Here is a 144,179-nt window from a genome sequence, read left to right as displayed (position 1 = left end):
ATATGCTTAGTAGATTTTTAACAAGTAGTAATAATTATGTTTATATCTGCATCGATATGTCACTATTTTGTTTGTTACCTGTTTAACATTCATGCCCCTGTTTATTCTTTATGTTATAGAGGTAGTGACATGTCATGCCTTATGATATACTGGACTGGTTAGATACCATACCTGACCTGTGTACCTAGATCATATTATTTGATCCACGTATTTTGGTACATGTTTTATGAAGGTAGATATGGTCAGGATCTTCATGCCTAGTGTTATGCACCATCTCGCATGATTACATGCTGAGCGATTGGCAGCTCCATTATTGTTGAGCACATCGCCAGTTATATGGATCTGCACACACAACCACTCATGGTTAGTGGTATATCAGGCAAGGTGTGTGGCATTTATGCTCTGTTAGGCTCTGCTGGTCCACTCATGGGTCGCGGTGATGCAGTGTGGTAGCCGGCAGACAGATTTGCTCTGTTTGGCTCCGTTGGTCCGCTCATGGGTAGTGTGACGCAGCGTGTTAGCTGGCAGGGATCCCTCCTCTAGACTGGCTCAGGGAGATGAGAGCATTGAGCTCCTCCACTTATGATTTAGGGTAGGAGGATAGATGTACTCCGACAGTATCTTGTCCACTTGATCACTCATTAGGAGCAGTGATGGCAGAGTGCACAGTTGTCATAACCCTACTCACTCGGTCTCACCATCGTATGTGAGATAGCTGACTGACGTCAGGAGTTACCAGGACATGTCATTTGCATCATATGCATTATTACATTTATTGCTTGTGTTTATTGTACTTATTTGCTGCATATTGGATGGATGCATATGATTGACATGCATACAGGGACATGTTAATTTTGGTTTGGCGACCTATCCTGATAGGAGGTCCTGGTGAGTACAACTTCTCCCTTTGTCTTTTAGTTTTACTTACATTGTATATTATCTCAGGAAACTGTACGTATATTTATTACTATTAGTTATAGTTTGCTATACATATCAACTTGGTATCCGTTGAGGAGTTGACTCACCTCGTTGATATTACCATTTCAAGTTGATGTTGTCGGGAGGTTCCAGTCGCTAGTCCCCCATCACTTCATGTCGTGATGATTTTTGGTTTACGGACTTGGGTTCCTTATTTGTGTTGATATACTATGTTGATTTATATATTTGTGATGTTGGATTGCACTCGAGGATTTTATCGACTCTGGTCTACTGCATTTGTTTTTTTCCACTGCGTTGTTTTCTCTGTTGTGTTTTGAGTTTTCCGTTGTGTAGTGGAGTAGGTGGTTTTCAAATATAAACTGCGTGGTTGTGTCAGCCAGAGGCTAAAATATATAAACTACGTGGTTGTTTAGTTGTATTTTATTATTATTGTTCTGGCCGTGTTGGTCGAGGTATATGTGGCCTAGAGGCTTTTGTAGTAAAGTCTCATATTGTCACCCATACAGGGGAGATGCTGCCGAAATTTCTTCTGGCAGGGACTACTTGGGGCGTGACAGATGAGGAGCTCGCTGTAAAGGGTTATAACGATGCAAGCTTCCAAACTGACAAGAATGATTCCAGACATCAGTTAGGGTATGTATTTTACTTAAATGGTAGTGTTGTGAGCTAGAATAGTTCAAAGAAAGACATAGTTGTTGATTCTACAATAGAGGCTAAGTACATTGTTGCTTTTGATATAGAAAAAGAGGTTATTTGGAGCATAAAGTTATTTATAGAGCTTGGTGTAGTTACTAGCATAGAGAACCCAATACACCTTTATTGTGATAACAATGGGGCTATTGCACAGGCTAAGGAGCCTCACTCTCATCACCAATCCAAACACATACTGCAGTGGTTCCATCTCATTTGAGAGATCATCGATAGAGGAGATATGAGGATATACAGAGTACCAACCGATGCTAACATTATAGATCCTTTGACCAAGGCTTTGGCACAAAGAAAGCATAAAGGTCACACTAAGTCATTGGTTATTAGATATTTCATTGATTGGATCTAGTGATAGTAGGAGATCGTTAGTGTAAGCCTTATGAACTAATCAAAAGTTGATTGACTTAGGATATATTGTATCATGTTTCATTAATAAAAGGTAAATGTTGTGGTTATTATATTAACTTCAAATTTGTGTCAGATAAATAAGTATAATAATATCCTAGGATAGTAGGTTCTAGTCTACAATATATGAATTGGTTGAATTGATAGTGGAAGGTTATATATATATCACTACTCTAAACTATTCCTAGTCATGTCTAATATACAAGGACAATATTAATGCGTTAAAACTAGCATGTAGGTCAATTGATGACTTAATCTCAAAAGTCATGGATATAAGATATCCAGTTGACACATGGGTATATATTAGAGAATATGTACTGAATTGACCTGTCATGAGAATATTTTATCGATCGTTATATGAGTGTCATAAACATTCTCATAGTGACTATTGGTATGAATAGTTCTTAGACTTGAAGTCACTATGGTTCCCTACATAAAGATTTGTGTACTTTGGTATCGACAAACATCACCTGTAATAAGGTGGATTATAAAATCAATCACTGGATATGCAATAAGTTATAAGGAGGGATGTGAGTGATGTAGATAGGATCTATCCCTTCCATACGATGGAAGTGATATATGTGGACCCCTTGATTAAGTTGGACACAAAAATGCATGACCATACTTAAATTGGTCAATATGAGATATTGAGCTTATTTAATTAAGTGCATCTACTTAGGGATCAAGAAGCATAAATATTGATAAGAGGATGACACGGTTTATACCTCATTGATCAATCTAGATATCAAAGATAGAAGGACCAAGTTATACAAAATAATAGACACAGAAAGATTAGGTCGGATCTCGATAGTCTCGTCACTTGGATAGCAATGATGCATTGCTAGATGTTGCTCATTGCTTATGTATCTAAAAGGGTTTTAGATATACTGTTAATGTTATGAGAACCTATTAGGTCATACACAAAGAACATGTTGATTTAGAGATAAGTTTAATTTAGTTTGACTAAATTATTATGGGCCTTAAGATTTTTTGGTTAAGTTTAATTCAAATTAGAGTCATTGATTTAGACTCAAATGAATCCAATCATTGGATTAAGTCTAATCCGAGTTAGACTCAATTAAATCCACTCATTAAAGAAGAATAATGATGATTAATTTAGATTAATCATGTATTGAAGGAGAAAGACCAAAGGGCAAAAACCTTGGGTATTCATTAGATGAATATAAAAGGATTTTCACAATGCATTTTTTAGGTGAACCTTTTAGTCTTCTTCTTCTTCTTCTTCTTCTTCTTCTTCTTCTTCGTTTGACTGAACCCCTCTTTGTTGCTAGCACTCAAAAGTTGGTTCTTCTCTGATACCAAGTTCGTGCGATGAATGAGGAGCTTGTTCATGTAGATACCGAAGAGGCCTGACTACTTGATCACGCTGAGATCTGCATCCGAATTAAAGTTACTATCGGGAGTTCTGTTCATGCATCAAAGGTAACCTATAAAAGAGAACTTGGAGTAGGAAAATGTAGTATATGGTATTTGATTGGATCTCTAGAGGGATCCTTTTTTTTGTTATGTGCATTATTATTTTTCGCATAAGATCTCTGCAGTAGGGAACCTAAATGAACACCGATGTTACCCCATGACAGGTTGACTGGAGTGGTATCTGCATTGACATTCGACGCTACTAAGTAAAAAGGGAAACATAGAGGTCTGGTTTAGTGGTTACCCTTTGTCACCAAGGGACCCCCAGTCATACGATCAAAATTACTCTATCACCTTCTAGCATAGAATTGTGAAAAACTCATTAAGCACTAATTAGAGTCTCCCTTGTATGAATTTAGCCTCCATTTTGAGGGAATCTTCGAGATGTTCAGGTTGATGGTTACCCTCTATCACTAAGAAATCCCCAGTCATACAATCTTGAGTATTCCCGCTCTGCAGCGACTATATCCATCCAATTAAACAATAAACGCTAGTAATAAGGATTCACACATGCATTCAATCGAACAAGAACCAAGAACAAGCATGCCATAGAAATAAAAGACAGGAAAAACCATAAAGTTTTACATCAATTCATATCACAACTACTCCCTAGTTCTAGAACAAGGAAGATCTATTCCATTAAAAAGGAATAACAAACCAAGAATACAAAATAAAATATTCTTGCAACTCTAAACAAAAGATAAAGGAGAAGAAATGCTTATCACAGAGTTTGTCGGTATCTTTGGGATTCTTCCTTGCTCCAGAGGTGGACGGATGGTATGGATCAGCGAAGATGGAGGCTCTAGGACTTCCCATAGAGGGAAAAACTCTTTTCTAAGGAAGGGGGTGGAGCCCCAAACCCTAGATAGGTCAAAAGGGGAGAAAATGTCCTTTTATAGGCAAGGGGTCATGTTCCCTCACTTTGTCCACCACACGGGCATGCATAGAGGTACGACCAGGGTATGTGTGCCTAGGGGTGGGACACAAACATGTCTCTTGACACGACAGTGTCTCATGATCATGCCTCACACAAATGTAATTTTTTATGTCAAAACAATGTTTTCTCTAGTTGATGTCCGAAGCAAAGTTGTAAATCTTGAAGCTATCTACATTTTGGTATCTAGAACGTCCCGTAACTCTAACCGAGCAAAAGGCTATGATCATTTTATTTTTAGTACAGAGTGCTAAAATTCCATACGATCGTGTCTAAAAAAGACATTGTCCTGCCTATAAGCATGGCCAGGCTGTGTAAAGCACTATATTTAGCCATGTTTTCACACGACCGCCTCATAAGCACGACCCCGATGTTGTGGAAGCTCTAGACTCTATTTTAGCTTTGTTTTCCATCAAAGTTCTTCTGTAGGAGCATACACGTGTCAAGGAACATGGCTAGAGCGTATTCCTTGATTAAATCTCCAATTATAAATGCCTTTTGAAAGCCTTTTCCTTCATGTATATTTTGCGTGAGCATGCTCCTTCCTTCAACTTCATGTTCTAAGATTTTTTATTCTATTTTTACTCCAAAATGTTCCTGTCAATGAAAACACAAAGAGGAGCAGATCTCCGAACAAAACAAGTAGTATACTAATAAAATGATGAAAAGGAGTGTGATAACATAAATCAAATATAAAAAATGCAAGTGAATGTGCGTTAATAATGGTCTAAATGTATATATAATCCATGCACATTAATGTACCAACCAACTGTTGGAACCCCAAGGTTGTTTTGGTGTGATCAACAAGTTAAGTTAGGTCCTGCGTTGTTTCTAACCTTATGTCTAAGTGTGCAGGAGCTTAAGAGCACAGGTACTCTAGCGGAAGACGCAACTAGCGAGAAGGACGGCACGCGGTGCGTCCGAGGGACGAGGTGCTGCGGAAGAGTACACCGGCGGACGAGAAGGAAGTGCGCGCGGTGGTTCCGAGGTACGAAAGCCGGAGAGGAAGATTGCTCGGGGAGCAAGAGACGCAGCTAGCGCGAAGGTCAGCACGGGGTGCGACCGAGGGACGAAGTCTGCGGATGAGTACGCTGGTGGACGAGAAGGGACACGCGGCAATTCCGAGGGACGAGAAGCCAGAGGGAAGCACGCTCGAGAAGACCGGAAGATGTGTTCGGGTGAGCCCTATTCCGGATGTCAGAGATCACCCAAGTAAGCGGAGCCGGAGCAGAAAGACCCGGACCAGAGGCGAGCTGAACCGGAGAAGAGAGCACGAACCAAAAGTCAACTAGGTTGACTTTTGGCTCCGGGGCGCCCGAAACTGTTCGGGGCGCCCGGAGCTGTCCGGGGCGCTCGAAACGATCCATTGCGAAGGGGATAAATTTTATCCCCCCCAGGGTGCCCGGAACCCTTCCAAGCGCCCCGACCAAGGCTATAAATATAGCCTTGGTCCAGAAGCTTTTCAACAATCACGATCATTCTATTTCCAAACACTTGTATGCTTTAGTTGTAGTTATGCTTCTGTTTTCTGTGCCTAAACACTGTAAGAAGCTTCTCCGCCTGAAGGAGTTTTTGAGCTTAATCTTCCTTGGATTAACAACCACATCGGTTGAAACCAAGTAAACATCTGGTGCCTCGTCTTTTCTTTTATGCTTCTATTTATCTGCTTAATTCATTTTACAAGTGTTAGCTTAATCATTCGAGGAAGGGTTGTCTGTTTTTAATTGACAGGTTATTTACCAACCCTTCTAGCCGGCCCAACGGTCCTACAAGTGGTATCAAAGCCAAGGCGCTTCAGGAGGACTAACCGCCAAATGAAGCAACGAATTGATGGCCGGAGCTAGCGACTACCCACCTGCATTAGAGGGGGAGTTTTCCTTATGGAAAGAAAAAATGGAGGTATACCTTAACTCAGACCTTGGTATATCTTTAATTTTAAAATCTGGTTATGAAGCGCCGAAGAACTCGAACGGAGAGAAACTCGATTTACGCCTTTGGACCTACAAGCAACGTGACGAATCTATGGCGAACGCTCGGGCAGAATTTCATCTCCTAAGCGTGCTATCAAGTGAAGATCTCGGTAAAGTTGGCGAATACAAAAACGAAAAAGAACTTTGGGAAAAGTTCTTGAAGATCTACGAAGAACCAACCAAAGTCGAGGATGACTCCAACACCGATCCGCCATCTGAAGAGTCCGAAATTGAGGTAAGTGCCGCAACAGCCACAGCAGCCGAGGTCCATCCCGAGGATAAAGAAAACCCTTCTTCAATGAGCACCGATGAAGAGAGAGAGTTGTCAGAAGAAAGCAACTCGATAGGGGGAGAATCAACGGCCAAAAAGGTAAGTCAGGTATGGTCTCCATCTTCTAATCATTTGGTTAAACCAGTCGAAAAGCTGCCTAAAGATTTTTTCGAATTAGAAATTGATTCATCAAAAGAGATTTTCGGTTCAGAAAAACTTTTGTATAACAAATCTTACAAACTAGATTCTTGTGAATTAAGTACTTTATTAAAAGATTTATTTCCAAATATGTTATCGAAAGAATTTTTCGGATTAAGAGATCAACTGTTAAAAGATTTTTGTAAGTTAGAATTTTTGTCGTCAAATTCTTGCAAATCACAAAATAGTCTTTCGAACGAATTTTGCACCTTTCCGAAAGAACTTCTTATATTGTCAAAAAATTTTATCAAGTTAAAATTTATGCTATTCAAATATTTTTGTGAAGTAAAAATTCAAAAAATAGAAATTAACATGATACAAATTTTTACATGTTTAATACTTGAGGTTTTAAATCTGAAAAAGATTGATTTAAGAAATTATGATAAGTTAAAATAAAAATTTAAAACTTTCTGATAAATAGAATTAAGAACTAAATAAATAAATAAATGCATACAAATTTTTTTAATGTTTAAATTTTCTTGCATAAAAGTCTTTTTGGGCTTAGAAAGTTTTTTTAACTTAGAAACTTTTCAAAAAGTTATTGTTGACTTAGAAATATTTTAACAAATAACTTTTCAAAATTTTCTAAGTCTTTAAACCCTTATAATTTTAAACCCCATTTTATTGTGATCAAGGGGGGAGAAGGAAAATATAAGTCTAGGGGGAGGTACAAATTGAAAATTAAAAATTTTTGAAATTTAATATTTTCTATCTTGTTGCACATTATTGCAATAAATTGTCTAATTTCATATCTATTTTTGACCCTAGCTTAACTTGGGTTGATCACACCAAAAAGGGGGAGATTGTTGGAACCCCAAGGTTGTTTTGGTGTGATCAACAAGTTAAGTTAGGTCCTGCGTTGTTTCTAACCTTGTGTCTAAGTGTGCAGGAGCTTAGGAGCACAGGTACTCGAGCGGAAGACGCAGCTAGCGAGAAGGACGACACGCGGTGCGTCCGAGGGACGAGGTGCTGCGGAAGAGTACACCGGCGGACGAGAAGGAAGTGCGCGCGGTGGTTCCGAGGTACGAAAGCCGGAGCGGAAGATTGCTCGGGGAGCAAGAGACGCAGCTAGCGCGAAGGTCGGCACGGGGTGCGACCGAGGGACGAAGTCTGCGGATGAGTACGCTGGTGGACGAGAAGGGACACGCGGCAATTCCGAGGGACGAGAAGCCGGAGGGAAGCACGCTCGAGAAGACCGGAAGATGGGTTCGGGTGAGCCCTATTCCGGATGTCAGAGATCACCCAAGCAAGCGGAGCCGGAGCAGAAAGACCCGGACCAGAGGCGAGCTGAACCGGAGAAGAGAGCACGGACCAAAAGTCAACTGGGTTGACTTTTGGCTCCGGGGCGCCCGGAGCTGTCCGGGGCGCCCGGAACTGTCCGGGGTGCCCGGAAGTGACTTTTTCCCAGGATCGAGCTTTGACTCGATCCAACCATTGGGGGATAAATTTTATCCCCCCCAGGGCGCCCGGAACCCTTCTAGGCTCCCCGACCAAGGCTATAAATATAGCCTTGGTCCAGAAGCTTTTTAACAATCACGATCATTCTATTTCCAAACACTTGTATGCTTTAGTTGTAGTTAAGCTTCTGTTTTCTATGCCTAAACGCTGTAAGAGGCTTCTCCGCCTGATGGAGTTTTTGAGCTTAATCTTCCTTGGATTAACAACCACATCGGTTGTAACCAAGTAAACATCTAGTGCCTCGTCTTTTCTTTTATGCTTCTATTTATCTGCTTAATTCATTTTACAAGTGTTAGCTTAATCGTTCGAGGAAGGGTTGTCTGTTTTTAATTGACAGGTTATTTATCAACCCTTCTAGCCGGCCCAACGGTCCTACACCAACAAACACGAAAAATAATTAGAAAAGGAGGGAGAAACCTGAGAGGATTAGGACACAAACCTAAGAAAAGACGAATGGCGGCTTCAATGTTGTGCTGCGTGCAATAAAAAAAGGCAAAAATTTTAAGTGAGTGATGGTGTAGGGAAAAGAGGAGAAATGCGACGTGCGAAAAAGAGGAGAACTATGAATGCAGTGTTAGCTAGAGCCCTAGAGCCAATCATTTGATGATTATATTTTGGACTTGTTGTATCATATTCTATATAAATAAAGGCATTTGATTTTTGGTTATTATACTTACTTATATTGGTGTCAAATAAACTAAGTATAATAACGTCCTTGAGTAGACGGTTCTCACCTATATCAATCGGTTAGTTGAACCGATAGTGGGATGATATAGGGAACACTACTCTTAATCATTCCTAGTCGAGTATTAACATTCAGGGGCAATGTTAATGCAATAAGACTAGCATGTAGGTCAACTCAATGACTTGATCTCACAAGTTATGGATATGGAGATATCAAGTTGACACATGAGTATACATTGGAGAATGTATACTGAATGACCCGCCATGAGAAAGTATCATGGATCATTATATGAGTGTCATATACTTTCTCATGTGACTATTAGTATGACTATTGGTCCTTAGACTTGAAGTCACCATGGTTCCATACATAAGGAGTTATGTACTTTGGTTTCGTCAAACGTCACCCGTAACTGGGTGGACTATAAAGGCGATTACTAGGTATATAACGAATTATGCAGAGGGATGTGAGTGATGTAGATGAGATCTATCCCTCCCATATGACGGGAGCGACATCGGTATTCTTGATAGAGTTAGACCACGAAGTGCATGGCCATGCCCAAATGAGTCAACATGAGATGTTGAGCTCATTTGATCGAGTGAGTCTACTTGGAGTTCAAGATTTAGATTGATTAGAGGATGACACGGTCTATGTCTCACATTGATCAATCTAGATGTCTAGGATGGAAGGACAATGTCATATATTGTGAGGAGTCACAATTAGTAGTCACAAGGTGATGTTGGATCTCAACATTTCTTGTAACTTGGGTAGTAATGATGTATTGCTAGATACCGCTCATTACTTATGCTTCTAAATGAGTTTAGGGGCATTGCCAACGTTACAAGAACCTATTGGGTCACACACAAAGAACAAGTGGATGGTGATTGGATTCATATGATGAACCAATTGGATTAGGTTCATATGATGCACCAAAGATTGGATTCAAATAGACTTATTGAGTTAGACTCAATTAGATTCAATTGTTGAATGAGTCTAATTTAAATTTGATTCATTGAATCAATTTATATTAATGAATTGAGATTCATTAAATTAAAATTGACTTGAACCAAATGTTGGTTTTAACTCACAAAGGAAGAAAATTGGTCAATTTTGACTTGACCAAATGAAAGTTGAAACATCAAGTTTGACTTGATGTATTGCCACATCATGAAGGTTGACTCATCCTACATGGCATGACTAACCTTGCCACATCATCTCCACATAATCAAGGGAGATCAAGAGGTTACACTCCTCCATTTAATGTGGCCGGCCACATTAAATGAGGAGTTACTCGTGTGGCCGGCCACATAATGAAAATGGGTTTCATTTTTTGGTGGTATTGATTTTGTGTTGAATGCTTCTTCTTCCTTGCTTCTTCCTCCTCTTTGTTTGCTGTGCCGTGGGTTTCAAAGGAGGAGAAGGTGGTTGAGTGAATTCCAAGAGCATAAGGAAGAGTGAAGGTCACAAAGGAGGATACTACTTCTTGAGTGTATGAGATTCTTTTGCATCCTCTCTTTTTCTTCCTTTCAAATCCTATCCGAGAGCCCTAGAAAGTGCTAGCACACTTGGGGTGCTCTCTTCTCCATCCTTGAGTGTTAGAGAACACTTCTTGTTCGTGTGGATATCACTAGAGAGTTGTCTACGTTGACAACTTCGAGATCCGGCGTACCTTGGACTTGCGGGATTGCGAAGGGCACGCATCGAAGGTATAAAATGTTTTTCCTTTGTAGATCCACTGTAGATCAAAGTTTGAAACTCGTACTCGTATTTTCGAAAGTTTTCTTCACACGGATCCAATGGCTAGGGGGTTTCGGCGTTTCCGCGACGCGAAAAAGCGGTTTTCGCGGCCCGAAAAACCCAACATGCAGAAAGAGTACTGGGGACACTGAAAAGAGGAGAAGAATGATTTTTATATAATTTTTATTAATAGATTAATACTGGCATTTATTAAATATGTCATGGTAGCGGGTTTAATTTGATATTTATTTTTCAAAAAAAATATTTTGATAAGTGTCATTATAAGATATTTATCACAACACTATAAAATAAGTGTCATCAAGAAAATATCACAATAGACTAATTTTCTTGTAGTATTTATTTTAAAAAATAAACAAAAATTGAAGTTTTAAATTAATTTGATTCAGTTGATTATTTTAATTTGTTGATGCAATCTACCTCTGGTCAATGTTGACCAACTTGATCAAGTTCGAGTTGACTTGAGTTGAGATTTCAATGTTTAATCAATATGTTAGTTGATCGAGAAGTTAAGTAGATCAAGGTTGACCGAATACTTTACAGTCGATTAATATATTAGCTGGTTTAAAACGAGTCAAGTTAATTAAGGTTGATCGAATATTTGATGAAATAGAAAATCCATGTGACTCATGATTAACTGAACACTTGGTGATAAGAAGTCAAACATGGAGTTTGCACAAGAAGAAAGTCCAAGTGAGTTACAATTGATCGAACACTTGGTGATTAGAAGTCTAATAAGGAGTTGGCATGAGATGTGAAGTCTTGGTAAGTCAAGGTTATCCGAATATTCGGTAAGGAAGAAATCCTGATGGATCAAGATTGACAAATGCTAGGTAAAAAAAATCTGAACAAGTCAAGGTTGATCGTATTTAGGCAAAAGAGGTCATTGTATGTTGAGGTCCACTGGATACCAGATAAGATGAGAATCCAGCTTTGATTAGGCTAAAACAGGAGTATTAATCAATTGATAGGGTATATTGATTGACTAAAGAACACAAAATCCTAAAACCTCAAAAAAAATTATTACTATAATACTGCTACAGTACTATGAATATTGTTTTGCTATAGTGAATTGCTACGGTGTTGTTGCAATAATAGCCAATCAATTGTTCGATCAGTTGAATGATAAATTTAGAAATCGAACAAAAAATTTAGAATTTGATTGTTTCGACTCTACCGATAATATCGATCGACTAATGGTTAATATCAGCCAACTGATGTACATCAAAATCAAATAGAAGCAAATTGATTCAACTATTCGACTCGACTAATGTTATCATTCGACTAATGGTTGTTGATGTCAATCAAAAGTTGAATAGAAGCAGGTCGATTCAACTGCGAGATTCGACTAATTACTATCAGTCGATTGCTAGAATGCATCAGACGACTGATGTTTAAATTATTGATAAAATCAAACAAATTTCAAAAGGTTCAAAGACCATTCAATGACAGGAATAGTGTTGAAGACCATATTAATCGACTAATGGGTAAAATCAGTCAACTGATAGGTATAAATCAACCTTACCCTTAAGGATTTAAAAGAGAGGTTTTGAGGAGATTTTCAGAGCCGGTTCTTGGAGGTTTAAGGATGAAGTGATGGTATATTTCTAGACTAACAAGAGACATTCCAAAGTAATCAACAACAGCAAGATTCTTGTAAAGTTATTACTTTCATTATATTTGATTTTGTATATTTATTTTTTCGTTGTATTGATTGTGAAAGAATTGTAAAAAATTTCTCTACCTTCAACAGGTATTTGAGAGGAGAAGATTTTGTAATAATATCATAAGACTAAGCCTTAAATTAATTGCTTTATTAGATGAATACAAAGTAAAATCAAAATATTATACATATGATATCACGTTTGATTCAAATATTTTGCTATGCATTCAAATGATGAGCACCTCCCCTGTTACCTAGCATCGGTCCTTAACACAATTAATTGAAATTTTGTTCACCACTATTTAGTAATTTTCAGTTAAATTTGGTAACATTGGTATTTTTACTAATTGGCCTTTTAATTTATGATTTAATTAATTTAAAAGTATTATAAAGTTTCCAATATTTATGCTTTTTTACTAATATTACTTCCACCATCAAAATTTTCATTTGGCACTTTTAAATTCTCAAATATTTATCTATCTTTTTAACTAGCATGTAAAAAATACACCAATCCACCAATCAAATTATTTTGAATTAATGATTAAGTGTTAAATTAAATTTAAATGTTAAAAGTTGAAATAATTTAAGTTTTCATTTCATGAAGCTTAATTTTACGTTTTTTTAATAAAAAATATTTTAAAGCCATAAAACAGATGTTGATGATGCAGCATGAAACGAAATGAAATGATATGATGACCACCATGGCCATCCATTCGGTGACGCATCCCATCAGTTGCATGCTCCGGGTCGGATTCTTAAGCGGACCCGGCTAAATCCACGATCCGAATTGAGCCTTCCCATCTCTCTGTTTAGTCAACATGCATGCATTTATTTGTCAACAAATATTCCAAATCCTTGTCATCGCCACATCATTCCTTCTTCTAGCCGCTTCAAGAGAATTGAAGGACGTCGTTAAGACTCGTAATATTGTTAATGTTTAGGATTAAATCGGATTTAGATCAGATTTTTTATTTTTCATCCTTTTATTATATTTATCCTTGTCTTCATTTCCATCCTCAGTTTTTATATACCCTATATTTATCATCGGATTAGATATTCCTATCCTATTCAAAAATTTAATTACCATTTTTTAATTTAAATTATTTCGTTGGATCTATAAAAAAAAATAATAAGAAAAAAAATAAATATAAAAATTAGTAAATTAAACTTCATAAAACATATTAAAAAATTAAAAATAATTTATCTCAATATCATTATCTTATAAAAATAATATCAGATCTATACTAATAATTTAAAGAGTATTAGGATTTATTAGATCTATTTTCATATATACATGAATCTGAAAATATTCAACTTGATCCTTATTATCTAATTGAGTTTAAAATAATCTTTTCATATCCTTCTTCATTTAAATTATGTATCGAGTTTTCGAGTTAGGATAAAATTGACATCCCTATTAATCTATCGATCAAAAAATTCATTGGAGGAGCGTTGCAAATATAAGATAAAGAAAATTTATAACTTGGTGTTGCTTGTCATATTGTATTATTTTTTAAATATTATCACTATACGTGCCAAGATATATAAATGTTAATCATAGAAATATATATACTTGAGCACAAATAGCAAAACAATAAATTTTGATTAAATTTATCTAAAATTAGATAGTCTTAAAGACGGATTCAAGAATTCAAATTAGAGGGGCTTGAATTTAATGAAGTGAGCTGGACTTACGGCCTATAATGTGGATAATGTGGGTAAAAGGTGATTCATTTGTTCCTATTGTGTACGTTCATCTATAGTCCAATATTATGAAGATAGATCATTAGCTATTATTATAATGATCAAGATATAGAAGAAGGTATACTCGGATACGTTAAGTTTTGATCCTATAATCTAATAAAATAATACTTTATACCTTAACTATGGCACAACTCCGAAGGAACTGGATTTAGAGCCTATAAATGATAATCCCAGTTAGTCTTATTGACTATCTCTACGGCCGGGTAACCGATCCGGCTCTACGGAAATTTTCACTTACCATTAATGGTAAATCGGGAAGCGTACATAGCGGCCAGACCATAAACCCAACATCCTTTGGTTACGCTCTATATTTGGAGAAAAAATTCATGCAAATATACTATAACTGAAATTTGAACCGTAAATATATAGGTGACAATCTGAATATTCAACCATGGTACACTATAGTTCCGGGACAGATTTAGAGCCTATAAGGACTAAACTTCATTGGATTAATAAAACAAATACATAATAATAATAATAATAATAATAATAATAATAATAATAATAATAATAAAATTAAAATTTGGACGGAACAGACCGCCCAAAACAAGATTTCACATCCCTAAGCTAGCATAAGGGAAAAAAACACATAAGCATAACATCTATCATTTGAATTTAATTAAATTATATTATTGAATATATAAAATTATTAATTTTATTTTGATTTGTAATTCTCATTTTTTCCACTTTTAAAATATGATTTTATTTATTTAAAAATTTATTATTCTCAATTTATACCGTGAAATTAAAATCTAAAGATATAAATATATTTTAAAAAATTAAGAATATATTAATTTTAATTAAAAATAATTCAAAAAATTTTAGGCCACGAGCTAATTTCGGATAAAATTGACAGATAATTTTAAAGAATTGCAAATTAATTCAAATTAAAATCGTGTACTACTGTTAAGCAATTCATCTAATTATGATTTTTTTTTAAAAAAAAAATATTAAATATGAGGCAATATTAATAGTCGCGATGGGTGGGCGTCAATTGCGTGATTGACGTGCGTCGTTGCCGACATTGCGGCATTTCTTGTACAGATGCGACTTTCCTCCTGCTGATGAACGAAGAGAGGGCAAAAAAGAAGTGGCTCAGCGCTCATGTGGCCATTAATTCGTCCGGAGAATAGTCCATTAAATCAATTCAATTCTTGCTTTTTCTCGATCTGTTGGCGGCTGGTCAATTCATTCATGTTATTTTCTCTCCATTTCCATGGCCACGTCCACCACTGCCACAAAAGATATTCAAGCTATTTCTAGACTTTCACATCATATATAAAATGATGTATTTTTAATGTTTAATTAAGAGGCTACTTTGAAGACCCAAAGAACATTTTGTATTAATGTTGTTTTACAAGGATATAGGAGCTAGTACCGTTGGCTTACAAATCGACATTCTTCAGCAATTCCTCATAGGCAGTGGAGATCTAGTGTGATCGATAATGGTATCATTCGAGACCAATCAACTAGTTTGTCACCTGATATTCCTTTTCTTGTAATAGTTTGTCTCCTTTCTTTCTTTTCCTAATTAATTTGTTTTAGGAAACATAGCATAATGCCCTTATCTATCAAAACTTCTAAAAATTAAAAAGAGTATTTTGTTTTTTTTTCTACAAGTACTATGTCTCTCAAAATCATGTAAAATCTATTAGTGTTTGCATTTTATTTCTTACTTATTTTCTACTATAATATAACACTATAATCAACAAACTCATGCACTTGCTACTAGCCCTTGATTATATTTTATAGTGTACAAGGAATCAACAATTTAAAATGACATCTAAATAGAATCTTACTATACTTAAATAAAGTTTAAGATTGCACTAACTTTAACATTTGGTATACATAGCTTGTTTTTCCATATTTATTGCATCACACAATACATCATAAATTTTGATGTAAAAAGTAATTATTAATTTAAATGGTGAAATAATCTTTTTAATTATTAATTCTACTATAATATTTGCTAATATAAAAACATTTCTAATATTAGTTTGAAAATAAAATTAAAATTTATTTTTAAAAGTAGATTATTTTTCATATTCTTTGTGTTTATCATATCTTCAACATATATTTTCAAGCTGACTGTACAATAGTATGTGAATGAGCACAATGGGTTAAAATGCAAAGCTAGCTAGACATCAAAAATTTTAAAAATATTATAAAAATATAAATAAGAGATAAAGGGAAAAAAATCCTGTATCATTTAACTAATGCTGATTTTGGGTTTGTCCAAAGTTTTAAAACGTTATCCAGAGATATACTGAGTCAAATGGCATTGGCAATAGTGAAATGCAATTATAAACCTCTTCTCCTTCCTGTCCATGGAAAGCCAAGGCCACCTTTTGGTGTTTCACCTTTTCTCAACATTTTTGTGGCATGATATAATAAAGAAATTAAATAATCTTCAACAGATCGAAGGAAGCAAAGTTGGCTTTTCTTTTTAAGCTTTTGATTATTGTGTTTCCACTTTTCTTTGTTGATAACAAATGCCACTAACTTCTTGGAAGCATCCTACAAGACCATGAAACGAAATTATAAAAAGAAAAAGAAAAATAAAAGGAAAAAAAGGGCTTGTGGATTCACCTTTGTAGTTTTGGCATGCCCCATTTGTATGCCCACCATGTGCTGTGTGATAGAGAGGAAAAGCTAGTATCTTAATTAGGAGAATACGTGTGTTTTTACAAGAAGTTTTTATTTATTATATGTTAAGTATGATAACTAAAATAAGTATAAGTTGATATATTGTCTCAACTACTGATGAGATTATTAGGATATATGAGCAGTTAGAAATAGCAAAACTAGCTATTCCAACATCGAGGCCGTTGTTGGGGAGGATAAGTTATATAAGCAATATATTGATTATCCTCCCCAACAACGACCTCGATATGGTAGCATCACTCTTTGTAACGATCAAGACTGGTATATCCATCAGTCCACACAGTTATCCATATACCAATAGATTCTTCAGTTGTGACCGCTGCCCCTGCTTCTTTGGATGGAATGTAAGGTTGAGGAGTGATTCGGAATACTGCCAATCTATCTTTATCTTTGACTTTGTAGTCCGAAGTATAATAAGTAATCTTTAACACTAGTTTTAAATCCAACGCTTGCTTGAGTCTTTGTTTGCGGTGACTCCCTCCAGTAAACTCATGAGTTAATCATTCTCACAACAAGGGCTAGAGGGATCGTTTTATAGTAAAAAGGGTCAATAGCTAGTTTTGCTTATTCAAACTTGATTTGAAGTAGAAATTTGAAATGAAGAATCTTCACAGTGCTAATGTTTGAATTTTACTTGGTATATGTTTTTCTACCTGATTCTGTCCGAACGCTGAATCGATGGACGCTGGCCACGTGGCGCTCTTCCAACTGATGACGTGGATCTCTGACCGGCCGTATGAATCTCCTGCGAACCTGCAAAGAAGTTGGGCCAGGAAGGGGTTCCCGGCGACGACCCTCCGACGCTCAAGTCAGGCAAGAGGAAAATGATAATGGCTTCGAAGATGTGAGATTGCGTGATTGCGTACTTCCGCCGAAGTCTGAGGGCTCTTATATAGAGCTGGGGGGAGGCGTATGCACACCTACCGAGGCGTACACATGTCCTTTACCATACCTTAGTATGATCTTGTCAGAGAACATGCCTGACACCATACTGTTACAGTCCGAGCACCTCTCTGATGGGACGGTGGAACCTTCTGTCGTGAGATTCTGCGTATGGCTTGGCCGTTGAACGTGCCGGTTGTCAGAAGATGTCTCCCAATGTCCCCTTGTCCTTGTCTCCTTTTTCCCCGAGCCGAGCGTCCCTCTGCTCGGCAGACATCGATCCGACCGGACGTATCGGTCTGACCGGGTGCTCGGCTGAGACTGTTCCTTCACAGTATTGATGCTTTACGCCTCGGCCGAGCGGGCTACCCGCTCGGCCCAGCGACCCTGTTCACCATGAGCGTCGGAAACCTGACTCCCTGTCCGGTTGTTTTTGATTCCGCTCGGACCCGTTCGGCCGGTCGACGCACCCCTTCTCCGATCGGCTTCCCTTCATGCTGACCCCTTTGCCTTTTGACCTCCACGTGGCGTTGACTCCCCTTCAGAGGGGGTCCCCCGACCTTACTGCCGGATCACTTGCCTCCCCTTCAAGTCTAGTCGAAGGAGGTGATTAGTCCGACTGACAGGAGGCCTGTAGTGCCGAGCGGCGCATTTAAGAAACCATCCTCCGCTCGGCTCGCGTGCGGGTAGCTACGGCCTCAGTCAACGCCACTCTCCCTTGTATCTCCTCGGAATTCATGCCAATCTCCGTCATTAAGGCCGAGCATGCGCTTATTAAATGCACTCCAGTGGCCGAATGCCATGTGGCACTGCTGCTGCCATCATCGTACGACGACGGCATGGTGTCCGACGAGACATCGGCGGTTTAAAATGAACGACTCGATGCGTGCTTCGGTCCTCGTGACCTGCATCCGACGGTGGAGGCCGCTCGGGCTCAACCCTATAAAGCCTTCGCCTTCTTCCTTCGCCACATTTCTGCTCTCGTGTGCCCAGAAGCTTCCTTTGGCGTTTTAGTGCTCCGGCGGCTTCGGTTCTATAACACCCACGAATTTTTATAAGTACATGAGTATTATTTTCATTAGAGCATGGAAATAAATAGAAAGAATAAGAGAAAAAGAGGACTAAGAAACAAAATAAAAATAAATGGTAAGAGGTGGAGGCCAAGGATTGAACCTTGAACCTCCCACAAATAATAGAGGAAGACTAATGATATAATCACCACTAGGATAATGAGTAACATATGGATAGGAAGGAATAAAAATGGTAGTTAAAGGAGAGAAGAAAAATAAAGCAAAGAGCAAGAGAAAACCAAATTTCCTACCTCTTCTTCCTCTTGGTTAAGAGAAGGAACAAGAAGAAGGCAAGTTGCCTCCCTCACCTTTCCCTCTTCTCATTTTCGTGAGAATCAAGAGAAGAGACATGGGAGAGTTAAGAGAGGGAATTAATGAAGGCATAAATTCCCCTCATAGTGAATAAATGGAAAATGAGAAAGGAAATCTCTCATTTTCTCCTTCTTCCTCCTCCTTCCTCCTTTTCCTTTCTCCACCGAGACCAAGGACTCCCCCATCTCCTTGATCCAAACACTAAGCTCAGTTCCTCTTTAAGAAAAGTAAATCTAGAGAGGACACCTACAAGACCTATCCATTTCAAGCAAGAAAAACAAGAAGAGGGACAAGAAGAAGAAGCTATCTCCTTCCTTGGCTCCTAGGATATTTTTCTCCTTAAGAAAAACCACAAGCGAAAGGATGTAAGTTCCCCTCACCTGTGGTACAATAGCTAAATGATTTTCATGTAAATATATTGCTTAAAAACCTATGTTTGTTTCAAGAGGGTTTCGGCCAAAGCAAAAAGAAAGGTTTAAAGAACTTTGAAAAAAAAACCAACTAGGTATGTTCATGATGGTTGTTATGATATGTATCTTATGGTAAGGGGACTAAACTAATATTTTCATGCTAGAATGTTTGGTTAGAACATAAGTTTATGAACTTAGATTTTTGGCCAATCAAGAACAAAAGAACTAGGAGAGCTTTAAACCTAAATCAAGCATGCTCTCTTGTCCTTATGATATGTACCTTAGGGTAAAAGGTGTTATTAATGCTTTCTTTCCACTTGTATGTTGATTTGAACTTGATTTTCATCTTCATGAACATCCGGCCATGATAGAGTTGAGGGCCTAGAAGGGCTTAAAACCCAAACCTAAGCATGCTATGATTCTCATAAGACAAGATATGAAGCTAATATGTTTTGTCATGATCTTATGTTAAGTTGAACTATATTTTTATGCATATGATGATTCGGCCATGTTGAGGCTTGAGCCCTAGGAAAGTTTAAATCAAGTCTAAGATACTCATGACCTTCTTGATGAAAAGATATGAAATAAATTGATGTTCTTATGTTGCTTGTTGCATAGAAACTTGAATTCTTGCTCTATAACTCTCGGCCACACTTGCTTTTAAGACCTAGGATGCTTAAATTCTAAACTAAGTGGTCCATGTTATTCCTTGTAATGAATACTAAGAAAGTTCTTATGGTCTTCTTGCTCTTATGCCACTAGAAACCTAATCCCCATGCTTAACAAGGTTCGGCCACATTAGGTTAAAGGGCTTGAGAAGCTTGAAACTTGGACTAAGAGTACTTATGGTGCTTCTCATGATATGTACTGAGATATTGGTATGAAGTTCAACCTTTTCATGTTACTTGTAACATAGAAACAGGTTACTAGGGTTTCGGCCATGTTAGGGTTAAAGGCTTAGAGAACTTGGAACCAAAATCAAACATGCTCAAGTTGTTCTTATGAAATATGATGTGGCCATTGTTAGGGTTTTTCATGCTTGTATGTTGCTTATAACCCAAAAATGAGGCTTAATGGGTTTCATCCATGATATGAAAAAGAACCTAGAAAACTTGGAACCTATACCAAACATGCTTAAGATGTTCCTTATGTTCTAAGAAATGTTAAATGTTTAAGGTTCACATGCTCTTTTGTTGCTTGCTAACCTAAGCCATCTCTACATGTTTCGGCCACCACTTATTACTAAGGTTAGAGACCTAATTATGTTCTTTCCATGAACTTCACATGCAATGCTTTATGATATGATAAGAGTATGACATGCTGTGATGTTTATTTGTTATGTTAGGTCCTATTCATGATATGCAATGAGCTTAATTTCATGATATGCTGTGTGCTCAATTTCATGATATGCTATGTGCTTAACTTCATGATATGCTGTGTGCTCAAATTCATGATATGCTATGTGCTTAAACTCATGATATGCTATGTGCTCAAATTCATGATATGCTATGTGCCTAAACTCATGATATGCTATGTGCTCAAATTCATGATATGCTGTGTGCTCAAATTCATGATAGGTTGTGTGCTTAATTATGCATGTGATCATGATATGCTGTGTACTCAAGTTCATGATATGCCGTGTGCTCAAATATACATGCTTTAAGCTATGCCTAAAGAGTTGCTTCTCTATAAGTGGGATCAAGAGCACTCTTCATGACATGAATAAGAAATGAGTGATATGGCCTATGTAGATATGACATGCTATTTTACTTTTAAGGCTTGTACCAAGGGTGGGCTCCATAAGCGCCCCGGGGTCGATGGACTAAGAAACGGACCTCGTTAGGGATGGGCTCCTAAGTGCCCCTAGGTCGATAGACTAAGAAACGAGCCTAGTATATGTATGCCTTGTAGGGTTCAAGACTTGCTACCTTGGACCTACTAGGACGCGCGCATTTATGTACGTGGTACAAGCCGGGATCCCCTCTTATGTTGAGATTATGTTTAAGTATGTATGTTAATAGTTTTCAAAAGACATGTTGCATATGTTTTCATGATGCATGTTTAAGAATACACCTTGCATATACTTTATGATTATGCCATGATATTTATGATAACGTTATGATATGTCAAGGTGCATTTGATGATCATGTTATGCTATGCCATAATACCTTATGTTTATGCCATGATGTTTATGATAATGCTTATGACATGTATGATGATTATGTTGTGATTATGCCATGATATGATACATGATATGAAGAAATTATCTACATGTGATATGACTTGTGTTTTAATATGCTATACGGTTTTTGTGAGTAGGAAAGGAACTTACTGAGCCATGAGTGCTCACAGCTTACTTTCTTGTACTACAGATAAGGGCAAGGGATGGATGAACTAGGGGAGCAGCAGGAGGGGCTAGAAGGATATGTGTGGCAGTGATCTAGCTAAGGATAAAGAAAATACCTGCTTCCACTAAATAAGAATTATGCCTAGTTTTATGTCATTTACTTTATAACTTCATGACATTTTACTTTGTGTTGAGTATCATGACTCGAAAACAATATTAAGTATGCTATGTGGTTTATGTGATTAGATGATTAGTCATGGTGAATTTTAAAGTCATGAAAAGGTTATAAAATGTTACGAATAAGACTTCCGCTGTAATAAGTAAGTAAGTATGGTAAAGTAACCCCCGTGGCCTTAGCAGGAGGGGCGGGGCGTTACAGTTTGGTATCAGAGCCAAGTTAGCCTCTCACTACACACATGTCAAGCCTCCATCCTGCCGCTCCAAGTAAGAATTTATATGTTTAAGTTAAATTCTTTTTTAAGATGCCTTAATATTATGCATGTTTACTTATCCTGTCTGATTATGATAAGTCACAACTATAGGATAGGTATGCATGATGGTAGAATAAGAATGATAACGACCTTATGTTAACTTGGATAGAAATAACGATAATTTATTGTCGTTTAATGAAGATAAGCATGGCTAGGAGACGCACTACTCGAGCAGACGAGACAGCGACTCCACCGGATTTGACACAGATAGTTGCCGACCTCCAGCGTCAGATCACGGAGCAACAACAGCTAATCACGACTTTAATGGGTCAGCAAGAAAATCCTGTCACCCCGCCAGTGAATCAGAACGCAGTGCCCATTATTCCAGTAGCCGCACCAGTACCACCGATAGCCCCTATTCCGGTGGTCCGACAGGAGACTTACTTGATCCAATGGCTAAGGTTGAAGCCGGAGATTTCTCAGGTACTTGTGAGCCATGGGACGCCCAGACCTGGTTCAAGACAGTAGAAAGCATAGTAGAGCTATTGGACTGGCCTGTGCCAGAAAAGATCAAATGTGTATCGTTCTGTTTTTCCGGAGATGCAAGGATGTGGTGGGAAAGAGTAAAGGCAAAGAGACAGATTAATCTGATGACATGGATGGACTTCGAGACAGAGTTCTTTGAAGAGTTCTTCCATATGCAAGTGACGAACCGACACTATGACGAGTTCACCGAGTTCCGGCAAGGTGACCTATTAGTGAACGAGGCGGTAAAACGCTTCAACCATTTGACACGCCTATGTCCAGAGTTGGTTCGCACAGAAAGAGAAAGGGGCAGACTGATGTTGAAGATGCTTCGACCCGAGATAGCATTAAATGTGGCCGGCGGAGTTAATAGACCGCAGACTACAGAGGAACTAGTCAGCAGTGCCCTAATCACAGAATACTATCAGAAAGCAATGAACGAGAATAAGAGTCAGTCCCGAACAGAAGGACAGAGACCCTCAAGCAGCAAAACAAACTGGAAGGGGATCTCTACCGGAAAAAGGAAGCAATGGGACAATACTAAAGGCAGCCTAGCGAATAAGCAACCGAAATACCCCCAGTGCACTATTTGCGGAAAGCTGCATGCCGGAGTATGTCACAAGGGTTCAAGGAGGTGCTATAATTGCGGAGGGGAAGGACATCTGGCCAGGGACTGCACCAGTCGGATTCAAGCCTCACCCCAGTAGTATCACCAGAACAAAAGTGCCCCCTCACAACTACATCAAATGCAAGGTGCAATAGAAGGGACTTCAATCAGCCAAGGAAGATTGGAAGCCCCGCCAACTACAAACGCCAGGGTTTTCGCGCTCACCGGAGAAGATGTGGTGAATGCCTCTACAATCGTCATATGTCAGCCGTCTATTTCTAGTCAATATGCTAAAGTTTTATTTAAAACGGAAGGCAAACCAGTGGACGAATCTATCGGGAAACCAAGAAATATTTCATGTCATGGAGTCGAGATTATCTCCGGACAACTCTCCACCCTGACCATAGCACCCACCCTATTCGATAATATATTAGAGAAGCAAACTAGTGACCAAAGCCTCCAAAAGATTAAACAAGAAATCTTAGGAGGAAAGAATAACGGGTTCCGTATCGCGGACAGTGGAATATTATATCTCAGGGATCGATTATGTATTCCCGAGGATCCCGAGCTACGAAGGAAGATATTAAACGAAGCTCATTCCACGCCCTGTGCAATGCATCCGGGATCCACCAAAATGTACCAGGATCTGAAAAAGAAATTCTGGTGGTCCGGTATGAAAAGAGATGTGGCTCAGTACGTCAGTGCCTGCTTGACCTGTCAGAGGGTTAAATCAGAACACCAGAGGCCAGGAGGATTACTACAGCTTGTCCAAATTCCAGAATGGAAATGGGAAGATATCATTATGGACTTCATTTCAGGATTACCCAGGACAACGAACGGCTATGACGCTATATGGGTAATCATGGATAGATTAACCAAATCCGCCCACTTCCTAGCAATCAAAATGACTTATTCAAACGAGCAACTGGCTCAATTATACGTCAAAGAAATTGTTAGGTTACATGAGATTCCTAAGACCATCATTTCAGACAGAGATAGTCGTTTTGTTTCACATTTTTGGGAAGGCGTTCAGAAGGCTCTGGGTACGACGCTGTTTAAGTTGTTAGTAATTATGTTGGAATGCTAGTTAATAGATGTTAGAACTTAGTTCAATTGATTTTAGAACTTTTATATGAGATTTTGGCATGAACTAGTGCTGAAATCAGGAGTTCTGATTCGAAATCAGAAACCAGATCGATCTACAGATCTATCAGAACTGGGTTGTGCCACTGGATCGGTCAGCTGATCGATCCAGTCGCGAACAGAGAGTTTATGGATCGGTCAGCCGACCGATCCAGATGCGATCAGGGAAGTATAAAGCTCACTGATCGGTCAGCCAACCAATTAGTGAGCCACTGGATCGGTCTACCGACCGATCAGTGTGCTTCTGGATCGGTCGGTAGACCGATCCAGCCGCATACAGAAGCAATGTAGCTTATGGATCGGTCAGCCGACCAATCCAGGGTTTTTCTCCGTGCCAGTATCAAGCTGGATCAATCACTGGATCGATCCGACAGCCCAATCGATTCATGGATCGATTGAAATGCCTGATTATAGCTAGCAGGACATCCGAGAGGCATAGATTATCTTCCCTAGAATGTATACAACTCCTAGGTACACCTAGAGTATTAAGTTCAGATTTTACAGTAATCAGTTTAGTAAAATTTTAATCAATCCAGATTTCCGTAATAGTAATTTAGCACAGCATTACGTAACGATCGGCCTCGCAGCCTAGTCAGTAGGAGGCGGGTCGTTACATATCGTGCCTTAGATGTTTTTAAAGACTTGATGTATTTAGTATTCCTAAGGCGTTTGGATTAGATTTCATTATCTTCATTGATGATGTTGTGATCTATTCCCGATCCGATGTGGATTTCGTACACTATCTTCGCATAGTTTTAGAGATGTTTTGACGGGAACATCTATATGTGAAGTTAGTAGTACATATTATGATTGTCTTTTATGAGTTTTTGGGACACATTGTGTTTAGTAGAGGATATCTATGGATCTACAGGAGATAGAGGCTGTTAGCAGTTGGGAGTAGTCGTAGTTTATACCGGAGACTCGTTGTTCCTTTGGTTTGGCTGGATATTACTAGAGATTGATTGAGGGTTACTCCAGCATTATTATGCCATTGACTGGACTGTCTAGGATAGATATGGAATTTTCCTGGATAGATGCGTACGAGATCAGTTTCAGGAGTTGAAACGAAAAGTTGTTAACCACACTATCCTAGTTATGCTTTCTAGTGTAGACGGATTTGTACTCTACACAGATGTATTGTACCTAGGATTTAGTGCAGTTCCGATGTAGCATGAGCAGAGTAGTCTTGTGCTGGTAAGTAGAATTCTCAGGTAATGAGAATGAAATTCTTTATCTTCGTAGGAGATTATGTGTGTTTTCGAGTCATTTCTTATCCGGGAGGAGTTACTGCAGGAAACACATTGATCTGGATTTGTGATACATTCGGATGATATCTGATGTATGGAGACATTGGAGTGCTCTTATTGGTGGAACGGTATGAAAAAAAAAGACATCGCGGATTTTGTAGCTTGATGTCTATTATGTCAGCAGGTGGAGGCTGAACATCAGTGATTAGTAGGATTATCTCCGTTGATTTGGATACTGAAGTAGAGTTGGGGATCATGTTATGATGGGTTTTGTTGCAGGATTACCCAAGACATGGAGAGGATATGATGGTTTGACAATCATTGTTGGCGACGACTTGCTCCCTAGTTATCGATTTGTAGGATAGATTTATTTGGATTGAGTTGCATGATTATACTGTAGAGAGATTATCGGATCTTATGTTATATCTCTAAGTATTGTATTGGATGGAGATCCGCGATTTTTCATCTTGGTTTTGCTCGAGATTTCAGCAGATTTTGGATTTGGAGTTTCGCTTTAGTATAAATTTTCATCTCAGATTGATGGATAGTTTGAGCGCTCTATACAAGTGTTGGAGGAGTTATTGATAGTGGATTTTGGATTTTAGAGGTGTTTGATTTATCCGCAGTTGGCTAGATTGCAGAGTGGGAGTAGCGGAAGTAGGGTGGACTCATAACCCACAGAGTCATTCTTTATGGTTGAAGATTTGTTCATCATACTTGGATAGAGTGGTATGCGAGTATGTTGCTTGGAGGTTATCATTGGATGAAGATCCCTGAGTTGACTAGTAAATTTGGGGACCAAATTTTTTTTTTAGTGGGGGAGAATGTAAGATATCGGAAAAATTAAAATAGATAGGGTTATTTGGGAAATAGCCTTATAGAATTTTTCTGGAATTTTTAGAAATTTTCTGGGAATTTTTCAGTGCTCGTAAGACGAGTTTTGAGGGGATCAATTTCGGGTACAGATAAGGCCTGTTTGGGATACCCGTTTAGGTGAGGAAATGTTTATAATTATAAATTATTTTCTTTTCCTTTAATTCCCTTCCCAAACACCGTTTCCCCCAAACCCGACGCCGATCCTTCCTCTCCTTCCTTCCCCGATTCCTTCTCTCCGAAAACCCTTTTTCCCTCTCCGGCGATTTCTTCTCGCGATTCCCCGACACCGATTGCCATGGGCTCATCGCCGGCAGCAGCAGTCCTCCCCTCGTCCTTCCCTCTGTGTGATTTACCGACGCCCTCTCCTTTTCTCTTTCTCGTGTCTCTGCTCTGGATCACCGACGGAGAGCTCTTTTTGCCCATGATCGAGTCCCTGAGGAAGAGCCGTTGGACCTTGACGATACCAGTTTTGTCCAGAGCATCTTCGGCTGAGCGGTTGGCCCTTCGGCCATTTCTTGTGCGTGGTCGATGGGAGATCGGCTCTAGGGCACGGTGAGGGATTTGATTTGCGTCATCACGGATTGATCGAGCCCCTTTCGCTTCTCCTCTTCAATCTGTGCATTGGAGTGCAAATCGAGTCAACACCAGTGGGAGTGGATCACGCGACACCATTGGAGTTGATCGATCGAGGTAAGGGCAGTGTCGGGTAATGCTTTGGAATTCAAGAATATTGTGTGAATTGTTTCTTTTTGTAGTGCTCTTCCAGATATGGTATGGAGGATGCATCGGATCAAAATAGGGGTGGATTTCTCTTGAGCCGATCACAACCTTCTACACTGTTAGAGTCTCGGATGAAGAGGTGGAGGTTGTTTGAGGTGAGTAGAGCTATGCTGGTTAAGAATTTCAGTAAACTAATTCCTCTACAGCTAGGTTCTGGATTTATTTTGGGGAAGAAGTGGTGTAGGGATCTTGGTAGTATTCAGCAGGGGTTCTTGTGAGGTTGAGAGTATTGAGCTATTGCTACCTCTTAAGGTAAAGGATGTAGATGTATTGGTATGTATTGTTATATTTCTGGTTGACATTAGGTTAGGAATTTTAGATTGGAAACTATGGGTAGTTGGGAGTTTTAAGAGTGTAAACCTAATCTGAAATTTATTCGGAATGTTTAGGTTTGCTTCGTTTTGGGTGATCATGGAAGGTTGAAAGAAGGATTAAGGTTTTACTTCTAGTTGTAAGTTGTTGTGTTTTGGTTAATTAGTTGTTGATGATGATTAGTTGATATAGTTGGTTATGTGATTATTCTTAGGATCATAGGATTGATTGTGGTTGGATTATCAGATGTGGGGGGTTAGGGATTGATTAGGTGGAAGAATTATGCATGTTGGATTTATGATGTTTAGTGGTTGATTTAATGGATTAAATGATTGGATGATTATCATATTTGGAAGTATTGTGATATATTGATTTGGGTGACTTTTTGGAGATGAATCGTGTATAAACCCATGCTAATAAGGTTGTATGATTGAGGATTAATTGGAGGATTTATCAGAGATTAGATTTGAGTGGAGTTATCCTAATTGGGTAGAGATTTTATTTAGCTAATTTATTTTTTATGAATTTAGCTAAATAGAATATAAACATATTGATTACTGCAGGACTTGGATTCGGGATGAGTGTCTCGACGCGGGATTACTTGGCACGATCTACATTTTAAGGCGGGTATTTCTTCCTTGGCTCTATGTAGATTTTTTATTGAGCTTAGTGCATGGTTTTATGTGATGGTTTAGGATGCTTTATCTTATATCGTGTTCGTTTGTTGCTTTCCTGCTTGATACCGATACTTGACCCTTGCGATGATCTATTTAATTCTTATACAGTCTACACTTTGGATTATCTATACTCTGTGGTATTTGTGTACATGTAGAGTATGTATGGTAGGGGTTACTTCGGTGGTGGTATTCATATGAGGCTTGTCCATCCGTATGTCGTGTATACTTCTGTCTGGTGTGATGATTGGAGTTGTGTTGATTGTATATCTGTGGTTTATACACGTATTTGATGTGTTTTTACTGGAGGATACATGTTGATTGTACACGTGGGGTTGTGTAGGTGTGTCTGTTGGGGTTATTGGAGATTTTTGGTTGACTATACATGTGTAGTTATATACATATGTTTGGTGGGATATATGGAGGTATCATGATGATTATACTCATGTTGTGGGGCACTTAGGTGGATTTAGAGTTGCATGGATGTTGACGGTGTTCGTATCATGATTATATATATATATATCATGTTCATCATGTTGGTGCAACCTTAGGTCAAGGTTGACCTGGTTGACTAGACTTGAGTTGACTGGACTCGAGTTGTGTTTTGATGTTTGACGAGTTATGTTTGACAATGTTTGTACCTTGATGCTTGACAAGGATACAAGCTTGGGAGATTGTGGGTGCAACCCGCGGTCAAGGTTGACCTGGTTGACCCAAGGTGAGTTGACATGACTCGGAAAAGTCCAAGCAGGGAGCTTGGCACGGGAAAAGTCCAAGTATGGAGACTTGGCACGGGAAAAGTCCAAGTATGGAGACTTGGCACGGAGAAGTCCAAGTATGGAAGCTTGGCACATGGGAAGTCGGAGAGGGCTCGGAAGCTCGTTCTCCGGACTGTGGTCAGAGAGGGCTCGGGAGCTCGTTCTCTGGACCGGATGTGGAAAAGTCCTGGTGAGTGAAGCCAGGCAGACGGGAAAGTCCTGGTGAGTGAAGCCAGGCAGTTAGAAAGTCCTGGTGAGTGAAGCCAGGCAATTGGAAAAGTCCTGGTGAGTGAAGCCAGGCAGTTGGGAAATCCTGGTGAGTGAAGCCAGGCAGATTGGAAATCCTGGTGAGTGAAGCCAGGTGAAAACCCTAGTGAGTGAAGCTAGGTGAAAGTCCTGGTGAGTGAAGCCGGGCAAGGGAAAATCCAGATGGATCAAGGGTGATCGGACATCTGGTGATGGGAAGTCCAAGTAGGTCATAGGATTGACCGGATACTTGGCACGGAGAGAAAAGTCTAAGTGGGTCAAAGGGATTGACCTGACACTTAGCGGGGAGTCCTAGCAGGTCAAGGGAGTGACTGGATGCTAGGCGCAATGTACCAACAGGTCAAGATTGACCGGATGTTGGTTTGGACTTGGTTTGGGCGAAAACCATGAGCTGGATCGATCTGGTGATCGATCCAGTGATACCGCGAATATTCTGATCGGTCTGGTGAGCATACTGTGTGATAACTGATCGGTCTGGTGACCGATCAGGAGTCGATCAGAAGCCGAACAGGAGCGAGGCGCAAGAGGGGCTGATCGGTCTGGGGACCGATCAGCACAAAGCCTGATCGGTCCCCCGGACCGATCAGGAAGTTCCCTGATCGGTCTGTGGACCGATCAGTAGGTTCCCTGATCGGTCCACAGACCGATCAGGGCACTAGCCGTTGCGACGCAACGGCTAGATTTCTTCTGTGCTTCTTTCTCCGCAGGTATAAAAGGAGGCTGAGAGCTTCTACATTGACTTCTTCTTCTTCTTCTTCTTCTTCCTTGGATTGAAGCTTCTGCTCCTGTGCTCTGAGGTTCTGAGCTTTGTTGAGCTCGCTTCCGAAGCTTCGCGTGAGCTTCCAGTCGTCGATCAGCTGTTGCAGTTGGGTTGTGAAGTTGCTGCTTCATCGCCTCCGGTCGACAGAGAAGGCAAGCGAGTGTTGCATTCATATTGTTGTTTGTATTTGCTTCTTGCTTTCCTTGTACTCCTTTCTTGTTGTTACAAGTATTGTAGCGAGGTTTCTCCACCCACAAGGAGCATCTATTAGCCGGTTCTCCGGGGACTCATCCACCGACGGATTGATAGGCTTCGTCCACCTTACGGACACGCCGAGGAGTAGGAGTTTATCTCCGAACCTCGTTACATCGTTTTGTTTGAGGTTTGTCTTCTTTCCCTTTCGTTTCTGTGTTTATTTTCAGCTGCGCTAACACGTTTTGTAGAAAGAAATGACGATTTGGGGTCGGCTATTCACACCCCCTTCTCTAGCCTCCGTACGAAGGATCCTAACAAGTGGTATCAGAACAAGGTTGCTCTTCGTCGGATTAACACCCGGGGGAGTTCAAGCTAGAGAATGGATCGACTCGGAGAAGACATCACGTTTCCACCATTCTACGAGTGCTGCGACTTCGCGTATTGGAAGGTAAGAATGAGGTATTTTCTTATGACTAACCTTGAAAATTGGAGTTGTGTTCAATTTGGTTTCAAGTCTCCGATGGACAAGAAAGGAGAAACCCTAGAGAAGAAGGAGTGGACCAAGGAGCAAATCCACCAATCAACCATCAATGATGAGGTAACGAAAATCATTGAATTTTCTTTACCTAATGACATTTTGTGTAGAATAGGTGGTTACAACAACGGCAAGGAGTTGTGGAATAACTTGGCCAAGTTTCATGAGGGGAACTCCACTTCAAGCCATGAAGAGGAGGCAAGTGAGCCAAGTCGCTCACATCATGGAGGCATGGATTTAGAGATTGAGGGTCACTCAACATCTAAGGATGAAGAGGAGGAGAGTTCTTCTTCAAGTTCGGAGCAAGAAGTAGAAGCTTCTACCTCCGGAAGGGATGAAGGAGAGAGCATTCAACCATCCTCAACCTTAGGTAACTCAAGCAATTTAATTTCTTGTAAATTACATATAATGTGCTTTGAGTGTAGGGATTATGGACATTACAAGAGTAAGTGTCCAAGGAGGGTTAGGAAGACTCCACCGGCGCCAAAGGTCAAGGAAGCCGGAGTCCCAACACGCAAGGGCAAGGAGCACGTGGTGTGCTTCCAATGCAAGCGAAGGGGACACTATAGGAGCCAATGTCCGAGGGGGAGGGAATCTCACAAGGACAAGAGATCGAGCACACGTATAGGGGGAGCTAGGGCAAACCCTAAGGTAATCTCTAAGGCACATTCTTGCAATTCTAGTAGGATGCATGCTAGTAGCCTTATTGCTATTGTCAAGAATGATAAGCATGTTAATTATAGGAATCAATATACATGCTTAGGTGCCAAACATGTGAGCCTAGATGAGGATAACACTAGGAAAGGCAACCCTAGGACTACCTCATCTAAGGCTAAGGAAAACCTAGGTAGAAATCCCAAATCAACTAGACACATGCCTAGGAATACCTCCAAGAAAAATGAAAAATTAAAAATTGAGGTATTAGAGAAGGAGAATCAAGTCTTGAGATCAAGACTTGATACTTTGGAAAAGGCTCTTAAGAACTTGGAGAAGTCATCTCTAGGGTTTAAGGGTCAAAAACCAATGTCCAAGGACAAGAAAGGTTTGGGTCACAAACCTAAGTCCCAAATGGTCAATCCCACCTATCATAATGTTCCATTCGATTATGGAACAAAACCTAGGGCTAGGAAGACCAACACCAAGGTCACAAGGGGAGTCACCCCTAGAGTTGATCTTGATGAGTCGCAAATGGCCAAGGCTTTAAAGCCTAAGAGGGTCATTAGGAGGGTTGCTAGGGAAGTTATCCCTAGTGAATATTTAGTGAACCCAATGAGCTCTAATAGGTATTGGGTTCCTAGGAGCATCTTCTCTACCCCATAGATGGGTTAGAGAGTGTCAACTCCGATTAGAAGGGTAGTTAACCCAACTTTGAGGAAATTGACACTCAAGGAACATTTTCAAGGTTTTGTGAATCTTTGAAAATGAAATGAATCTATCATTTACTCCTTGAAGAGTAAATTGTGCCATATTTGAAAAAAAATTATATCGACTTTAATCTTTATTGGCACAAGTTAGGAAAACCTAGAGAAATACCAAGTTGGGGTCTTGGTACTCTCTTAGGAATTTAAGACAATCTAGGCCTTAATTAAAAAGGTGCTATTCTTGAGGAAATATGAAATATGCCAATATTTGAGGATATACTTAATGTTAAGTGGCATAAATTAATCAAGAAAAATAGGAATGCCAACTTAGGTTTGGGCATTTTCTTGAAGCACTTTGAGCAATCTAGGTTTAGATTTTAAGTTAGCTAAGGTGTTAAGGATACTTAGATAGGTAATCTAGGTATTTTATTTGTGCTAACTTACCATGGTTGTTTGCCATATGCCATGTCATGACATCATATTTATTTTATGATCATTTGAAATGTCATGATAATGCTTAGGTTAGTTATATGTCATGCTTTATTTAAGGTTCATACTTTATGCCATGACATCATGACATTGGCACATGTTTTCATTTATGATATCATTTTATGCCATGTCATCATTTCTTGCATTTATAATCAATGAAATTGATCTAAGGATAAACAACACAATTTGATATGGAGATCAAGTTGTTGTTTTAGAAAATGCATGAAAACTTAGCCTAAGATAACCTAAACCCATATCTCACATCAAAATTGACTTGGATGTGTTTGATACACCTTAGATGTGTGTGAGATATTAGGATGATGAGTTAGGATCAAGGTGCATAGCTCTTGTACCTAGATGAACCTAATTCAAAATTGGGGATCATAGGGAAAGCTTATGTACAAGTCATGTACATATAGCCCAAAGATTGTGACCCCAAATTAAAAGGTTTAAAATCATTTCAAAATTGATTTGAAAAACCTTGATGAAGCTTTTCTAGTGATAGCATTCATCATTGAGCAAATTGATACAAAGTTGAGGTAAACTTGAACTATTTCAAAGTTTTTGAACTTTGTATCAAGATTTGAAAATGGAAGTTATTTTCATAGAAAACTATTTTTCCTTGATAATATATGTTATGAGGAATGTATCCTCAAAATTTTATGATTTTTGGAATTTTCTGTAATTTTCTGTGAGTTTCTAAATTTCTCCCGGGGAGAAAATCAGAAATCTCTGATTTCAGAGGCTGGATCGGTCACCGGACCGATCCAGAGAAGTCCTGATTGGTCTGGTGACCGATCAGTGACGATCCAGAAAGCGAGGATCGATTTGGGAATCGATCCAAGGGGTTCCTGATCGGTCTAGGGACCGATCAGTGCGTGTCGAATTTCTGATTTTCAGCAGGTGTCTGAAATTTCAAGTTTTTGGGAGTTGAGTTTAGGTTTCTAAAGGTTTGAAACTCTCCAAAACATTGTTGGTGCAATGGTCAAGGGGGAGTTGACCTTTAGGGAGAGTTTTACCTATTAGTCAAGGAGGAGTTGACTTTTAGGGGGAGTTTTTACTCGTCGAAATTTTTGAGGATGAGTGATATGGGATTATCACTAAGTTAATTGTTGACTCTAGTGTCAAGGGGGAAATTAAGAGTTTCAATGAAAGGTATGAGACTTTCATTAGGAAGAAACCCTTGACCTTGATTCACTCTTTTTGATGTGTCAAAAGGGGAGAGTAGAAAGGAGAATGGAGAATGTCTAGAGAATGTTCAGGGAAGAACATTGGAAAACCTAAGTTAGGTTATCGAGTTAACCTAACTTGACTATGGGTTTGATTATGGGTTTTGTCAATGGGTTTTGTCAAACATCAAAAAGGGGGAGATTGTTGGTGCAACCTTAGGTCAAGGTTGACCTGGTTGACTAGACTTGAGTTGACTGGACTCGAGTTGTGTTTTGATGTTTGACGAGTTATGTTTGACAATGTTTGTACCTTGATGCTTGACAAGGATACAAGCTTGGGAGATTGTGGGTGCAACCCGCGGTCAAGGTTGACCTGGTTGACCCAAGGTGAGTTGACCTGACTCGGAAAAGTCCAAGCAGGGAGCTTGGCACGGGAAAAGTCCAAGTATGGAGACTTGGCACGGGAAAAGTCCAAGTATGGAGACTTGGCACGGAGAAGTCCAAGTATGGAAGCTTGGCACATGGGAAGTCGGAGAGGGCTCGGAAGCTCGTTCTCCGGACTGTGGTCAGAGAGGGCTCGGGAGCTCGTTCTCTGGACCGGATGTGGAAAAGTCCTGGTGAGTGAAGCCAGGCAGACGGGAAAGTCCTGGTGAGTGAAGCCAGGCAGTTAGAAAGTCCTGGTGAGTGAAGCCAGGCAATTGGAAAAGTCCTGGTGAGTGAAGCCAGGCAGTTGGTGAGTGAAGCCAGGCAGATTGGAAATCCTGGTGAGTGAAGCCAGGTGAAAACCCTAGTGAGTGAAGCTAGGTGAAAGTCCTGGTGAGTGAAGCCGGGCAAGGGAAAATCCAGATGGATCAAGGGTGATCGGACATCTGGTGATGGGAAGTCCAAGTAGGTCATAGGAGTGACCGGATACTTGGTACGGAGAGAAAAGTCTAAGTGGGTCAAAGGGATTGACCGGACACTTAGCGGGGAGTCCTAGCAGGTCAAGGGAGTGACTGGATGCTAGGCGCAATGTACCAACAGGTCAAGATTGACCGGATGTTGGTTTGGACTTGGTTTGGGCGAAAACCATGAGCTGGATCGATCTGGTGATCGATCCAGTGATACCGCGAATATTCTGATCGGTCTGGTGACCGATCAGTAACACATCAGTAGCATACTGTGTGATAACTGATCGGTCTGGTGACCGATCAGGAGTCGATCAGAAGCCGAACAGGAGCGAGGCGCAAGAGGGGCTGATCGGTCTGGGGACCGATCAGCACAAAGCCTGATCGGTCCCCAGACCGATCAGGAAGTTCCCTGATCGGTCCACAGACCGATCAGTAGGTTCCCTGATCGGTCCACAGACCGATCAGGGCACTAGCCGTTGCGACGCAACGGCTAGATTTCTTCTGTGCTTCTTTCTCCGCAGGTATAAAAGGAGGCTGAGAGCTTCTACATTGGCTTCTTCTTCTTCTTCTTCTTCCTTGGATTGAAGCTTCTGCTCCTGTGCTCTGAGGTTCTGAGCTTTGTTGAGCTCGCTTCCGAAGCTTCGCGTGAGCTTCCAGTCGTCGATCAGCTGCTGCAGTTGGGTTGTGAAGTTGCTGCTTCATCGCCTCCGGTCGACAGAGAAGGCAAGCGAGTGTTGCATTCATATTGTTGTTTGTATTTGCTTCTTGCTTTCCTTGTACTCCTTTCTTGTTGTTACAAGTATTGTGGCGAGGTTTCTCCACCCACAAGGAGCATCTATTAGCCGGTTCTCCGGGGACTCATCCACCGACGGATTGATAGGCTTCGTCCACCTTACGGACACGCCGAGGAGTAGGAGTTTATCTCCGAACCTCGTTACATCGTTTTGTTTAGGTTTGTCTTCTTTCCCTTTCGTTTCTGTGTTTATTTTCAGCTGCGCTAACACGTTTTGTAGAAAGAAACGACGATTTGGGGTCGGCTATTCACACCCCCCTCTCTAGCCTCCGTACGAAGGATCCTAACACATCATTCATGGCATACTGACGACTATCGTCTCCCTTGTAGTTGAGAGAGTTGTCAGTCTTTTATAGCCGTCCATTCGGCCATTGATGGAGAGTGGTAGTTTGGAGTGGAGCTAGTCCTGTCGCGCTTACTCCGCCGCTCAGTGTTCTATCAACTTCGACCACTCTGGAGTAGTGAGTCTTGAGGGTACAGTTGTCAGAGGGCTAGAGATGTGAGTGGTCAGGGACCCTTAGCTATGTAGTTATATAACTACTTAGCTGACCATCCGCTTCGGCCGCCTATAGCGGTGCTTGTACTGGAGGCTAGTACGGTTTGTCACGGACCCAAGCCTCTCGGCCATACAGGGGTCGTGGTGTCTAGAGAGGTGGCGGGGGTGACCATGGAGCATGCATGCACATTGGCATTTGATGCGCGGTGCATCTTTGGAGATATATTTGCATACATGCCTAGTAGATACTAGTTGCATGTGTTTGTGGTATGTTGCATTTTTTGCGATATGATTGTTGCATATGGTTGTCATGCTGCATACATGTCATCTATTTTACATGTATTTGCAGTCGTATTTATATTGCACAGGTGTCACGAGTAGGTCTGTTGCAGATCTGGTGAGTTTACTGACCATTATACCAGGTGTTGATTCTAGATTGGGTATGTATCTATCATTATGTCAGTTGTGGTTTGTATAGTATGTATGTTAGGTTAGTAGGTCTGATATGTTCAGATGCATTGGTTATGATAGTATGATCATGTTTCTTTATTCCCTACTGAGACTGTATACCTTCGATCTCTATGTTTATGTATAGGCCATGCACTATCTTTTCTATTACCCGCTGAGTTACCTATACTCACCACCGCATTTGTACATTTATGTTTTCAGGTAGCAGGTAGATGGTTGGTGTGTCGCTTGGAGTATCTTGTCTGCCGGGTCCTATGTCACATCCGACGGTCGTTCAGGTTTTGGTATATCTTTATTTGTATTCGATATTTGTTGTATTTGGTGTGTTGTTGTATTGGTTGATGTGGTTGTTGTATAAAGCCTAGCCGGCTAGTAGTGTGTTGATTGTGTTGTATTGGGCTTTCCGTTTTCGTTTTTCCGCTGTGTACAGCCGTGTGGGCTGTTTTATATATAACTGCGTGGTTGTGATCGTTTCATTCCAGTCGTGTGGGCTGTTATTATAACTGCATGGTTGTGTATATAAATATTCCAACCGTATGTGGCTGATGTATATTTTGTTTGTAGTGATGCTTCATATTGTCACCGATACAGGGGAGATGCTGTCGGATTTTTTTTGTCTGGCAGGGACTCCTTTGGGGGCGTGACACCAAGTTATGAAAAGAATCGGCAAGTTAGCTTATGAAATAGAGTTACCTCAAGAGATGTCAGCCATTCACAACGTGTTCCACGTTTCGATGTTAAAGAAATGTATTCCGGGCACGGACCAAGTGATTGAACCACAGGCAGTACAAGTGCAAGAGGACCTGACCTACGAGAGCCGACCAATTCAGATATTGGATCGAGACGTCAAGAGACTAAGGAACAAAGAAGTACCCTTAGTAAAGGTCCTGTGACAAAATCAGCGATACGAAGAAGCTACATGGGAACGGGAAGATGATATGAAACGGAAATATCCATCGCTATTCTAATTCGAGGACGAACTTTCTATGAGGTATGGGGTACTGTAACACCCACGAATTTTTATAAGTACATGAGTATTAATTTCATTAGAGCATGGAATTAAATAGAAAGAATAAGAGAAAAAGAGGACTAAGAAATAAAATAAAAATAAATGGTAAGATGTGGAGGCCAAGGATTGAACCTTGAACCTCCCACAAATAATGGAGGAAGACTAATGATATAATCACCACTAGGATAATGAGTAACATATGGATAGGATGGAATAAAAATGGTAGTTAAAGGAGAGAATAAAAATAAAGCAAAGAGCAAGAGAAAACCAAATTTCCTACCTCTTCTTCCTCTTAGTTAAGAGAAGGAACAAGAAGAAGGCAAGTTGCCTTCCTCACCTTTCCCTCTTCTCATTTTTGTGAGAATCAAGAGAAGAGACATGGGAGAGTTAAGAGAGGGAATTAATGAAGGCATAAATTTCCCTCATGGTGAATAAATGGAAAATAAGAAAGGAAATCTCTCATTTTCTCCTTCTTCCTCCTCCTTCCTCCTTTTCCTTTCTCCACCGAGACCAAGGACTCCCCCATCTCCTTGATCCGAACACTAAGCTCAGTTCCTCTTTAAGAAAAGTAAATCTAGAGAGGACACCTACAAGACCTATCCTTTTCAAGCAAGAAAAACAAGAAGAGGGACAAGAAGAAGAAGCTATCTCCTTCCTTGGCTCCTAGGATATTTTTCTCCTTAAGAAAAATCACAAGCGAAAGGATGTAAGTTCCCCTCACCTATGGTACAATAGCTAAATGATTGTCATGTAAATATATTTCTTAAAAACCTATGTTTGTTTCAAGAGGGTTTCGGCCAAAGCAAAAAGAAAGGTTTAAAGAACTTTGAAAAAAAAAACCAACTAGGTATGTTCATGATGGTTGTTATGATATGTATCTTATGGTAAGGGGACTAAACTAATATTTTCATGCTAGAATGTTTGGTTAGAACATAAGTTTATGAACTTAGATTTTTGGCCAAGCAAGAACAAAAGAACTAGGAGAGCTTTAAACCTAAATCAAGCATGCTCTCTTGTCCTTATGATATGTACCTTAGGGTAAAAGGTGTTATTAATGCTTTCTTTCCACTTGTATGTTGATTTGAACTTGATTTTCATCTTCATGAACATCCGGCCATGATAGAGTTGAGGGCCTAGAAGGGCTTAAAACCCAAACCTAAGCATGCTATGATTCTCATAAGACAAGATATGAAGCTAATATGTTTTGTCATGATCTTATGTTAAGTTGAACTATATTTTTATGCATATGATGATTCGGCCATGTTGAGGCTTGAGCCCTAGGAAAGTTTAAATCAAGTCTAAGATACTCATGACCTTCTTGATGAAAAGATATGAAATAAATTGATGTTCTTATGTTGCTTGTTGCATAGAAACTTGAATTCTTGCTCTATAACTCTCGGCCACACTTGCTTTTAAGACCTAGGATGCTTAAATTCTAAACTAAGTGGTCCATGTTATTCCTTGTAATGAATACTAAGAAAGTTCTTATGGTCTTCATGCTCTTATGCCACTAGAAACCTAATCCCCATGCTTAACAAGGTTCGGCCACATTAGGTTAAAGGGCTTGAGAAGCTTGAAACTTGGACTAAGAGTACTTATGGTGCTTCTCATGATATGTACTGAGATATTGGTATGAAGTTCAACCTTTTCATGTTACTTGTAACCTAGAAACAGGTTGCTAGGGTTTCGGCCATGTTAGGGTTAAAGGCTTAGAGAACTTGGAACCAAAATCAAACATGCTCAAGTTGTTCTTATGAAATATGATGTGGCCATTGTTAGGGTTTTTCATGCTTGTATGTTGCTTATAACCCAAAAATGAGGCTTAATGGGTTTCGGCCATGATATGAAAAAGAACCTAGAAAGCTTGGAACCTATACCAAACATGCTTAAGATGTTCCTTATGTTCTAAGAAATGTTAAATGTTTAGGGTTCACATGCTCTTTTGTTGCTTGCTAACCTAAGCCATCTCTACATGTTTCGGCCACCACTTGTTACTAAGGTTAGAGACCTAATTATGTTCTTTCCATGAACTTCACATGCAATGCTTTATGATATGATAAGAGTATGACATGCTGTGATGTTTATTTGTTATGTTAGGTCCTATTCATGATATGCTATGAGCTTAATTTCATGATATGTTGTGTGCTCAATTTCATGATATGCTATGTGCTTAACTTCATGATATGCTGTGTGCTCAAATTCATGATATGCTATGTGCTTAAACTCATGATATGCTATGTGCTCAAATTCATGATATGCTATGTGCCTAAACTCATGATATGCTATGTGCTCAAATTCATGATATGCTATGTGCTCAAATTCATGATAGGTTGTGTGCTTAATTATGCATGTGATCATGATATGCCGTGTGCTCAAGTTCATGATATGCTGTGTGCTCAAATATACATGCTTTAAGCTATGCCTAAAGAGTTGCTTCTCTATAAGTGAGATCAAGAGCACTCTTCATGACATGAATATGACATGAGTGATATGGACTATGTAGATATGACATGCTATTTTACTTTTAAGGCTTGTACCAAGGGTGGGCTCCATAAGCGCCCCGGGGTCGATGGACTAAGAAACGAGCCTCGTTAGGGATGGGCTCCTAAGTGCCCCTAGGTCGTTGGACTAAGAAACGGGCCTAGTATATGTATGCCTTGTAGGGTTCAAGACTTGCTACCTTGGACCTACTAGGACGCAGGCATTTATGTACGTGGTACAAGCCGGGATCCCCTCTTATGTTGAGATTATGTTTAAGTATGTATGTTAATAGTTTTCAAAAGACATGTTGCATATGTTTTCATGATGCATGTTTAAGAATACACCTTACATATACCTTATGATTATGCCATGATATTTATGATAACGTTATGATATGTCAAGGTGCATTTGATGATCATGTTATGCTATGCCATGATACCTTATGTTTATGTCATGATGTTTATGATGATGCTTATGACATGTATGATGATTATGTTGTGATTATGCCATGATATGCTACATGATATGAAGAAATTATCTACATGTGATATGACTTGTGTTTTAATATGCTATACGGTTTTTGTGAGTAGGAAAGGAACTTACTGAGCCATGAGTGCTCACAGCTTACTTTCTTGTACTACAGATAAGGGCAAGGGATGGATGAACTAGGGGAGCAGAAGGAGGGGCTAGAAGGACATGTGTGGCAGTGATCTGGCTAAGGATAAAGAAAATACCTGCTTCCACTAAATAAGAATTATGCCTAGTTTTATGTCATTTACTTTATAACTACATGACATTTTACTTTGTGTTGAGTATCATGACTCGAAAACAATATTAAGTATGCTATGTGGTTTATGTGATTAGATGATTAGTCATGTTGAATTTTAAAGTCATGAAAAGGTTATAAAATGTTACGAATAAGACTTCCACTGTAATAAGTAAGTATGGTAAAGTAACCCCCGTGGCCTTAGCAGGAGGGGCGGGGCGTTACAGGTTCCCCTCTTTCCGGCGATTCCGTGTTCCTCGTCGATCTTCATTCTTCTATGTAAGGTTCTTCTTCTTTTCTATCTTTGATTCTTGTGTTCTCTTTGCGTTTCTTTCCCGAGTTTTGGTCCTCTGGGCATTGCTTCGTTTGTCATCCTCTTCCTTCCATCATCTGCATTTCTTCTCGCCTTTTGTGATTTCATCCGTTCGGACAATGGCCAGTTCCTGTCAGCCTCAAGACCAATCCCTCGGCCCGTGGTATACCACCATGGAGTCGCGCTTCGATCGGCACGACGCCGATATTCTGATGGATAATTTTGACATCCCTTCTGATTTTGAACTTATCTTACCCTCCCCCTCCGCTCGGCCACACAAACCGCCGCGTGGAGCTTTCTGTGTTTTCCGTGACCAGTTCATAGCCGGTCTGTGCTTTCCAATCCATCCCTTCATCGTAGAAGTTTGTAATTTTTTCGGCATTCCGCTCGGAAGCCTAGTCCCTGTTGGTTGCTACTCGAAAAACCTAGAGGTTCCACTGTACAAAAATTTTGTACAAAGGTCTGAACCTTTTCCTAGCTACCATGTGTTCTTTTAAATTAAATTTTGGATCGCCTGCGGAACTTAACACGTTTGATCCAAAACTTAATCTATTTGTTCTTTTAGGTTTTGACTTGGATCTCCTGCGGAACTTAACACGTTTGATCCAAATCACCTAAGTTATTAATTCCATTAAATATTAATTTCCAAAATTGGTTCCCAGTACTGACGTGGCGAGGCACATGACCTTCTTGGATATGGGAGCAACCACCACCGACTAGACAAAACCTTTTAAGGAAAGCTAATATTTAATTTCCTAAAATAACTTTAGGTCAACCGAAAAGAACAATCAAATCACAAGGAAAAGAAAAACAAAAGAACACTATATCGAAAACAAATTCGAAACACTAGAATCGTATGCCTCTTGTATTTAGTATTATTTCCAAAAATAACTAGTATGATGCGGAAAGAAAAATTACTAGTTATACCTTTTAGAAAGACCTCTTGATCTTCTACCGTATTCCTCTTCTAACCTCGGACGTTGTGTGGGCAACGATCTTCCGAGATGAGAACCACCTAGCACCTTCCTCTTCCTTACAAGTTTCGGCCATCAAAACTTCTCCTAGGATGAAGAGGTTCGGCCACCACCACCATGCTCCAAGGGATGCTAGAAAAGAGGCTTTTTTTCTCTCCTTCTTCTCCTTCTTAGTTCCGGCCACCAAAGCTATCTCCACCATGAGAAGGTTTCGGCCACACAAAGGAGAGGAGGAAAGAAAGGGCCGGCCACACCCAAGGAAGAAAAGAGGGAGAAAAATAATAGAGTTGTTCTACCATGAAGGCTTATAATCCTTGGTCTTTGGCAAATAAGGAAATTTAAATAAAAACTTCCTTAATTCTTTTGCCATGAAAAGGAAAATTTATTTAATTAAAAATAATTTTTCTCTTCTCAATTTACAATGGCCGACCATTATACAAATCTCCAAGCAAATAAAATTTTAAACACAAATTAAAACTTCCTTATTTGCTTCCGAAAATTTATAAATTTTTTTCAATAATTTTATCCCTTCATGATTGGTTAATAAAAAGGAAATTTTATAAATTAAAATCTTTATTTTAACATGTGGATAAAAAGAAAGTTATCTCTAAAATTAAAATCTCTTTTAATCTACAAATAAGGAAAGATATTAAATCTTTTCTTAATCTTTTGTAGAAACTAATAAAAGAGAATTTTTAATTTTTAAACTTTCTTTTAAATAATAAACATGATTAATAGGAAAGTTTTTACCAAAATTAAAATCAACCTTTTAATCTACAAATAAGGAAAGAGATTTAACTCTTCTCTTAATCTTTTGTAGAATCTTATAAAAAGAAAGATTTAAATTTTTAAACTCTCTTTTAAATCATGTTATCCACATAAGAAAAATTTTTAAAATTAAAATTCCTTTTTATTTTAATAGGGTCGGCCACCTAAGCTTGAGTTCAAGCTAGGGCCGGCCACATGAATTCACCCATGAACCAAACCATGGCCGGCCCTAGCTTGGTCTTCAAGTTAGCTTGGCCGGCCCCTATAGGATGGGTAAGAAGGTGGGTATGTGGTGGGTATAAATCTCTATATACAAGAGGCTATGATAGGGACCGAGAGGAGGAATTGGTTTTGGTCTCCCGATAAAATTAAGCATCCCGTGTTCGCCCCGAACACACAACTTAATTTTATCAATAATAATTCATTCCACTAGAGAACTATTATTGAACTACCGCACCAATCCCAAATTACATTTTGGGCTCCTTCTTATTATGAGTGTGTTAGTCTCCCTGTGTTTAAGATAACAAATGTCCACTAATTAAGTAAGTTACTGACAACTCGCTTAATTAATATCTAGCTCCAAGAGTAGTACCACTCAACTTCATCGTCATGTCGGACTAAGTCCACCTGCAGGGTTTAACATGACAATACTTATGAACTCCTCTTGGGGACATTCTCAACATAGATCACTAGGACAGAGTTTCCTTCTATAATCAACAACACACACTATAAGTGATATCATTTCCCAACTTATCGGGCTTATTGATTTATCGAACTAAATCTCACCCATTGATAAATTAAAGAAATAAATATCAAATATATGTGCTTGTTATTATATTAGGATTAAGAGCACACACTTCCATAATAACTGAGGTTTTTATTCCTTTATAAAGTCAGTATAAAAGGAATGACCTCAAATGGTCCTACTCAATACACTCTATGTTGGGTTCTTCGAGCCGCGAAAATCGCTTTTTCGCGTCGCGGAAACCCCGAAGGACCCAAAGCCGTAGATCCGTGCAAAGATTCGTATAAAAATTCGAAAAACTATTTCTTGTACGAGTTCAAAAACTGATCTACTACTTAGATCTATGAAGAAAAAGTGTTTACCCTTGATGCGATGCCCTTCGCGTTCCCGCTCTTCCAAATGATGCCGGATCTCAAGACCGTCAAGCGCCGGTCCTCTAGAAGTATCCACACGGACACACTAGATGGAGATGACCAAAAACCAAGGTGTGTTAGCACCTATGTGGTTCGGCCAAGGGAGGAGAGGGAGAGGGAGAGCTTGAGAGGGAGAAGGAGGAAGATGCACACAAGTGAATGAAAAATGAATTTTTCACCCAAAAACCAAGTGGCCGACCACATTTCAAAATTCACATTAATTGCATTAATTGCAATTAATATGAAACCATAAAATCACATTAATTGCAATTAATATGAAACCATTAAGAGAGTGGCTTTGTTACTTCCATGAGGTGGCACCCATGATGATGTGGAACATCATTATTGGTCCACCTAATGCCAACTCACCAATGAGGTGGCAAAAAAGGTCAAGTCAAAATTGACCTTTGGTCTTCCTTCTCAAGTAAGTCAAACTTGACTCAATCTCTACCATGGTGGATCTAATCCAACCATTTGATTCGAGCCAACTTAATATAATGAATCTAATTCATTAAATTAAATTGATTCAATGAGTCAAAATCTAAATTAGACTCATTTAACACATGAATCAACTTGAGTCGAACTCAAGTTAGCCCAATTAGGATTACTCTTAATCCAATTTGATTCATCAAATGAATCTTATCCTCTTGGTTCATCATATGAACCTAATCTCCACCTAATTGTCCTAAGTGTGTGACCCTATAGGTTCTTATAACGTTGGCAATGCCCTAAACCCATTTAGGAGCATAAGTAATGAGCGGTATCTAGCAACACATCATTACTACCCAAGTTACAAGAATGTCGAGATCCGACATCACCTTGTGACTACCAATTGTGACTACTCACAAAATAATGACAAGTGTCCTTCTATCCTAGACATCTAGATTGATCAATATGAGGCATAGACCGTGTCATCCTCTAATCAATCTAAATCTTGAACTCCAAGTTAGACTCACTCGATCAAATGAGCTCAACATCTAATGTTGACTCATTTGGGCATGGCCATGCACTTAGTGGTCTCACTCTATCAAGAATACCGATGTCGCTCCCGTCATATGGGAGGGATAGATCCCATCTACATCACTCACATCCCTCTACATAATTCATTATATACCCAGTAATCGCCTTTATAGTCCACCCAGTTACGGGTGACGTTTGACGAAACTAAAGTACATAACTCCTTATGTAGGGATCCATGGTGACTTCAGGTCTAAGGACTAATAGTCATACTAATAGCCACATGAGAAAGTATATGACACTCATATAACGATCCATGATACTTTCTCATGGCGGGTCATTCAGTATACATTCTCTAATGCATACCCATGTGTCAGCTTGATATCTCTATATCCATGACTTGTGAGATCAAGTCATCGAGCTGACCTACATGCTAGTCTTATTGTATTAACATTGTCCCTGAATGCTAATACTCGACTAGGAATGATTTAGAGTAGTGTTCCCTATATCATCTCACTATCGATTCAACTAATCGATTGATATAGGTATGAACCTTCTACTCAAGGACGCTATTATACTTAGTCTATTTGGCACTAATATAAATAAGTATAATAACCAAACAAATGCCTTTATTAATATACAAGAATATGATATAATGAGTCCATACAATCATCAAATGATTGGCTCTAGGGCTCTAACTAACAATCTCCCACTAGCACTAGTGCCAATCAAGATAGGCTCTAAGGCCTAAAGACCTAGTGTGACCATCATGCTTCCTTTGTGCCAAAGCCTTGGTCAAGGATCTGCGATGTTAGCCTCAGAGGGTACTCCAAATCTTCACATCTCCTCTATCGATAATCTCTCGAATGAGATGGAAGCGCCGTAGTATGTGCTTGGTCCGCTGGTGTGAGCGAGGTTCCTTCGCTGGGCTATAGCTCCATTGTTGTCACAATAGAGCTCAACTGGGCGATGCTAGGAACCACCCCAAGTTCGTGATGAACTCATGGATTCAAACAACCTCCTTTCACGCCTCGATGCAAGAATATACTGCTTCATTTGTAGAATCACCATCGATCCCCTCAACTCTTCGACAACACCACCATTAATGCAAAATACGAACCACGATTGCGATCGGTAATCATCCCGATCGGTCTGAAAGTGGCATCACTGTAACCCTTTACGCTAGCTCATCATTGCCTCCATATATTAAGAAATATTCTTTAGTCCTTCGTAGTACTTAAGAATATTCTTGACCGCTATCCAATGACTTTCACTGGACTGGTATCTGCCCGTCATGCTCAAAGCATACGAGACATCGGTCGAGTACAAGCATGGCGTACATGATAGATCCTATGGCTGAGGCATAAGGGATCTGATCCATGCGGTCTCTCCTCTCTAGAAGAGGGACCTTGAGTCTTTGAAAGACTCACGCCATGTGACATCGGCAGAAATCCCTTCTTGGAGTTCTGCATGGCAAATCGAAGGAGTACCTTGTCAATATATATACTCTGACTTAGGCCAAGTAATCTCTTAGATCTATCTCTATAGATCTGTATCCCTAGAATGCGGGATGCCTCACCTAAGTCCTTCATTGAGAAGCAACTCCCTAGCCAGGTCTTGACAGACTAAAGCATAGAGATGTCCTTCCCAATGAGTAGTATGTCATCCACATACAATATGAGGAAGACAACTATATCCCCTATAACCTTCTTGTAGACACAAGGCTCATCTTCATTCTTGATGAAACCAAACTGTTTGATTGCATCATCGAATCAAAGATTCCAGCTCCGAGAAGCTTTCTTTAGTCTATAAATGGACCTATGCAGCTTGCATACTCTGCTAGTATGCTGTGGATCTACAAAACCCTCAGGTTGTGTCATGTACACATCCTCGAGTAGGTTTCCATTCAGAAACGCGATTTTGACATCCATCTGGCATATCTCATGGTTATGGTAAGCTGCAATAGCAAGCATGATCCGAATGGACTTAAACATCGCTACTGGAGAAAAGGTTTCATCATAGTCAATACCATGAATCTGCTTGAAACCTTTAGCTACCAAGAGACCCTTATTGATTAGTCCATCCATGTCAGTCTTTCTCTTAAAGACCCACTTACACCCAATGGGTTTTACCCCTTTAGGTGGATCAACCAAAGTCCATACTTGGTTGGTGTACATGGATTCCATCTCGAATCTCATGGCCTCTAGCCATTTCTCAGAATCTGGTCTCATCACAGCTTCCTGATAGGTGGTAGGCTCATCCTCTATGAGCACAATGTCATCATGGTCAGACAAGAGAAATGAGTATCTCTCAGGCTGACGACGTACCCTATCAGACCTGTGAAGAGGTATGTCTACTTGAACTGGTTGTTGTTCCTCAACTCCTTGTGGAACAACATCATCCACAACACTTTGTGGTTCCAGTTCAATTTCCATCGAGGCATCAGTGCTATTGTTCGCTTCTTTAACTTCTTCAAGATCGAACGCGTTCCCACTAGTCTTTCTAGAAACAAAGTCCCTTTCTAGAAAGACCCCAGTCTTTGGCACAACTACCTTGTGCTGACTGGGAATGTAGAAGTAATATCCCTTAGTTTCCTTGGGATATCCGATGAAATAGCACTTGTCGGATTTTGGTCCTAATTTGTCTGAGACTTGACGTCTAACGTAAGCCTCACAACCCCAAATCCTCATGAAAGACACCTGGGCATCTCTCCCAGTCCATATCCTATATGGTGTCTTTATCACGACCTTTGATGGAACTCGGTTGAGTATGAAAGCTGCTGTGTCTATATCCCCATAGATATGTCGGAAGATCTGTGTGACTCATCATAGATCGTACCATATCTAATAAGGTACGATTCCTCCTTTCGATACACCATTCCACTGTGGTGTTCCAGGAGGAGTGAGTTGAGATAAAATCCCACACTCGCTAAGTAGTCACGAAACTCATGGCTTAAGTATTCACCACCTCGATCTGATCAAGTACCTTAATACTCTTGCCAAGTCGGTTCTGCTTCATTCTTGAATTCTTTGAACTTTCAAAGGATCTGACTTATGTGTCATCAAGTACATAACCGTATCTACTAAAATCATCGATAAATGTGATGAAGTATCTATAACCGCCTCTAGCAGCAACATTGAAAGGGCCACATACATCACTATGTATGAGTCCTAACAAATCGGTTGCTCTCGCTATGCCCACCAAAGGGGTCTTGGTCATCTTGCCTCGTAGGCATGACTCGCATATCTCATATGATTCTAAATCAAATAAGTCCAGCAAACCATCCTTATGGAGTGGGATAAGCGCTGTCATTTATATGACCTAAGCGGCAGTGCTAGAGGTATGTTTGGTTCATGTCATTTGACTTGAACCTCTTGGTACTAATGTTATAGATAGGGCTCTCAAGGTCTAGAATATAGAGTCCGTTTATTAGTGGTGCACTACAATAGAACATATCTTTCAAATAAACAGAACAACATTTGTCTTTTATTATAAAGAGTATTCTTTCTTGTCTAAACAAGAAACTGAAACTATGTTCTTAAGAGCAAGCACATAACAACAATCATCTAAATTTAGTACAAACCCGGAGGGCGTAGATAGTGATAAGTTCCTACAGCAACAGCAGAACCCGTGCTCCATTGCCTACTCGTAGGTCTATCTCACCTTCGTCAATGCCCTGCTATTCCTCAGCATTGTACATTAGTACAAATGTGCGGCACATCCGGTATCTAATACCCACGATGAAGAAATAGAGAGGTTGACTTCTATAACATTTATACAAGTAGAAATCTTATTTCTCTTCTTCTTAAGATCTTCGGTATTCTTTGGAGTTCCTCTTCTAGTGCCTTGCTTGTCCTTGATATAGGTGACAAAGATGTTCAACCATATCGTAAGCGCTCATCAACTCTTGCTTCTGAAGCTCGAGTTCATGGTTGCGAGCATAAGACAAGACACATCTAATGCGTCATCTTGATGCTTCTGTAAGCTTCTCGATGCCTCGCGTGGCGATGTGGAGGAGCCTCGAATAAGGTGCCCAACGCGTGCTGAGTTTACATTTTGGGTGAGAACTATTCTGTTCCCTGCATCCAGAAATTTGTTCGCTGAGCTTGTCCTTCTTAGGGCGGATCGCAGAGAGAGAAAATGTTCGTATTTGACGTCATGGTTATCTACAACAGAAAAATTTGCAAAAATAAATATCATATTCTTTTAAAAATCATTTAATTAGGCCTTTTAATTAAATGATGCTCCCACTGAATTCTATAATTGTTGTGGGACAAGATCCACATCATACTAACCCTTGAGTTAGCTTTGGCTAATACGCCCAAGGCTTAGTATGATCGGTAGGTAACGATTACCAATTACATCTCTATGCAACTCTTGTTTATAGAATCAATATCCGCATTTATATTAAAACTCGAGTTAGCTTTGGCTAATACGCCCGAGAGTTAATATAGATGTGATTTTGACCTATCTTTCCAACTATTGGAAGAATGCCTATAGTTGACTCGATCCAACCGAGTAACTATGAATACTCAATCTAATTGAGTTTTTATTCACCCATGCGTTGATAAACGGGACCAAGATTGTCCCTCCGTACCCTACCAAGATAATATGTATTGCTCTGCTTTGGCAGATTCAACAATACATGTGATCGAGGTAGTGATAGGTATCACGGCACGGTTAGGCATTTTAGAGTTGGTTCGATCTAGATCTAATCTAATCGAGAAGAATGCATCTTGTGCACGACTTAGATCTAATCTAATCGCAAGGGTGCATCATGTGCACGACTTAGATCTAATCTAATCGTTAAGGCACTAATTAATTAATTAATTATTAAACATGCATCAAATACATAATAATTAATTAATTAATCTATTTGTGATTTAGTCATGGCCCTACTACGATCTTCTCAAGCCAATGAGAAGATCGATTGGTCAACCTAGGGTCAACAGCTTCTCCAAGCTCCTCCCTTTGACCACCTTGTGTTGCTCGTGCCCGCCTCGGAACTCCGTCTCGTGTGGACCCTCCACTGCTCCAATTTGTACATTACAATTTGAAACTCGAGTTACATTCGAGTCTAAATCTAATTTACAACAAGAATAAAAGACGAGGCACGACGCGCAGGTCGCGAATAATAAAATAAATACAACACGCGAAAACACATCACGGCACGCAGGCCGTATTATGAATTACAACACAACCAATCATATTGGACTTTGGGCCATGACTATCACAAATTAATATATATAATTCAAAATTATATATTTTCATAATTTTCTATAATTTTAAAATTAATTTTTACAATTTTACAAGTAAAATTTCCTGGCGGTCCCGTTTAGCGGTTTCGGGCGCAATCGCGGAACGGATCCCCTTGCGGGGCCCAGGGGCAGCGCCCCTACCCGCGATCTAACCATCGCGAGGGTCCCATTGCGATCCAACAGCGCCTAAACCCGCTGTCCCAAAACGATTTGGGCCGAGACATTACCGTTTCGGAAAAATCTTCCCGACGGGTTCGTTTTTAGCGATTTCGGGTGCGATCGCGGAGCAAATCCCCTTGCGGGGTTAGGGGCAGCGCCCCTACCCACGATCTAACCATCGTGAGTTGCTCCGTTGCGATCTAAAGGCACCCGAGTCCGCTGTCCCAAAAGATTTTGGGTCGAAACGAAGCCGTTTGGGAAAATTCTTCCCGATAGCCGAAGCCTACAAGTGCCGAGACACTTGTGCTTCGCCTATAAGGAAAAATTACCCATAAAAACATAAAAATTGAATTTTTACAGAAAATCACAGAAGCTTTTTGTTTTCCAAAAACCAAAAACTAACTCGTACAAGTCTTTGCACGTGGCTCTGATACCACTGTTGGGTTCTTCGGGCCGCGAAAACCGCTTTTTCGCGTCGCGGAAACCCCGAAGGACCCAAAGCCGTAGATCCGTGCAAAGATTCGTATACAAAATTCGAAAAACTGATCTACTACTTAGATCTATGAAGAAAAGTTTTTACCCTTGATGCGATGCCCTTCGCGTTCCCGCTCATCCAAATGATGCCGGATCTCAAGACCGTCAAGCGTCGGTCCTCTAGAAGTATCCACACGGACACACTAGATGGAGATGACCAAAAACCAAGGTGTGCTAGCACCTATGTGGTTCGGCCAAGGGAGGAGAGGGAGAGGGAGAGCTTGAGAGGGAGAAGGAGGAAGATGCACACAAGTGAATGAAAAATGAATTTTTTCACCCAAAAACCAAGTGGCCGGCCACATTTCAAAATTCACATTAATTGCATTAATTGCAATTAATATGAAACCATAAAATCACATTAATTGCATTAATTGTAATTAATATGAAACCATTAAGAGAGTGACTTTGTTACTTCCATGAGGTGGCACCCATGATGATGTGGAACATCATTATTGGTCCACCTAATGCCAACTCACCAATGAGGTGGCAAAAAGGTCAAGTCAAAATTGACCTTTGGTCTTCCTTCTCAAGTCAAGTCAAACTTGACTCAATCTCTACCATGGTGGATCTAATCCAACCATTTGATTCGAGCCAACTTAATATAATGAATCTAATTCATTAAATTAAATTGATTCAATGAGTCAAAATCTAAATTAGACTCATTTAACACATGAATCAACTTGAGTCAAACTCAAGTTAGCCCAATTAGGATTACTCTTAATCCAATTTGATTCATCAAATGAATCTAATCCTCTTGGTTCATCATATGAACCTAATCTCCACCTAATTGTCCTAAGTGTGTGACCCTATAGGTTCTTATAACGTTGGCAATGCCCTAAACCCATTTAGGAGCATAAGTAATGAGCGGTATCTAGCAACACATCATTACTACCCAAGTTACAAGAATGTCGAGATCCGACATCACCTTGTGACTACCAATTGTGACTACTCACAAAATAATGACAAGTGTCCTTCTATCCTAGACATCTAGATTGATCAATATGAGGCATAGACCGTGTCATCCTCTAATCAATCTAAATCTTGAACTCCAAGTTAGACTCACTCGATCAAATGAGCTCAACATCTAATGTTGACTCATTTGGGCATGGCCATGCACTTAGTGGTCTCACTCTATCAAGAATACCGATGTCGCTCCCGTCATATGGGAGGGATAGATTCCATCTACATCACTCACATCCCTCTACATAATTCATTATATACCCAGTAATCGCCTTTATAGTCCACCCAGTTACGGGTGGCGTTTGACGAAACTAAAGTACATAACTCCTTATGTAGGGATCCATGGTGACTTCAGGTCTAAGGACTAATAGTCATACTAATAGCCACATGAGAAAATATATGACACTCATATAACGATCCATGATACTTTCTCATGGCGGGTCATTCAATATACATTCTCTAATGCATACCCATGTGTCAGCTTGATATCTCTATATCCATGACTTGTGAGATCAAGTCATCGAACTGACCTACATGCTAGTCTTATTGTATTAACATTGTCCCTGAATGTTAATACTCGACTAGCAATGATTTAGAGTAGTGTTCCCTATATCATCTCACTATCGATTCAACTAATCGATTGATATAGGTATGAACCTTCTACTCAAGGACGCTATTATACTTAGTCTATTTGGCACTAATATAAATAAGTATAATAACCAAACAAATGCCTTTATTAATATAAGAGAATATGATATACATGAGTCCGTACAATCATCAAATGATTGGCTCTAGGGCTCTAACTAACACTCTAAGTGTACTAGTGTAATTATATAGTTAAGATAAACTAATACCTAATTACACTACGACCTTCCAATGGTTTGTTCCTTTCCATCTTGGTCGTGAGCTACTGTTTATAATTTATAAGGAACCGATAACATGATCTTCTGTATGTGACACCACACACCATGTTATCTACAATATAAATTAATTGAGCAACTACATTTATCATAAATGTAGACATTTGACCAATGTGATTCTTATTTCTAGATAAATGTTTATACCAAAAGCTAGGCTTTTAGTATACACTCTAACAATCTCCCACTTATACTAAAAGACTAAGCTGTCATATCTGCTGCCATACATCTGATTCCCAACCCTTCAACATGCCCATCAAAAGCTCTTGCCTTAAGGACCTTAGTGAAAGGATCTATAGGTCATCACCTGATGCAATCTAGGCAGCAACAACTTCACCTCGTTTATACGATTTCTCGTATTGGGTGGTACTTGCGCTCTATTGTGTTTACTTGCCTTATAGACTTATGGTTTCTTCGAGTTTGCTACTGCACCAACATTATTACAATAAATTGTAACAATCTTTGGACAAACCAGAAATCATATCTAAGTCTATCTTGAGGTTATTGAGTCATTCAGCTTTTATGGCTACCTCAGAGGCTTGCCATATACTAAGCTTCTATGATGGAGTTCAGAAAAACACCAATGCTTATCACTCTTCCATAGTTATGACTTTTCCTCCTAAAGTAAACACAAAACCCCGAGGTTGACTTATTATTGTCCCTATCCGATTGGAAGTCAAAATCCATGTAACCCACAGGGACCTAATTAACTGCCTTGTAAGCTAGCATATAATCTCTAGTGCCTCTAAGGTACTACAATATATGCTTTACTGCAGTCCACTGTCCTTGTCCAGGGTTTCTTTGATATCTGCTAACTATGCTCTTGGCAAAACAGATTTCTGATCTCGTGCATAGCATACATTAGGCTTCCAACAGCCGTAGCATAAAGAACTGCCTTTATCTCCTTTGATGTCTACAGAGACATATCTTTAGATAAGTTACTCCATCCTGAAAAGGTAAGAAACCTTTCTTGGAGTTTTGTATGCTTAAAACGAGTAAGGATTTTTCCAATGTATGAAGCTTGGGATAAGTAAAATATTCTTTTCTTGCGATCCCTTATTACTTTGATCTCAAGAATATATACATTCTCCCAAGTCCTTTATATCGAATTGTTTGGACAACCATACCCTTACTTCTGACAACATTTTGATATTGTTTCCAACTACCAAAAATGTTATCTACGTATAATACAAGAAATACCACCACGTTTCCATCACACCTTTTGTATACACAAGACTTATCCGTTTACTTAATAAATCCATAGGTCTGGATTACTTTGATAAACCGGATGTTCCAAGACCTTGAAGCTTTGCCTCAGTCCATAGACTGATTGAGCTTGGACACAAGATGCTCTTAGCCCTTTGCAATGAACCCTTCTGGTTGCTTTATATGGATGCTTTCATCAAGACTTCCATTAAGGAATGCTGTCTTGACATCCACTTGCCAAATAGATAAAAGAATCCGGATAGACTTAAGCATGGCTACCAGTGAAAAAGTTTCCTTTTTCATCAAGCCTTGCTTTGAAAGTTTCTACCTTCCTGTCTATCCCTCTTTTCCTAATATAGACCTTTTTACACCCAAAGGCGTTTACACCATTTGGTGGTTCTACAAGCTTCCAGATTTTATTAGAATACATATATTCTAATTCTTTTATTCATTACTCTTTGCCAAGATGCTGCATCTTTATCTTGGAGTGCTTCGTCATATGTCCGGAGATCAGGTTCATGTCCTCCAGGGATTGAGTCCAAAAACTCTCCCAAAACATGAATCTTTTTAGGTTGCCTAACAACCCTCCCACTACGACGAGGCACTATCTGCAATTGTGTATCATTTGTGATACGTGATGCAGTTTTCTTGTGGTATCTCATCTTGTACAGTTGGTACTAGATTAGACATGCCTTTTATTATTTCCTTAAGAACAAATTTTCTTATGGGCACATGGTTTATTACATAGTCCTTTTCTAAAAATCGGTCATTGATGCTAACAATGACCTTCTGATTTTTAAGACTATAAACCTACTTTCATTTCACTAGGATAACCCACAAATAAGTGAATTCCTGTCCAACTTATCATTGTCTCTCTTCTGCATATGTGCTGGATTACCCGAATCCGAATATGCTTCGAAATAGGCTTACGCCTATTCAGCAATTCTATATGAGTAGAGAGTTTTGACTTTAGAAGGTACTATATTCACTCCCGTTTCCAGAGTGTATCCTTAAAATGATTTTGATAATATTCTTAATAACTCATCAATCTACTTATTTCCATAAGAGTCCTATACCTTCCTTTTTCTACACCATTCTGTTGGGGTATTCCAGGTGCAGTTAGTTGGGATTGAATCCCTACTTCTGATAAGTGACTCCTAAATTCTCCCAAGAGGTACTTGCCACTACGATCTTACCATAGTGACTTTTACTTTAACATTTCTCCGCATCAGCCTTGTACTCTTTGAACTAATCAAAGTACTTAGTCTTGCGGTACATTAAGTAAATTTATTTGTATCTTGAATAGTTGTCTATAAAATAGACGAAATATTCAATACTACCTCTTGTCTGGATAGTCATAGGATCACACAAATCAGAATGAACCAATTTCAACATATCTTTGACTCCATACCCCTTAGACTTAAAAGCTTCTTGGTTATTTTTCCTTCCAAGTAAGACTCGTAGGTTGGAAAGATTTCCACTACTAATGAACCCAAAAGTTCATCAGCTACCAATGAATCCTACTCAAGTTAATATAACCTAGCCTTAGAAGCCAAAGATATAATTGGTTCATTTTCGAAGGTTACTTTCTCTTAAAGTTAGAAGATGTGTTACTAATTTCCATTTGTTGCATTGTGAGAGTTATTTGATTTATAAATTGCCAACCAACGTACCAGAACAGATAACTTCCCTCTTTTTCTTAATAACAACTTTGTTATTAAAAGAGGCAGAATATCAAGTTCTTTGAATAGTTTAGAAACTGAAAACTAATTCTTTCTAAACTTGGTGCATAAAGACAATTACTCAAAAATCCATGTTTTATTCTTATCAAAAGATAAACATCTCCCACTGCAACAGCTACCATTTTTACAGTAGTGCCCATGTAGACGGTGTTTTAATTTTCATTTAGTTGCCGGGTTTCCTGGAACCCTGCAATGAATTGCGGACATGATTAATGGCATCTGTATCTACACTTCAGGTTCTGGTAGATAACACCACTAAACATGTTTCAACTAATGAATTAAATACACCTATATTGTTCTTAGTTCTAAGAAGACAGTCTACCTTAATGTCCAAGTCCTATTTCCAATCATTACAATTGAGATTACTAAGTCTTTCTTATAGTATGACTACTAGGGGATTGACAAACATTTTAAATCCTAAGAATCACAAAAATACTTGGTCAAGATCAACTCCTTAAAAATCCCCATGAATTTTGTATGCCACGATAGTGTGGACGTATACAAAATCGAAGAGGAGATTTTATTCATTAATTTTATTATCTCGTCAACTTTACTTTATGACGAATAAAATTAATAGTTGATCTGTCTTTGATCAAATATTTGGTCAAAAACTTTTGAATTTAAAAAAATATTGATTCCTCAAACAATATTATTTAAATTCACCAACACCTCAAACACCGTGAATTTTGCATGCCACGTTAGTGTGGACGTATACAAATTCAACATTTGTAAAAGGAGGGTTTTAACCCATTAATTTTATTATCTTGTCAACCTAACTTTTTGATAAATAAAATTAATAGTTGGTATCATTTGGTCACACAAATAATAGCAGTGACTCCGATGGGGAGAATACTATTAGATGTGTCTAAGTGTATACCATTACTTGACACTAAGTCCATTAATAAGATTATGCCCCTTCCGTTGGGGAAGATCACACGCTCTTAATTAACTTCCTATAGTCATCCAAAAATGGAAGTATGTTCTAGTGATCCACAAACAAGCTCATCCGTTATGGAGGAAGGCACTCAGAGCCAACGCGCAAGCTTGTTTGCATCACTTACAAACCAGTAATGGAGACCATGGGATTTACTTAAAAATCCCTCTCCCACTTAGTTATTTATAAATGAGGAATTTTAACTATGCTAGCCTACTAAATATGTAAACTAACATGCACACACAGCACAATATAAAAGCAATAAATAGAAAATCTAATTCTCAACTATTATGACTTTTATCTCTAGTTGTCCTCCGTGTGTTGTCGTCCCAAGCTGCTGCCATATTTGGCCACTGCCACCGAGTCTAGCTATCGCATCCATCTTCCCGAACGGGCCGCTTTCCGAACCCAGTGGCAGGTCGGACCGCCAATCTCCCCTGAGCTTAAGAGGTTCAAGACTCGATCGGACTATCTTCACGCTGCCAACATGCTAGCCGGTCTGAAGTTTGACATCAATAAGTTCTTGCCAGAAGGGGTGATATACATATTTGTCCTGAGTCCGATCAGGATCCCCCTCCCGAGCGGATTCGGTAAGAATTTTACTTGTGCATTCGCTTTGATTGCTAACTGATTTTCTCTTTTTTCCTTTGAAGTGGACATTGTCATGGAGTCCGTGATGACCGACATTTTGAAGAGGAAAGCGGCGGCACTCGAGGCCGCAGCTGCCAAAGAGATGGAGGCGCTTGGCATTGAGCCGGTCGGCTCACACGAAGGAGAGAGCGACACAAATGCAGGGGAGTCGGCCGCTCAGGCTTCTCTCCCGGAGCCGGCGGTTAGCCTAACTTCCAGCAGAGGGCCTTCCGCCCGGGAGGAAGGTTCCCCTCAAGGGGAAGACACCCCTTCGATCGGCGACTTCTGCGGTCCAGCCGTCCGAACGGACCACCGCCGATTCACGCGGCAAAGCCCCAGCGGTGGAGGCGATCTCATCCGATCGGACTCCGTCCCACCTGGACGCGCCCGCGGACCCACTCGAGGCAGTGCCTGTCAGCGCCCTTCCGCCTTCTCCCCGCCGAGTCCAACGCTCGGCCATTTTGTCCCAGATGTCTGCACCAGCCTCCGATCCTTCTCCAGCCTCCGCTTATACGACTCTCGGTCAGCACCGTACTATCAGGGTCTCACTACATCTTCCCACCGAAGAATTGATGCCCGAGTCCGCTCGGCCTACCGCGCCCGAGCACATGATCACAATGAAGGGGCCTCTAGCCGAAATGTGGGCCGACGCTCGGGCACACGTCGCTATGATTTCGCTCAGCAATCTGGCCAATAGCCATATGCAGCAGGCCACGGGGGTAAGTATGTTTTCTTTGAAGTCTTTTACGCATTCTTTCCGATCGGCCACTAACAATCTTACTTATGTCAGAGATGGGTGGAGGAGATCGCGGTCTCCAATCGTCTGGCTATGGTGGACGAGGAGCTAAAGAGGCTGAAGGCTTTGGGCGGCCTGCTTGGCTCTCAAGGCCCATCCTACGCCGAGCTCCAGAAAGAGCTCAAAAAGACCCAAGATCTGTTGGCGGCTGAGCAAAAAAAGACGGCCGATCAGGCCCATACTCTAGCCAAACTTGACCGACAGGTCAAATCACGGGACCACAAAATAAGCCTGGCAACCGAGCGGATGAACACGGCTATCGCCGATCTGGAGAAGAAGAATGTCGAGGCCCGAGGCCTAGAGCAACGGGTTAAGGAGCTGATGGTGCAGCTGGACGGTGAGAAGGCGAGCCACTCAGCCGAGGCAACTAAACAAAAAGATGAACTGAAGACGTTGCAGGAGTCTCTCGAAGCTTCCCAAGTCGCCTTCAAGGAATATCAAGCGGCGGAACCTGGCCGAGTCGCAACCTTGAGGCTGAATTACATCCGCTCGACCGAATTTTCTGAAAAAGTGTGCGAGCGGATGTATAATGCCTTTGAGCTTGCCATCACCGCTACAATGGACTACCTGAAGTCCAAGGCTCAACTTCCCGACTCCATAACTATCCCGGCCGAAGACTATGTGGTGCTTCTCTCCTTCATCCCGAATACCATTTATGAATTTCTCGAGTAGTGCTCCTTGTAACCCTTTCGATCGGCCATAAGGACCTAAATTGTAATGAAGCTACGCCATATTTTTAGCAACTTAATCTTTTTCTTCTTCTTTTTTCTTTTCAATACTTGTGTCTTCCGATCGACTTGCAAATTACTGCTGTTCGCGTCTCCCCCTTCTTTCTTCTTTGTTAATCGTTTCACAAAGTATTCTACATAACTGGGCCGCTCGGCTGATCGCCCCCCCTTTAAATGGGATTCCCGATAAATGTTCGCGAAGTACCTTTGGTTACTTGGCCGATCGACCAAACGGTTTATAAGCCGACTCTCAATATTTAACGTTGGAGCTCGACGGTCTTCCGCCCGGAGGGTTTACAGTCGCCGGTGCGACTCTCGATAGTTAACGTCGGAGCTCGACGGTCTTCTGCCCGGAGGGTTTATAGTCGCTGGTTCGACTCTCGATTTTTAACGTCGGAGCTTGACGGTCTTCCGGCTGGAGGGTTTATAGTCGCCGGTGCGAATCTCGATATTTAACGTCGGAGCTCGACGGTCTTCCACCCGGAGGGCTTATAGTCGCCGGTTCGACTCTCGATATTTAACGTCGGAGCTAGACGGTCTTCCGCCCGGAGGGTTTATAGTCGCTGGTTCGACTCTCGATATTTAATGTTGGAGCTCGACGGTCTTCCGGCCGGAGGGTTTATAGTCGCTGGTTCGACTCTCGATATTTAACGTCGGAGCTCGATGGTTCTTCCGATTGGGCTGACGATGCCCTATACTTGCGCTAATTTTCCAATTTTTTACTCCTGCATTTCAAGTATACAACCGAACGGAAAGTATATAGCATACATTACATTGACGCACCTTTTACCCCGCCCGGTAAGGTGCTTCCCCTTGAATGCCGACTGGACCTTTATCTCGGTCCCATGTTGAGATATTCACCCCGCACCTTTCACCCAGCTCGGCCTGCTGATGCTGACGTTGCTTGTTGCTCTAGGAGCTCGGCTTGCGCCTTCTATTTCTGTTGCTCCATGAGCTTAGCTGCTCTTGCCTCGATTAGAGCGTCGAGCTCCTCCTGGGAGAGCATTACGATGTGCGGTCGTCCAGCTTCGTCCATCTCTTCCGCTCGGATGCAGGTGCGTTCCCACAGACGGCGCCAATTTGATCCTGTACGAACGCTGAATCGATGGGCGCTGGGCACGTGGCGCTTTTCCAACTGATGACGTGGATCTCTGACCGGCCGTATGGATCTCTGGCGAACCTGCAAAGAAGTCGGGCCGGGAAGGGTTCCCGGCGACGACCCTCCGACGCTCAAGTCAGGCAAGAGGAAAATGATAATGGCTTCGAAGATGTGAGATTGCGTGATTGCGTACCTCCACCGAAGTCTGAGGGCTCTTATATAGAGTTGGGGGGAGGCGTATGCACACCTACCGAGGCGTACATGTGTCCTTTACCATACTTTAGTATGGGCTTGTCAGAGAACATGCCTGACACCATACTGCTACAGTCCGAGCACCTCTCTAATGGGACGGTGGAGCCTTCTGTCGTGAGATTCTGCGTATGGCTTGGCCGTTGAACGTGCCGGTTGTCAGAAGATGTCTCCCATTGTCCCCTTGTCCTTGTCTCCTTTTTCCCCGAGCCGAGCGTCCCTCTGCTCGGCATACATCGATCCGACTGGATGTATCGGTCCGACCGGGTGCTCGGCTGAGACTGTTCCTTCACAGTATTGATGCTTTACGCCTCGACCGAGCGGGCTACCCGCTCGGCCCGGCGACCCTGTTCACCATGAGCATCGGAAACTCGACTCCCTGTCAGGTTGTTTTTGATTTCGCTCGGACCCGTTCGGCCGGTCGACGCACCCCTTCTCTGATCGGCTTCCCTTCATGCTGACCCCTTTGCCTTTTGACCTCCACGTGGCGCTGACTCCCCTTCAGAGGGGGTCCGTAAATCACATGTATTTAAAAATCTATCTTTTTCTAGTTTTTAAATTACACTTAAAAAATAGTGAGTGCATAATGGAAAAAATAAAACAAAAAGAGACAGAATAGGAAAAACAAACAAACACGAGTAGTTACTTGATTCGGAGCCTTCGGTGACTCATACTCTAAGACCCACGATTCCTTGGATCGTATCAATAGGCAATCTATTATAAATCTCTTCTGGAACCATCAAGAGAGGGAAATGATTATAAGTACAAAAAGATAGGAAAGTGTAACAGTCTACACTTTCCTTTTACAAGTATGAAAAATGTACAAAAATATTAACTCGTTACCAACACTTGTTATGTAGAGTCTAAACTGGTTCGTATGTCAACGTCAGTTTGCCAACAGCAGTCGGATGTATAGGAGTAGTAGCGCAGTAGTAGAGAGTAGTCATAGCAGTCAAAGAGTTGTTGAAGCTTGTAGAAGAGATGTGTTCAATATGCTACTCGAACACTTCTTTTAAAGAGTGTTGAGGGCACTTCCAAGCTCATCAGAGGCACCTCCAACTTTAAGTTTAATCCCTTAAACCCCGGTCGCGATAAATAGCCCAGTCTTCTACTTCTATCCACTTGAGGGCGCCCTCCAAATGCTCCAAGGCACCTCAAACCACACATCAGGGGAGCCTCTGTTAGAATGTATACTAAAACTCTAGCTTTTGTATAAAAATAAGAATCACATTGGTCAAATGTCTACATTTATGTTAAATGTATTTGTCCATTTAATTTGTATTGTAGATAACATGGTGTTTGGTGTGACACAAAAGATCATGTTATCAGTTTCTTATAAATTATAAATAGTAGCTCACAACCAAGATGGAATGAGACAAATCATTGGAGTGGTTGTAGTGTAATTTGATATTAATTTATCTTGACTATGAAATTACACTAGTACACTATGAGTGTATTGAGTAGGACCATTTGAGGTAGTTTCTTTTTATACTGAATATATAAAAGAATAAAACCTCTGTTATTATGGAAGTGCGTACTCTTAATTATGATATAATAACAAGAACGTATACTTAATATTTATTTCTTTAATTTATCAAAGGGCGAGATTTAGTTCGTTAAATCAATAGTCCCGATAAGTTGGGAAGTGATATTATTTATATGGTGTGTTATTGATTATAGAATGAAACTGTGTTCTAGTAATCTAGGTTGGTGATGCCCCCTTGAGGAGCTCATAAGGATTGTCATACAAACCCTGCAGGTGGACTTAGTCTGACATGACAATAAGGTTGAGTGGTACTACTCTTGGAGCTAGATATTAATTAAGTGAGTTGTCAGAAACTCATTTAATTAGTAGGCATTCGATATCTTAAACACAGAGAGACTAATGCACTCATGATAAGAAGGAACCCATATTGTAATATGAGATTGGTGTGGTAGTGCTATAATAACTCTTTAGTGGTATGACTTATTATTGATGAACTTGAGTTAAGTGTTCGGGGCGAACACAGGAAGCTCAAGCTTATCGGGAGACCAAAACCAATTTCTTCTCTCAGTCCCTGTTGTAGCCTCTTATTTGTAAATCCCAGTTTCTTACCCAGCTTATCGGGAGACCAAAACCGTTTTAATTTTTTGTTTTAAAACTTTCCTTTTTAGTCATTGGCAAGAAAAATAAGGAAGTTTTAATTATGTTTAAATCTTTCCTTTTTTGCCAAGACCAAGGATTGTAAAAGAGATGGAGAGGGTGCCTCATGAAAAAACACATCTTCTATTCTTCTCTTCCAATCCATTGGTGGCTGACCCTCTTCCTTTTCTCTTCTCCTTTTGTTTTCTTCCTTGGAGGTCGGCGGCATCAATTTTGGTGATCTCTTAGTGACCGGTTGCTTGAAGGAGAAGAAGAAGAGAAGGAAGCTCTCTTGTCTAGCATCCCTTGGAGGTTAGTTGGTGGCCGAAACTTGAAAGCAAAGGAAGAAGCTTGGGTGGATTTCATCTTGGAAGATCGTCGCCCACACGATGTCCAAGAGAAGGAGAGGAATACAGCAGAAGATCAAGCGATCTATAAGCTACAAAAGGTATAACTAGTTATTAGTTTCCGCATCATAACTAGTTCATCTTTTGTATAGATCTTGTAAAATCAAACACAAGAAGTTATCAGTTTTAGGTTATCGTTTTGTTATCAATTTTATTTTTTGATTGCATGTTTCGATATTGTGCTTCTATTGAGATCTCTGTAGTTAAACATAGTTTACAATAAGAAGTTAAATATCCGATTTCTTTGAAAGACTTTGTTTAGGAAGTGGTGGATGATCCCATACCCAAGAAGGCCTAGTGCCTCACCATGTTTAACCTGGAAGCTGATCTTTGAAATAGATGTTTGATTAACTTCTGTAATATGGTTTAACTTAGGAAGATCACATCGGTCAAACTTGGAGTAAAAATGTTAAGTATCGTTTCCAATCCAAGTTTAACTTCTGAAGGACAATTTGGATTAATAATGTTAAGTATCGTTTGTAATTCTAATTTAACTTCTGTAGAGCACATAGGTAGCTACGATAGTTCTATGCTTGTACAAAATTTTTATACAGGGGAACTAGAACAGTATTCTGAGTAGCAACCAATAATTGTAATCAGAGCTAGGTTTTACCTCTGTGTGTTTGGTTTTTAGTTTAATTATGCATATGTCATACATATTTTAGGCAGGATAATTATAGGATATGCAAATAGATTAACTCTGTGGTTGCAGGCTCCAGTTATTATGACCTATTGTGATTGTGTGTGATTGGACCCTCGGACATGTCGAGGATATTTTATGTGTGTGCATGATTGTATTTATTAAATACAGCAGGAGCTGTATTAGTTTTAGGATTTTACATTTTGTTTGATCTAGACTTTACGTACATTCCTTTGTGGAATATAGGATCGATATATGTAAAATTTTATTCTTGTCACGGATCGTATCCTTGCGAGGCGTGGTGCTATTTGAGGACCAGAGGCGTAGCAGAAAAGGAAGCTCGATGGACGTGACGACATGAGCCCTAGGGTTGGCGGTTAGTTTTGATGACTACTATGGCTGGCAGCACACGGAGGATAGTGATAGAAGAGGCCATAATAGTTGGAAAATTATTTTTCCATATTTATTGTTTTTATTTGCTGTGATGTGTGTGTGCATGTTAAAATCCTCATCTTAAATAACTAGGTGGGAGAGGGATTTATAAATAAATTCCACGATCTCCATTACTGGTTTATAAGTGATGCAAACAAACTTGCGTGTTGGCTCTGAGTGTCTTCCTCCACATCGGATGAGTTTGTTTACGGATCACTAGATCAAACTTCCTTTATGGATGATTATAGGAAATTATTTAGGAGCATGTGATCTTCTCCATCTGAAGGGGCATAATCCTATTTAATGGACTAAGTATCAAGTAATGGTATACACTTAGGTGCATTTAATAATATCCTCCCCATCGGAGTCACTGCTATTATTTTTGTGACATAAGGAATACCAACTATTAATTTTATTTATTATAAAGTTAGGTTGACAAGAATAAAATTAATGGGTAAAATCTCCTCCTACAAATGTTTGAATTTGTATATATCCATACTATCGTGGCATACAAAATTTCTGATGTTTTGAGGTGTTGGTGAATTTAAATAATATTATTTGAGGAATCAATATTATTCTAAATTCTTAAGTTTTGACCAAAACTTATTTTGTGATTCTTAAGATGACTTTCAACCCACTTGCTATTATTCTGAAAGAGAACAAACTTATTGGTCCAAATTATATAGATTGGAAAAGAAACCTGGACATTGTCCTAACTGCTGAAGGCTATAAGTTTTTACTATTAGAGGTCTGCCCTAATGAGCCTAATAGTGATTCTAGTGAAGAGGAGATTGAGTATAATAAGAAATGGGTCAAGGCAGATGAGATGACGCGGTGTTACATTTTGGGTTCTATGTCAAATGTGATGCAACATCAGCATCAGTCCATGCCTACTGCCTATAACATGATGTACAATCTCAAGGAACTCTTCGGACACCAAAATCAGGCTGCTAGGCAAGAGGCTATGAGAAACTTAATGATAGCCACCATGTCAGAGGGGACACCTGTAAGAGATTATATCCTCAAAATGATGACTTACTTGAACGAGATACAAATCCTTGGAACTGAAATCGATGGGAAACCCCAGGTTGATATTATTCTCCAAACGCTACCCAAAAGTTTTGAGTAGTTCCGCCTGAACTACAATATGAATAAAAGGATCTATTCATTGACGGAACTACTGACAAAACTTCAAGTAGCAGAAGGGCTTTTTCGTCATAGTTTTCAAATCCACTTTGTTGAAAATGTTTGTACTTCTAAGTCGAAAGGCAAGAAGAAGAAGAAGAAACAAGATGGCTCGACAAAGAAAGTGAATCGATCTCTAGGTACAGGACTAAAAGCAGGAGTGAAGAAGCCGAAGGGTAAGTGCTTCATTTGCAAACAGTCTGGACATTGGAAGGTGGGCTGCCCTCGTAGGAAAGAAAACAATAAAGGTATATCTTATTCTCTAGTAGTTGAAATATGTTTAGCGGTGTTATCTACTAGTACCTGGTGTGTAAATACAAGAGCCACTGATTATGTTTGCAATACATTGCAGGAGTTCCAGGTAACCTGATAACTATATGAAGGAGTGATAACCGTCTACATGGGCAATGCTACGAAAGTGGCGGCTGTTGTAGTGGAAGATGTTTATTTATCATTTGATAGGAATAGAACTTTGATTTTGAGAAATTGTCTTTATGTACCAAGTTTTAGAAAAAATTTAATTTCAGTTTTTAAACTATTTTTGGATGGATATACTATTTCTTTTGATGAAAAAGTGGTTATCAAGAAAAATAGGGTAGTTATTTGTTCTGGTACATTAGTTGGCAATTTGTATACTCTAAATCTAATAACTCCCACAAAGCAACAAATAGAAATTAATAACATATCCTTTAATTCTAATAAGAGAAAGGAACCTTCGAAAATGAACCAAACATATCTTTGACATCTAAGACTTGGTCATATTAACTTGAGTAGGATTCAAAGACTAATAGCCAATGGACTCTTGGGTTCATTAGTGTTGGAAAACTTTCCAACCTGCGAATCTTGCTTGGAAGGAAAAATGACCAAGAGACCTTTTAAGGGCAAGGGGTATAGAGCAAAAGATGTGTTGAAATTGATTTATTCTGATTTGTTTGGACCTATGACTATCCAAGCGAGAGGTGGTTTCGAATATTTTGTCTCTTTTATAGATGACTATTCGAGATATGAGTATATTTACTTGATGCGCCACAAGTCTGAGCACTTTGATAAATTCAAAGAGTACAAGGATGATGTGGAGAAACATCATGGTAAAAGTATCAAGACACTACGGTCTGATCGTGGTGGCGAGTACCTCTCAGGAGAGTTTAGGAATTACTTATCAGAGGTTGGGATTCAATCCCAATTGTCTGCACCTAGTACACCCCAACAGAATGGTGTGGCAGAATGAAGGAATATGACTCTTATGGAAATGGTTAGATCGATGATGAGTTATTCAGAATTACCAAATTCGTTCTGGGGATATGCTTTAGAAACAACAGTGTACATTCTTAACTGGGTACCTTCTAAATCAGTACCCTCTACTCCCACAGAATTATGGAATGAGTGTAAACCTAGTCTGAGTCATGTTCGAATTTGGGGTAGTCCAGCACATGTGCTGAAGGGAGATGCTGATAAGTTGGAATCTCGTACAGAAGTTCGCCTGTTTATAGGTTATCCTAAAGGAATGAAAGGTGGTTTGTTTTATAGTCCTAAAGATCATAAGGTCATTGTTAGCACTAATTCCCGATTTTTAGAAGAGGACTATGCAATGAATCACAAGCCCATGAGTGAAATTGTTCTAGAAGAAATGAGAGAGGACACGTCTACTTTAGTACCAATAGTGTAAGATGAAATATCACAAGAAACTGCAACATGTATCACAAATGATACATAATTACAAACAGTGCCTCGTCGTGTTGGGGAGGGTTGTTAACCAACCTGAAAGATTCATATTTTTGGGAGAGTCTTCGGACTTGATCCTAGATAAACATGAACCTGATCCCTGAACATATGACGAAGCACTCCAAGATAAAGATGCAACATCTTGACAAAGAGAAATAAATTCAGAAATAGAATCTATGTATTCTAATAAAGTCTAGGAGCTAGTAGAACCATCAAATGGTGTAAAAGCTATTGGATATAAATGGATCTACAAAAGAAAAAGAGGGACAGATGGGAAGGTGGAAACCTTTAAATCAAGGCTTGCTGCGAAGGGGTATACTCAGAAAGAGGGAATCGATTATGAGGAAACTTTTTTGCCAGTAGCTATGCTTAAGTCTATCTGGATACTCTTATCTATTGCTGCTCATATGGATTATGAGGTTTGGCAAATGGATGTCAAGACAGATTTCCTTAACGGAAGTCTTGAAGAAAACATCCATATGAAGCATCTAGAGGGGTTTATTGCAAAGGCAAAGAGCATCTTATATGTAAGCTCAATCGATCTATTTATGAACTGAAGAAAGATTCAAGATCTTGGAACATCCGGTTTAATGAAGTAATCCAGTCTGATGGATTTATTCAGTGTCCGGATGAGTCTTGTGTATACAAGAAGTGTGACGGAAACGTGGTGGTATTTCTTGTACTATACGTAGATGACATTTTGTTAATTGGCAATAATGTCAAAATGTTGTCAGAAGTAAGGATATGGTTGTTCAAGAAATTCGATATGAAGGACTTGGGAGAATGCAGATATATTCTTGGGATCAAAGTAATAAGGGATTGTAAGAAAAGAATGCTGTGCTTATCCCAAGCTTCATATATCGATACTATCCTTTCTCGTTTTATCATGAAAAACTCTAAGAAAGGTTTTCTACCTTTCGGCATGGAGTATCTTTATCTAAAGAGATGTCTCCTAAGACATCAAAAGAGATAGATGAAATGAAGGCAGTTCCTTATGCTTCAGCTGTAGGAAGCCTAATGTATGCAATGTTATGCACGAGACTAGATATCTGTTTTACCTTGGGCATGGTTAGCAAATATTAAAGTAATCTAGGATAGGGACATTGGACTGTCGTAAAACATATATTAAAGTACTTGAGAAGGACTAGAGATTATATACTAGTTTACCAAGCAGATGATTTGCTCCCTGTGGGTTACACGGATTCTGACTTCCAATCAAATAGGTACAATAGTAAGTCTACCTCAGGTTATGTGTTTACTTTAGGAGGTGGAGCCATAGCATGGAGGAGTGTTAAGCAGAAATGCGTTTCAGACTCAACCATGGAAGCTGAGTATTGTTGATACAGTCTGACCTGGATGTTGTTTTGCTGTTGACACTGATTTAAGTTTGTATCAGATATTTAACTCAGATTGATTACTAATCTAGGTTGACTTGGTTGACCTGATTGAGAAAGTCCTAACTGGGATGTTAGGCAGTTGGAAAGTCCTGGTGAGTGAAGCCAGGCAGATTGGAAATCTTGGTGAGTGAAGCCAGGTGAAAACCCTAGTGAGTGAAGCTAGGTGCAAGTCCTGGTGAGTGAAGCCAGGCAAGGGAAAATCCAGATGGATCAAGGGTGATCGGACATCTGGTGTTGAAAAGTCCAAGAAGGAAACTTGGCATGCGAAGTCAGAGAGGGCTCGGTAGCTCGTTCTCTAGGACCAGATGAAGTCGGAGAGGGCTAGGGAGCTCGTTTCTCTGGACTAGGTCAGAGAGGGCTCGGCAGGTCGTCATCAGGCTGGATCGGTCGGCGGACCGATCGGTGGCTGGACACTGATCGGTCGGCGGCCGATCGGGAATCGTCGATGGCTGCGATCGATTCTTGTCGATCTGGAACGATCAATCGATCGATAGCTCGTGATTTTCTTGATCGGTGCAGAGCCGATCGAGGCATAGCTTGGGAAGAGTGACATCTGATCGGTCTCGGGACCGATCAGTTAGTCGCTGATCGGTCAAGTCGGAATCTTGGCGACATCGATCGATGCCGGTCAGATTAGTTCTGATCGATGCGGACTAATCAGGATGATTCGAGCGTGGATCGGCGACCACGGTATTGTTTGTTTTGCATGTACTTTTTCTGATTGCCGTATTTGTTTTCACCCATCTATTTTTAACCATCTGCTGTGAGTCTTTTTAGCTTGCAGGTTGCAGGTCACACTCTCATGGTTGAATTCAAATTAAGCTTCATTAAGAGAAGAAGACAAGTGCTCTTTACACTGTGATTTGCTGCAACAGATGCATTTGAGGCATCAACGTTCACTGACGAATCTGATTGCGATTGGGCTGCGCTCAGTTTGACCTCTACTTATTGGTTCGTATCCAGAGACGCCAGTGATTTCCATTGGCATGGGTTCAGAGAACTAGATGAGGAGGAGAGGTGATTGGCTACGCCTTGTTGGCAGCAGCGATTCTGCAGGCGGCAGTGATTCGAGCCAGTAAAGCAGAGAGACATAAGAAGGAAGAAGAGAGGTTCAGAAAGAAGGGAACTGGATTCTCTGTTTTCCAATCGATCAATCCTTTGAGAAAGCAAGTTGGTGAAGCTGTGAGCTCCTTGCTAAGAAGGTTGTTGTGTGCTCTCTGCTCTGTTTCTTCTCCGCGTGGCTGTAAGCTCATCTGATTATTCTTCTCAGCCACTGTAAGTCTTGTGCTTAATTCTATAATCAACTGAGACTCTGTTGAGAGGTTGCTCCACCGAGAAGGAGACATTTTTAGCCGGATTTTGTCCGGGGTGTGATCTACCGAAAGATCAAGGAGTCGTCCTCCTTACGGACACGCCAAGGAGTAGGGGCAAGTTATCCCCGAACCTTGTATATCCGTGTGTCTGCTGTGTGTGTCTTTCTTCCTCCGTTTTAGTTTTCTACTTCCGCTGTGCTAACAAGTTTTTCTTTAAGAAAGATTGTGTTTAAGTTTTCAAAGAGGCTATTCACCCCCCTCTAGCCATCTAAGATCCCAACAAGTGGTATCAGAGCAAGGGGCTCTTTGATTCGGATTAACACCCAAAAGAGCAAACAAGGATGGCTATGAAGGAAGGCTTTAGCACAAATCGACCACCCTACTTCGAAGGAGCAGATTTTCAATATTGGAAGGGCCGCATGGAGTATTACCTCAAGACCGACATTGCCATGTGGTTCTCAGTCAAGGAAGGTTTCACACCACCAAAGGATGAAGAAGGTAAGGAACTCGATTCGTCAAGGTGGTCTACCGAACAACTCCGCAAAGCACAAGCCGATGCCAAGGCTATGGTCACCTTGCAATGTGGAATCGCCAAGGACCAACTCGTCAAGGTAGGTCCGTTCTCGAGTGCAAGAGACCTATGGAACAAACTCATCGAGCTCCAAGAGGGAACTCGAGATTCTCGGATTGCCAAGAGGGACCTATTCTTGAATCAGCTCCAAAATCTAACCATGAAGGACAATGAAACGGTAAGTGAACTTCATGGGAGATTCAAGGAGATCATCAACGGTCTACACTCTGTGGACGAACGAGTGGAGAATCGCGATCTAGTAAGGTACGCTCTTAAATCTTTTCCGAGGAATGCCTTGTGGTCATCTATGGTAGATGCCTACAAGGTATCCAAGGATCTTTCCATTGTTAAACTAGATGAATTTTTCTGTGAGATGGAACTTCATGAGCTTGCTAACAAAGGTCAAAAAGAGAAGGGTATTGCTTTATTTGCAGGACCAAAGAGCAAGGATGGAAGAAGGAAGAAGGAAAAGAAGAAGGAAAAGGAGATTTCCTCATCCACCTCTTCCTCCGAATCCGATGATGAAAGTGGATCATCATCAAGTGAGATGGCGAACTTCGTAAGAAGGATTATGAGAAGAAGCCGAAGATACAAAGGAAAAGGTAAAACTAATGATCAAAATTTTGATAAATCTAATGTTATATGTTATGAGTGTAGCAAGAAAGGACACATTCGGAGCGAGTGTCCGAAATTAAAGAAGAAGGAGGAAAGAGTCAAGAAGAAGAAGGCTCTCAAGGCCACTTGGGATGAGTCCTCATCAAGCTCATCGGAGGAAGAAGAGAAGATGGAAAAGAGCACACGACAATTAGCACTTATGGCAAGGGAGGTTTCGGACTCCGGAAGTGAGGGACTCGCGGCTTCATCATCGTCGGATGATGAAGAGGTAACCTCTTCTCATATAGAAAAGTGTTATAAGATTATCACTCACTTATCTACATTGCTTAAAAAGTTAAAAACAGAAAATAAATTGTTAAAAGAAGAAGTAAAAACCTTAAGGACCATTAGGGAAGATGAGGTCGATGACCTACATCTAGAAGTCCTTGAGGATGAGAACAAGACTTTAAAGGGTGAGGTTGAGAAACTCAAGAAAATGCTTGAGAAGTTCTCAACTAGCTCTAAGACTCTAGACATGATTCTAAATGGCCAAAGGGCAGTCTACAACAAGGTCAGGCTAGGGTATCAACCCAAGGAGTCGAGTTTCATTTCTCTAATGTCTAGAACTCAAAATAGTAGATCATATGTTTCTAGGGCTCATGGAACTAGGAAAGGTATGACCAAGGCATGGATTCCTAGGTCTTTCGTTGTAGAAGCATTAGGTCCCAAGATTTGGGTACCTAAAACCTCTATCTTCCGTGTCTTGTAGGCATTGGTCGAGGGGGAGCATCTATCAACTTGGTTTGTTGATAGTGGATGCTCCAAGCACATGACCGGGGACAAATCACTGTTTACAACCATTCAAAACAAAAGTAGAGGTAATGTGTCTTTTGGTAATAATGGTAGCCTTAAGGTTGTAGGAGTTGGAGACATTCATATATCCGAATGTTTCCATATCAAGAATGTCCTTCTAGTCAAGGGGATGACTTTTAATCTCCTAAGTGTCAGTCAATTGTGTGATACGGGTTACACAATTGAATTTCATTCAAGTCAATGTTTGGTTAAACACATTGACACACTTGACACAGTACTAGTAGGCACAAGGGTTGATAATATTTATCAAGTATCGTTTAAAAGTACTACTAATGCTTTGATTAAGTGTTTCATGTCGAAAGAAGAAGAGTCTCGGCTATGGCATAGAAGGTTGGCACATGTAAACATGAAGAACATTCGGAAGTTGGCCAACCAAGGATTAGTGCGAGACTTACCCAGCATCAAGTACCACAAGACCAAACTATGTGATGCATGTCAAAAGGGTAAGCAAACAAAAGTTGTTCATAAAGGTATGTAAGTACATCTACTGCTTTAGATTTATTCCACATGGACCTATTTGATTGCAGTAGTGTAATATCATTGAATGGAAGTAGATATTGCTTGGTAATCGTTGATGATTTTACTAGATACACATGGACTTTCTTTTTGAAACATAAGGACCAAACTATAGATATTTTTATTTCCTTTTGTAGAAGAACTGAAAATGAAAAATCGACAACAATTAAAACCATTAGAAGTGATCATGGTGGGGAATTTCAAAATCATAGGTTTCTAGAGTTTTGTCAAGAAAAGGGATATAGGCATGAGTTCTCTACTCCAAGGACCCCACAACAAAATGGGGTTGTGGAGAGAAAGAACCGAGTCCTACAAGAGGTTGCACGAAGCATGCTCGAGCTACTTATGGGCTGAAGCTGTGAATACAACTTGCTATGTGCAAAATCGAGTTTTAATACATAGGTTTTTAGGAAAGACTCCCCATGAACTTTGGTTTGGGAAACCGCCTACAATTAAACATCTTAGGGTGTTTGGTTGTAAGGTGTTTATCTTGAACACCAAGGATCATCTTGGGAAGTTCACGGCTAAGGCTGATCAAGGGATACTGGTCGGGTACTCTCTTACCAGCAAAGCCTATCGAGTCTACAACAATAGGATTAAATTGATTGAAGAGTCCTCTGATGTAGCTTTTGAAGAAATCCCTAACTTAAATGATCAACCAAGGGATGTAGGAGAAATTCAATTTGAACTTAGAAATCTAAGTTTGAATGATCAAAATGAAGAACGAGTCGAAGTTGACTCTGATGTTGATGAGCAAAGGCAACAAAGAACTCAATCTGATCCTTTGCCTGATATTGAGTCCTTGCCTGTGCCGAGTGAGACCACTCATGAGGCACCACCAACACCAAGGTAGTCTAGGTTAGCCACTAGTCATCCCCAAGACCAAATTGTGGGAGACATCCAACAAGGGGTTAGGACTAGGTCATTCTTTAGAAATGAGTCTAATGAAGTCGCATTGATTTCAGAGATTGAACCAAAAATAGTTGATGAGGCATTGCACGATCCTGATTGGATCTTAGCTATGCAAGATGAGTTAGGTCAATTTGAAAGGAGCCAAGTGTGGGACTTAGTTCCTAGACCTAAGAAGACCACCATTATTGGAACTAAATGGGTCTTCAAAAATAAGTTAAATCAAAAGGGAGAAGTTGTAAGAAACAAGGCAAGACTTGTAGCCAAGGGCTATAGTCAAGTCGAAGGTCTCGATTATGATGAGACTTATGCTCCCGTGGCTCGATTAGAGTCCATTCGTTTGATGCTAGCTTTTGCTGCACATAGAGGTTTCAAGCTCTATCAAATGGACGTTAAATCAGCCTTCTTAAACGGGTTCATCAAAGAAGAGGTCTATGTTGAACAACCACCGGGGTTTGTGAATACCGAAGTTCCAAACCACGTGTACAAGCTCAAGAAAGCTCTTTATGGGCTTAAACAAGCACCTCGAGCATGGTACGAAAGGTTGTCAACTTACCTATTAGAAAAGGGCTTTGTAAGAGGTCAAATAGACCCAACACTATTTCTACGTAGAGATGGTGAAAACATTTTTGTCGCCCAAGTATATGTCGATGACATAATTTGTGGCTCAAATAACAAGGGCTATTTGAATGAATTCATTTCTCACATGGAAAGTGAGTTTGAGATGAGTCTAGTAGGAGAGTTGACATTCTTCCTCAGACTTGAAATCAAACAAACTCAAGATGGAATTTATGTTCATCAGACAAAATACACTCAAGAGATGCTTAGAAAATTCAATATGAGTGACTCTAAGGAAGTGTCCACTCCAATGGCAACAAACACTCGCCTTGACAATGATGAGAGTGGAAAACCAATTGATCTAACGCAATATAGAAGCATGATTGGTAGTCTTCTATATCTCACAGCTAGTCGACCGGACATACTCTTTGCTGTGGGCATGTGCGCTAGGTATCAAGTCTGTGCCAAGGAATCTCACTTAATTGCAGTTAAGAGAATTCTGAGATACCTTAAAGGCACAATTAGAGTAGGTCTATGGTACCCTCGTACAGAGTCTTTTGACTTGATAGGCTATACCGATTCCGATTATGCTGGGTGCAAATTGGATCGGAAAAGCACTAGTGGGGGTTGCCAATTCTTAGGTTCATCATTAGTTAGTTGGTCAAGTCGAAAGCAACATTGTGTTGCTCTCTCCACGACCGAGGCTGAATACATTGCCATGGGAGAGAGTGTATCACAATTATTGTGGATGATTCACACTCTAGAAGATTATGGACTTTCGTATAAGGGAGTGCAAGTGTTGTGTGACAACATTAGCACAATAAACCTAACGAAAAATCCAGTCCATCATTCAAGGACCAAACACATTGAAGTGCGTCATCACTTCATTAGAGATCACGTAGCTAGGGGAGACATTGCACTCACATATGTTGAGTCAAAGTCAAACTTAGCCAACATTTTCACAAAACCCCTTCCGGAAAATGAATTTAGTCATTTAAGGAGGGAATTGGGAATGTGTTTGGCTCAATAAGTCATGTTGACCACATCATGATCAATAAGGACCATTAAAATGACAAGAAAAATTGGGAAATTAATTTGGGCAACTTGGGGACATCTCACACAAACTATAAGGTTTAACAAATTATTTTTGTTTGCTAAATATGGGGTGAGATGCTAGGATCAACCAAATTATTCAAAATGTATCATGCATCCCTTGAATAATTAGGTTGAAGAGACATTAATTGAGTATGGGGAAGGCCATTACATAATTCATGTGTATTTGGCTCCTAGATCTTACTCATATATTCCAACCAAGGAATCTTGGTTGGACTTTTGCCTAGAAATTATCTAATTATGGTTGATGGTTGATGTGTTGATTGGTATTGTTGTTTGGTTCATTTCATGACTTTGATTGATAAAACGATAGGTTGTTAAAGGAAATAATAGCAACTTGGATATATTTTGACAAACTTGAAACTAAACATAACAAGGATCAAAAATTTCAGCTTTCATGCCTTGATTGAAAAATTAGGACAAGTTGTTTATATTTTGACAAATTTGAACCTGATCATAGAGATGAGTTTAGCAAAAATATGTTTTGAACTTCTAAGGACCAAGAAGACAGAACTTCATATGGTTGGAGTTAGTGTGAGGTTTTGTTTGATAAGAGGTGAAACTTTTGGGTTATGAACAAGTTCAGGCCATAAGAAATCATATTTCGAATATATTAGTGTTTTGGTGATTCCTAAGTTCTAGGGTATGTCTTAGGGAAGTTCTGAATTCTTGAGTTCCGGATTCTTCAGACTGCATGGCTCAGTATTTCAGTTACTGAAACTACTGAAATCGGGTTATCAGACACCGATCGATCCACAGACCGATCAGGAAAGTCTGGATCGGTCTGTCGACCGATCCAGAACGAAGCCAAACTCTCTGTTTGGTATCTGATCGGTCCGGGCACCGATCAGGATGATCCCTGATCGGTCCACTGACCGATCAGGTGTCGCCGATTCACTCGGGTGAATCTGATCGTTCAGGATTTCTCCTGATCGAACAGCCGTCCGATCAGGGAATAGATCGATCCCTGGCTTTAACTCCTCCCGACTCCCTCCTTTCCCATTACCTACGAAGCCCTAGCCGACTCTCTTTTCCCCCGTTTCTTCTTCCCCTTGATCGCCGAACCCTAGACGACTCCCTCCTGCCTCAGCATTTCTTTCTTTCTCCGAAAACCAGAGAAATGGCTCCAAGGTAACTTCATCAGCTCTATTTCTCGTTAGTACTTCATTTGTTTCATTTCTCACTGATTCAGTGATTTGGGGTGGTGCTCGGGTTGTGCTCCTTTGCTTCATCTGTGTCATGTTCCTAACCCCTTAGGAAGAAACCAGTAGGTGAGGGTACTTCCAAGTCCAAAGATAAATCCAAATCCAAAGAAACCTCCCGACCTCAACCATCCAGTTCGGGAAGATTTCCCAACCAACAGTTTGAACAATCCTTTAAGGAAAGGACCTTCAAGTTGCTCCCATGTAGATCAGTCGATAAAAAATACATGAATGAGTTTTGTCCAACGATTACGGAGACCATAGCCTACTATAAACTTGATTCCTTGGTATATTTAGAGAGGGATATCAACCTTGACCTAGTTTCTGAATTCTATAACAACCTTCATCAGACTATTGATGGTAGTTATAGATCAAGAGTGGCTAAGCAAACCGTTGATTTCAGCTTAATTGCCTTCTTTGATTATTTAGGCTGTCGTTTGTGTTCGGGGACGGTGTTCTCATTCTATCCTGCTTTGCCTGAACCCGTGCCTCATCCTCTTGATGTCTCATCTGACTCGATTTATGAGTACTTCTTTGGACATCCGAGACCGGATGGATTAGATGAGTTAGATGTCGACTTTCCTACATTTGCAGCCCTTGGCCTTTCTGCTCCTGATTACATTCTTTTCAAAATTGTCACAAACTGTCTACTACCTATTACTTCTAAACCATTGGCAGAGATTCGACCGTATCATTGTCTGATGCTTTATGGGTTGCGTAGGCGTCTTGACTTTGATATCATGTCAAGTGTCTATACTTCTATCATATCCCATAGCGAGCCAAGCGGTTACACCATCTATATGCCTTATGGGCATGTAATTACTGATTGGCTTGAGTCCCTGGGTGTTGACGTCTCTAGGGGGAGGATGGTAAAGATGGTTAGGCAGGATTGTCGACTTGGGAAACGTGCATTTTCTAAGTCTGGAATCTTAGGAGAGGCTGGGGCAGTTAGGTGGAAGGATGGGAGGGCACTAGGTGAGTTACCTCGACGACAGGTTGCTGCTGCTGCTGCATATGGCGAGGCGGATCCAGATCTGCGCTGGCAGATCGCTGAGCTGGAGAGTTCGATGGACTACGCATACGGATTGACCAGCGCTACGACGATCTGCGCAGCCAGCAGTTGGTGACTCAGCAACTGCTTCGAGGGTGGATGGCCAGATACCCACCTCCGCAGCACCACCCGGACCATACACTTTCGAGCAGCAGCATCCCGCCTCCGGAAGATATTCCTCCAGCCGACACTGGAGATGTTCCTCGTCTTGAGGAAGATGACTGATACTTTTTGATGATCATATTGATTGTATGTTTTGGATGATGGTTGCTAGATACTTATGCCTGACCTGGTTGTATGCTACTTACTGTTATGCTACTCATTCTTCCTTATATATTTGCTGTTCTTTTCTTGGTTGTTACTATACTCTTCATATGTCTTTTATTTCTTTATTCATTCACTGTCCTAAAATACACTTAGAAGGAATTCTAGGGGGATTAAGCAGAAGACAGTATGGATTAAGGGGGAGCTCTTTAAGTTATCTTACCTTGTTCGCTCCTTTTCGGTGTTTGACAAAGGGGAAGAAGATAACTAAGTTTAGAAATGAATGAAAGGTTGATGTTAGGGGAGAGGATGACTTTGAGTCTTTTTGAATCCTCTTACCTAATTCGCACCTATTCGACTAAGTTAAGTTAAGTGATGAATTGACTTCATCGAGTCGATATGAAAAAGGGGGAGAAGATAACTAAGGTATATCCGTCTTAGGGGGAGGATCCTGATTTCCCTAAAATTATGGGTATATGAGCATTTCTGATCTAAACTTAAATCGTGTTGTCAAACAACAAAAAGGGGGAGATTGTTGATACAGTCTGACCTGGATGTTGTTTTGCTGTTGACACTGATTTAAGTTTGTATCAGATATTTAACTCAGATTGATTACTAATCTAGGTTGACTTGGTTGACCTGATTGAGAAAGTCCTAACTGGGATGTTAGGCAGTTGGAAAGTCCTGGTGAGTGAAGCCAGGCAGATTGGAAATCTTGGTGAGTGAAGCCAGGTGAAAACCCTAGTGAGTGAAGCTAGGTGCAAGTCCTGGTGAGTGAAGCCAGGCAAGGGAAAATCCAGATGGATCAAGGGTGATCGGACATCTGGTGTTGAAAAGTCCAAGAAGGAAACTTGGCATGCGAAGTCAGAGAGGGCTCGGTAGCTCGTTCTCTAGGACCAGATGAAGTCGGAGAGGGCTAGGGAGCTCGTTTCTCCGGACTAGGTCAGAGAGGGCTCGACCCGGACTGAGTCAAGAAGCTGGATCGGTCGGCAGACCGATCGGTGGCGACACTGATCGGTGGCGGCCCGATCAATCGATGGTTACCGATCGATTACTCATCGTTCTCGACATTACTGATCGGTCTGGAGACCGATCAGGAGGCGTAAGCGGGAAGAGCGACAACCGATCGGTCTCGGGACCGATCAGATTATCAGAAGCTGTGCGCAGCGACATCTGATCGGTCTGGAGACCGATCAGATTAGTTCCTGATCGGTCATCCAGACCGATCAGCGATGATTCAGAAAGCGTGGATCGGTTTGCAGACCGACCCACGGTATTGTTTGTTTTGCATGTACTTTTTCTGATTGCCGTATTTATTTTCACCCATCTGTTTTTAACCATCTGCTATGAGTCTTTTTAGCTTGTAGGTTGCAGGTCACACTCTCATGGTTGAATTCAAATTAAGCTTCATTAAGAGAAGAAGACAATTGCTCTTTACACTGTGATTTGCTGCAACAGATGCATTTGAGGCATCAACGTTCCCTGACGAATCTGATTGCGATTGGGCTGCGCTCAGTTTGACCTCTACTTATTGGTTCGTATCTAGAGATGCCAGTGATTTCCATTGGCATGGGTTAAGAGAACCAGATGAGGAGGAGAGGTGATTGGCTACGCCTTGTTGGCAGCAGCGATTCTGCAGGCGGCAGTGATTCGAGCCAGTAAAGCAGAGAGACATAAGAAGGAAGAAGAGAGGTTCAGAAAGAAGTGAACTGGATTCTCTGTTTTCCAATCGATCAATCCTTTGAGAAAGCAAGTTGGTGAAGCTGTGAGCTCCTTGCTAAGAAGGTTGTTGTGTGCTCTCTGCTCTGTTTCTTCTCCGCGTGGCTGTAAGCTCATCTGATTATTCTTCTCAGCCACTGTAAGTCTTGTGCTTAATTCTATAATCAACTGAGACTCTGTTGAGAGGTTGCTCCAACGAGAAGGAGACATTTTTAGCCGGATTTTGTCCGGGGTGTGATCTGCCGAAAGATCAAGGAGTCGTCCTCCTTACGGACACGCCAAGGAGTAGGGGCAAGTTATCCCCGAACCTTGTATATCCGTGTGTCTGTTGTGTGTGTCTTTCTTCATCCGTTTTAGTTTTCTACTTCCGCTGTGCTAACAAGTTTTTTTTAAGAAAGATTGTGTTTAAGTTTTCAAAGAGGCTATTCCCCCCCCCCCCCCCCCTCTAGCCATCTAAGATCCCAACAAGTATATGGCAGCCTCTGAGGCAGCCAAAGAAGCTGTATGGCTCAGAAACTTTTTGATGGACTTAGATGTGATTCCTGGTTTGTCCAAAATCATCACAACTTATTGTGATAATAGTGGTGCAGTAGTAAACTTGAAGGAACCACGAGCCCATAAGGCGAGTAAACACATTGAGCGCAAGTACCAACTAATACGAGACATCGTAAAGCGAGGAGAAGTTGTTGTCACCAAGATTGCATCAGCAGATAACTTGGCAGATCCTTTCACTAAGGCCCTTCTGATGAAAGCTTTTGATCGGCATGTTAAGGGGATGAGAATCAGATGTATAGAAATAGTTATGGCAGCATAGTCTTTTAGTATAAGTGGAAGATTGTTAGAATATATACTAAAAGTCTAGCTTTTCGTATAAACATAAGAATCACATTGGTCAAATGTCTGCATTTATGTTAAATGCATTTGTCCATTTAATTTATATCGTAGATAACATGGTGTTTGGTGTGACACAGAAGACCATGTTATCAGTTTCTTATAAATTATAAATAGTAGCTCACAACCAAAATGGAATGGGATAAACCATTGGAGTGGTTGTAGTGGAATTTGGTATTAGTTTATCTTAACTATAAAATTACACTAATACACTATGAGTGTATTGAGCAGGACCATTTGAGGTAGTTTCTTTTTATACTGACTACATAAAAGAACAAAACCTCTGTTATTATGGAAGTGTGTTCTCTTAATCATGATATAATAACAAGCACATATACTTAATATTTAATTCTTTAATTTATCAAAGGTTGAGATTTAGTTCGTTAAATCAATAGGCCTGATAAGTTGAGAAGTGATATTATTTATATGGTGTGTTGTTTATTATAGAATGAAACTGTGTCCTAGTAAACTAGGTTGGTGATGTCCCCTTGAGGAGCTTATAAGGATTGTCATGTAAACCCTGCAGGTGGACTTAGTCCGACATGACAATAAGGTTGAGGGGTACTACTCTTGGAGATAGATATTAATTAAGTGAGTTGTCAGTAACTCATTTAATTAGTGGGCATTCGATATCTTAAATATAGGGAAACTAACGCACTCATGATAAGAAGGAGCCCATATTGTAATATGGGATCGGTGCGGTAGTGCAATAATAACTCTTTAGTGGTATGAGTTATTATTGATAAACTTGGGTTAAGCGTTCGGGGCGAAAACGGGAAGCTCAAGCTCATCGGGAGACCAAAACCAATTTCTTCTCTCGGTCCCTGTTGTAGCCTCTTATTTATAAATCCCAGTTTCTTACCCATCTTTATGTGGCCGGCCAAGCAAAGCTTGGAGCCCAAGCTAGGGCCGGCCAAGCCAAAGATTGGAGCCATGTTGTGGCCGGCCAAGCTTAGAGCCCAAGCTAGGTGGCCGACCACATAAAAATTAAAAGGGTATTTAAAATTTTAAAATCTTTCCTTTTGTGGAAGCCATGGTTTTAAAAGAGAGTTTTTAAATTTTAAAATCTTTCCTTTTATAACTTTCTACAAAAGATTAAGAGAGAGGTTTGATATCTTTCCTTATTTGTAATTAAAAGAAAGATTGTAATTTTTTGATAAAACTTTCTTTTTTTGTAACCATCAGCATGTTTTTAAAAGAGGTATTTTAATTTATAAAATTTTCCTTTTATAACCAACAAGGGATTTAAAAGAGATATTTTTTATTAAAAATTTCTTACCTGAAACAAATAAGGAAGTTTTAATTTTATGTTTAAAACTTTCCTTATTTGGAGCACATGTGTTAGGCCGGCCATGACAAGCATTAAAAGGAAGTTTTAATTTTTTGTTTTAAAACTTTCCTTTTTAGTCATTGGCAAGGGAAATAAGGAAGTTTTAATTATGTTTAAAACTTTCCTTTTTTGCCAAGACCAAGGATTATAAAAGAGATGGAGGGGGTGCCTCATGAAAAAACGCATCTTCTATTATTCTCTTCCAATCCATTGGTGGCCGACCCTCTTCCTTTTCTCTTCTCCTTTTGTTTTCTTCCTTGGAGGATGGCGGCATCAAGTTTGGTGATCTCTTGGTCGCCGATTGCTTGAAGAAGAAGAAGAAGAAGAGAAGGAAGCTCTCTTGTCTAGCATCCCTTGGAGGTTAGTTGGTGGTCGAAACTTGGAAGCAAAGGAAGAAGCTTGGGTGGATTTCATCTTGGAAGATCGTTGCTCACACGACGTCCAAGAGAAGGAGAGGAATACAGCAGAAGATCAAGAGGTCTATAAGATACAAAAGGTATAACTAGTTATTAGTTTCCACATCATAACTAGTTCATCTTTTGTATAGATCTTGTAAAACCAAACACAAGAGGTTATCGTTTTGTTATCGATTTTATTTTTCAATTTCATGTTTTAATATTGTACTTCTATTGAGATCTCTGTAGTTAAACCTAGTTTACTGTAAGAAGTTAAATATCTGATTTCTTTGAAAGACTTTGTCTAGGAAGTGGTGGATAATCCCATACCCAAGAAAGCCTAGTGCCTCACCATGTTTAACCTGGAAGTCGATCTTTGAAATAAATGTTTGATTAACTTCTGTAATATGATTTAACTTACGAAGATCACATCGGTCAAACTTAGAGTAAAAATGTTAAGTATCGTTTCCAATCCAAGTTTAACTTCTGAAGGACAATTTGGATTAATAATGTTAAGCATCGTTTGCAATCCAAATTTAACTTTAGTAGAGCACATGGGTAGCTAGGATAGTTCTATGCTTGCATAAAATTTTCCAACAGGGGAACTAGAATGGTATTCCGAGTAGCAACCAACGACCTCCAATGCAGTCCAGGATGCCTCTCCATAGCACAAAATTTATCTCCTTGAGAGCACCCCTAGTCAGCTCTGAGGCACCTTTGATACTGTTTATCTGAGGTTGATTTTTTCCATTCAACTTGCAACAAAGAGTTAATCCAACAAAAGAAAATATACCTTACAAAACAGAGTTAGCATAATAATAAAATAAATTTTTTAATTAAATCTTATCTTTTTAAGACCAGGATCTAGTTATGCTCTTCGCTTAGGCTTCTAAGATGAACCTAAACTGGATCAGCGCCTAAGGTTCCATCGGGACTCGTCCTCACTAGATCACTCTCCTCCAGTGACTTACCTCACTTACCATTTGTCGTTTTTGATTTTTCTTTTGACCGACTAGGTCTTCTCACATGTTGTCAAGTCCACAGACTCAATTAGACTTATGCCAGGTATCAAGTCTTGTAGACTCAGCCGAACTTCCCACCAGATATCGAGTCATTACATAGCCTATCTGGATTTCTACACCAGCTATTAAGTCCAACAAACCTAGTTAAATTTTAGCCTAGTGTCAGGTCTTCTAGACCCGACAAGTCCTACACACGTTGTAAAAGAGTTAGATCACACCGCATCTAACTTTAATCTATTTGTCATTCATCAAAACTTAGGTTTGACCATTGGTGCTAACTAAACTAACAATCTCCCTCTTTTGATGGAATGACAACCTGAGTTAAAGTTAGAAAAATATGCAACAAGAAACAATAATATAGAAAATCATTTAAGAGAACTTAAGTAACTTGAATTTCTATTTTATTCTCTTGATTATTTAAGAGTTAAGATTTTTAGATTTTCTTACTTTTTTTTACTTAAACCTTACCCTCTCCTTTTGACATTCATCAAAAAATTATGCAAATCAGTATACCAAAAATATGAAACAGGCAAACAAACCAAGAAAATTTTTTAAGCACTAAAAATATCAGGTTTATTTCAGGGAGGAGTTGCCCAAAAAAAATGTTAAACAGTTTCAAAGTAAATTTTAAAATTAAGGTATTTTAAATTAGGTTTAAGGCAATTTCCAAAGCAAGTTTTGAAGGAAATTTTAAAGCAAGTTTAGCAGATTTTGAAAAGAGTTCTCAAGTATTAAACTTTTTAAGTATTTTTGTAAAGTTAAAAATAAAATTTTGCAAAGATATTTTCAAAATAAATGTTGAAACCCATTTTCCAAAATACTAATGATATTCTCAAACTATTTTTAAATATTTTTACAAATTAAAAGAATAACCTTTGCAAAGTTTTGAAACACATTTTTCAAAGAAGTTTTCAAAACTTTACAAAAATTTTCAAAGTAATTTCAAAAACAATTTGAAACATCTTACAAAATATTTTTCAAAGTATCCCGTTTAATTTTTATAGCAAGTTTTGAAAAAATTCAAGTATTTTCAAAGACATTTTGCAAGTATTTTTTTTTTTAAATTTATCCAAGCAAAATAATTTTCAATAATTTAAAAAAATAAATAATTTTCAAAAACTTGCAAGTATTTTACAAAAATATTTAACATAATTTTCTTTTAAAATCAAGAAATACCTAGGCTAAGTCTATAACATATTTTGAAAAACTAAATAAATGGGGGTTTTAAGAAATATAAAAATAAGAGTACCCTAGAAGATGAAAAGTATTTGAACAAAGACATATCCCTATCCTTTAATTAGATTATCAAAAGATAACAAATAAGTTTACTAGACATGTATACTCAATAAGTCAAGTAGATAAGTCAAGCAAACAATATGTACAAAAGCACTCATAAAATAACATTTAATCATCAGCAGCAGGTGGAGGTAGTGGTTAGACAGTCACATGTAAAGACTGAAGAATGGCCTGCATCTGCTAGTCTATCTTACTAAATTCGGCATTTATCACATCATGAAGAGTGGTGAACCCCTTAGAGACTAACTGTTTGATTTGGGCGGAAGACTCCTCCAAGCTAGCAAGTTCATCTACGAAAAGTGAGGTTGAAGGCTTAGTCGGGTACAAAGAAGATGCAAATATGTCATCAAATGTAAACTCTGGCATCTCCACCTCTGCGGGCCTCAGCTGGCTTGATTGCCTCGTTGACCCTAAAGGGTACAGCTAGTTATGGCTGGATACCTCCTCTCTAAGCTAGACCTCCTTAAGCAGTGACCTCTATATGCACTAGGGCTAACTGACACTGTCGAAAACTATTGTACTCACTTAGAGGAATGAGTATGCCCTGGGTAACATCAACCCCTATACTCGAAAAGATGGCAGTTAACACATAGCAATAGGGCATGTGGATGCGTCTCCTAGTGACCATACTAGATGCGTGAATGACATTATGAAAGATGTGTAGTGAGATGTCTATGTCTCCATGCTGAAATAAAGCATAAAGAAAGAAGGAATGGAATGGGCACATCATGACAATGCCACGAGATGTGATAGGAAGGATGCAGGTGGTAAGAACTCGATATAATATATAGTCATGTACCTATAGGATCGAAAAGAATTTAGATATCTCCACAATTACATGATATTGTCCACTTTGGGCCTAAGCCCTCATGGTTTTGCTCTTGGGCTCTACCCAAAAGGCCTCATGCCAATGGAGATATCTTTCTCTTATAAACCCATGATCTTTTCCATGTGGTTTCAATGTGGGACTATGTTTGCAACCTTGCAACCCCAACAATCCCCCCCTCAAACAAAGGACCGTGGGTTTCCCACGTCCGATCCTCGACCCACCAGGTCTTCCTGCCCCTCGGTCTACCTGACCTACTAGGACTTCCTGCCCCTCGGTCTACCTGACCTACTAGGACTTCCTTGCCTAGCCGCAACTAGGACTTTCTGCCCCTCGGTCCACCCGACCTACTAGGACTTCCTGCCTGGTGTCTGGTCCTCTTGATCCGAACATAGGAGCCCCCACTTTCTTTGTTCGAGGTCAATATTGTACTCACATGGTTCAATCAGACCATAGCTCTTGTGCACAGTCGGCGGTTAAACCTTCTGGCAGTCCGGGCTCTGATACCAATTGTAGGATCGAAAAGAATTTAGATATCTCCACAATTACATGATATTGTCCACTTTGGGCCTAAGCCCTCATGGTTTTGCTCTTGGGCTCTACCCAAAAGGCCTCATGCCAATGGAGATATCTTTCTCTTATAAACCCATGATCTTTTCCATGTGGTTTCAATGTGGGACTATGTTTGCAACCTTGCAACCCCAACAGTACCCTCAATAATAGGGGCCTAAAATCTGTGGCATTGGGTACCCGGTCCTTCCTAAAAAAGTACAGATGGATGATATTTAAAATAATATGGGAGTAGGGTTTCCTAAATGGTAAATCTCTACTAGGATAACACAAAAATGGGCAGACATACTGTTGTATACCTAAGCAATCAAATAGAGGGGTAGGGGAAAAACTAATATCCCTATCAGCTACACTGGTAGAATAGGTCAAGTCATCTACCTTAATCAGGTTATTATAAAACTAGGCACATAGATCTAGATTAACTATCTGGTCACAGTAAACTAGATGGCCTAAGTTATAGTAATCGATTATTTCTATTATGTGTAGACAATATTGGGTAAAGAAAGCCCTATTCAAATATCTAATCTTAAGAGCTACATATGTATGCTTTAAAAAAATGCAATCTAATCTGCTTAGTAGGGAACTTGTTGGTGTAGCGGGACCGGCAAGAGGGGGGTGAATTGCCTGTAAATAAAAAATACCCTCCTCAAAGCTTTCAACTTTAAAATAAAAGCAACAATTATAAATTAAATAGAGCTAAAACAAAAATAGAGAAAAACAGACTCAGTGTTTTACTTGGTTACAACCAAGACGGTTGTTAATCCAAGGCAGTTGAAATGCGCACTAGGAACGTCTCCTTCTCTGAAGGCGGAGAAGCCTTTTACACTAAGAGCTCTTACAAGTTGCTTGGAAATGAAAATCACAGTTGATTCCCGAATAGCTGTTCTAGGCCCCTTTATATAGGGGTTCTAGAACTTATCAAATCACCTGATCTTCGGGATTAGGATTTGACTCGAGAGGGATCGGTCAATTGATCCTTAGGTTCAGTCAATCGAACCTGCTGAACCTGCCCGACCTTCTATCCAGATGTAACCTCTCTGGATCGAGCCTGCGTTCAGTCGACCGATCACAGTGTTCGGTCGACTGATCAGCCAACGGTCTCCACCTGATCTGGCCCGATCAAATCGCTCGACCAGGTCTCTGGTTTATCTTCGGTTCGATTGACCGATCAGAAGGTTCGGTCGACCATACGCTTCACCAACGGCTGGTTGCTGATGTGTCACCAACAGCTAGTCTCTGATGATTGGGGTTCGGTCGACCGATAAAGACGTTCGGTTGACCGAACACTTGTCAAGTCAACTTCTCGGTTGACTTGCTCTGGTTTTGCTAGCTTGGGTGATTGCGGCCAACCGGAATAGGGCTCACTTGAACCCAATTCCCGACCTTCTCCTCGAGCAGTCTTCCACCCTGGATTTATGTCCCTCGAATGCCATGCACATTCTTCTCACCCACTGGTGTACTCTTCCACAGCTCTCTCGTCCTTCGGATGCACCAAGCCCGGCGACTCCCTTCCCGTGCCATCCTTCTCACTAGATGCGTCTTCCTGTGCTCCTATGTTCCTGCACACTTAGACACAGGAATCAAATAACAAAGCAGGACCTAACTAACTTGGTTGATCACATCAAAATATCCACGGGGTCCAACAATCTCCCCCTTTTTGATGTGCATCAACCCAAGTTCAAGTTAGGGTTAAACAGACAGGTAATTTTGAAGAAATTACTAAACTAATTTTTTAAGCATAAATTTGTAATTTAAAATAAATTGCAACATAAGATTTAGCTCAAATCTAATACCAATTTTTGAACAGAATATCATTTTACAAAAATTCAAAATAGAATTTAAAATTATTTCTAACTCCCCCTTAACTTGTGCCTATCTCTCCCCCTTTGATCACAGTAAAAACGGGGTCTAAAACATGTTTAATTAAAAAAAAACTTTCTAAAGCATTATTTAATTTTAATTTCAATGCTTTATTAGAAAGTTAATTAAACATTTTTATTCCAATATTTTGGCTTCCAGGTCATGGCGAAGCACTAGGCCTTCTTAGTTATTGGAGCAACAACCACTTCCTTAGACAAAACCTCATAAAGAAATTTTAATGTTTAATTTTTTTCTGAAGGCCTTAACTTAAAGAGAATTTTAACCTAGTAAAGATTTTGGAACCCAGTATAGGTTCCTTGCTATAGGGTTAGCTAGATAGTTGGGTGGTACATAAGTCTTGGGAATTTTTCTAAGTTGTCACTGATGTTTTGTTATATACCAATTTAGCTTTCCATTAATTTTAAGTTTTTATTTTTGAAAACCATTTGTTTTTGGACATGCGCAGTTTTCATGTTTTCAATTTGTAATTTCAAACTATCATTTTCTGTTTTTAGGTCGTTAAATAACTTTAAGGAGCATGATTCTTCTAATTTTAATTTCAATTTAGCATTTTCTTTTTCTAATTTTGCTAGATTTTTCATAAGTACTTTGATAAACCAAAAAGACTAAGTAGGGGTAAGATCACGTACCTTACTTACCTCACTTGGTGATGCTCCCCCTTCATTGTAGCTCTCCTCTTCTGATTCTCCCCCTTGATCTATGCTCATCTCTGAGTCTGAGTCAGCTTCAAAGAGATGGTTGGCCATCAGTGCTACTCCTGAGAAGGTTTCGACTTCTGACTCGGAGGATGAAGTATCATCCCATGTAGCCTTGAGACTCTTGCGTGTAGAGGACGTTAGTTTCTGAGGCTTCTCTTTGTGCCTTTTCTTCAACTTGGGGCAATCATCCTTGATGTGCCCTTCCTCGTTGTAGTTGTAGCATCGGATCATTCTTTTGTTGCGTTGATGTTTTTTTCGACTTCCATCTGAATTTGTTAGTTTTAATAAATTTATTTAGTTTTCTTACCAATAGCGCCGCTTCGATTTCATCGATCGACACTTCGGAGTCGAGATCGTCCATCTCTGCTTGTAGGGCAACGTTGAGGTTTGACTTCTCTATTTGTTTAGGCTCTACAATACGAGATTCATGAAGTTTGAATGTAGAGAATAAGTTTTCTAAACTACTTACCTCAAAATCCTTAGAGATGTAGTAAGCATCTACTAAGGACACCCACTCTGGAGTTCTTGGGAAGGCATTGAGCGTGTACCGGATTGAGTCTCGATTTGTTACCGATTCTCCGAGGTTGGTCAGTTGAGTTATTAGATCTTTTACTCTCGTTTGGAGTTGCACTACCTTCTCACCGTTGTTTATCCGGAGGTTCGTCAGCTGAGTTCAGAGGATGTCCCGTCTTGCCAATTTTGCTTCTGAGGTACCTTCGTGAAGCTTCAGAAATTTTTCCCAGAGGTCTTTCGCGAAGTCGTAGCTTCCGGTTTGACTTACCTCCTGGGGCAGCAGAACACTAAGCAGGTAAAATTCTGCCTTTCCGTTTGTGACAAAATTTGCCTGCTCCTTCTTTGTTCATTGGTACTCTTTTTTATCTTTTGGGGCTGCAAAACCATATTTTTAGTAATAAAAATATCAAAGTCTGTTTTAAAAAATACCTTCATTTTTCTCTTCCACGTAGCGAAATCTCCGTCAAACTTTGGGGGATGAATGTTCGCGCCGGCCATTGTTTTGATCTTTGTGCTTCAGACGGCGGTTAGTCCTTCTGAGGCTTTTGAGCTCTGATACAACTTGTTGGTGCAACGGGACCGGCAAGAGGGGGGGGGGGTGAATTGCCTGCAAATAAAAAATACCCTCCTCAAAGCTTTCAACTTTAAAATAAAAGCAACAATTACAAAATTAAATAGAGCTAAAACAAAAACAAAGAAAAATAGACTCAGTGTTTTACTTGGTTACAATTAAGACGGTTGTTAATCCAAGGCAGTTGGAAAGTGCACTAGGAACGTCTCCTTCTCTGAAGGCGGAGAAGCCTTTTACACTAAGAGCTCTTACAAGTTGCTTGGAAATGAAAATCACAGTTGATTCCCGAATAGCTATTCGAGGCCCCTTTATATAGGGGTTCAAGAACTTATCAAATCACCTAATCTTCGGGATTAGGATTTGACTCGAGAGGGATCGGTCTACTGATCCTTAGGTTCGGTCGACCGAACCTGCTGAACCTACCCAGTCTTCCATCCAAATGCAACCTCTCTAGATCGAGCCTGCGTTTGGTCTACCGATCACAGTGTTTGGTCGACCGATTAGCCAACGGTCTCAACCTGATCTGGCCCAATCAAATCGCTCGACCAGGTCTCTGGTTTATATTCGGTTCGGTCGATCGATCAGAAGATTTGGTCGACCGTACGCTTCACCAACGGCTGGTTATTGACGTGTCACTAACAGCTGGTCTCTGATGATTGGGGTTCGATCGACTGATAAAGACGTTCGGTCGACCGAACACTTGTCTAGTCAACTTCCCGGTTGACTTGCTCTTGTTCTACTCGCCTGGGTGATTGCGGCCAACCGGAATAGGACTCACCTGAACCCAATTCCCGGCTTTCTCCTCGAGCAGTCTTCCGCCCTGGCTTTATGCCCCTCGAACATCGTGCATGTTCTCCTCGCCCACCGGTGTACTCTTCCACAGCTCTCTCGTCCTTCGGATGCACCAAGCCCGTCGGCTCCCTTCTCGTGCAATCCTTCTCGCTAGCCGTGTCTTCTGCTCGACTTCCTGCGCTCCTAAGTTCCTGCACACTTAGACACAGGGATCAAATAACAAAACAGGACCTAACTAACTTGATTGATCACATCAAAATACCCATAGGGTCCAACAGAACATAGCATTAGTAGAAGGGGTAGTAATCAGTGGATTAACAACCCGCCTTTTCCTAAATAGTTAATGGATATACACATAAAATTAAGAAAATATATTAAATAAATAAGACAACATTGAAGGATTAGGTTTAAAGGATACCTAGGAGGTATTTTGTAGTTTGGGACTTGAAAAAGGAAGAAAAGACAGCTAGAGGGCTGATGGAAGTCGCCAAGTGAATGAACAGAAGTCGTGTTTGTTAGCTAGAGCCCTAGAGTCAATCATTTGATGATTGTATTTTGGACTTGTTGTATCATATTCTATATAAATAAAGGCATTTGGTTTTTGGTTATTATACTTACTTGTATTGGTGCCAAATAAACTAAGTATAATAACGTCCTTGAGTAGAAGGTTCTTACCTATATCAATCGATTGGTTGAATCGATAGTGAGATGATATAGGGAACACTACTCTTAATCATTCCTAGTCGAGTACTAACATTCAGGGACAATGTTAATGCAATAAGACTAGCATGTAGGTCAACTCGATGACTTGATCTCACAAGTCATGGATATAGAGATATCAAATTGACACATGGGTATGCATTAGAGAATGTATACTAATGACCCGCCATGAGAAAGTATCATGGATCGTTATATGAGTGTCATATACTTTCTCATGTGGCTATTAGTATGACTACTAGTCCTTAGACCTGAAGTCACCATGGTTCTCTACATTAGGAGTTATGTACTTTGGTTTCGTCAAACGTTACCCGTAACTGGGTGGACTATAAAGGTGATTACTGGGTATGTAACGAATTATGCAGAGGGATGTGAGTGATGTAGATGGGATCTATCCCTCCTATATGACGAGAGAGACATCGGTATTCTTGATAGAGTGAGACCACGAAGTGCATGGCCATGCCCAAATGAGTCAATATGAGATATTGAGCTCATTTGTTTTAGTGAGTCTACTTGGAGTTCAAGATTTAGATTGATCAGAGGATGACACGGTCTATGCCTCACATTGATCAATCTAGATGTCTAGGATAGAAGGACACTTGTCATATATTGTGAGGAGTCACAATTAGTAGTCACAAGGTGATGTTGGATCTCAACATTCTTGTAATTTGGGTAGTAATGATGTATTGCTAGATACCGCTCATTACTTATGCTTCTAAATGAGTTTAGAGGCATTGCCAACCTTACAAGAACCTATTGGGTCACACACAAAGAACAAGTGGATGGAGATTAGGTTCATATGATGAACTAAGAAGATTAGATTCATGTGATGAATCAAATTGGATTAAGAGTAATCCTAATTGGGCTAATTGAGTTGGACTCAAGTTGATTCATGTGTTCAATGAGTCTAATTTAGATTAAGACTCATTGAATCAATTTAATTAAATGAATTAGATTCATTATATTAAATTGACTTGAATTAAATGGTTGGATTAGATCAACCATGAAAGAGATTAAGTTAAGTTTGACTTGACTTGAGAGGAAGAGGAAGAGTCAAGTTTGACTTGACTTTATGCCACATCATTTGTGACTTGGCATTAGGAGAACTAATGATGATGTGCCACATCATCACATGTGCCACCTCATGGAGGTTACAACTATTCTCTTTAATGGCCTCCACATTAATTGTGATTAATGTGAAGGGGGTTACACCACTTGTAGTGGCCGGCCACTTGATGGAAAAAGAGAAGTTTTTCTTTTGGTGAGTAACTCTCATTCAAGTCATCTTCCTCCTCCTAAGCTCTCTTTTTGCTCCTTCTCTTCTCTTGGTCGTGGGTTTCAAGCAAGGGAGAAGAAAGGAGAGTGAATCTAATCCAAGAAGAAAGGTTAGTGAAAGTCACATAGAGATTTTAGAGGAGTGTGTTCTCTTCTTTTCCTTTCTTCTTCTTCCAATCCCTTCCGAGAGCAACAAGAAGTGCTAGCACACTTGTGGTGTTCTCTTCTCCATCCTTGTGTGTTAGAGAACACATCTTGTTCGTGTGGATACTTCTAGAGAGTTGTCTACTTTGACAACTAGAGATCCGACATCTCCTTGGACAAGCGGGACTCGCGAAGGGCACGCATCGAAGGTATAAGATTTTCTCCATGTAGATCTAGGTAAACTCGTACTCGTAGTTTTTTTCAAAAATTTTTCTTTGCACGGATCCGTTGGCTAGGGAGTTTCGGGGTTTCCGCGACGCAAAAAAGCGGTTTTCGCGGCCCGAAAAACCCAACAGTGGTATCAGAGCCACGTGCGAAGGCGTGTACGAGTTTATTTTGGTTTTTATGAAAAATAAACATTCTGTGAATTTCTGTAATTTCATGATTTTTATAGTTTTAAAGGGTATTTTTCTCGTAGAAGCGAAAAACAAGTATTTAGACACTTGTAGGTTTCGACTATCGAGAAGATTTTTCCGTTACGGCAATGTTTCGACCCAAAACTTTTTGGTACAAAGGGATAAGGCGCTGTAGGATCGCTTAGGAGCAACTCGCGATGGTTAGATCGCGGGTAGGGGTACTGCCCCTAACCCCGCAAGGGGATTTGCTCCGCGATTACGCCCGAAATCGCTAATCGGGACCGCCGGGAAAAATTTACTCATAAAATTGTAAAAATTATAAAAAAAAATACAGAAAATTATGAAAATATAGAATTTTGAATTATATATTATTTTTGTGATAGTCATGGCCCAAAAAGACCCAATATGATTGGATTTGTGTTGTAATTTATAATAGGGCCTGCGTGCCGTCATGTGTTTGTGTGTGCTGTATTTGATACGCGACCTACGCGTCGTGCCTCCCTATTTATATTCTGGTTGTAAATTATATTTAGACTCAAATGTAACTCGAGTTTCAAAATTGTAATGTAAATTTTGAAGCAATGGAAGGTCCACTCAAGACGGAGTTACGAGGAAGGGGCGAGCAACACAAGGTGGTCAAAAGGAAGGCGCTTGAGAAGCTGTTGACCTTAGGTTGACCATCTGATCTTCTCATTGGCTTGAGAAGATCGTAGTAGGGCCATGACATAATCACAAATTTTAGTTAATTACTTGTGTATGTGATGCATGTTTAATTAAGTAATTAATTAGTGCCTAACTATTAAGATTAGATCTAAATCATGCACAAGATGCACCCTTACGATTAGATTAGATCTACATCATGTACAAGATGCACCCTATCGATTAGATTAGATCTATATCGAGTATATGATACAACATCGACGTTTAGATTAGATCTAAATCACGTCAACTCTAATGCGTACCGTGTCGTGATACCTATCACTACCTCGATCACATGTGTTGTTGAATCTGCCAAAGCAGAGCAACACATATTATCTTGGTAGGGTACGGAGGGACAATCTTGGTCCTGCCTATCAACGCATGGGTGAGTACAACTCAATTAGATTGAGTAACTAGTTAACTCGGTTGGATCGAGTACAACTATAGACATTCTTCCAACGGTTGGAAAGATAGGACATAAATCACATTTATATTAATTCTTGGGCGTATTAGCCAAAGCTAACTCAAGTTTTAATATAACTGCGAATAATAATCCTATAAACAAGAGTTGCATAGAGATGTAATTGGTAATCGTTACCTACCGATCATACTAAATCTTGGGCGTATTAGCCAAAGCTAACTCAAGGGTTAGTATGATGTGGATCTTGTCCCACATGAATTATAGAATTCAGTGGGAGCATCATTTAGTTGAAGGCCTAATTAAATGATTTAAAAGAATATGATATTTATTTATGCATTTATTTCTGTTGTAGAATTTCCATGACGTAAAACACGAACATCTTCTCTCTGCGTTCTGTCCTTAAGAAAGACAAGCTCAACAGAGCAAATTTCCTGGACTGGTACACGAACCTGAGAATAGTTCTCACCCAAGAACGTAAACTGTACATTCTGGAGCAGCCCATTCCGGAGGCTCCTCCTGCCACTGCCACGCAAACAGACCGAGGTGCTTACAAGAAGAATCAAGATGGCGCATTAGATGTGTCCTGTCTTATGCTCGTGATCATGAACTCTGAGCTTCAGAAGCAACATGAGTTGATGGACGCTTACGATATGGTTGAACATCTTTGTCACCTATATCAAGGACAAGCAAGGCACTGGAAGAGGAACTCCAAAGAATACCTGGAAGATCTTAAGAAGAAGAGAAATAAGATTTCTACTTCAGGTATACATGTTATAGAAGTCAACCTCTCTATTTCTTCATCGTGGGTATTAGATACCGGATGTGCTTCGCACATTTGTACTAATGTACAAGCGCTGAGAAATAGTAGGGCATTGACGAAGGGTGAGATAGACCTACGAGTAGGCAATGGAGCACGGGTTGCTGCTGTTGCTGTAGGAACTTATCATCTATCTCTACCCTCTGGGCTTGTACTAGAATTAGATGATTGTTGTTATGTGCCTGCCTTGACTAAGAACATAATTTCAGTTTCTTGTTTGGACAAGAAAGGATTTTCGTTTACAATAAAGAACAAATGTTGTTCCGTCTATTTAAACGATATGTTCTATTGTAGTGCACCTCTGATAAACGGACTCTATATTCTAGACCTTGAGAGCCCTATCTATAACATAAATACCAAGAGGTTCAAGTCAAATGACATGAACCAAACCTACCTCTGGCATTGTCGCTTAGGTCATATAAATGACAAGCGCTTATCCCAGCTCCATAAGGATGGTTTGCTGGACTCATTTGATTTTGAATCATATGAGATATGCGAGTCATGCCTACGAGGCAAGATGACCAAGACTCCCTTTAGTGGCCACAGCGAAAGAGCGACTGATTTGTTAGGACTTATACATAGTGATGTATGTTGCCCTTTCAATGTTGCGGCTAGAGGCGGTTATAGGTACTTCATCACATTTACTGATGACTTCAATAGATATGGTTATGTGTACTTGATGACACATAAGTCTGAATCCTTTGAAAAGTTCAAAGAATTCAAGAATGAAGTACAGAACCAGCTTGACAAGAGTATTAAGATACTTCGATCAGATCGAGGTGGAGAATACCTTAGCCATGAGTTTCGTGACTACCTAGCTGAGTGTGGGATTCTATCCCGACTCACTCCTCCTGGAACACCACAGTGGAATAGTGTATCTGAAAGGAGGAATCGTACCCTATTAGATATGGTACGATCTATGATGAGTCACACAGATCTTCCAACATACCTTTGGGGTTATGCTCTAGACACGGCAGCTTTTATATTCAACCGAGTTCCATCCAAGGCCGTGATAAAGACACCATATAGGATATGGACTGGGAGAGATGTCCAGGTGTCTTTCATGAGGATTTGGGGTTGTGAGGCTTACATTAGACGTCAAGTCTCAGATAAATTAGGATCCAAATCCGACAAGTGCTACTTTATAGGATATCCTATGGAAACTAAGGGATATTACTTCTACATTCCCAGTCAGCACAAGATAGTTGTGGCAAAGACTGGAGTCTTTCTAGAAAGGGACTTTGTTTCTAGAAAGATTAGTGGGAGTACATTCGATCTTGAAGAAGTTCAAGATGCGGATCCTAGCACTGAAGCCTCGATGGAAGTTGAACTTGAACCACAAAGTGTTGTGGATGATGTTGTTCCACAAAGAGTTGAGGAACAACAACTAGTTCAAGTAGACCTACCTCTTCGCAGGTCTGATAGGGTACGTCGTCAACCTGAGAGATACTCATTTCTCTTGTCTGACCATGATGACGTTGTGCTCATAGAAGATGAGCCTACCACCTATCAGGAAGCTGTGATGAGACCAGATTCTGAGAAATGTCTAGAGGCCATGAGATCCGAAATGGAATCCATGCACACCAACCAAATATGGACTTTAGTTGATCCACCTGAAGGGGTAAAACCCATTGGGTGTAAGTGGGTCTTTAAGAGAAAGACTGATATGGATGGACTTATCTATAAAGGTCGCTTGGTAGCTAAAGGTTTCAAGCAGATTCATGGTATTGACTATGATGAAACCTTTTCTCCAGTAGCGATGTTTAAGTCCATTCGGATCATGCTTGCTATTGCAGCTTACCACGATTACGAGATCTGGAAGATGGATGTCAAAATCGCATTTCTGAATGGAAACCTGCTTGAGGATGTGTACATGACACAACCTGAGGGTTTTGTAGATCCACAGCATACTAGCAGAGTATGCAAGCTGCATAGGTCCATTTATGGACTAAAGCAAGCTTCTCGGAGCTAGAATCTTCGATTCGATGATGCAATCAAATAGTTTGGTTTCATCAAGAACGAAGATGAGCCTTGTGTCTACAAGAATGTTGTAGAGAACACAGTTGTCTTCCTCATATTGTATGTGGATGACATACTGCTCATTGGGAAAGACATCCCTTTGCTACAGTCTGTCAAGACTTGGCTAGGGACTTATTTCTCAATGAAGGACTTAGGTGAGGCATCCCGCATTTTAGGGATACAGATCTATAGAGATAGATCTAAGAGATTGCTTGTCCTAAGTCAGAGTACATACATTGACAAGGTACTCCTTCGGTTTACCATGCAGAACTCCAAGAAGGGGTTCTACCGATGTCACATGGCGTGAGTCTTTCGAAGACTCAAGGTCCCTCTTCTAGAGAGGAGAGAGACCACATGGATCAGATCCCTTATGCTTCAGTCATAGGATCTATCATGTACGACATGCTATGTACTCGACCTGATGTCTCATATGCTTTGAGCATGACGAGCATATACCAGTCAGATCCAGGTGAAAGTCACTGGATAGGGGTCAAGAATATTTTTAAGTACTTAAGAAGGACTAAAGAATATTTCTTGATATATGGAGGCGATGATGAGCTAGCTGTAAAGGGTTATAGTGATGCTAGCTTCCAGACCGACCAGGATGATTATCGATCGCAGTCAGGGTTCGTGTTTTGCATAAATGGTGGTGCTATGAGCTAGAAGAGTTCGAAGCTGGACACAGTAGCTGATTCTACGACAGAAGCCGAGTATATTGCTGCATCAGAGGTAGCAAAGGAGGCAGTTTGGATTCGCAAGTTTGTCACTGAACTTGGGGTGGTTCCTAGCATCGCTGACCCCATTGAGCTATATTGTGACAACAATGGAGCTATAGCACAGGCGAAGGAACCTCGCTCACACCAGCGGACCAAACACATACTACGGCGCTTCCATCTCATTCGAGAGATTATTGAGAGAGGAGATGTGAAGATTTGCAGAGTACCCACAGAGGCAAACATCGCAGATCCCTTGACCAAGGATTTGGCACAGAGAACGCATGATGGTCATACTAGGTCATTGGGGCTTAGAGCCTACACTGATTGGCACTAGTGCTAGTGGGAGATTGTTAGCTAGAACCCTAGAGCCAATCATTTGATGATTGTATTTTGGACTTGTTGTATCATATTCTATATAAATAAAGGCATTTGATTTTTGGTTATTATGCTTACTTGTATTGGTGCCAAATAAACTAAGTATAATAACATCCTTGAGTAGAAGGTTCTTACCTATATCAATCGATTGGTTGAATCGATAGTGAGATGATATAGGGAACACTACTCTTAATCATTCCTAGTCGAGTATTAATATTCAGGGACAATGTTAATGCAATAAGACTAGTATGTAGGTCAACTCGATGACTTGATCTCACAAGTCATGGATATAGAGATATCAAGTTGACACATGGGTATGCATTAGAGAATGTATATTGAATGACCCGCCATGAGAAAGTATCATGGATCGTTCTATGAGTGTCATATACTTTCTCATGTGGCTATTAGTATGACTACTAGTCCTTAGACCTGAAGTCACCATGGTTCCCTACATAAGGAGTTATGTACTTTAGTTTCGTCAAACGTCACCCGTAACTGGGTGGACTATAAAGGCGATTACTGGGTATGTAACGAATTATGCAGAGGGATGTGAGTGATGTAGATGAGATCTATCGCTCCTATATGACGGGAGAGACATCGATATTCTTGATAGAGTGAGACCACGAAGTGTATGACCATGCTCAAATGAGTCAATATGAGATATTGAGCTCATTTGTTTTAGTGAGTCTACTTGGAGTTCAAGATTTAGATTGATCAAAGGATGACACAGTATATGCCTCACATTGATCAATTTAGATGTGTAGGATAGAAGGACACTTGTCATATATTGTGAGGAGTCACAATTAGTACTCACAAGGAGATGTTGGATCTCAACATTCTTGTAACTTGGGTAGTAATGATGTATTGCTAGATACCGCTCATTACTTATGCTTCTAAATGAGTTTAGGGGCATTCCCAACGTTACAAGAACCTATTGGGTCACATACAAAGAACAAGTAGATGGAGATTAGGTTCATATGATGAACCAAGAGGATTAGATTCATGTGATGAATCAAATTGGATTAAGAGTAATCCTAATTGGGCTAATTGAGTTGGACTCAAGTTGATTCATGTGTTCAATGAGTCTAATTTAGATTATGACTCATTGAATCAATTTAATTAAATGAATTAGATTCATTATATTTAATTGGCTTGAATTAAATGGTTGGATTAGATCAACCATGAAAGAGATTAAGTCAAGTTTGACTTGACTTGAGAGGAAGAGGAAGAGTCAAGTTTGACTTGACTTTATGCCACATCATTTGTGACTTGGCATTAGGAGAACTAATGATGATGTGCCACATCATCACATGTGCCACCTCATGGAGGTTACAACTATTCTCTTTAATGGCCTCCACATTAATTGTGATTAATGTGAAGGGGGTTACACCACTTGTAGTGGCCAGCCACTTGATGGAAAAAGAGAAGTTTTTCTTTTGGTGAATAACTCTCATTCAAGTCATCTTCCTCCTCCTAAGCTCTCTTCTTGCTCCTTCTCTTCTCTTGGTCGTGGGTTTCAAGCAAGGGAGAAGAAAGGAGAGTGAATCTAATCCAAGAAGAAAGGTTAGTGAAAGTTACATAGAGATTTTAGAGGAGTGTGTTCTCTTCTTTTCCTTTCTTCTTCTTCCAATCCCTTCCGAGAGCATCAAGAAGTGATAGCACACTTGTGGTGTTCTCTTTTCCATCCTTGTGTGTTAGAGAACACATCTTGTTCGTGTGGATACTTCTAGAGAGTTGTCTACTTTGACAACTAGAGATCCGGCATCTCCTTGGACAAGCGGGACTCGCGAAGGGCACGCATCGAAGGTATAAGATTTTCTCCATGTAGATCTAAGTGTAGATCTAGGTAAACTCGTACTCGTAGTTTTTTTTCGAAAATTTTTCTTTGCACGGATCCATTGGCTAGGGAGTTTAGGGGTTTCCGCGACGCGAAAAAATGATTTTCGCGGCCCGAAAAATCCAACAGTGTTCAACTCTTCTGTTCGCTGCTAAAAACTGGATTGGAGGTACCTTCATCCTGATGGAAGGCACCTTCAATGGTTTATGGAGGAAGCCTTCAAGGTAGTTGAAGGTGCCTTGGTCATGATTTGGTGGGATTTTTGCCGCCTTTGTGTGAGGCGCCTAGAATCATTTTTAAAAAAATTTATTTAGTTATATACTTATGTAGGTTCAAATTAATTTTAAATTAAGTTTTTTTTTTATTTAATTATGTTTAGGTTTTCAATTGAATTTTAATTGAGTTTACTTCAAAATTTGAGTTTAAATTTAAATTTTAAACGTTAAGTTTGACTTTTAGTGTTAATATTAACGTTTAATTGAATTAATTTTAAAAGTTTAATTTATTTTAAAAGGTTAATTTAGATAGTTTAATTAATTAATTTTAAATGATTTAATTACATTAAATTTTTTTAATTAATTAATTTTAAAGTTTATTTCACTTTAACTGTATTACTTAAATAGGTTTAAGAGGTTTTAATAAATATTTGATCAAATTTTAATATTCATTAAAATAATTTAATTTAAAGTTTTGGTTGATTTTGATTAAGTTTAACTTAATTCCTAAATTAAGCTTTAACTAATTTTGGTTAAGTACAAATTTAATTTAAATTAATTTTAATTTAATTTAATTTTTATTTTTATTTTTATTTTTATTTTTAATTTAATTTAACTTTAATTTAATTTTAATTTCATTTAAATTTAATTTAATTTGATTTAATTCTAATTTTAATTTTAATTTGATTTAATTTTAATTTTCATATAATTTGATTTATTTTTTTATTTTTAATTTAAATTTTTAGTTAATTTAATTTTAATTTTAATTTTAATTTTAATTTTAATTTACCTTAATCATCTCACTCGGTCTATTTCTTCAACCAAGTTATCATATAGTTTTGTGAGATGAGTTATGTTAAAATTTTGATTAGTTTGACCTTATATTAGATTCAGATTTAACCGTCAGTCAATTAAATGTATATTTCAAAAATTGACTTCCAGGTTATGGCGAGACACAAGGGTCTTCTTGGATATCAGAGCAACAGTTACTTTTAGAAAAAGTCTTATTAAGAAATTGAACATTTAATTTTTCCTATTGATAATACTTAGTCTAACTAGTATAGGATATGGAGAGGTAGCTTCAATTAGTTCCACTTAGCTATGTAAACCAAATAGGGTACGCCTTACCCTACCTAATTCCTTAGACTAGGTTTTCCTAACTTACTATCATCTTGCCCCACTCTAGTTAAATTTAGAGCTTAAGTTTAGATTTGAGTTATTAGATTTAAATTTAAAATTTATGTTTGGATTTGAATTATTTGAATTATTTCATTTTTTTTAGGTAGTGGATTCCATTTTTGGGTATATAATACTGGTTTAGTCCTACTTTCTTAGTTAGATAAGCTTTTGGAACCAAAACTTTGGTTTGATTTTTATTTTGGCTTATTAGTAATATAAAGGTTTTATTTGTTGAGCTAGACTTGTATTCGAGTCTGGATTTGTTGTATACAGCTCGTAGGGATCCAAGTATCATATCTAGATACATGAATCTAGTTGTGAATATTTCTAATAAATTTTTAAAATTTATCAATTTCACCCTTCAAACTGAAATTTTCCTCCTCAAGATTTTCAACTTGAGTTAGATTTTTAGTTTGACTAGGTTCAGTTATTGAATGTGACTTGATTTGTTCTTTTAGGGTTTGATTTTCTTAAGGAGTATTTCATTTTGTTTTTCATATATAGATAGTTTCCTATGCATGCATACAATGATTTTAAAAAACTATGAAGATAGATTTGGGTATACCTTATCAGAACCATCAGAAATGAGTACGGACTCGTACCTTGACTTGTATTCAGACTCACCATCTTGATCTGATTCACTTTTAGATTTTGATCTGGATGCCATTAGTGCAAGTTAGTTGTTTTTCTTTGGCTCATCATTGTCTGATCCTTCTGAGGATGACTCATGCCATGTCATTTTGAGGGCCTTCTTCTTCTTGAATTTCTTTGGTTCATCTTCTTTAAGATTCGGACACTCGTGCTTATAGTGTCCCTTTCTGTTGCATCTATAACAAGTGATATTTGACTTGGAGTGTTAGTATTAGCTATAAGAGTCAATTATGAGATGATTGGCATATCCGAATTAGAATCATTGAGTTAGACTCAAGTGAATTCAACCATATGGATTCAATCTAATTCGAATTAGACTTGAGTTAGACTCAAGTGAATTCATAGAGTAAAGAGAATTAATGAAGAGTTAATTTGAAAATTTATTCAATTTTGAAAATTGAATTCAAAATGAAGAGTTTCAAAATGACCTTAATGGAGTGTTAATGCTCATTAAGTCTCATTAAGTAAATTAATGCTCATTCAGTATTTTCATTGGATGAAGTATAAAAGCATTTGTCTCTCATTTTTTAGTATAATTTTTCATTCTTTTTCCTCTCCTCCCTTTCTTTGGCCGAAACTCACTAGAGGGTTGCTAGCACAACCTTGAGTGTTGGTCTTCTCCATTTTCTTGTGTTTGTGTGGATACCGAAAGAGGCACGGACACATGATCGTGCTGAGATCCTAGCTGTCAGGAGATCGAGTACACGCATCAAAGGTATAACCCTCTTATGTAAAATTTAGTATATGTATTTTTCCTTTCGCATAGATCTTCTAGAGGAACTGGATGTTTTTAGCAGTGCTTTCCCATGTTTAGCTCCCTAGTTCCTTATAGTGGTATCGAAGGCACTTGTGAAGGCATATACTATGTTGTAAGATTTTATATGTGATATAGAAATTGCATGATAGTTTTACTATGATTTGTATGTTTATGAGTTTTCTGTTGGGAACGAAACAGTGAGTATATGAACAAACTAAAGGATATAGCATCTTCATACTTGTTATGAACGAGTGTTATAATCTATTTCATTTGATAGAAATATACTTCCAAGGTTTGGACCAATAGAAGTTGTGAACAACAAGGTAGTCTCGACCAAAGTGTTGTGAACAACATGGTCTCTCGATTTTTTGTGTGGGTTGCAGGGTCTCAGGTATGACAGCAACTCATACAATAAGTATGTGAAATAATTTTTCACCGGGGGCACTGCCCCCTCACCCCCGCAAGGGGCGCTACCCACGTTGCGGCTCATAATTAGTTGTTGAAATCATAATAGATTTATGTTATATATATTATGGCCTTTACCCCCAATGTGATTGGATATGGCCTACGTGTCGTGTCTTCATCTTTTATCACTCTAGTTATAAATTTATACTACCCTCAAATGTAACTCAAGGTTTCTTTAGGTTTTGTAATGTACAAATTAGAGAAGAATTAGTCTGCTGGACGATGGTAGAAAAGGGAGAAGGACAACAACACACACCAACACATGGAAATGTATTGTGTTCCTATCCACCACATAATGATATCAACCACAAAACCTATCATAAGATCAAATCTCTATCATAAATCCATATCAACCTAACATCATCATCAACAACTAACCAAACCACAACAAAATAACACATTCTAAAACTTATATCTGTTGCATCCACCAATCGAAATTCTAAGGGGATTTCGCCACTTGGAAAAAACATATGCAAGTATTCTTTACCACCGATATTGAATTAACTTTAACAATGAAACTTGGCTTTGAAGCTCTAGAGAACAAGGAAATATATTAATGGACAAAAAAGGAGTAGGCCGACTTCGTGGCGAACGGTAAAGCAGAATACCATCTGCTAAGTGTTCTTCCACCTCAAGAAGTCAACCGGATCGAGAACTATAACTTCGCAAAGGAACTTTGGGAGAAGTTCCTCTAGCTGCACGAAGGAACGTCCGAAGCCAAGCTCGCTAGACGAGATCTGCTTCGCAATCAGCTCACCAGCCTGCGACTTAGGGAAGATGAGACAGTCGCACATCTGCACTCCAGAATAAAAGAAATCATCACCGGACTCACGAATCTCGGAGAAAAGGTAAGTAACCGAGATTTGCTCTGGTACGCGTTAAATTCATTTCCGAGAAATTCAAAATGGGCATCACTAGTAGATGCTTTTTACATTTCGAAGGACTTAGAAAAAATTTCATTAGAAGAATTTTTTTCAACATTTGAAGTGCATGAGTCAAGATGTGCAGGAATGAAGGAGCCCAAGAACAACGTCGCCCTCAAAGCTTCGAGAGACAAACCTGAGTCGAAATCTTCTCTCGACGATGAGGAAATGGTAATGATGGTAAGAAGATTCAAGAAACTTTGTAAATCTAGATCTACTAACCATCTGCAGGGGAAAAAGAAAAGGAAAATCCGCTGCTACCACTGCGACGAAGAAGGGCATGTCAAGGACAACTGCCCCAAGCTGAAGAACAAAGACAAGGAGAAGGGTAAGAAGCCTATCCAAAAACGAAAGGCCCTGAAGGTGACGTGGGACGATACGTCGGCCGAATTGGAAGTCGAAGCATTCTCCAGACTCGCACTGATGGCGAGTCATCAAGACGACGACTGCGATTCAAGCTCTTCCGAAATGAGCATTGAGAGCATCGATGAAGGGGGAGACACATCGGAAGAAAGTAACAACTCAGGGGGAGAAACAGACAATGAGATCGACAAGGTAAGTCAGGTACGATCTCTTCCTCTCGATAAAATGTTAGTTCGTTAAAATTTTAACAAAAGATTGCTGCAAATTAGAAAATGAAAATAAAAATTTAAAAGTAATTCTAGCTAAGTCTTGTCCCTTAGAAGAATTAGATAAATTAAAACTAGCAAATGAAAAATTGAAACTTGAAAATGATGATTTGAAAATTCAAGTAGATAACTTGAAAAACTATGCATGTTCATCTAAGACCAATTTTAGAAGATTTAATAATTTAAATTGGTACTTTAAATATCACCCGGGATAAATTAAGAACATTTCAAGAAAATATGTCCCTAAAATTTTTTTGGTTAATCCAGATGGCTGGAAACTATATTGGGTTCTGAAGTCATGCTTAAATTAATTTTAAAATTAAAATTAGTGCTTTAAGTGAGAAAATTAAACAAAGAATTTCTTTATGAGACTTTGTTAAGGAAGTGGTTGTTGTTCCAATAACCAAGAAGGCCTAGTGCCTCGCCACGACCTTGCAGTCAAAATATTGAAATAAATGTTTAATTAATTTACTAATAAAGTATTAATGCAAGAATTAATTAATGCTTTAAAAAGCTTATTCAAAACATTTTTTTTCAATTTAGAAATTTACTTACTTAATTTTTTTTAAATTGACTAAGTCATTTTTTTACTTAGAAATATTTTCTTAAAAATTCTCAAATGATTAAGTTAGAAAAATTTCTTTCAAAAATAATCTTTACTTAGAAAATTATTTTTAATGTTTTTCTTAAGTTAAAAGATTTTCTGAAATTAGAAATTTATGCTCAAATTACTTAGAAATTTTTTAAAAAAATTGCCTATGTCGGAGTTTTAAAACTTTACTTAGAAACTTTACTTAGAATTGTTTTTAACTTAGAATTTATTTTAAATATTTTTTTCAAATTTACGGGGGAGGTAGATAGATTTAATTTTTTCTATCTTTTTGTACTTAAATTGCAAATTAAATTAATTTACTTAATTTTATTTAATGTCTATTTTAACCCTAGCTTAACTTGGGTTGATCACACTAAAAAGGGGGAGATTGTTGGAACCCCAAGGTTGTTTTGGTATGATCAACAAGTTAAGTTAGGTCCTGTGTGTTTCTAACCTTGTGTCTATGTGTGCAGGAGCTTAGGAGCACAGGTAGTCGAGCGGAAGACGCAGCTAGCGAGAAGGACGGCAGTCCGAGGGACGAGGTGCTGCGGAAGAGTACACCGGCGGACGAGAAGGAAGCGCGCAGTGGTTCTGAGGGACGAAAGCCGGAGCGGAAGATTGCTCGGAGAGCAAGAGACGCAGCTAGCGAGAAGGACGGCACGCGGTGCGTCCGACGGACGAAGACTGCGGATGAGTATGCTGGCGGACGAGAAGGGCACACGTGGCGATTCCAAGGGACGAGAAGCCGGAGGGAAGCCCGCTCGAGAAGACTGGAAGTTGGGTTCGGGTGAGCCCTTTTCCATATGGTAGAGATCACCCAAGCGAACGGATCCGGAGTAGAAGACCCGGACTGAGCCGAACCGAACCGGAGCAGAGGTCCCGGATTAAAAAGTCAACCATTGTTGACTTTCAGCTCCGGGGCGCCCGGAACCCTTCCGGGCGTCCGAACCTGTTTTGTTGACCAGATCACGTCAAACGTGATCTGAACGTTGGGGATAAAGTTTTATCACCCCAGGGCGCCCGGAACCCCTTCCAGGCGCCCCGACCAAGGCTATAAATATAGCCTTGGTCCAGAAGCTTTTCATTAGTTCAGAAATTATTACAACACTTGTGTGCTTCCACTGCTTAGATTAGCTTCTCTCTTTCTGTGCCTACACTACTGTAAACGAGGCTTCTCCGCCTGAAGGAGTTCTTAGTGCGACCATCTTCCTTGGATTAACAACCTCCCCGGTTGTAACCAAGTCAAATCCGGTACCTCGTCTTTATGCTTTATTTTCTGCTTAATCTATTTTTCAAGTGTTAGCTTAATCGTTCGAGAAAGGGTTGTGTTTTATTCAGGGCTATTCAACCCCCCCTTCTAGTCGGCCCAACGGTCCTATAATATCAATATATTTATTGATCAGATCTGTTCTTACCATGAAAACTAACCTTAATAACCCCCTTCCTTCAATCCTCAATAGAATAAAGATCGCCACAGCAAATCAATAGCCCCAAATCCAAATTGGATGATTTCTCCATTAGCTCTCAGCTGAAGAGGTTCACTGCCAAAACCATTTGGCCACTGCCATCCAAACAATCATAAATCATGAAATCTCCAACATAATACGATACAAATCCGTATCAATCCACATCTCAATTGATTCCTTAATCTAATTCAATACATAATGTAATCAATATATAGCACAACTTACCCAACCTGGATTGCTCCTTCGTCGACTCACTGCTGGAGGTTCACTTCCAGAATAGGATAGCTGGAACTGAGGTTCGTCAACAAACAGTGCTAGCCAAAGTTACATGGACCAGTCAACCATCAAAACTCCTCATCACGATACATTGCATGGAAAACAATCTCTATTTATTACCTCCACACCTGGGCACGAAACCTCGTTCAGACTAGCTACCCTCACCACCATCGGGGTGCTGACCTACTGTGGTAGCCAAGATATAGTACGAGATGGGGTTGACACAGGTAAGGATCTGAAATCCAGCACATGTTGATCCAATGGCATACTACGGCAGAAATCGGACAAGAAAGAGGAACATTGTGTGCTTTTCGTGCAATCAAAAAGGGCATTACTGAAGTCAATGTCCTAAGGGGAAGAAAGCGGTCAAAGTCAAGGGAGGAAGCACAAGTCAAGGGGGAGCTTCCAAGGTAAAAGCCAAGGTATCATTTATTGAGCATATCCCCTTAAATAGTGGTAAAAAGCATGCTAGCTCTAATTTATTTCATTTTAATGCTATTTACCATAAAAATAGAAAGCATGATAGCATTAAGGAAAAACATGTTGCTCTTCATGCTAAAACTACTACACCTAGGATTAGGAAGGTAGATAAAAATTTAGACAAGAACTCTAAGGATTTTAGTTATAAGCCTAAAAATAAAAATGCTCAAGGACATAATGAAAAATCAAAATCTAGAGATTTATGGAAATAAAATCAAGTATTGAGGTCAAGATTCGATAAAATGGGAAAGACCCTAAAAAGGATGGAAAATATCCTAAAAGGGCAAAATGAGCATAAACTAGGTCTAGGAAAACAACAAGGGTCATCCAAGGGTCATAGGGGTTTGGGATACAAACCTAAAACCAAGAAGGATGTGCCTTCTTACCATAGGATTCCATATAGCTATGGAACCGAGTGTAGGTCTAGTGGTCAAGTTAAAAATACTAGGGAAGTTATCCCTAAGAGTATTTTTACGACAAATGTGACTAAGACTTCAAAGAAGTTTAAGAAAATCACTAAAAAGGTCACAAGGGAAGAAATCCCTAGAGTTGACCTAGAAAAGGTGACCAAGGCTTCTAAGAAGCCTAACAAGGTCATTAGAAAGGTATCTAGGGAAGTTATCCCTAGTGAGTACCTAGAGCATCCAAGGAGCACCAATAGGTTTAGGGTTCCTAGGAGCATATTCGCTACCCCTTAGATAGGTTAGAGAGTGTCAACTCTAATTGGAAGGGTTGTTAACCCTACTTTGATGAAGTTGGCACTCGGAGAGCATTTTCAAGGTTATTATTAATCTTTGAAAATGAAGTGGATTTTTGTTTACTCTTTGAAAGAGTAAAATGTGCCAAAACTTGCGGATTTAGATTTTATTTTAAATTGGCACAAATTGGAAAAACATAAGAAATACCAAGTTGGGGTTTTGGTATTTTCCTAGGAATTTAAAGGCAAATCTAAGCCTTAATTTAAAGTTATTACTCTTTGAAAGAGTAGAGTGTGCCAAACATTGAGGAATATACATAATTTTAATTGGCACAAATTTAATCATGGGTTAAAGAAATGCCAATTTAGATTTTGGCATTTTCATGAGTAGATAAGGGGCAAACTAGGTTAATTTTAAGCTTAGCTAAGGATTTAAGGACACTTAGATAAATAATCTAGGTACTTCATTTAAGCTAAACTACGATGCTTTGTTTGCTCATCACATGCCATGACATCATTTTTACATTCATGATTTATTTTGAAAAACACAAACATACCATGTTATGTCATACATACATCATGTAGTTCTAGCGAATTTTCTTTTGAAAAAATCATTTGTTTTTGATGTATGCCATAACTCATCATGTATCACTTTTAATTTCTTGCAATTAAGGACTAATGACATTTATTAACAAGTAACATCCTTTGTGGATGTTCAAAATTCTTAAAATGCCTAGATAGAAATGCATGATCCCTAGTTTAGGGCAAAACTATACTTTACATCTTACAAAGACTTATAAGGTGACTTGTATGCGTTTTTAGTGCACATTAGATAAAAGTGAGATGTTAGTGTAACACCCACGAATTTCTTTATAAGTACAGGAGTAATTATTTCCACTAGAACTTAGAAATAAAAGAAAAGAAAATAAAGATATATAATAATATGATAAGAGGAGAAGGTCAAGGATTGAACCTTGAACCTCCCACAAACAATGGAGAAAGATTTATGGCATGATCACCACTAGGATAGAGAGTAACATATGGATAGGAAGAGATAAAAATGTTAGTTAAAGGAGAGAAAAAGAAAATAAAGCAAGAAGCAAGAGAAAACCAAATTTGCTTACCTCTCCTTCCTCTTGGTTAAGAGAAGGAACAAGAAGAAGGCAAGTTGCCTTCCTCACTTCTCCCTCTTCTCATTCTCGTGAGAACCAAGGGAAGGGACATGGGAGAGTTAAGAAAGGGAATAAATGAAGGCATAAATTCCCCTCATGGTGAATAAATAGAAAAAAAAAATGAGAAAGTAAATCTCTCATTTTCTCCTTCTTCCTCCTCCTTCCTCCTTTTCTCTTCTTCACCGAGACTAAGAGGTCTTCCCTCTCCTTGATCTGAACACTAAGTCAAGTTTCCTCTCCAAGAAAACTAATTTTCGAGAAGGAATCTTCAAGTTCAAGCCCTTCCAAGCAAAGGAAACCAAAGGAGACACAAGAAGAAGAAGCTCCTTCATTTCTTAGCTCCTAGGATATTCTTCTCCTTAAGAAAAACCACAAGCGAAAGGATGTAAGTTCCCCTCACCTGTGGTACAATAGCTATATGATTGTCATGTAAATATATTGCTAGAAAAACCTATGTTTGTTTCATGAGGGTTTCGGCCAAACAAAAACAAAACAAAAAAAAGAAAGGTTTTAAGAACTTGAAAACCAACTAGGTATGTTCATGATGTTTCCTATGATATGTATCAGATGGTAAGGGGGTTAAACTAATATTTGTTGGTTGCTACTCGGAAAACCTAGAGGTTCCACTCTACAAAAATTTTGTACAAAGGTCTGAACCTTTTCCTAGCTACCATGTGTTCTTTTAAATTAAATTTTGGATCGCCTGCGGAACTTAACACGTTTGATCCAAAACTTAATCTATTCGTTCTTTTAGGTTTTGACTTGGGTCTCCTGCGGAACTTAACACGTTCGACCCAAATCGCCTTAAGTTATTAATTCCATTAAATATTAATTTCCATAATTGGTTTCCAGTACTGACGTGGCAAGACACATGGCCTTCTTGGATATGGGAGCAACCACCACCGACTAGACAAAACCTTTTATAGAAAGCTAATATTTAATTTCCTAAAATAACTTTAGGTTAACCGAAAAGAACAATCAAATCACAAGGATAAACAAAACAAAAGAACACAACATCGAAAAACATATTCGAAATACTAGAACGTAAGCCTCTTGTATTTGGTATTATTTCCATAAATAACTAGTATGATGCGGAAAAGGAAAAACTACTAGTTATACCTTCTAGAAAGACCTCTTGATCTTCTATCGTATTCCTCTTCTAATCTCGGACGTTGTGTGGGCAACGATCTTCCGAGATGAGAAACCACCAACCACCTTCTTCTCCTCCTAGCTAGGTTCGGCCACAAAGAAAGAAGCTTCACCAAGGAAGAAAATCAAAACACTAACCAAGCTCCAAGAGATGCTCGCTTCCTCTCCTTCTTCTTCTTCTTCTCCAAGTAGTATCCGGCCACCACAAGAGCTCCAAGAAAAGAGAGGGGTTCGGCCACCACAAGAGGAAGAGAGGGAAAGGATGGCCGGCCACACCAAGGAACAAAAGAGGGAGAGAAATAATAGAGGTTGTGTCTCATGAAGGCACCCTCACCCCTTCTTTTATATTCCTTGGCCTAGGCAAATTAGGAAATTTAATTACAATAAAATTTCCTTAATTTCCTTGACATGATTTAATTGAGAAAAATAAAATAAAATTTTCCCAATTAAATTCAAGTGGTCGGCCACATCATGAAGAACAAATTGGACAAGTTTCAATCAACAATTAAAACTTCCTAATTTGTTTCCGAAAATTTTAAAATTAAAATTTCTCTTCAAAAAATCTCTTCATGGTTGATAAAAAGAAATTTCCATAATTTTAATTTTACAACATGTGAATAATTTTTAAAGAGAAAATAAAATATCTCACCAATCGACAAATAAGGAAAGAGATCTAATCTCTTTCTTTAATCTATTGTAGATCTTTTACAAGAGAGATATTTTAATTTTAATTCTCTTTAATAAATTATATCTTCCACATAATAAAAATTAAAATTAAATTTCTTTTTTAATTTAATTTGGCCGGCAGGGCCGGCCACCCAATCTTATACCTAGGCCAGCCCTAGCTTGGTTCCCAAGCTAACTTGGCCGGCCCCCTATTGGTGGGTATAGAAGGTGGGTATAGCTGGGTATAGTACTGTATAAATAAGAGGCTACGATAGGGACCGAGAGGAGGAATTGGTTTTGGTCTCCCGATAAAATTAAGCATCCCATGTTCGCCCCGAACACACAACTTAATTTTATCAATAATAATTCATTCCACTAGAGAACTATTATAGAACTACCGCACCAATCCCAAATTACATTTTTGGGCTCCTTATTATTATGAGTGTGTTAGTCTCCATGTGTTTAAGATATCGAATGTCCACTAATTAAGTGAGTTACTGACAACTCATTTAATTAATATCTTAGTCCAAGAGTAGTACCACTCAACCTTATCGTCATGTCGGACTAAGTCCACCTGCAGGGTTTAACATGACAATCCTTATGAGCTCGTCTTGGGGACATTATCAACCTAGTATCTCTAGGACACAGTTTCCTTCTATAATCAACAACATACACTATAAGTGATACCATTTCCCAACTTATCGGGCTTATTGATTCATCGAACTAAATCTCACCCATTGATAAATTAAAGAAATAAATATCAAATATATGTGCTTGTTATTATATTAGGATTAAGAGTACACACTTCCATAATAACCGAGGTCTTTGTTTCTTTATAAAATCAGTATAAAAGAAACGACCTCAAATGGTCCTACTCAATACACTCTAAGTGTACTAGTGTAATTATACAGTCAAGATAAACTAATACCTAATTACACTACGACCTTCTAATGGTTTGTTCCTTTCCATTTTGGTCGTAAGCTACTGTTTATAATTTATAAGGTACAGATAACATCATCTTCTGCATGTGACACCACATACTATGTTATCTACAGTATAAATTAATTGAACAACTACAACTAAATGTAGACAATTTGACCAAATGTGATTCTTTATTCATAATGAATGTTTACAAAGCTTAGGCTTTCAATATACACTCCAACAATATTTTCATGCTAGAATGTATGGTTAGAACATAAGTTTATGGGCTTAGACTTTCGGCCAAGAAAGAATAAAAGAACTAGAAGAACTCTAGACCTAAACCAAAGCATGCTCTCTTGTCCTTATGATATGTACCTTATGGTAGATGGTGTTGTTAATGTTTTTCCCACTTGTATGTTGATTTAAACTTGATTCCATCTTCATGAACTTTCGGCCATGATAGAGTTGAGGGCCTAGAAGGGCTTTAAACCTAAAAATTTAGCATGCTATGATTTCCATAAGACAAGATATGAAGCTAATATGAAATGTCATGATCTTAGGTTAAGTTGAACTATGTTTTTTTTATGCATATGATGATTCGGCCATGTTGAGACTTGAACCCTAGGAAAGTTTAAATCAAGCCTAAGATACTTATGATCTTCTTGATGAAAAGATATGAAGTAAACTAATGTTCTTATGTTGCTTGAAACTTGAAATCTTGTTCTATAACTTCGGCCACACTTGTTTCCTTGACCTAGGATGCTCAAATTCTAAACTAAGTGGTCCATGATATCCCTTGAAATGAATGCTAGGAAAATTCTTATGGTCTTCATGCTATTATGCCACTAGAAACCTAATTCCCATGCTTAACAATATTCGGCCACATTAGGTTAAAAAGCTTAAGAAGATTGAAACTTAGACTAAAAGTACTTATGGTGCTTCTCATGATATGTATTGGGATATTGGTATGAAGTTCAACATTTTTATGTTACTTGTAACCTAGAAACATGTTGCTAGGGTTTCGGCCATGTTGGGGTTAAAGGCTTAGAGAACTTAGAACCTAAATCAAACATGCTCAAATTGTTTCTTATGAAATATGTTGTGACAATTGTTAGGGTTTTTCATGCTTGTATGATGTTTATAACCCAAAATAAAGGCTTAATGGGTTTCGGCCATGTTATGAAAAGGAACCTAGAAAGCTTGGAACCTATACCTAACATGCTTAAGATGTTCCTTATGTTCTAAGAATTGATAAATGTTTAGGGTTCACATGTTTTTTTTTTGTTGCTTGATAACCCAAGCTATCTCTACATGTTTCGGCCACCCCTTGTTACTAGGGTTAGAGTCCTAATTAGGTTCTCCCATGAACTTCACATGCAATGCTTTATGATATGTTAAAAGTATGACATGCTGTGATGTTTATTTATGTATGTTAGGTCCAATTTCATGATATGCTATGTACTTAAGTTCATGATATGTTGTGTGCTAAATTTCATGATATGCTATGTGCTTAACTTCATGATATGCTGTGTGCTCAAATTCATGATATACTATGTGCCTAAACTCATGATATGCTATGTGCTCAAATTCATGATATGCTGTGTGCTTAAACTCATGATAGGTTGTATGCTTAATTATGCATGTGTTCATGATATGCTGTGTGTTCAAAATCATGATATGCTATGTGCTCAAATATACATGCTTTAAGTTATGCCTAAAAGAGTTGCTTCCCTATAAGTGGGATCAAGAGCACTCTTCATGACATGACTATGACATGAGTGATATGGACTATGTAGATATGACATGCTATTTTACTTTTAAGACTTGTACCAAGGGTGGGCTCCATAAGCGCCCCGGGGTCGATGGACTAAGAAACGGGCCTCGTTAGGGATGGGATAGGAATGCATGCTGACAGAGTAAGAATGATAACGACCTTATGTTAAATTGGATAGAAATAACGATAATATATTGTCGCTTAAATGAAGATAAGCATGGCTAGGAGACGCACTACTCGAGCCAACGAGACAGCGACTCCACCGGATCTGACACAGGTAGTTACCGACCTCCAGCGTCAGATCGTGGAGCAACAACAATTGATCACGACATTAATGGGTCAGCAAGGAAATCCTGCCACCCCACCAGTGAATCAGAACGCAGCGCCAGTTATTCCAGTAGTTGCACCAGTACCACCGATAGCCCCTATTCCGGTGGTCCGACAGGAGACCTACTTGATACATTGGCTACGGCTGAAGCCGGAGAACTTCTCAGGTATTTGCGAACCATGGGACGCCCAAGCCTGGTTCAAGATAGTGGAAAGCATAGTAAAATTGCTGGACTGGTCCGTGTCAGAAAAGATCAAATGTGTATCGTTTTGTTTTTCTGGAGACGCAAGGATGTGGTGGGAAAGAGTAAAGGCAAAGAGACAGATTAATCTGATGACCTGGATGGACTTCGAGACAGAGTTCCTTGAGGAGTTCTTCCATATGCAAGTGACGAACCGACACTATGACGAATTCACCGAGTTTCGGCAAGGTGACCTATCAGTGAACGAGGCAGTGAAACGCTTCAACCGATTGGCACGCCTATGTCCGGAGTTGGTTCGCACAGAAAGGGAAAGGGTCAGACTGATGCTGAAAATGCTCCGACCTGAGATAGCACTGAACGTGGCCGGCGGAGTTAATAGACCACAGACTACAGAGGAACTAGTCAGCAGTGCCCTGATCACGGAGCACTATCAGAAAGCAATGAACGAGAATAAGAGTCAGTCCCGAACAGACGGACAGAGACCCTCAGGCAGCAAAACAAACTGGAAGGGGGCCTCTACCGGAAAAAGGAAGCAATGGGACAATGCTAAAGGTGGCCCAACGAATAAGCAACCGAGATACCCCCAGTGCACTATTTACGGAAAGCTGCATTCCGGAGTATGCAGCAAGTTTCAAGGAGGTGCTATAATTGCGGAGGGGAAGGACATCTGGCTAGAGACTGCACCAACCAGGTTCAAGCACCACCCTGCAGAATAACCAGAACAGGAGTGTTCCCTCACAACTACATCAGATGCAAGCTACCATTGAAGGGACACCTATTAGCCAAGGGAGATTGGAAGCCCCGCTAACTACAATGAACGCCAGGGTTTCCTCGCTCACTAAGGAAGATGTGGCAAACGCCTCTACTGTCGTTACAGGTCAGCTGCCTATTTTCAGTCAGTATGCTTTAGTATTGTTTGATACGGGGGCGACACACTCGTTCGTCTCGGCATCGTTTACCAAGAGATTAGACATGCCACCCCAGACCCTGGATATCACGTTCTTAACAACCCTACCATCCGGGTAGGTTTTGCCATCAGATCATATGCTGCGGGCCGTACCTATCTGGATCGCGGACAGGGAACTTTACAGCAACCTGATAGTACTCCATATGCGGGACTATGACATTATATTAGGCATGGACTTCCTGAGCAAGTACGGTGCCTCAATCGAGTGCCGTAAGAAGAAAGTAGTCTTCCGTCCTGAAGCTGAACCAATGTTTGAATTATTTGGGGAATCTGGGAAGGAAACTGAAGGATTCTTATCAGCTGTAAAGGCGCAAAGAATGTTAGACGAAGGATGTGCTGGATTTCTAGCGCACGTGGTTGATGCAAGACAAACCGGGAACCAGAAGCTAGAAGAGGTCAGAGTAGTATGCAACTATCCGGAGGTATTTCCAGAGTAACTACCAGGATTAGCACCCGATAGAGAAATAGAATTTACTATTGAACTAGTTCCGGGTACTAAGCCAATCTCTAAAGCACCTTACCGGATGGCGCCAACCGAGTTAAAGGAATTTCAAGGATAGCTACAGGAGTTACTCGACAAAGGACTTATCCGCCCTAGTCACTCTCCATGGGGAGCTCCGGTACTGTTTGTGAAAAAGAAGGATGGGTCTATGCGAATGTGTATAGACTATCGAGCGCTGAACAATGCAACAATCAAGAACAAATACCCTCTTCCACGGATCGACAATTTGTTCGACCAATTGAAGGGAGCAACTGTTTTCTCGAAGATTGAGCTAAGGTCCGGCTATCATCAAGTGAAAGTGAAACAAGATGATATACCCAAGACGGCCTTCCGAACAAGATACGGACACTATGAGTTCGTGGTTATGCCCTTCGGAGTAACAAATGCCCCTGCTGTATTCATGGATTTGATGAATAGGGTATTTGTAGCATATCTTGATAAATGTGTGATAGTCTTCATTGACGATATCCTCATCTACTAAAGAACCCAGGAGGAACATGCTGAACATCTGAATATTGTACTACAGATTCTCCGAGAAAAACAACTGTATGCAAACTTCTCCAAGTGCGAGTTCTGGCTAGATCAAGTAGTATTTCTGGGTCATGTCATCTCCAAAGATGGAGTCATGGTAGACCCAAGCAAGATCGAAGCCGTAAGTAACTGGGACAGACCAAAGAATGCCAGCGAAATCAGAAGTTTTTTGGGATTAGCAGGCTACTATAGGAAGTTTGTAGAAGATTTTTCAAAAATTGCAGCCCCTATGACGGGTCTTACCAAGAAAAACAAAAAGTACGAATGGACGAATGACTGTGAGAAGAGTTTTACGGAATTGAAATGGAGACTGACCAGTGCTCTGATCCTCACTCTTCCGGAAAGTAGCAAAGGCTTTGATATGTATAGCGATGCTTCCTTACTCGGGCTATGCCTCTTGACAACTCAAAGTGCATGAAATGAATTATCCCGTTCATGATTTAGAACTAGCAGCGGTGGTCTTCGCACTAAAAACATGGAGGCATTATTTATATGGAACCCAGTGCAAAATTTATATGGACCATCAGAGCCTAAAGTATTTCTTCACGCAGAAAGACCTAAATATGAGACAACGCAGATGGCTCGAGCTAGTCAAGGACTATGATTGTGAAATCTTTTATCATCCGGGAAAAGCAAACAAGGTAGCCGATGCACTCAGTAGGAAGTCCGACACCACTTGACATCGTTATTCTAAGTTCGAGGACGAACTTTCTATGAGGTATGGGGTACTGTAACACCCACGAATTTCTTTATAAGTACATGAGTAATTATTTCCACTAGAACTTAGAAATAAAAGAAAATAAAATAAAGATATATAATAATATGATAAGAGGAGAAGGTCAAGGATTGAACCTTGAACCTCCCACAAACAATGGAGAAAGATTTATGGCATGATCACCACTAGGATAGAGAGTAACATATGGATAGGAAGAGATAAAAATGTTAGTTAAAGGAGAGAAAAAGAAAATAAAGCAAGAAGCAAGAGAAAACCAAATTTGCTTACCTCTCCTTCCTCTTGGTTAAGAGAAGGAACAAGAAGAAGGCAAGTTGCCTTCCTCACTTCTCCCTCTTCTCATTCTCATGAGAACCAAGGGAAGGGACATGGGAGAGTTAAGAAAGGGAATAAATGAAGGCATAAATTCCCCTCATGGTGAATAAATAGAAAAAAAAATGAGAAAGTAAATCTCTCATTTTCTCCTTCTTCCTCCTCCTTCCTCCTTTTCTCTTCTTCACCGAGACTAAGAGGTCTTCCCTCTCCTTGATCCGAACACTAAGTCAAGTTTCCTCTCCAAGAAAACTAATTTTTGAGAAGGAATCTTCAAGTTCAAGCCCTTCCAAGCAAAGGAAACCAAAGGAGACACAAGAAGAAGAAGCTCCTTCATTTCTTAGCTCCTAGGATATTCTTCTCCTTAAGAAAAACCACAAGCGAAAGGATGTAAGTTCCCCTCACCTGTGGTACAATAGCTATATGATTGTCATGTAAATATATTGCTAGAAAAACCTATGTTTGTTTCATGAGGGTTTCGGCCAAAACAAAAACAAAACAAAAAAAAAAAGAAAAAAAAGAGAAAGGTTTTAAGAACTTGAAAACCAACTAGGTATGTTCATGATGTTTCCTATGATATGTATCTGATGGTAAGGGGGTTAAACTAATATTTTCATGCTAGAATGTTTGGTTAGAACATAAGTTTATGGGCTTAGACTTTCGGCCAAGAAAGAACAAAAGAACTAGAAGAACTCTAGACCTAAACCAAAGCATGCTCTCTTGTCCTTATGATATGTACCTTATGGTAGATGGTGTTGTTAATGTTTTTCCCACTTGTATGTTGATTTAAACTTGATTCCATCTTCATGAACTTTCGGCCATGATAGAGTTGAGGGCCTAGAAGGGCTTTAAACCTAAAAATTTAGCATGCTATGATTTTCATAAGACAAGATATGAAGCTAATATGAAATGTCATGATCTTAGGTTAAGTTGAACTATGTTTTTTTTATGCATATGATGATTCGGCCATGTTGAGACTTGAACCCTAGGAAAGTTTAAATCAAGCCTAAGATACTTATGATCTTCTTGATGAAAAGATATGAAGTAAACTAATGTTCTTATGTTGCTTGAAACTTGAAATCTTGTTCTATAACTTCGGCCACACTTGTTTCCTTGACCTAGGATGCTCAAATTCTAAACTAAGTGGTCCATGATATCCCTTGAAATGAATGCTAGGAAAATTCTTATGGTCTTCATGCTATTATGCCACTAGAAACCTAATTCCCATGCTTAACAAGATTCGGCCACATTAGGTTAAAAAGCTTAAGAAGATTGAAACTTAGACTAAAAGTACTTATGGTGCTTCTCATGATATGTATTGGGATATTGGTATGAAGTACAACATTTTAATGTTACTTGTAACCTAGAAACATGTTGCTAGGGTTTCGGCCATGTTGGGGTTAAAGGCTTAGAGAACTTAGAACCTAAATCAAACATGCTCAAGTTGTTTCTTATGAAATATGATGTGACAATTGTTAGGGTTTTTCATGCTTGTATGATGTTTATAACCCAAAATAAAGGCTTAATGGGTTTCGGCCATGTTATGAAAAGGAACCTAGAAAGCTTGGAATCTATACCTAACATGCTTAAGATGTTCCTTATGTTCTAAGAAATGATAAATGTTTAGGGTTCACATGTTTTTTTTTTTTGTTGCTTGATACCCCAAGCTATCTCTACATGTTTCCGTCACCCCTTGTTACTAGGGTTAGAGACCTAATTAGGTTCTCCCATGAACTTCACATGCAATGCTTTATGATATGTTAAAAGTATGACATGCTGTGATGTTTATTTATGTATGTTAGGTCCAATTTCATGATATGCTATGTACTTAAGTTCATGATATGCTGTATGCTAAATTTCATGATATGTTATGTGCTTACTTTCATGATATGCTGTGTGCTAAATTCCATGATATGCTATGGGCTTATTTTCATGATATGCTGTGTGCTAAATTTCAGAATATGCTATGTTCTTAACTTCATGATATGCTGTGTGCTCAAATTCATGATATACTATGTGCCTAAACTCATGATATGCTATGTGCTCAAATTCATCATATGCTGTGTGCTTAAACTCATGATAGGTTGTATGCTTAATTATGCATGTGTTCATGATATGTTGTGTGTTCAAAATCATGATATGTTGTGTGCTCAAATATAGATGCTTTAAGCTATGCCTAAAAGAGTTGCTTCCCTATAAGTGGGATCAAGAGCACTCTTCATGACATGAGTGATATGGACTATGTAGATATGACATGCTATTTTACTTTTAAGGCTTGTACCAAGGGTGGGCTCCATAAGCGCCCCGGGGTCGATGGACTAAGAAACAGGCCTTGTTAGGGATGGGCTCCTAAGTGCCCCTAGGTCGATGGACTAAGAAACGGGCCTAGTATATGTATGCCTTGTAGGGTTCAAGACTTGCTACCTTGGACCTACTAGGACGCGCTCATTTATGTACGTGGTACAAGCCGGGATCCCCTCTTATGATTGAGATTATGTTTAAGTATCTATGCTATACGTTTTAAAAAGACATGATGCATAACTTTCATGATGTATGTTTAAGAGTTCACCCTGCATATACCGTAGGAATATGCCATGATAATTATGATGATCATGTTATGATATGCCATGCTACCTTGTGTTTATGCCATGATTATGCCATGATATCTATGATGATGCTTATGACATGTACGATGATCATGTATGTTATGCCATGATACTTTATGCTACGATGTATGCTTTGTGATTATTGACATGCTATACGGTTTTTGTGAGTAGGAAAGGAACTTACTGAGCCATGAGTGCTCACAGCTTACTTTCTTGTACCACAGATAAGGGCAAGGGATGGATGAACTAGGAGAGCAGCAAGAGGGGCTAGCAGGATGTGTGTGGCAGTGACTGGCTAAAGAAGAAAAAAGACCTACTTTTATTTAATAGGAATTATGCCTAGTTTATATTACTACGTTATAACTCCATGACATTTTATTATGTTTACTCTGTATGTCTTGAAATAATGTTAAGTATGACATATGGACTCTATGTTTCAAAATAATTTACAAGTAAGACTTCCGCTGTAATAAGGTATTAAGTTGTTAAGTATGGTCAGTAACCCCCGTCGCCTTAGCAGGAGGGGCGGGGCGTTACAGTTTGGTATCAGAGCCAAGTTAGCCTCTCACTACACACATGTCAAGCCTTCCTCCTGCAGCTCCAAGTAAGAATTTATATGTTTAAGTTAAATTCTTTTGTTATGATGCTTTAATATTATGCATGTTTACTTATCCTGTTTGATTATGATAAGTCACAAGTTTAGGATAGGAATGCATGCTGACAGAGTAAGAATGATAACGACCTTATGTTAAATTGGATAGAAATAACGATAATATATTGTCGCTTAAATGAAGATAAGCATGGCTAGGAGACGCACTACTCGAGCCAACGAGACAACGACTCCACCGGATCTGACACAGGTAGTTACCGACCTCCAGCGTCAGATCGTGGAGCAACAACAATTGATCATGACATTAATGGGTCAGCAAGGAAATCCTGCCACCCCACCAGTGAATCAGAACGCAGCGCCAGTTATTCCAGTAGTTGCACCAGTACCACCGATAGCCCCTATTCCGGTGGTCCGACAGGAGACCTACTTGATACAGTGGCTACGGCTGAAGCCGGAGAACTTCTCAGGTATTTGCAAACCATGGGACGCCCAGGCCTGGTTCAAGACAGTGGAAAACATAGTAGAATTGCTGGACTGGCCCGTGTCGGAAAAGATCAAATGTGTATCATTCTGTTTTTCTGGAGACGCAAGGATGTGGTGGGAAAGAGTAAAGGCAAAGAGACAGATTAATCTGATGACCTGGACGGACTTCGAGACAGAGTTCCTTGAGGAGTTCTTCCATATGCAAGTGACGAACCGACACTATGACGAATTCACCGAGTTTCGGCAAGGTGACCTATCAGTGAACGAGGCAGTGAAACGCTTCAACCGATTGGCACGCCTATGTCCGGAGTTGGTTCGTACAGAAAGGGAAAGGGTCAGACTGATGCTGAAAATGCTCCGACCTGAGATAGAACTCAACGTGGCCGGCGGAGTTAATAGACCACAGACTACAGAGGAACTAGTCAGCAGTGCCCTGATCACGGAGCACTATCAGAAAGCAATGAACGAGAATAAGAGTCAGTCCCGAACAGATGGACAGAGACCCTCAAGCAGCAAAACAAACTGGAAGGGGGCCTCTACCGGAAAAAGGAAGCAGTGGGACAATGCTAAAGGTGGCCCAACGAATAAGCAACCGAGATACCCCCAGTGCACTATTTACAGAAAGCTGCATTCCGGAGTATGTCGCAAGGGTTCAAGGAGGTGCTATAATTGCGGAGGGGAAGGATATCTGGCTAGAGACTGCACCAACCAGGTTCAAGCACCACCCCAGCAGAATAACCAGAACAGGAGTGTTCCCTCACAACTACATCAGATGCAAGCTACCATTGAAGGGACACCGATTAGCCATGGGAGATTGGAAGCCCCGCCAACTACAATGAACGCCAGGGTTTCCTCGCTCACTAAGGAAGATGTGGCAAACGCCTCTACTGTCATTACAGGTCAGCTGCCTATTTTCAGTCAGTATGCTTTAGTATTGTTTGATACGGGGGCGACACACTCGTTCGTCTCGGCATCGTTTACCAAGAGATTAGACATACCACCCCAGACCCTGGATATCACGTTCTTAACAACCCTACCATCCGGGGAGGTTTTGCCATCAGATCATATGCTGCGGGCCGTACCTATCCGGATTGCGGACAGGGAACTTTACAACAACCTGATAGTACTCGATATGCGGGACTATGACATTATATTAGGCATGGACTTCCTGAGCAAGTACGGTACCTCAATCGAGTGTCGTAAGAAGAAAGTAGTCTTCCGTCCTGAAGCCTAACCAATGTTTGAATTATTTAGGGAATCTGGGAAGGAAACTGAAGGATTCTTATCAGCTGTAAAGGCGCAAAGAATGTTAGACGAAGGATGTGCTGGATTTCTAGCGCACGTGGTTGATGCAAGATAGTTCTAGTGTAGATCTATAGGTTGGTAAACTCGTACTCATAGTTTTTCGAATTTTTATTCTTCGCACGGATCCGGTGGCGGGGTTTCGAGGTTTCCGCGACAAGAAAAAGCGGTTTTCGCGGCCTGAAAAACCCAACAGTGGTATCAGAGCCATGTGCGAAGACTTGTACGAGTTTAGTTTGTATTTTTATGAAAAATATAGATTCTATAACATTCTGTAATTTTATGATTTTTAGAGTTTTTATGGGTATTTTTCTCGTAGAAGCGAAGCATAAGTGTTTCGATACTTGTAGGCTTCGACTACCGCGAGGTTTTTTCCGAAACGGCAAGGTTTCGCCACAAAAATTTTTGGGACAGCGGACTAAGGCGCTGTAGGATCACTTAGGGGCACTCGCGATGATTAGATCGTGGGTAGGGGTGCTGCACCTAGCCCCGCAAGGGGATTCGTTCCGCGATTGCGCCCGAAAACCGCTAAACGGGACCGCCGGGAATTTTTACTCTTAAAAATTGTAAAAATTGGTATTTAAATTACAGAAAATTATGAAAATTACATAATTTAGAATTATGTATAATTTGTGATGGTCATGGCCCAAAATGACCCAATCTGATTGGATATGTGTTGTAATTCATATTACGGCCTGCGCGCTGTCATTTGTGTTGTGTGTGCTGTATATTTGATACGCGACCTGCGCGTCGTGCCTTTTCTCCATTTATTCTAGTTGTAAATTAGTTTAGACTCGAATGTAACTTGAGTTTCAAAATTGTAATGTACAAAATTGGAGCCGTGGAAGATCCACTCGAGACGGAGTTATGAGGAGGGCGCGAGCAACACAAGGTGGTCAAAGGGAGAAGCTTGAGAAGCTGTTGACCTTAGGTTGACCATCTGATCTTCTCATTGGCTTGAGAAGATTGTAGTAGGGCCATGACTAATCACAAATAAATTTAATTAATTGCTTGTGTGTATGTGATGCATGATTAGTAATTAATTAGTGCCTAACGATTAGATTAGATCTAAATCGTGTACAAGATGCACCCTCTCGATTAGATTAGATCTCAATCGCATCAACTCTAATGCCTATTGTGTCGTGATACCTATCACTATCTCGATCACATGTGTTGTTGAATCTGCCAAAGCATAGCAACACATATTATCTTGGTAGGGTACGGAGGGACAATCTTGGTCCCGCTTATCAACGCATGGGCGAGTACAAATCACATTTATATTAATTGAGTATTCCTAGTTAACTCGGTTAGATCGAGTACAACTATAGGTATTCTTCCAATGGTTGGAAAGATAGGACATAAATCACATTTATATTAATTCTTGGGCGTATTAGCCAAAGATAACTCAAGTTTTAATATAACTGCGGATAATGATCCTATAAACAAGAGTTGCATAGAGATGTAATTGGTAAATCGTTACCTACTGATCATACTAAATCTTGGGTGTATTAGCTAAAGCTAACTCAAGGGTTAGTATGATGTGAATCTTGTCCCACATGAATTATAGAATTCAGTGGGAGCATCATTTAGGTTAAGGCCTAATTAAATGATTTAAAAGAATATGATATTTATTTTCTGTATTTTTCTGTTGTAGATAACCATGACGTTGAATACGAACACCTTCTCTCGGCGTTCTGTCCTTGAGAAAGACAAGCTCAACGGAGCAAATTTCCTGGACTGGTACAGGAACTTGAGAATAGTTCTCATCCAAGAACGTAAACTGTACATTCTGGAGCAGCCCATTCCGGAGGCTCCTCCTGCCAATGCCACGCGAGCTGACAAAGATGCTTATAAGAATATCAAGATGATGCATTAGATGTGTCCTATCTAATGCTCGCGACCATGAACTCTGAGCTTCAGAAGCAACACGAGTTGATGGGCGCTTACGATATGGTTGAACATCTTCGTCAACTGTATCAAGGACAAGCGCGGCATGAGAGATTTGAGATCTCAAGGGCACTATTTCAGTGTAAGATGTCAGATGGGGCTCCCGTAGGCCCATATGTACTCAAAATGATTGGGTACATAGAAAACCTACAGAGGTTGGGATTCCCACTTGGCCAAGAGCTGGCCACTGACCTGATCTTGCAATCCTTGCCAGATAGCTATAGTCAATTCGTTCTAAACTACAATATGAACGAAATTGACAAGCCACTGCCCGAGCTACTTAGCATGTTAAGAACTGCTGAGCTGAACCTTAAGAAGGCTAAGCCCCACTCTGTTCTGATGGTTCAGAAACACAAGGGCAAGGGAAAGCCCAAAGGCAAAGGAAAGTCCCAAGCTAAGGGCAAAGGCAAGGCACTGAAGCCTAAAGGAGGGGTCACCAAGGATGCTACCTGCTTCCACTGCGGTCAGACTGGGCATTGGAAGAGGAACTGTAAAGTATACTTGGAGGATCTTAAGAAGAAGCGAAGTGAGACTTCCACTTCAGGTATATATGTTATAGAAGTCAATCTATCTATTTCTTCATCATGGGTATTAGATACCGGATGTGCTTCTCACATTTGTACTAATGTGCAGACGCTGAGAAATAGCAGGGCATTGGCGAAGGGCGAGGTGGACCTACGAGTAGGCAATGGAGCACGGGTTGCTACTGTTGCTGTAGGAACTTATCATCTATCTTTGTCCTCTGCGCTTGTATTATAATTAGATGAATGTTGTTATGTGCCTGCATTAACAAAGAACATAATTTCAGTTTCTTGTTTGGTTAAGAAAGGTTTCTCTTTTATAATTAAGGACAAATGATGTTCTGTTTAATTGAAAGATATGTTCTATTGTAGTGCACCTCTAATGAACGGACTCTACATTCTAGACCTTGAAAGCCCTATCTATAACATAAATACCAAGAGGTTCAAGTCAAATGACCTGAACCAAACCTATCTCTAGCACTGTCGCTTAGGTCATATAAATGACAAGCGCTTATCCCAGCTCCATAAGGATGGTTTGCTGGACTCATTTGATTTTGAATCTTATGAGACGTGTGAGTCATGCCTACTAGGCAAGATAACCAAGACTCCCTTTAATGGGCACAGCGAAAGAGCGACTGATTTGTTAGGACTTATACATAGTGATGTATGTGGACCTTTCAATGTCACTGCTAGAGGCGGTTATAGGTACTTCATCACATTTACTGATGACTTCAGTCGATATGGTTATGTGTACTTGATGACACATAAGTCTGAATCCTTTGAAAAGTTCAAAGAATTCAAAAATGAAGTACAAAACCAACTTGGCAAGAGTATTAAAATACTTCGATCAGATCGAGGTGGAGAATACCTTAGCCATGAGTTTCATGACTATCTAGCTGAGTGTGAGATTCTATCCCAACTCACTCCTCCTGGAACACCACAGTGGAATGGTGTATCCGAAAGGAGGAATCGTACCCTATTAGATATGGTACGATCTATGATGAGTCACACAGATCTTCCGACATTCCTTTGGGGCTATGCTCTAGACACGGCAGCTTTTATACTCAATCGAGTTCCATCCAAGGCCGTGATAAAGACACCATATAGGATATGGACTTGGAGAGATGACCAGGTGTCTTTCATGAGGATTTGGGGTTGTGAGGCTTACGTTCGACGTCAAGTCTCAGACAAATTAGGACCCAAATCCGACAAGTGCTACTTTATAGGATATCCCAAGGAAATTAAGGGATATTACTTCTACATTCCCAGTCAACACAAGGTAGTTGTGGCAAAGACTGGGGTCTTTCTAGAAAGGGACTTTGTTTCTAGAAAGACTAGTGGGAGTACGTTCAATCTTGAAGAAGTTCAAGATGCGGACCATAGCACTAAAACCTCGATGGAAGTTGAACTGGAACCATAAAGTGTTGTGGATGATGTTGTTCCACAAAGAGTTGAGGAACAACAACCAGTTCAAGTAGACATACCTCTTCGCAGGTCTGATAGGGTACGTCGTCAGCTTGAAAGATACTCATTTCTCTTGTCTGACCATGATGATGTTGTGCTCATAGAGGATGAGTCTACCACCTATCAGGAAGCTGTGATGAGACCAGATTCCGAGAAATGGCTAAAGGCCATGAGATCCGAAATGGAATCCATGTACACCAACCAAGTATGGACTTTGGTTGATCCACTTGAAAGGGTAAAACCCATTGGGCGTAAGTGGGTCTTTAAGAGAAAGACTGACATGGATGGACTTATCTATAAGGGTCGCTTGGTAGCTAAAGGTTTCAAGCAGATTCATGGTATTGACTATGATGAAACCTTTTCTCCAGTGGTGATGTTTAAGTCTATTCGGATCATGCTTGCTATTACAGCATACCATGACTATGAGATATGGCAGATGGATGTCAAAACCATGTTTCTGAATGGAAACCTGCTCGAGGATGTGTACATGACACAACCTGAGGGTTTTGTAGATCCAACGCATACTAGCAGAGTATGCAAGCTGCATAGGTCCATTTATGGATTAAAGCGAGCTTCTTGGAGCTGGAATCTTCGATTTGATGATGCAATCAAACAGTTTGATTTCATCAAGAATGGAGATGAACCCTGTGTCTATAAGATGGTTGTAGGGGACATAATTGTCTTCCTCATATTGTATGTGGATGACATACTACTCATTGGGAAGGACATCCCTTTGCTACAGTCTGTCAAGACTTGGCTAGGGACATGTTTCTCAATGAAGGACTTAGGTGAGGCATCCCGCAGTCTAGAGATACAGATCTATAGAGATAGATCAAAGAGATTGCTTGGCCTAAGTCAGAGTACATATATTGACAAGGTACTCCTTCGGTTTGCCATGCAGAACTCCAAGAAGGGATTTCTGTCGATGTCACATGGCGTGAGTCTTTCGAAGACTCAAGGCCCCTCTTCTAGAGAGGAGAGAGACCACATGGATCTGATCCCTTATGCCTCAGCCATAGGATTTATCATGTACGCCATGCTATGTACTCGACCTGATGTCTCGTATGCTTTGAGCATGACGAGCAGCTACCAGTCAGATCCAGGTGAAAGTCACTCGATAGCGGTCAAGAATATTCTTAAGTACTTAAGAAGAACTAAAGAATATTTCTTGATATATGGAGGCGATGATGAGCTAGCTGTAAAGGGTTATAGTGATGCTAGCTTCCAGACCGATTAAGATGATTATCGAACGCATTCAGGATTCATGTTTTGCATTAATGGTGGTGCTGTGAGCTGGAAGAGTTCGATGCAGGATACAGTGGTTGATTCTACGACAGAGGCCGAGTACATTGCTGCATCAGAGGCAGCAAAGGAGGCAGTTTGGATCCGCGAGTTCATCACTGAACTTGGGGTGGTTCCTAGTATCGCTGACCCTATTGAGCTCTATTGGGACAACAATGGTGCTATAGCACAAGCGAAGGAACCTCGCTCACACCAACGGACCAAACACATACTACGACGCTTCCATCTCATTCGAGAGATTATCGAGAGAGGAGATGTGAAGATTTGCAGAGTACCTACAGAGGCTAACATCGCAGATCCCTTGACCAAGGCATTGGCACAGAGGAAGCATGATGGTCACACTAGGTCATTGGGGCTTAGAGCCTACATTGATAGGCACTAGTGCCAGTGGGAGATTGTTAGTTAGAGCCCTAGAGCCAATCATTTGATGATTGTATTATGGACTTGTTGTATCATATTCTTATATAAATAAAGGCATTTATTTTTGGTTATTATACTTACTTGTATTGGTGCCAAATAAACTAAGTATAATAGCGTCCTTGAGTAGAAGGTTCTTACCTATATCAATCGGTTAGTTGAACCGATGGTTAGATGATATAGGGAACACTACTCTTAATCATTCCTAGTCGAGTATTAACATTCAAGGACAATATTAATGCAATAAGACTAGCATGTAGGTCAACACGATGGCTTGATCTCACAAGTCATGGATATAGAGATATCAAGTTGACACATGGGTATGCATTGGAGAATGTATACTGAATGACCTGCCATGAGAAAGTATCATGGATCGTTATATGAGTGTCATATACTTTCTCATGTGACTATTAGTATAACTACTAGTCCTTAAACCTAAAGTCACCATGGTTCCCTATATAAGGAGTTATGTACTTTGGTTTCGTCAAACGTCACCCGTAACTGGGTGGACTATAAAGGCGATTACTGGGTATGTAACAAATTATGTGGAGGGATGTGAGTGACGTAGATGGGATCTATCCCTCCTATATGACGGGAGTGACATCGATATTCTTGATAGAGTGAGACCACGAAGTGCATGACCATGCCCAAATGAGTCAATATGAGATATTGAGCTCATTTAATTTAGTGAGTCTACTTGGAGTTCAAGATTTAGATTGATTAGAGGATGACACAGTCTATGCCTCATATTGATCAATCTAGATGTTTAGGATAGAAGGATACTTGTAATATATTGTGAGGAGTCACAATTAGTAGTCACAAGGTGATGTTGGATCTCAACATTCTTGTAACTTGGGTAGTAATGATGTTTTGCTAGACACCGCTCATTACTTATGCTCCTAAATGAGTTTAGGGGCATTGCCAACGTTACAAGAACCTATAGGGTCACACACTAAGGACAATTAGATGGAGATTAGGTTCATATGATGAACCAAGAGGATTAGATTCATATGATGAATCAAATTGGATTAAGAGTAATCCTAATTGGGCTAATTGAGTTGGACTCAAGTTGATTCATGTGTTCAATGAGTCTAATTTAGTTTATGACTCATTGAATCAATTTAATTAACTGAATTAGATTCATTATATTAAATTGGTTTGAATTAAATGGTTGGATTAGATCAACCATGAGAGAGATTAAGTCAAGTTTGACTTGACTTGAGAGGAAGAGGAAGAGTCAAGTTTGACTTGACTTTATGCCACATCATTTGTAACTTGGCATTAAGTAGCCAATGATGATGTGCCACATCATCATAGTTGGCACATGTGTGTGCCACCTCATGGAGGTTACAAATTCCCTCTTTAATGGCCACTTAATGCAAAAAGGGGGGGTTACACTTCTTGAGGTGGCCGACCACTTTTGTTGTGAATGAAAAAATTCATTTTTCATTCAAGGCTCATTCATTCTATCTTCTTCCTCCTAGAGCTCTCTCTTCTTGCTCTCCCTCTCCACTCTTGGCCGAACTACCTAGGTGTTAGCACACCTATTGTTTGGTCTTCTCCACCTATTTAGTTCGTGTGGATACACATAGAGAGTTGTCTACTCTGACAACTTGAGATCCGGCATCTCCTTGGACAAGCGGGACTCGCGAAGGGCACGCTACGAGGGTAAAACTCTTTAACATATAGTTCTAGTGTAGATTTATAAGTTGGTAAACTCGTACTCATAGTTTTTCGAATTTTTATTCTTCGCACGGATCCGGTGGCGGGGTTTCGGGGTTTCCGCGACGCGAAAAAATGGTTTTCGCGGCCCGAAAACCCCAACAAAAACAAGATTGGATTGGTTAAGGAAGACTAAGTAGAAGTTTAGGTTGAGGTTTGGGTTCATTATTGAATTTTTGAATCTCAAAACTTCTAAATTTTGGGTTTACTAAAGATTTAGGGATTCCAAGTAATTGTTGGTGCAATGACAGAAGTTACGTACATGTCTTTAGGGGGTGTTACTCTTTAAGGACATGGAATTTATTTTCCGACACTATTGAAGGTGGTTAAACCTTCGTTTAGAAAGATAATTGATCAAGGTTGAGCATTGAAAATAATAGAGAGTGGATATCTTCATTGAGGGGTTATGGATGCTCTAGGATGAGCATCATAATGTGGAGTACTACTCCAAGGTGAGCAGTTAATATAGTGAAGGGTATGGGGCCTTCATTGTTGGATTGAATAACGCTCAAGGGTGAGCGTTTAGATAATGAAGGGTATGAGACTTTCATTATAGTGTTGTGAAGAATGAGTAAAGTTGTGAACAACGATGAGTAACTCTTCAGGGGGAGAGTTCTTTTTGATGTGTGCCAATAGGGGGGAATGTAGGGTTTAAGTTAGGCCTTCATTACCTAAAGAGGGAGTTTGCCCTCTAGGAAAGGGGGAGAATGAAGGAAACCCTCATTCATGCCTTGGCATGAAGGAAGTTGAGGCTATGAGATTAGCCTAAATTAAAGGTATTGTCAAACATCAAAAACGGGGAGATTGTTGGTGCAATATTCCCTAGGTCAAGGTTGACCTGGTTGACTAAGCTTGAGAAGGCTCAAGCTTGAGTCTTGATATTTGTATTTCGATGTTTGACAATACATGGAGACTGATAATACCTGAAGATTACAGGTGCAATCGTTCATTTGGGGAGATTGTTGGTACAATTCTCCTCTGGTCAAGGTTGACTAGTTAGATGTGAAGAAGAGTCAAGTAGGTCAAGACTGACTGGATATTTAATTGAAAAATCCTGGTGAGTGAAGCCAGGTGGAAGACCTAGTGAGTGAAGCTAGGCAGAGGAGAAGTTCTTGTGAGTGAAGCTAGGTAGTTGGAAAATCCTGGTGAGTGAAGCCAGGTGAAAAGACCTAGTGAGTGAAGCTAGGTGAAAGTCCTGGTGAGTGAAGCCAGGCAGATTAGGCGAGAAGCTATTTTTTTCTAGGAGGGGGGGGGGGCAGTGAGCACCCACTATGGCTCAGTTCTTGTATGTCACATTGAGGATTCAAGATTATGTCTTATATAGGGTCTTATTGTTATGCATTTTGGCCCTCATCACTAGGGTGTACCCATGATGTGATCATTTCATTAGTTTCTCCTTTATGCATTGTGTAAGAGGCTAGACATAGATATTAGTCTACACATGTTCCATGCCATCATTTACTAAGTCGGTGTTACCACTAGCTGATGGATCCATATGCCTTATTGTCATATTCAGACCTCATACTTAGCATTATTAGGTTTTGATGTAGCCATAGGTGATGTCAAAGTCCTAAATGAGTTTGACATTGTAGGTCCTAGGAACTTGTCTTTAGCTGGTATTCATATAGATGATCATGGAGTCGTTTCCTAGAGCAGGGAGGACAAGCATCAGCCTAACCCAACAAATCAACCTCAGCTTGACCTAGATTCAATTCTAGTAGAGGAGGAGGATATTCCTGATATTCTTGCTGATCTTCTTTAGCTACCTCCACCTCCAGATCGCCCTACTCTACAAGACAGAGTTATTTGACTTAAGGAGTCCTCCACTCGAGTTGAGCAGTCTCTGACGAATCTTCGGCAGGAGGTGTCTAGTTTTAGATAGGAGGAGAGGACTCACCATCTCGAGTTACTGGATATGCTTCGATCTTGGAGCTTAGGTCATCCTCCATCATCTTCTCAATAGATCATCACACTTACATTTTGCTAATGATATGTATTTGACTTGTTAGCTTTTAGACTATAGTTAACTCTATTTTTTTCTCTACTTGTTATTTGCTAGATGCTATCAAATGTTTTTTGGTTAAGTTTTTATTACTTGCTTCCTTTTTTACCTTGCTTGGTTTCTGTGTTTTGATAAATGCCAAAGGGGGAGGGTAAAGGGTTTAAAATAGAAAAACCATACCCCAACAAAAATAAAAATAACAATAAGAGAATGAACATAATGTTTATTTTCTTATTCATACTGTTATTTTTTGCATATTTTTTAAACTTTAACCTAGGTTATTATTACATCAAAAAGAGAGAGATTCTTGATGCAGTTAATGCCGACGATTAAACTCAAGTTTTTATGTATGAGAAAAAGGTTAAAGTTCAATGTTGTGTTCTAATCCAGTTATCAAGTGTACAAGACTGAAACACTTGATAAGGACTAGACATCATGCTGAAGTCTGGTCGGATCAGGGAGGACCAGATGATTGGCAGGAAGTTTAGCTAAGTTAGAGAGGACTAAGTAACTGGAAAGAAGTCCAGTCGGATCAAGGAGGACCAGACGAATGGCTAAAGTACATATAGGATATTTGGCAGGAAGACCTGGTGGGTCAAGAGATAAAGGTTAACAAAGTCTATAAATGGTAAATAAAGGTAAGAAACTAGAAGAGAGATCTAGTGAGAACATGCTCTCGATTGAGAGAACAGAAGGCGTCGGCCTGACCTAGGATTTTAGTGAAATCCGATGTCAAGACCGGATTGTTCCAAGACTATCAAAATATTTATTTTTCTATATTCTATTTATTGTGCTAACTATCTAAAGAAGGAAAGAAAAAGTTGGAAGAAGTGCTTCCAAGCGCTCGAGCATGGACCGACGCCCACAGTGAGTCCAAGTGCCTGGTTTGGACCGAACCTAGCCACGTGTCTAGTTGAGTTAGTGCACTTTGATTAGCTGGCACACATCAAGCTCCAGGAGTTGGAATAACTTTCATAGATAAAGCTTTGTCGAGGTGCAGCCACGTTAGCAATCCAGATGCCGGGGGTGGTCCAGGCGCTCAAAGGTGGATAATCCATTGATGAAGTAGGATCGGATAGGTCTCAGTTCAGGTGCTTGGGGTGGTTCAAGTGCACAGAATGGCCTATAAAAGAGACTTTGACCAATAGCCTCAAGACAATATTTGCTCCGATTTTCTTACTCACGCGCTGCTCTGAGAAGATCTCTACGACATCGAAACGCTGCTCCGACAACCAACACTCAAGCTACTACTCTTCTTATTGTCGGTATCTTTTACTTATTTGCTTTGTGCTTAACATTTATAAAATTATTCGAGCTTATAGTGATTGCTTAACGAAAATCACTCACCGAGTGTGGACCTTGGAGTAGGAGTTGTCAAAGGGTCTGGTAAAATCAACTTGTGTTACTGTTTGCTTGTTCTCTTTCTACTTTCCACTGCATTCTCGAGTTTTTGAAAAACATAAAAAAAACTCATGCTATTCGCCCATCCCTCTCTAACACTTTATAATCAATCCTATAGAATATGATGCACATTTACTTTTGGATCTGTGGATGAAATTTGACCTTTAGCAATAACTCCATCAACACTCCATTAAAGTAGCTTATATTTAGTATTATCAATAATATATCCATGATTTAACTTCATCAGTTGTGACTGCTGACGGTTTTAAAGCATGAAAAATAGTAAACACTTGCAGTGATATCCCACAAATCTACAATCGGCACCGATAAGACTTGTTGACGGAAGAACGATCAGAGAATCGGAAAGCTCTTCATGGTTTATAACCAAATCCTTCTTGCGAGATTGGACAAACCAATCATGAATGTTCTTCTTTGCCCATTTATAATCTTGTTCACACGGACGAACCTTACATAGAGACCTTTTCGATATGGGACGAACCCTTTCTCAAACCTCGCACACAGCAAGCCCCCTCTTCCTTTTTCTCTTGTGCTCCTCATCCCTTTAGATTGCTTGGATGACCTTATATAGGTGTAGGATGTCTCTTCCCCTTCCTTCATTTATGGAGGAAGGTGATTGGATTGGAAGAGGAAGGGGAAGGTGCATTTTCTCACCTTCCTAACTCAAACATCTCCCACTCATCCAAGTCAATCCATAAAGATCATCTAGTCACAAAGACCATATAAGTCACATAGACTATTTTGTAATTAAGTCACAAAGACCAGAGAAAAACACTAATTAGTCACAAAGACCAAATTAGAACATCTAATTCATACTTTAGGGAAAATAGTTCATACGACAGCAAGCACACTGAGCAATTATTGCTAAGAAGATTGTTACACCTTACATAGCTGCTCTTTGAGCGATCAATGCTAATAAAGTTATTACACTTTACTTAGCAACTCTTCCAAATGAATTAAAGACTCTTATAATGGCACATAGGCTCTCTCCTGGCATAACATATTTGTTACCCAGGAAATATCCAATCTCCTAGTGGCACACAACCATTATCTAAGAGATATCCATGTCTTGCTATTTACCCAGATTAAATAATATTCATTTACATCAATACAAACATCTCTAATCCCTTATAATGGCCATTATGTCAAGAGCATATTTCATATTCAATATTCACATTCATTTCTATACAAAACAGAAATGGGTCGACCAGTGAATAACATCAAAAGATGTAAATCTATTTAATCTTCCTTTTTAGCTAGAATCTATTCATTCCAATCAATTGCTTTTCTAGTTCTATTCTATAGACCAAATCATCCATAGGCATAGGATACATGATAAAGTAGCAGACACTGATTAAAATTTCAAGTAAACAGCTAAATAGTCACTAAGGGCAAAAACTGAGATTAACTTATAATCTCAAGCGTCTCACATATTAGAGAAACAGGGATTCATTCTCCTACTACCCTTATTGTTGCTATAGAACATGTGGTATGAATCACATGACACGATGTTATTCTCTTTACTAAAAAGAGTGCATGTTTTTCTCAGATTTTAACATCATACATATTTCGATCTAGACATACCTAATATCTAATCCTGAATTCAACATATGAATTCCAATCTGACTTTCAACAAGTTTAGTAAATGGTGAGTTCATTTACTTCGATCATTACATAAATGATCTCATCATGTCACAATTATCAAGGTGACCTTAACTTATAAGTATGTCTCTATTCACAGCTACATAAGTTGTCTCATAAGTAACGACCTTACCTCTATTTATATTTAACAAATGGAGATGATTGTCCATGTGAGTGGACCAATCTCAACCTGTCAACATGCTCATCGAGACTTTAATCTAAAATGTAACAACTTATACACTGAATAGATCATGATATTTTATAACATGTTACATTTTACAAAGTTACAAAGACTTCCCATTCTTTGAAATGGCTCTTTAGCCAATGGCTTAGTAAAGGATCTGCAAACATAGTACGTGTAGGGATATACTCAAGAATTATCATTTTCTTAACCATAATATCCCTTGCAAAATTATACTTAATTCTATATTCTTGTTTTTACTGTGATATTTGGGATCCTCAGCTTGACCGTTATAGTACACTATAACAGGATTTCCACTGTCCTTAGCAATCTTCAAATGCTTCAGGAACCTTTTCAACCAGATAGATTGTTGCATAACTAATGCGCAAGCCACACAGCTTCCATTGTCGACAAGGCTACACAAGCCTAACCATATAGCTTCTATTGTCGACAAGGCTACACAAGCCAAGCCACACAACTTCCATTGTCAACACGGCTACATAAACCTACTTCTTGCTATTCCATGAGATGGTGCCACCATTTAGTAAGAAGGTATAGCCAGATGTGGAATTTTCGTCATTAAGGTCTCCTGTCCAATCTACATTTGTGTAGCCACTCAGGCTCATCTTAGATCCTTAAAAACATATACATAATCTATTATCTTTCTAAGGTATTTTAATATACTCTTCACCACTTTCCAGTGACTCGATCTTGGGTTTAACTAGAAATGACTAATTAAGCCAACATCATAACTTATATCAAGATAAGTACACAACATAGTGCACATCAAACTACCAATAGTACTGACATATGTTTTTTTTTCATTTCGGCTATTTCTTTCGGAGTCTTGGGATATAATGTTGCAATTAAGTGTTGTAGCATCTTAGTGATATAAGCCTCTTGAGACAAACTCAAAAGTCTTTTTGATCGATCTTACATGATCTTTACTCCTAAGATGTACTTAGCTTCTCTTTAAAAATAATACCCTCCATTTGGGTATATCCTTTTGCAACTAGTCAAAATTTGTATTGATTAATCGATCCATTCGCTTTCCTCTTGATTTTGAGAATTAACTTATTCCCAATAGCACTTTGGGCCAGAGGAAGATCGACCAAATCCCAAGCTTGATTCTTTCTCATTGAATCCATTTCCTTATCCATTGCAACTTACCCCTTTTTTTTCTCTAACGGGGCATCTTAATACTTCCTCTACCGTTTGAGGTTCATTGCGTCAATTGAGAGTGTTATTAATACCTTATTCTCAATATCAAACCATTTCTTCATAAGTTGGGTTGTTGAGAAGTTAACTTATGACTTGGCAAATCACTCCCACTAGGTTGACTAGACTTAGGCATCTCTTTTGACACCTCTCTTGTTGATAATATATCATCCCCTCAAAGAGGAATACTTTTATCAACATCACCTCTGGTTGGAAACTCTATTTCGAGAAAAATTACATCTCTCGAATCTATTTCGGAAATGGTTCCATCTAGTTGCTCACCTATGAAAACATAACCTTCGGAGGTCTCATGATATCTAATAAAGATACATTTCTTACCCCTAGGTCCTAGTTTCTATACTTGTGAGAACTATCATGAACATAAGTAGCTGACCCACAGGGCCTCAGATTATTTAAATTTGATTTTCTGCCTGTCCAACGTTCATATGGGGTAGATGGAACTGACTTTGAAGGCACTTTGTTAAGTATATAGGTCGCAACTAATAATGCATCTCAGCAAATTACTTTGTGTCATCATAGACCTAACCATATCTAGAAGAGTTCTATTTCTTCTTTTAACAACATCATTTTTCTATAGAGTTCCTGGGATTATTAGCTGTCTAATAACCCCTTTATCATTACATATTGTCTTGAGCATATCAGATAAATATTTTCCTCCACGATTAGTGCGTAAAGTCTTAACTTTACATTCCATTTGATTCTCAACTTCGTTCATTTAACGAATGAAGCAATCTAATGCTTCAAACTTATGAGAAATTAAATACACATGACCAAAACGAGAGAAATCATCAATAAATGTAATGGAACAGGAAGTTCCATGTCTAGCCTTCACATTCATTGGACCACAGATATCCGAATGAATTAATTACAATGATGATTCAGTGCTTATAGCCTTATCAAATGGTTTCCAAGTTGCTTTTCCATCAAGAAAATGCTCACATATAGACAAGTGAATCTTAGCCCGAGTGCCCCATAGACCCTCTCTAGCTAACTGATTCATATGTTCTTGTCCTATGTGTCCTAATCTAGCATGCCAAACCTTATTAGTTATATCTGCATCCCTAGTTAGAGTAAGGTTTGAAAAATAACTCTCAATAGCACAATTGATATCTGATTCTACATCAAGAACTATAAAATCATTTGATAAAAAATCATATCTGACTGACACTGAGTCAATCTTAAGTTCAACTCTCTGGCTATAAAAATTAATACAATACCCTAAATCAAGAAGACCTATAATGGAAACAAGATTCTGTTAAATTTCTGGAGCATACAAGATATCGTGTAGAAACAAAACACTACCACCACGGAGGTTAAGTTTGCAAGTGTCGACTCCTTTGACTTAAACTCTTGCATTGTTTCCTACATAAATCCATTTGTTGCCAGCTGGTACCCATAGGTACTCTACAAATGTAACTCACTCCCGAGCTACATGGTTGGTTTCTCCCGAATCTATAATCCATAAAGGATAAGAATCAACTAATAACACTAAATTAGCAACAAAATGCTCAAGAAAGAAGACACACTTGCATTATTTCAATTTGGTCTTCTTTCCTTTCTTCTTGATTGGGTCTTGTCCCACAGCAGCAACTTCTTTCTTTTTTCCCTTCCCCTTCTCGAACCATTTCTTTTTCTTAGATCCAGATGATCCAACAGAACCAATAGCCACATAGACTAGTCTAGAAATCCTTGCGGATTCAACTCTCTCCGTCTCCAATTCTACATGGCATGAGATGTCAATGAAAGTCTTAATACTCTCACTGTGAGTTAGGGTCTGTTTTATGGTCTCTCAAGTTTCTGGAAGGGAATAAATAACTGTTTGAACTTGTTGTTCATCGATCAACTCATGACCAGTAGTTTTAAGCTCCTGAATCATGTTCAACATCTCCTTGAGGTGTTGAACCATTATAAGATTAGGATGCTTATTGTAGCTGTCAAACTTAATCGTCAGCTATCAAAGCTTGCTCAGACTTACTCCACTGTATTTCTTCTTAAGGGCTACCTAGACTGCATGAGCCGTAAGATAAAACTCATACTCAAAAACTAGGTCATCAACCATTGAACTAATCAATAATCCCTTAGCGGTGGAGTCCTTCTTCTTCCATGCCTTATAGGCATAAAGATCTCGTCTGTTCTATGTAGTAAGATCTACAGGTTCTTCCGTAACCTTTTATAGCCTCAAGAATTTCTTTTTCCTCAAGAACATATTGTATCTTGAGTTGCCAAATTTTATAATTATCCTCATATAATTTCTCTCTATTATTGAGTTTAGCTATAATATTCTTATTTGTCATGATCTAACATAAATAAACATATTATTTAGTATTTAGTGCAATTCATATGCATGCAATTTATGATTGACTCAATATTAATTTGAGTTGGTTTACAAAATCAAGTGATAACTACGTTTCCACTCATCATTTGTATGGTCCAATCAAATCAACATTGATCAATACTATTACATGCATCCCAACAAATGAACTAATCATCATTATATCATGATTTCTTTAATTAAATGAACTAATCATTTAATAAAATAAACCAATCATTTTTCATGTATCATGTAGAGTAATCAGCATATGAAGGAACATATCATTCATATAAACATGTCATATATTATTAACATATAATAAACGGATATGAACTAAATGAACTAATACTGTTCATACATAATGACAGTAACAATAACAGAATCTTACAAACTAGATAGACTGACACCACTACCACTAGGACAGACACTAGTGCAGTGGCCAACATAATCCCCTTAAACCTGGGCTCATTTAAGGTAATCTCAGATAGACCAACTTCAAGATTTTCAATTTGATCTATCATCAAAACTTCTTTAGAATCCTCTTTAGAATCTTAAGGATCCTTCTCAAATTCTTCAGGATCTTCCTCTAGGAACTCATGGTGAAGTTGTTGGGATTTTCGGGCCGCGAAAACCACTTTTCGCATCGCGGAAACCCCGAATCACCCATGCCACTAGATCTCATGTGAAAGATAGATTTCAAAAATACGAATACGAGTTTCAAACTATGATCTACAGTAGATCTACAAAGGAAAAACATTTTATACCTTTGAAGCGTGCCCTCGCAAATCCCGCTCGTCCAACGGTACGCCGGATCTCGAAGTTGTCAACGAAGACAACTCTCTAGTGATATCCACACGAACAAGAAGTGTTCTCTAACACTCAAGGATGGAGAAGAGAGCACCACAAGTGTGCTAGCACTCTCTAGGGCTCTCGGGTAGGATTGGAAGAAGAAGAAAGGAAAAGAAGAGAACACACTCCTCTAAAATCTCTATGTGACTTTCACTAACCTTTCTTCCTGGATTAGATTCACTCTCCTTTTTCTCCCTTGCTTGAAATCCATGACCAAAAGAAGAGAAGGAGCAAGAAGAGAGCTTAGGAGGAGGAAGATCACTTGAATGAGAGTTACACTTGCAAAATGAAACTCTTTTCATCTAATTAAGTGGTTTGTAACCTCCATGGGATACCAAGAGTCACAACTCTTGGTAACTCCCATGAGGTGGCACTTCACTTAAGTAACCATGATGATGTGGAGCATCATCATTGGTCCACTTAATGTCAACTCACCAATGAGGTGGCATAAAGTCAAGTCAAACTTGACTCTTCATCTTCCTCTTAAGTCAAGTCAAACTTGACTTAATCTCTCTCATGGTTGATCTAATCCAACCATTTAATTCAAGCCAATTTAATATAATGAATCTAATTCATTTAATTAAATTGATTCAATGAGTCATAATCTAAATTAGACTCATTGAACACATGAATCAACTTGAGTCCAACTCAATTAGCCCAATTAGGATTACTCTTAATCCAATTTGATTCATCAAATGAATCTAATCCTCTTGGTTCATCATATGAACCTAATCTCCATCCACTTTTTCTTTGTGTGTGACCCAATAGGTTCTTGTAACGTTGGCAATGCCCCTAAACTCATTTAGAAACATAAGTAATGAGCGGTATCTAACAATACAACATTACTACCCAAGTTACAAGAATGTTGAGATCCAACATCACCTTGTGACTACTAATTGTGACTCCTCACAATATATGACAAGTGTCCTTCTATCCTAGACATCTAGATTGATCAATGTGAGGCATAGACCGTGTCATCCTCTAATCAATCTAAATCTTGAACTCCAAGTAGACTCACTCAATAAAATGAGCTCAATATCCTATATTGACTCATTTGGGCATGGTCATGCACTTCGGGGTCTCACTCTATCAAGAATACCGATGTCTCTCCCGTCATATAGGAGGGATAGATCCCATCTACATCACTCACATCCCTCCGCATAATTTGTTACATACCTAGTAATCGCCTTTATGGTCCACCCAGTTACGGGTGACGTTTGACGAAACCAAAGTACATAACTCCTTATGTAGGGAACCATGGTGACTTCAGGTCTAAGGACTAGTAGTCATACTAATAGCCACATGAGAAAGTATATGACACTCATATAACGATACATGATACTTTCTCATGGCGGGTCATTCAGTATACATTCTCTAATGCATACCCATGTGTCAACTTGATATCTCTATATCCATGACTTGTGAGATCAAGTCATCGAGTTGACCTACATACTAGTCTTATTGCATTAACATTGTCCCTGAATGTTAATACTCGACTAGGAATGATTAAGAGTAGTGTTCCCTATATCATCTCACTATCGGTTCAACTAACCGATTGATATAGGTGAGAACCGTCTACTCGAGGACGTTATTATACTTAGTTTATTTGGCACCAATACAAGTAAGTATAATAACCAAAAACCAAATGCCTTTATTTATATAGAATATGATACAATAAGTCCAAAATACAATCCTCAAATGATTGGCTCTAGGGCTCTAGCTAAAAATCTCCCACTAGCACTAGTGCTAATCAGTGTAGGCTCTAAGCCCAAATGACCTAGTGTAACCATCATGCTTCCTCTGTGCCAAAACCTTGGTCAAGGGATCTGCGATGTTAGCCTCTGTAGGTACTCTGCAAATCTTCACATCTCCTCTCTCGATGATCTCTCGAATGAGATGGAAGCGCCGTAGTATGTGTTTGGTCCGCTGGTGTGAGCGAGGTTCCTTCGCATGTGCTATAGCTCCATTGTTGTCACAATAGAGCTCAATAGGGTTAGCAATGCTAGGAACCACCCCAAGTTCAGTGATGAACTTGTGAATCCAAACGGCCTCCTTTGCTGTCTCTGATGCAGCAATATACTCGGCCTCTGTCGTAGAATCAGTTACTGTGTCCTGCTTCGAACTCTTCCAGCTCACAACACCACCATTAATGCAAAACACGAACCCCGACTGCGATCTATAGTCATCCTTGTCGGTCTGGAAGCTAGCATCACTGTAACCCTTTACAGCTAGCTCATCATTGCCTCCATATATCAAGAAATATTCTTTAGTCCTTCTTAAGTACTTAAGAATATTCTTGACCGCTATCCAGTGACTTTCACCTGGATCTGACTGGTATCTGCTTGTCATGCTCAAAGCATACAAGACATCAGGTCGAGTACATAGCATGGCGTACATGATCGATCTTATGGCTGAGGCATAAGGGATCTGATCCATGCGGTCTCTCTCCTCTCTAGAAGAGGGATCTTGAGTCTTCGAAAGACTCACGCCATGTGACATCGGCAGAAATCCCTTCTTGGAGTTCTGCATGGAAAACCGAAGGAGTACCTTGTCAATGTATGTACTCTGACTTAGGCCAAGCAATCTCTTAGATCTATCTCTATAGATCTGTATCCCTAGAATGTGGGATGCCTCACCTAAGTCCTTCATTGAGAAGTAACTCCCTAGCCAAGTCTTGACAGACTGAAGCATAGGGATGTCCTTCCCAATGAGTAGTATGTCATCCACATACAATATAAGGAAGACAACTATGTCCCCTACAACCTTCTTGTAGACACAAGGCTCATCTTCGTTCTTGATGAAACCAAACTGTTTGATTGCATCATCGAATCGAAGATTCCAGCTCCGAGAAGCTTGCTTTAGTCCATAAATGGACCTATGCAGCTTGCATACTCTGCTAGTATGCTGTGGATCTATAAAACCCTCAGGTTGTGTCATGTACACATCCTCGAGCAGGTTTCCATTCAGAAACGCGGTTTTGACATCCATCTGCCATATCTCATAGTCATGGTATGCTGCAATAGCAAGCATGATCCGAATGGACTTAAACATCGCTACTGGAGAAAAGGTTTCATCATAGTCAATACCATGAATCTGCTTGAAACCTTTAGCTACCAAGCGACCCTTATAGATAAGTCCATCCATGTCAGTCTTTCTCTTAAAGACCCACTTACACCCAATGGATTTTACCCCTTCAGGTGGATCAACCAAAGTCCATACTTGGTTGGTGTACATGGATTCCATTTCGGATCTCATGACTTCTTGCCATTTCTCGGAATCTGGTCTCATCACAGCTTCCTGATAGGTGGTAGGCTCATCCTCTATGAGCATAACGTCATCATGGTCAGACAAGAGAAATGAGTATCTCTCAGGCTAACGACGTACCCTATCAGACCTGCGAAGAGGTATGTCTACTTGAACTGATTGTTGTTCCTCAACTCCTTGTGGAACAACATCATCCACAACACTTTGTGGTTCCAGTTCAATTTCCATCAAGGCATCATTGCTATTGTTCGCATCTTGAACTTCTTCAAGATCGAACGCGCTCCCACTAGTCTTTTTAGAAATAAAGTCCCTTTCTAGAAAGACTCCAGTTTTTGCCACAACTACCTTGTGCTAACTGGGAATGTAGAAGTAATATCCCTTAGTTTCCTTGGGATATCCAATAAAATAGCACTTGTCGGATTTGGGTCCTAATTTGTCTGAGACTTGACGTCGAACGTAAGCCTCGCAACCCCAAATCCTCATGAAAGACACCTGGGTATCTCTCCCAGTCCATATCCTATATAGTGTCTTTATCACGGCCTTGGATGGAACACGGTTGAGTATAAAAGTTGTCGTGTCTAAAGCATAACCCCAAAGGTATGTCGGAAGATCTGTGTGACTCATCATAGATCGCACCATATCTAATAGGGTACGATTCCTCTTTTCAGATACACCATTCCACTGTGGTGTTCCAGGAGGAGTGAGTTAGGATAGGATCCCACACTCGGCTAGGTAGTCACGGAACTCATGGCTAAGGTATTCTCCACCTCGATTGGATCGAAGTATCTTAATACTCTTGCCAAGCTGGTTCTGTACTTCATTCTTGAATTCTTTGAACTTTTCAAAGGATTCAGACTTATGTGTCATCAAGTACACATAACCATATCTACTGAAGTCATCAGTAAATGTGATGAAGTATCTATAATTGCCTCTAGCAGCAACATTGAAAGGGCCACATACATCACTATGTATGAGTCCTAACAAATCAGTTGTTCTCTCGCTATGCCCACTAAAGGGAGTCTTGGTCATCTTGCCTCGTAGGCATGACTCGCATATCTCATATGATTCTAAATCAAATGAGTCCAGCAAACCATCCTTATGGAGCTGGGATAAGCGCTTGTCATTTATATGACCTAAGCGACAGTGCCAGAGGTAGGTTTGGTTCATGTCATTTGACTTGAACCTCTTGGTATTTATGTTATAGATAGGGCTCTCAAGGTCTAGAATATAGAGTCTGTTTATCAGAGGTGCACTACAATAGAACATATCGTTTAAATAGACGGAACAACATTTGTTCTTTTTTGTAAACGAAAATCCTTTCTTGTCCAAACAAGAAACTGAAATTATGTTCTTAGTCAAGGCAGGCACATAACAACAATCATCTAATTCTAGTACAAGCCCAGAGGGCAGAGATAGATGGTAAGTTCCTACAGCAATAGCAGCAACCCGTGCTCCATTGCCTATTCGTAGGTCTATCTCACCCTTCGTCAATGCCCTGCTATTTCTCAGCGCTTGTACATTAGTATAAATGTGCGAAGCACATCCGGTATCTAATACCCACGATGAAGAAATAGAGAGGTTGACTTCTATAACATGTATACCTGAAGTAGAAATCTTATTTCTCTTCTTCTTAAGATCTTCCAGGTATTCTTTGAGTTCCTCTTCCAGTGCCTTGCTTGTCCTTGATATAGGTGACAAAGATGTTCAACCATATCGTAAGCGCCCATCAACTCATGTTGCTTCTGAAGCTCAGAGTTCATGGTTGCAAGCATAAGACAGGACACATCTAATGCGTCATCTTGATGCTTCTTGTAAGCATCTCGGTCTGCTCACGTGGCAGTGGCAGGAGGAGCCTCCGGAATGGGCTGCTCCAGAACGTACAGTTTACGTTCTTGGGTGAGAACTATTCTCAGGTTCCTGTACCAGTCCAGGAAATTTGCTCCGTTGAGCTTGTCCTTCTTAAGGACAGATCGCAGAGAGAAAGTGTTCATATTTGACGTCATGGCAATTCTACAACAGAAATAAATGCAGAAATAAGTATCATATTCTTAATCATTTAATTAGGTCTTTAACTAAATGATGCTCGCACTGAATTTTATAATTCATGTGGGACAAGATCCACATCATACTAACCCTTGAGTTAGCTTTGGCTAATACGCCCAAGATTTAGTATGATCGGTAGGTAACGATTACCAATTACATCTCTATGCAACTCTTGTT

The sequence above is a fragment of the Zingiber officinale genome, chromosome 3A (genome assembly GCF_018446385.1).
Source record: "Zingiber officinale cultivar Zhangliang chromosome 3A, Zo_v1.1, whole genome shotgun sequence".
In the NCBI taxonomy this organism is placed as follows: Eukaryota; Viridiplantae; Streptophyta; class Magnoliopsida; order Zingiberales; family Zingiberaceae; genus Zingiber; species Zingiber officinale.
Note: the sequence above shows the minus strand (reverse complement) of the source record.